We start from the raw sequence: 114,479 nt of genomic DNA, 5'->3' as shown, positions 1-114,479 counted from the left end.
CTCGTCCGTCTCATACACAGCGTGTTGTGATTTAGCCGCTAGTAGTGTTTCGTAGTAAGTTGACCAATTGGAGAGATGGAGGTTGCATGACGTCAGAGATAACTTTTGGCGCCAAATTTTACGAGACTTGCCTATACTGTCGCCATCTGTCGGAAGAAAAATTCACACAGTAAATTAATTTCTACTTCCTGTTCCATTTAGATTTTCTTTTCTTTCATGTCGCCATCTCTCGGTACAGAAATTATTCATAACAAATAGCGATTGATAGCTTTCCAAATTCAGAAATTTGAGCATCTATCAGTGAAGCGAATTTATTTTTTGATATTTTCTTATAAAAATTAAATTATTAACAAAATTTATAAATTCATGTTTTTATTATTGAATTGTGATGAATTAGAAAAATAATAATATATTTCGAAAATAAGTTTATTTAATTTTTAATTAAATCATTAATGCTTTTGCCCTTTTTGTTTTCAAAAATATTTCGTATAGCGGTTTTAAAAAATTGGTCTGCGATATATGATGCCTAATAAAAGAGAAAAATATTAAAATATATATAATTCAAATTCTTTTTAAAAAAATTAATCTCTTTATAAAAGAGATGATCATAAATTGCTAAAAATTAAATTAAAATTTGAAAAAAAAACATAAAATTGCAAAACCCCATTAACTAAAGAATTGTTCATAGTATTACATATGTAAATAAAATTATTAAATGCAGATAAAATGATCCATAAAGGATTTTAATAACTCCCTTTTTTCAACTTGATATCGCGAACAGCATAATTCTAGAAGAACATAAAAATAAAAACACGTTTAATGTTATTTATGGGACACTATCTGCTAATAACAAATTAAAACAAAAGAAAAATAAATCTTTTCAATTTTAAAGTTAAAATGCTTATTTATATAAAATTAAAGTGCATTTTTAGAACCGTCTCTTAAATTAGACTATAAGCATCAAGGGTTAAAAATGTAAATATATACATATATGTAAATAAAAAAAAAATCTTGTTTCTGTTTTGTTATAATCTTATATAGCAACTTTCACTTAGAAAGTTTTTCAGCATAATCTTTTTGAAAAAATATGCGAATATTTTGCAACTTGCAATTAGTATTAGAAGAAATAAGAAAGAGAGACAGAAACAATTGATTTATTTCATACGAACAGTAGCATTTAAATCTATTCTAACTTTAAAATAATGCCATTCAAATTCGAGGCATCACAAAAAAAAAAAAAAAAAAAAAAAAAACTTAACCAAATCTTAGATCAAAAATTAATTTGGAATTTTAAAATACATGCCTTCAATCTAAAAAAAATATATAATATAAAACACTTTAATTAAAAAAAATATTAAGATTAGTTCATATACTGGAAGAGGTAAAAGAACTATGCGAAATTATACAGCATTTAAAAGAATTAAAAATTCAATACTTAAAGAAAGTTTTTTTTAAGAGTTTAAATAAAAGAGAAACATTTCAAATCATAAGATCTATTTTATTACTAAAAAAAATTCATTCTTCAATCGTATAGCTAATGTAGCAGAATAATTAAAAAATAATTATTAAATATTTTAATAATTAAAAAATAATTATTAAATAATAAACAAAGTTATTATTTAACTTTATAAGCAAATAACGTGGTATTAATGTAACTTGATAGACGTAACAATGTAATTTCAGATAACGTCCATTCTTTTCATGTTCGCTGCAGCGTCATGTCCAATAAATTTGATAATGTTTATAAATTTACATATTATCTGTATACTACGATATGCATGATTGAAAATCATGATGAACATTCGAAAAGGCAGATCATTGGGTCTATAGCTATAAAATTTGTCACGTAACTAATTCTTGGATAAGGCTCTCAAAAAAGGTCTGAAAATTTTAATTAAAAATCAATCCAAATTTTGGCGCTTTTTCTTTGAAATTTCGAAGCATATTAAGACTCAATTTAATATCTGCATCCCTTTAAAATTAAAAAAATTGACTTCTCATTAATATCAGTTTTATTTCCATACAATTTTCCTCTCATTTTAATGAAGTTTAAAAAATATTTTATGACAATAATTTTCAATTTTTTAATAACACTCCTGTGTATAATAGCTTTCATACACAGAAGCGTTGTTATAATAATATATTTTTCTATATAGATTATAGTTGCTGTAATTAAGTATAAAACCCAAATTTTTTAAAACTAATAAAAAGAGGCAGGAAAATGAAGATAAATATTATAAAGTTATATAATCCTTTAATATTATAAAGAGCAAATAATTAATGTTTCGAAATAGAGATTAGAATATTCTTTAATTTTTAGATTAATCATTATTCTATGTAATTAAATGCTTAATTTGATCACAGAATGGGTACAATTTGCCATCATGTTTCATATAAGTTATTACAATACTTTTTCCCCTACAAGGTGCTCAAAGGATTCCAAAATTAGATTATCGCTGCAATTAACGTACACCACACAAATATGAATTAACTTCATATTGTTACGAAATTTCCGGGTTCGTTTGGATAGTGGGAGTTGTATGGTGTAAAGAACGCAGTAGAAAATGAAACAACGACGTTTATTTACACGAAGACACACAGGACAACACAAAGACGACAACTATATACAGCACACAATTATCTTCAGCCGAGACGTGCAGACAACAGCACACAACAGACTCTAATGCAGACCGTAGCGCACAACTTAATTCAGCACTCACTTGACTCCGTCGCTGCACCGCTAATCTCTGGAAGGCCAGTTCTTGCTATCGATTCCGACTACTCTTCGACTCCACAACTCAATTCACCGTCGGTTCACAACTACGACGACTCCACTGGTCCACGACCACTCTTCTCTGTCGCTTCCGACTACTCAATTCACCACTCGACTCACCACTGGTTCACACTACTCTGCTCTGTCGCTTCCGACTTCTTCTCAATTCACCGTCCCGGTTCACGACTGCTCGGCAGTTAATGATATGTTTAACGAAGCGCCTAGCCCCTAGGGTTGGGGCTTAATCTCCGGTAGATGATAAACTTTTAAAGACATGGCTTTCAGTAGTTGACGTGATCATCTTCGCAAAAAAGTCCGATGAACTGGATTACATAGTACAAGCAGGAGAAGAGGTGTGAGGTGCTTGACGAAGCTAAGGTTTCTAATGACTGTCAGGATGTGATAAGAGCTGCAACATGGATTGGGAAAACGCTGCCGAGCAATTTAATAAGGATATGAAAAATAAAGTTAAGTTAAAATGAGATGTAAATAAAATGGAAAAACAAAAGATTGGGGAGGGCTAAATCAAAATATTACGGGGTCTTTTAATACGAAGATTAGGAATATATTTAGGAATATCTAGAACTGCTTTATTATCATGATTGTCAATATTTTTGAAGAATTTTTCAGCAAGTTTTTTAATAAATTTTTTAAGTTGTGGGTAATCAAGTGCTTTATACATGATGACTGCCCGGCAGATGCGGCTGCTTCCTTTTATAGGTCTCAGGAGGAGGGGATAGAAGCCTCTGAACCAATCTGAAGCAATCAGAAACGTTCGAGGCGTATCTCCGTTCCTACTCGAATGATCGGGAAAATTCTCGATGTTTCGGGTATAATCTATTTTGGCGCCAAAGTCGCCAAATGGACGCCAAGTTTGTCGCCAAGCTCTGGGACCTCCCATGGAACCAACTATGTTGGAAAGCCGCACCGCAGATTCGTAACGATATTATTAAGATGCCTTTATTTGCTTTTAACAGATAAAACCAAACCATTCATTATTTATAAACTTCGGAACTTCTGTAAACTTCCAATTCAAATCTGTATTGGCTCTATTAATGAATATTAATTTAGCAAAACCAATAAGCAGTATCAGAAATGTCTATAATTAAAAAAATAAGGGCTAGAAACAAGGACCAAGCAAAATTTCCCAATGTTAAAATCTGAGTAAGGAAGGAATAAATCAGAATCCAAAAAGAAATAATTTCAAAGCTTTGTAAAAATCGCAAATGAATATTCAAGTTGATGGCATTATTATTAAATTATAGGAATAGTAGAAGCTAATCATTAAAAAAAAGGTCAATATTTTCTATCCATTTCATTAGAATTGAGTCTCTTTAATTAAAAACCAACCGCCTTTGGTGACCAGCTTGCTCGCCTAGATTGACTTTTCAGGCTATGTATGAATATGGAATATAATTTTTAAAATTCAATTTATTTCATAATATTATCTGATAAAACTGAAAAAAAAATAACTTAGTTAAATCATTTTACTACATATTACTGCACATGCAAATTGAAAAGTGTATACATATTACGAAATAAAAGCCGAAATGAAAAGCAGTTACTACTTTAGAGTTTATGTCCAAATAAAACAATTTTTTAAATATTATTTTTAACATTGGCAAAAGCACGTGATTGAATGTTTTGATGGATTGCTTTGAATTTCTTCATGATATAAAAAAATACTGTTACAAATTTTACATCAAAATAATTTAAAAAAAATATTACAATTAAAGATTAACAATCATAGGAATGAAACTATTATCATTAAAAAGGTAATTTTTTTAAAGTTTTAAGATAATACAAAAATTAGTTTTCTGGGCGATTAATTTGAGAAGATACGAAAATCAAATTTCATAGACAAATCATAGTGATTACCTACTTGTTAACTTCGCTCTCGATAAAATGTTCTTATTTCTTGACCTATTCTTTTATATATATATATATTCTCTTACTGAATGAAAGTCTCTGTGAATCGGTAAGCTTTAATCCAAGCATTTCTAATAATATTTTGTAGTTCCATTAATGAACTATGCGAAGCATTGATTTATTGGCAGCTGAAAAATCGTTCGCACGGCAGTTTCTTTATATTTGGCTGTTGCCATTCAATAAGCAATAAGAACAATTATTTCTGAGCCATGTATGTATAGTTTTACGTATATAGATTTTGGATGAAAATCACTTTTTTCCTATCTTTGTGCCAAGCTTCCCTCACGAATTTTGTTTAACAAAACTAAACGTTGTAAATTGTTTACAAAATATTCAAACAAATTAAGTTTGGGCCACGGTTTTTCCAAGCTCCAATTAAACTGTCAAAAGCGTCAAAAATTACCGCTGTAAATGATGTTTATGTTGTTAGAAATGATATCATTTCAAGGAAAATTACATTTGACATGTAAACAAAATGCATCGCGAATGAAACGTATAATTTTTTTTTCTACTTGTCGAATATAAGGACTTGTCGAAATTCTACTTGTCGAAAGAAAGAAAAAAAAAAAAAAAAAAAAAAAAAAAGAGATGAAAATTGAGGAAAAAGAAATTTTGCAGTTGTTGATAACAGATATTTCAGCAATTGATAAAGGATCTGATTTTTGATAATAATTTGCTACGCATAGCAAAGAAAGTGAATGATAAAAAGATGATAAAATCGATGCTCAGGTTTCTTCGATCTGGAAATATTTTACAGATGACATTTAACAAAAGAACATGATGTAACATTTACAGATGTATCTGAAGAAGGAGTTTTTTCTTATAAGAAAACAGCTCAAAATGATAATAAACAGAAGGATAATTTCTCTGGTACATACCTTAGCATTCGGATACGAAGAATGACGAGTCGGCAAAAATATAAATATGAGTATTTAGATCTGCTCAAAACATGCGAATTATGAGCAGCCTAGGAAACATAATAATAGGGGTTTTTTTCTATTGTCCTTGTATATTTAAAGAATTGTATTATTTTTAAAGTATTGTGGATTTACTAATTATTCGAAAGTAGTGATCATTTTGACTTTAGAAAGTTCAATGAAATTAAGCAAATTTCCTTCTAAATGAAAATCTTATAAACAAACAAAATAACTTTATAATATAAGAATATAAAATATTTTTTACCTTTGAAACTAAACATCTCTCAAATATCAGTACTGGTATTTCAAATAATTTATTTTTACTATATTAATTTACAATATTTGTTGCTAAGTCAACGATCCTGGATTTCTTATTTTTATGTATACACAATATGAAATGTTTTGTATTTAGCTTCGTAGTGTAGAAGAGAAAATCGAGTAGGTATTTCGGACTCCTTTATTTTTGTTTCAATATAAGATACCAAATTTCATTTAGCTAGCTTTTGGCATCTTTGATTTATCACATTTAAATGAGGATAAACAAACAGAGAGTCAATTTTTTTGAAAAATTTGGTCAAATAACTTAAACATATCCACAAATATGGCAAACTGGCTATGGCAAATATTGAGCTAACGAATTTATATGAAAGCTGAATTAGATAAATGGATTTAATTCAAAAATTTATATAGATCAACAAATTAGTTTTGAAGTAAAGATGACACACTATATTTCATTCATCTATCCTCTTACATATTTGAAAAATTGAGTTTGGTTGATTCACAAACAGACATTCTAAAAACAGCTTAGTTGGATTGAGGAAGGTCTAACAAAGGTGGAGATTCATCCAGCTCTCCTATGAAATGTTTTGATTCTTACAATTCTTATAATTACAGTTTACCTCATAAACGGCAGTTAAATGTTAAAACTAGCCGCCTTCATCAACCAGCTGTTTCCCTACTATGTTAATAGTGTTACGAATCTGCGATGCGGCTTTCCAGCATAGTTGGTTCTATGGGAGGTTCCAGAGATTGGCGACAAACTTGGCGACTTGGAGACGAATTTGGCGACAAAATAGATTATACCCGAAACATCGAGAATTTTCCCGATCCGTCCAGTAGGAACGGAGATACGCCTCGAACGTTCCTGATTGGTTGAGAGGCTTCTAGCCCCGCCTCCTGAGACCTATAAAAGGAAGTACCTGCAGCTGCCGGGCAGTGGTGGATTGGGCTGCGAACCAGTGGAGTCGAAGAGTAGTCGGAAGCGAAAGAGTAGTCGTCGTAGTGAACCAGATCGGAGTCGTAGTTGTGAACCAGTGGTTAATCGAGTTGTGAGTCGAAGGTGAATTGAGTCGTGCACCAGTGGAGTCGAAGAGTAGTGGGAAGCGACGGTGAAGAACTTGTCTTCCAGGGACTAGCGGAGCAGCGACGGAGTAGAGCTGCTGTGTATACTGTTGTATGCTGCACGTCTCGGCTGAAGATAATCGTCTTCTTTGCTGTATATAATTGAGGTCTTTGTGCTGTCCTGTGTGTCTTCGTGTAAATAAACGTCGTTGTTTCATTTTCTACTGCCGCCTGCTGATTGAGCGTTCTCCACACTATACAACTCCCACTATCCAAACGAATCCCGGAAATTCCGAAACAATAGTATTAGTTAAGTAATGTCAATTAACTTTGGCGACTTAATTTATTTAATATCACACAAATGAAAGTACTATTTTAAATTATACTTGTACAATAAATATAGAGGGTTCTAAATGGTTAGCTGTACAGCCAAATTAGAGAAAGAAATTTAGTTCGTTGTCGGTTTTCTTTCTTATTTTTTCTTTGTGATATCTCCCGAAAGTGAAAGATTTTGTGTGTGGGATGGAGAAGAAACAGTTGACCACTGATGTCGCCTCTGAATCTTAAGAGCTTTTAAATAAAATTATGATTGGCGAAATGATGCAGTGTTTAAGGATATGAAACTCTTTGAAGTCATCACCTAATAAAGAATCTGCAGTGATTTAGTGATCTTAAAAATGGAATCCCTTGGTGTTGGAGAAGCGACCATTGATGATGCTTCTAGATTTCATGAGCTTTGATACGAAATAAAGTTGGCGAAATCCATACAGTGTTTATGACTAGAGAATCTTGGTTTCTTTCGCATAAAGAAGGTGTAATGAAGTAGCGTTTTTACATAAAAGATTTTCAATCGTAGAAAGTTAGGTAAGCGATCAATCATAATTTATCTCTTGGTCATGAGCTTTCATATAAAACAAAAATTGACAAAATCGAACTTGGGAACTAGTTCTTCCGTTTTTCTAATCATTTTAAATTCATAGTTATTTTCAGATATCTAGATAGTCATTCGTTAGAAATAAGCGAATGAGATTATGTTAAATATAAGTAATGGATAACAAGTATTATTATAAAAATGTAACAAAAACGCAATATTACAGAATCGAAATGCATGATTACAGAGAGCAATCCTTTCATGCATGAATTTAAATCTCTAACGTTCATCACCAGCAAGTAGTCAAGTTTTCTATTAATATTTAAGGTAAAGAAAATTTTTATCTAATTTTCAAATTAAAGAAGATTTTTCAATATCAATTAAATGTTTCCATGTTTTGTCCAACTTGTTCCATGTTTTATCTATTTTAAATTCAGTTATTAAACGAATTCACGGCGCTGTTGAGTCATTCTCTTGGACAATGCTCCGCTTGAGAAATAGAAACATGATTTTTAATTAAAAAAAGATTAGATATTTAATTAACTGTCTTGAAACTCACTAAAATCTTTTTTTATGCCTCATAGTATTCAAGAGCAAAATTTGAAGAAAATCTAATCATGAGCTTGGTTTCTATCGGATTTAGAAAATTCAGCTTTAATATACTATTTACATAGATTATAATATTTATTAAAATTGATAAATATTAAAAATAAATTTTCACCCGCCATATTTAGTTTAAAAATTATCGTTTTCACTCATTATTAAATTCAGTTTTTATTAATTCGAATTTTTGAAGAAATCGGGTTTTTTTAAAAGAAAAAAAAAATTATTATTATTGTTATCTTGCCAGCTACGAGTAAGGTTATGCTCTTCTGTATTAACTATTTTCAAAAAATGTTTTTCTTCGCTGAGCTAAATTTATAATTTGTTTTCGAAGGAAATATTATTTTCTGACGCTTCATTTCTTTCAAGTGTAATTGATGTTTATCTTTAAACTAAAAACATCTGCCAAGGATGTAGGAAGAATATCATCAAGATGTCCTTCACAACTTCAATGACTATACAAAATTTTAATATTTTCTTTTTCTTTTATATTGAAGAAACTTAAAAGTCATCAGAAATGATTCTTGGGGGGGGGGAATAAAGGGGAAAAGAATCGAAGGACTGAAATAATTTTGTAATTCTTATTCTTCCAAATTTCTTTTAAAAGCATATATATTTTTCTTTTTTGATTTGTAATGAAGATTGGAAAGTTTTTAAACTGAATGACTATAAAGTAAATTTTTATAAAATATAATATTTGGCTACTAAAAGAATGTGAATACGTTGAACAATAAATTGACAAATCAAACTACCAAGGACGTCAATCAAAATTGTAAAGATGTCATCAAGTTATCCTTTGTCTTATATGACTATTCGTAATTTATGTTCGTAAAAGTGATTCGAATTGTAAGAGATGAATTTGAAAAACAAAAATCGAGTGACTATAAGAATTTTTTAATGTCATTGATTAAAAATATATTCCTTCAAATTTCAATTTATATTAACGATATGAACATTTATATTTTCCCGTATGCGTAGTATGGAGAAAGTATGGTAATTGTCAAAAAATCCGATCTCGAGATTTTGACGAATCTCCACGTTTTAGACCTATCTGAGTTCAAAAAACACATTTTTAGAAAATGTCCGTCTGTCTGTGACAAAGGTAATTCAAAAATGCTTGGCGTTAGTCGCTTGTAATTCATTATACGGTCTTTACACGAAATTCTACATTTTTATCAAATTTTGTGTAAAATGTGTTCAGAGGAAATCTACCTATCCGGCTGTTCGAATATAAGATAACATGCTAACAACAAAACGAAGAGAGCTAGATAGATAAAATTTGGTACGCAGATTTAACATCTATAGAAACTATTAAACTTTGAGCCAAATCCTTCAACGGGTTGATTGTCTTTCAGTCAGTACTTTCAGAAATATGCAAACGTGATTTCAAAAAAAGCAACAACAAATATATCAAATTTGATATGAGATTTTGTAACTACAAGTGCAGTTTTATGTGAAATTTTTATTTCGGTCGGTTGAGAAAAACTTGTCTAAACCCCTGGTATTAATGCATACCAGGGGTTAATCGGCATATAATTCACCAAAGATGACACGATAGATTCAGTAAAAATGCTAAATTCACAACAAAAGTTAATGTTTCATAACTATTGTACGCCAATGCCATGCAAAACGTTCTCTGACATAACAAGTTTATCAGAGAGTATGCGAGAAAATTTGGGGGAGACCAATCCGGCAGGTTAAACAGAATTATTTGAAATAAATACATATACAATATTGTCACTTTGACTAATAAAGAATTGTAGAAATACGTAATAAGGAATTTGATTAGCAATACTGAACCAAAAATAGATCCATATGATGTCACATTCACATGATGAATGTTATTGCATTTACTAAACAGCATCAGGTTGCCTTGTACTTTCCACGGATTCAAAAATTAACTCAGTAGTAATCCCATTTTTTTTTTTTTTTTAGTAATATTAAGATGTTAGTGGAAGCATTTGTATCAATTTTTCAGAATTCTTAATTAATTTTGTTTAAATAATGTCTTATTTGACGCCCTGTTTTATTCATTTACTGGCTGATGTATTCGACATTGGTTGAACTAAAAAATATTTAGTCCATTAAAAAAAACGTGCATAATACGTATCATCTACAATTTTACTTTTAGGTAATAGGAGAGTATCAGTTACGCAAAAGAATTTTACACCTCAATGCTTGTAGAAAAACTGGACTGTGCCACATGATTTAAAAATCGCTGAGATCTAATTTTTCTAGAAATTACTAACAAATTTTAAAGAGCAATATAAAAATTAAACAGTTACTGGAAAATTAATAAGATGATTTAAAATATCGATAGTATTTTCATTCAATAGAATACAATTATTAAAGATAAAAATTTAAAGAAAATACTAGCCTCTAATCCGAAACAACGCAATATAGTAATGTATTAACATTGTTTTGTCTATCTATATTTTATTTTTAAAATTTACTCCTAACTATATATTACTAATAATGAGCGCAAGGAAAAAAAAGTGTATTTAATATCGTAATGCTATCATTGTAAATCCACTAACTAAAGTATCTTAATACAATACTCTTAAAATTATATGTTTAAAAATTCGTTATAATTAAAGAAACTTTCAAATTAAAATTGTTATCACTGAAAGGTTTATTCATTTATTTGCTAGTTGCCTCAGACGGCCAGCTAGTTTGTTAGAAATATTGATTATATTTGATTTCAAAGAAAATCTTTAGTTATAATTTCACATCCATGATTCCGCCAAATTGTCTGAAATTAAGGAAACATTATTTTAATTGTCTTATTTAAGTTTCATTTATTGCGTATATGAATCTTTCTAATGGACATTAAATTTCACAATATTGTTACGAATCTGTAATGCTGCTTCCCAGCATAGTTGGTTCCATCATCAGGAAGAATGTTTTACAGTCATATGTATTGGACGGAGTCTGGGTGTCGCGTCGGAGGTCCCCGAGCTTGGCGACCATTTGGCGACTTGGCGACCTTGGCGCCAAAATAGATTATACTTGAAACATCGAGAATTTTCCCGACCGTCCAGTAGGAACCGAGATACGCCTCGAACGTTCCTGATTGGTTGAGAGGCTTCTAGCCCCACCTCCTGAGACCTATAAAAGGAGGCAGCCGCAGCTGCTAGAGTAGTCGTAGTCGGAAGCGACAGAGTAGTCGTAGTCGGGATCGACGGTGGAGAGTTGTCGGAATCGACGGTAAAGAACTGGCCTTCCAGAAATAAGCGGAGCAGCGACGGAGTCAAGCTAGTGCTGAACTAAGCTGTGCTCTACTGTCTGCAGTAGAGTCTTGTTGTATGCTGCACTTCTCGGCTGAGGATAATCGTCTTCTATGCTGTATATAGTTGTCGTCTTTGTGCTGTCCTGTGTGTCTTCGTGTAAATAAACGTCGTTGTTTTATTTTCTACTGCCGCCTGCTGATTGAGCGTTCTCCACACTATATAACTTCTACTATCCAAACGAACCCCGGAAATTTCGTAACAATATTGTAACTTCACTTTTTTATTTGTCTTGCGAACTACATACATATTAAACAGATTCTTTCTTCTTTAGTTATCAACAGTTTAAGAAAATCATGGGTTTAAATATTTGATGAAACAATGAAAGCGTTTTGAATTGATAGACCTTTCAACCAACAAGCCTTCATTAGAAATTAAACAAAAAGTATATATTTTTTTAAATTTAGCAAAATTTAGCGAAAATTTGCACAATCATTAAATTAATATCATTAAAAAGATAATTTTCTAAATTTTAAAAGGGCGTAAAAATAATTTTTGTGTTATTGTAGTTTCGGAAGTTATCTCGGAAAAGCACCAAATTTCAACATAATTTATAATTAACTAAAATTCTAATTAAGATTTCCAAAAAAAAAATAATATCTCCTAGGTGCACCTCATCCTCCCAGGTACTTACAGCTACCAAATTTAGTAGTTGTAAGTCAACCAGCATAGCTTGCAGAGTGCCAATACACACACACATACACATTTGTCTTTATTATTCGTAGAAATTATTATTATTATTTGAATATTAAAAGCGGTGTAAAAATGAATTTTGTGGCATAATATACTCCGAAGTTATTGAGGGCAAACTTAAAAATTTTTTATTTACTGTTGACTAAATATCTATTTAGAACTGTGAAAAAAAAACTATCTTTATTATTACGAACCTACTATCAAAGAAGTAAAACTGGCAGCTCTTTACTCAACAGTCTGTACTGTAGGATGTTTTGAAGGATTTGTACAACATATATGTCATAAGATGCAATTTATAAAAGTATGTCAGTCTGTAAATATTATTATTTAAAATAATATTCATCGTGTGCATGGTTACATGTTTAAATAAAACAAAAATATTTATTTATTCGTATGTTTGTTGCCAAAACTTCATTATATCCTTTCTTATTCTTCATAATATTTGATATATATATATATATATTTAGTAGTTTGAATTTCCGTATCATACAAATTATTTCTATATTTTTACCTTTATTTATAAATATTTATATTGAATAATTAAATATACATAACAACTTATTCAATCTTAAATTTTCATTTTTCATTTATTTATTAATAGTTGAATACGTTATGTTTTATATTTATATAATTGCTACAAATTTCACTTAAATAATGATTTCTTTTAAAAAGGAAATTTTATTCAAGCAAATGTTGTTAAAGAATTAACAAATTTAAATTTAAAATTAAAGACTAAATTGCAATTACTTTTTCTTCATACAGTAACTGTAGTATCTTTTAAATGAATGAATAGTTTAAAAATAAAAAGATTTTGATTGCTTGTTGCAAACCGGTATAGTTCCCACAACTATATTTCTCATCAATATTTATATTTTACTCTGCAACAGAAGTAGAAAAATCATTTAATTTCCTTCATTTTTGTGCAATTTAGATTGATTTTTTTTTCATTTAAATTCATCTTAATCTTTATAATATATTTTTATGTTAAAACTTTTGACCGAAAAACAGGTTCTCATGATAAATGAAAGTTTGCAAAATATTTAATAGAAAATCAGGCGAGATATTTTTTTGCTTTCTAAATTCTAATGATCTTGCAGTTTTTAATAAATATTATAAAACATGTGAAAACAATATTTTAACGCGAATAAGTTCCAACACCACTCACAGTTTTCGATTTAAAAAACAAATCATGCCTTCTACTGAAGTCTGATACTAGTATAGTTTAGATTACACCGGTTCAGTGACTATTTTTATTTTTATTCCAGTAAAAATAGTTTTAAGATGTTATCTGGTTCAACTATCGTGGGAAAAATATCGTTAACAAAAAATGTGCATCATAAGATCAAACATGAGGCGATACACGTGTGAGTTCTTACGATACTAGAAATTGCAAAGATAGCATATACAGTTTAATTCTATGTAGTAAATTAGTTACAAAATAAAATTATAAAATTTATATAAAAATATTTATTTTACTAAATTATTTAAAATTTTAGTTATTAATAGTTTAAGATAAATAATGAAAAAATTTAAAAAAAAAAGGGTTAATAAAATTTTCCAGAAATTTTCAGAAAAATCAAAATTTGAATGATCATATATTAATATGAAGATTATTCGTATGTCAGACATAGACAAAAATTTCTAATACCATAAAGCATGATATTCTGAAATATTCAGAAGGTTTGGATCAAAATTTAAATCGAAACAATGATCTATAATTCAGTCCAAATATATCAAAATATGCTGCAGTTGCTCGGTTATTCACGAAGGACGAATAAAATTATAATTTGAAATTAATAATATGAAATAATTATACGTAATAAGAGCCATTTCTATACGTATGCTGTATAGAAATGGCTCTTATTACGTATAAGAAAAATGAAAGCGCATACTTTTTTATAGCTGCACTTATTCAGCTCTTCGCTAATAAACGGAGCTGCAAAATATTATTAGAAATGCTCTGGAGAATACTTGCCGTGTCATCAAAAACTTCATTCAATCAGAGGAAGATGGGAAAAAAAAATGTCATCAAACTGAAAATTTTATCTTGTTTGAAATAAACTTAACCGTCACCAGAAGGGTAATCGCTATTCTTATTTATGGATAGTGTTGATCATATTTACCAAAATTATAATTTCACAAAAATAGTTTTTATATTATCTTAAAATCCAAAAAAAAAAAAAATATTTTTAATGATAGTGAGTTTATTTCTATACATTTTTTTTCTTTGTTTTCAATAACATTTTTAATTGCAGTACATTATACAATGTCTCCAATTAAATTTGATAAGTTAACTTTTAATGTTTTATGCTGCTTACGAAACAATGCCAATGATCCTTTAAACGAAGTAAGAAATTCAGTTTTTAGTGTATTCGTCCATTATAGCGCTATTTGAACAAAGCCCCAAACATAGCGGTCAGAAGCCTCTGTAACTATATTTTTAACGCTATGATGAAGCTCAAATTCATCCATCATAACAATCAATCTTGTGTCTTTTACAATATTAAAATTAAGATAGAAATTGCTTTCTTTGAACACCAACTCTAGTATAAAATTTTCACTTCCGCTTCTAATTTGCACCTACAGCAATAAATAGCATATTGATTTAATTAAATTGTTTTTTTCAGACGTATTAAATAACAAGGGTTTTTTAAAAAATGCATTCCACATTTTTCCACATAGTTTAACAGCCTAAAAAGTCAATAATTTGTGCAAGCAAGCTGGTCGTCAAAGGCGGCTACTATTAATTAAAAAAAAAAAATGAAATATTTATTCAATCTAAGTTTCTTTCCAGTTGTTTAAATACTTGGAATTGAATTAAATGTGAAAAACCTCGTGATTAAAAGTTCTTGTCACAGTCCCGTGACGTTCATGCTGTGCCGTCTCGCAGGTGATGTGATGACTGTGCTAGAATCTCGTGATAACAGGATGATACATTTTAATGTCGTGATGGTTTCGATTAGAAATCTTATTTTTTCCCAAGTGCTTTTTCAACTCATTCTGCCGGGAAAAAAAAAAAAAAAAAAAAAAAAAAAAAAAACGAATGAAGACTTCGCATTTCTATTTTGGTTTTAAAATGCTTTCACTATCCTTAACGTATCCATTCATACGTATGAAAACAATAAAACTAGCAGAATGACAAGGTAACGCAGAGAAATTCGATGCTATTTAATTGTCTGCTATTTGTTAATATAATATCTTTAACCAAGACTAATTTGCATTATTATTAAGTCTAATTAGCTTTGAATAATCGGGTTGAAGAACATAATAACAAAGACAATTTTAAACTCTCTTGTATTACGTCACTTACTTTCATGTAACTTTATTATGTGATCAAAATCCATCTTTTTAAAAATCCTTTGTTATACCATTACGCTGCTGAAATAATTGCGACGGGGGGAGGGGCACCTCAAAAATGAGGATAGTGGATGGATAGGTATGCCACCTGGTTAGGTACAGAAAAAGGTGGATGAGGGGGGGGAGGTTACTTTCCATCGATGACGGAACGTGCCGCCCAAGGGGAGGGTTGTACCTTGGCCGGTAATGGCTCTTAGGACTCGACCACAGTTCCCGCCAGTTTTGCTGTCGCGGTGATCCGGTCATTCAGTTTTTGTCGTGGGCCTTATGGCGGGTCAGAGTAGTCAATGGTGGCCTGGTGGTAAGGTCTCGGCTTCGAAACAGAAGGGATTCAAGTTCGATATCTGATTCCACCGAAGAACCGTCGTGCAAGCGGGTCTGGTGTGCGCTAAATCCGTCGGCGTCAAACGTCCTCCCGCTGGTGTGATGTAGTGTGGAAGTTTGGAGAGGGGGTTGCCAGATCAGGTGTCGTTATACCTCATCATCTGACCGCGGTTCAAAATTACGAGGTTCGTCCCAAAATTGCTCTAGTGTTGCTTCAAAAAAAGAAAAGGGACGTTAGTATAATAAACTAAACTTCAGCGTGATCTCTCATTTTTACTGAATCTGTCAAGTAAATACATATTTTAAAAGTCTTTTCTTTTTCTTTCTTCCGATTGAAAGTAAGATTTGATACATAATTGTAGTCATAAGATCACATATCGAATTTCATTAAATTAAGTCATTGCGTTTATGCGTTTTCGGGTTTACTTGCGTGCGATAGTACGGATTGATAGATGGCCTATTCTTTGACAGATTTGGTTCTAAATTTGTTAAGAATCTATACTTTAGATGTTAAACCTGTGATCCAGTTTTATTTACTTAGCACTTTAAGTTTCGAAATGATCGAGTTCACTTGTCATTGAACAGACAGACAGACTTCCTTTCAATGAATTTCTTTCAAAATTTGACAGAGATTTATAAATTATATCATAAATCCATATATCAAATTTCACACGTTTAACCCAAAGCGCTTTTAGAATGATCGTATTCACAGACTGAGATAAGCCAAAAATGTGATTTTTGAACTTAGGGACGTTTGAAATGTAAGATTCATCAAAATCTCCAATTCGAATATTTTTTATACTTCCAGTACGAGAAAGAAAAAAAAAAAAAAAACAGCCTATATTATGCATACGGCATCGGAGCATTTCAAATTTTAATGCTTTTCTAATGGTAGCAATTCATTATATTCAATTGTCATGACTTGCATAAATTTATTTGTCTCTTATTCCTTTATTGTTTTGTTAAACACTGTAGCTTATTTTATGCGTGATTTTTTTCTGTTGTTAATTTTGTCACCACCTAAACCGCATCACAACGATTAATCGCAAAAGATGGCAATTAATATTCTCTTTCGAAATTATTGTTTGCCAGTGGTTTGCAGTTTTTAATACATAATATAGTGGGTGTGTTGTGATTTTCTAAGGAACTGCCCGGTTTTAAATACATTATTTTTAATTTCCACAAACAAAACTACACTACAAAATTTACAAACACTTATTATTACAGACACACATAAAAAATTAGATTAAAGAAAACAGTATGGTGGAGGGATTCCACGGTTTCCAACCGAAAGCATTCGGCGTTAGCGCAAGGGTTGCGCATAGGGAAAAAGTCAACCTCAGGTTGCAGGTCTGTCGTTCAACTGCTTGTCTTCTGTAAAACGCCACAAGGGCTCAAGGGGGAAAAGAGGTGCTACAATAATACATTTATTACAGAGTATCAAAGAAAAATCGAGGAAATTACTCCAGCTAATTTTTCTTAGTTAAATATTTCTATAACTGAGAGAATACTGTCAAAAATACAATTGTGTTCGTTTAGTAAGTTCTTAGTATATTAGATGACTTAAAAATGTCCCTCAATGTAGTATATTCATCCGGTTAATGGGGTGAAAGAATACATTTCACTTCCCTTGGTACATATACAAATGACGTTTAGAGAATTCCAAAGATAATTGAATGAATGAGCTACAATTTTAATAAAAAGGTGAAATTAATGCATAATTCGAAGTATTGAGGTGACACTATAAAAAAAAAACTCCTTAGAATCAGTACTAAAGTCTTCACTGTTTGCGATACGAAAAATTCGATTGTTAGTAAGTTTGTCCGTTTCAGTTCATATCAGTTCTTTCGCAAAAGTTAGTTATTTTTTTTAACCTTCTCACTTCATAAACAAGCAGGGTATTCAGTTACTTTATCTTATTTTTTTATTCGAAGGAAATGTAAACATATTACGTAACATCTTGTGAATCGAAACGATCCTATCGCAGCTGCAAATTATGTATTAAACCACGTTTAAAAATGTTCTTCTACAATTTCATCAGCGGGATATTTTAGCAATTTAAAAGAGTTGCTGAATCTATTCTTTGTCTTACTAAAAGATTTAATCTTTCTTGAAAATACAAATTTAATTTCGATAAAGTTGTAGATAGAAACCAAAATCATTTGGATAAATGAAAAGATTATCCTTATCTCGAAAAATTATAGTTGTAAAATTGATCACGATAAAATTTTGTGAATGATCTGAATTGAGATTTTAGATTCCTTTCAGAAGTAGTATTAACAGAAAAAAAAAGACTGAGAATTAGAAAGCAAAAGAAAGAAGAAGAAAAAAAAAGAGAGACGTACACAAGCATATTTTGTACCATTGCTCTTTTTATTTTCTCATCTACGAAGTATATTGTGAAGCTAATGTAATTGTTAGATTAATTTAGTTCCGAGATTTTCATGAAAGTATACGTATCGCTCCACAATTGGCAAAATTGTGATGTGGATTTGCATCTTTATCTAGAGACATGGTAACAACATAACAAGAAAAAATAGCGCAATACGCAATTAAGAAATTTGTGTGGATTTATAAAATAATAATAATAATAATAATAAAACGAAATAAACGTCTTTTCAATATGTGAATGACAAATATAATGTATCAGCGTTTTGCACATGATTCATCTGTTGCATTGCCTGTTCCGATAATCTGCGACTTCGTTTAAAATTATGTTTCCATAAATTACCTCAGGCCACTCGAATAATTAGAAATTCCTTTTTACTATGAGAATTGAATTCAAATTGCGTACACAAGAGTTTAGAAGCCGTTTCGTTATCATTTTTATAAACATTTACTATATTTAATTATAAATATTTTTTTTGACAAAAAGTTTTTTTTTCATGGAACTCCTTTTATAAGAACAGGATAAAGTGAGTCGTATAGATTCGATTTCTGTAAAATGGGTTAAAGCAAAGTTAAAATTATGGGAACCTATGATTTATGGAATAATATCTGTTCATTTGTCTGTGAAGTCGATGATTCAAAAATGGAATTTCGTATATCGTCTTAATGCTAAAATTCTCGATATGCATCTAGTTTTGGATGAAGTTCATAAAATGAAAATCTAATAATCTTTTCACTTGTATGCATATGAATACGATAACACGAAAATGCAACAAATTTTTTTGTATGAAATTTGCTTTATGATTTCATTACCGAAATTATAATTCTGTACCAAATTTAGACCGAATAATTTAATGGCGGCATGACACATGGACACGGCCATCAACAGGTTAATTAAAAAAAAAAAAAAAAGGAATATCGTGCATATTCTTCAAGTCTTCACAAAATTCTTGTTGGATTGGCAGGAAGGCGAAAATCGAAATAAAGAGAAGTTTAACTTCTTTACTTCTTTTGCAGTTTTTCTTCTCTCATTTCATAAAGATTGGATCTGCGATAATCAAAAAAGGTAAAAGAGAATTCAACTAATGATAGCTTTTCAACGAAGTATCACACGCATAAGTTAAAAAACAGTCCGAGTTAGGAGTAGAAAACCACAATCACTTATCTGTCCACAACAACTGCACTTATCGAAAAACTTTCAACGCAAAAGTTGTTTGTTACAGTGAGAGAGCAATTCGCCTAGTTTGATCTTCAATAGTAAGAGAGTTATAAAAAATAAAAATTTCAAACATTTTAAAAAAATTTTCTGGATGTCCCATTTATAAATATGATTGAGATTTTTTATTCACCATACATACCATACGCTAGTTCATATCCAATTAAAATTATTCAAGTTACCATTTCACAACATAAACAAAGAGTTATACACAACATACACAGGGTGCTAATCAAAAGGTAACTTAAAAAATTTCTGTTGATTGATGGATCTACCTTAAAATATCCATTAAAATGGTTTAAAGTTGTCTAGAATAGTGATATATCAAAGCTGTATAACTCGGACAGTTTTAGTGACAGTAGAGTGAAACTTTTTTTTTTCTATTTGTTAGGGTCTCAAGAGTATTTTAGTAAATGTGGTTAATGAGAATAGGGACTGCATAAAAATTTAGACTATTAATTTTTTCCACATTATATTTGTTTTACAAAATAACATGAAATACAATTATTTACATGATTTAGAACATTTTGTCCCATCAAAAATTAGTGCTTATCTCTTGTGATGTAGAAATTAGCTATAGGGAAATGATTAAAGCAGGTACCTTGATTGTATATATAAACTTTTAAATTTAGAATAATTTGGGCTCTGGAGACCGTAATCGATGAAGATCTGCAGAAATTTTGTAGAAGGGGTGCCATGAGAGGTGACGGAGACGTCTACAAGGGATCTAAAATAGGACTGTCTCGGTTAATCAAAAAATATGGAGTTACTCAGTTTCCTGTCACTTGGTTAAATCATTAAAATCAATTTCAAATGAAAAAGCTTCTATTGAATTAATAAAATGTAAAAATAAATTTCTTTAACTCCTAAAATTTATTTTTCAATCACGAAAAAAATGTTCAATATTCATAAATACGCATTTTCGCCACAATAGATTCAATTCATGTAACCTCTGTGCTATATAATAACAAATAACCATACCGAATCTAGTTGCATAGAACATGCATTTTATAGTTCTGTAACTTCACTCTCTTTTTTTCAATCAGCAAAAAGAGTTCCAGAGTCACATTGGTCTATTAACATGATGATAGTGGAGCAGAACTGTAAAAAAATTCGTGTTCATAAATTTCTTTCACATTGTTGTCTTATCAATGCAATAACATTATAATAATTGAATAAAAAAAAGAGTTGGGAAGCGTAATACATGTTTTGTAATAAATTTGTAAATTATCTTATCCAAAGTCATTCGCCTAGAATTTTCGGGCATTTATTCATACAAGAATAATAAAACATGCTCCCATTCTTTCTAAATAGAGTGTATTAGCGATATTTCTCCCTGTAGATTAAATTGATAAGTTTAAAGAAATTTATCCAAACTTGTTCTATTTTTTTAAACATGCTAGTAGATAAAGAATGATTTATTTAAGTTCATTATTTATTTATTTTTCGATAAAAAAATGTAGTAACACTATTCTGTCAAGCTGAATGACATACTAAAATAGCTTCTCATTGTTTTTTTTATTACATTGAGTGACACGATAAACATTTACAATAACAAGTGTTTTCACACAAATGATTGTTCTAATAATGATCTAGATTTCTATTTGGAGAAAAGAGAAAAAAATAGATGATTGGGAAAAAGAAGGAGAAGTCTTAAAAAAATAAATTGTTTCATATAAAGGACAGAATATTTAATAAATAAACTACACAAAGGAAAGAAAGAAGTCAATTAAAAGGAGTTAGCGTCTCTTTTAATTCTGATTGTACGTTGTTCGGGTTATTTTCTGTCGTCGCACCTTTTTTCTTTTTTCGAAATTTACAATGGATTCCAAAATGACATGGTAGATCGCTATTGACATGCCATCATTTCCATTATAGCTTTCTGTCTGAAATTTTCTCCAAAACTTCTCTGGATTTGTCTATTATTTAAAAGTAGTTAAGTGTAACAAATACTGCTACTGATTACCTTGTCACTGTTAAATATGGAAGGCAGGCCTGAATGTGGTTGATTTCTGCAATTCTCTACATCCAATTGCGCTAGCAGGTCTATTCTCTAGACCTGAACAATATCTTTGGAGGGACCAGATACGTTCCCTTTTCCCAGGGATTTACAATGCCGAAACAATCGTATATCCGTAGTTATCAAGCTCCGTGAGTCACTTTCTTGTTCGCAGCGGTGGTTGATCTCCGGTAACAAGCGTCAGTGTAAACGCGACTTCCTCATCTCGCAGCCTGGAAAACTGAGGCCGAGGCACCTACTCACCGTTCCCAAACTGCATATGAGATGTTACCCTCCAAACTAAATTAAACGATATGCTAAATGTGCCATGCCAAACATCGTTTAACGAACTCGGAACTCCTATCAAATTAATAGTTTACCCAATGGCATTGAATTACATCTAATTGCTTTGTTTGTTAAATGTACCAGCAGTCACCATACACATACCAACATAACAGCCCGGCGATGGAACTACGTACCAAAGAATGACCTCGAAGACAAGAAAAAAAAACAACATCCCCAACCATTATGTGGCTTGAAACACAATCAAATGGTTGATTTCTCCATTTTCTTTTTCATACCAGATATTGCACTACAACAAATTCATTATCATCCCTACACGTGTTGTCTCTCGAAGGAAAAAGTATAACCAAGTGCATAACTTAAAGTAGAGCGTTCGAACCTACTTTAAGCACTTTATACGCTAGTTAAATTCTTTTTAAAAATAATGAATATTGTCGTGAAATAATTGGCAGAAGGGAAAAAGATAACAAATTTGGAGTTCATATTTATAATACTGAATATGATACAGGCTGTCCCACAAGATTTGCAGCGCCTAATTTGTACAGATTCGCAAAGAACACGTTAAGACGAGTATTTTGAAATATAACATGTGGGTCTCCGAATATAGCATCATAGTCTAATTACACAAAAGCTTTAACTATGAATCCGACAGTTTGTATTCCAAATTACGATGCATATTCCAAATTACGATGCATTGCTCAACATGAGAGTTTCTCTAGGTGATTATGCAAATTCGTAACAACCAATGAAAGGAAAAGCATGTCTGCAAGTGAATATGCAAATTCCAGCAGCGGTATATATGGCTAGAAAATAGGCTTGATAAGAATGAGTCGCACGTTATTCACTAAAAAATTTCTGTGTAATGTGTGGATTCGTTGAGGCTCTGAAATGAGAAAATATTCGATTGGACGTGTTTTCATGGTACTTACTTATCATGAATTGCAATCATATCACAGTTTGGTGAAGAAATTCGGCAATCATCACAACATAAACAGCACGACGATTAAAATAACGTGAGAAAGATTTAAGTGAAACCGGCACTGTGTTGGACAATGTGCTAGCGAAAATGTGCAGGGAAAAAAGAGATCTATTGTATCGAAAGTTTTCAATAAACATTTATTTTCACTTGCATTTTTCTCATTTCTTGAAGTTTTCATGACACAAGCTTCACACCTTAATTAGACTAGGACGCTATATTCGGGGGCTCATCAAAATATTCAAAATACTCGTCTTGACGTGTCCTATCCGAATCTGTAAAAATTAGACGCTGTATACCTTGTGGAAACACCCTCTATTTGCATAATTTTGACATAAACTTATTCAACAAGTTTAGATTATTCTTGAATATATATTCTTTAACTATGGTTAATAATCTACCATATATATATTTAATTTTTGTTATCAAATTGCGATCAGTAATATTTTATTAGCGAAACAATCGCTGCTTAATGAATTAAATTTCAAAAAATATTTTTCACATTTAAGTAAATTCAATTAAGTCAATTAATTTTTTTCCCTTACATAATGCATTTAAATAAATTACATTTTCTAATTTCCGTTTACACATTTTACTTAAACATTTGACTTTTGTTGAATACATATCGTTTGACTAAAATAAAGGAACTTATAATAATTTATTTTATAAAATATAATACTTAGTAGACCTCTAGTGCAAGAGAGTAGTGATAGCAGCCTTCTGTGCTGTTATTATATTGACTTTAACCATTAGATGAACAAGTAATTATCATAAAGAAGTAAAATATAACAAACTAGAAAGTCTTGAAAACTCATTGCTGCAAAAAGAAACTACTGGATTTCCTTAACTGTTCAATAAAATTTGAATCCGAAAAAACGTCAAAAGTCACCCATGCATTCACTGCATTATCCTAGCTTATTAGTCTTGTATAATAATGACACTTTCATGTTCCCTAACAATTCTGCATACAAGTGATCAAAACAGTCGATAAAAGTAAAAATCTATACCACTGTGCATCCGTCTTGTTGATTTCTTAATCGGAAGACTGAAAACGGTCGACAAGACGCATCCTCATTTATCTCCATGTCGATTATTCCATGAAATGACGACAACAGAGTCAGACGTCTTACGTTCATCAGATTTAACTATTGTTAAGCATGATGTTAAAAATCATTTGTTCTAATTATTTGCTATATAATAAGTTTAAAATAAGATTTATCAGAATTTTTTATGCATAATTCTCTGCACTTCCTTTCCGAAACGATAAAGGTTTTGCCAAGGAAAATTTTAGTTTCTTAAGAAGACGGGTGTGTGTGGCAGATAAGATTTCACAGATAAAGGGCCAATTGCCCCCCCTCCCGGTCCGAAAGTGTCACCAGCCTTGATCATTAATTAATTTGAAACTCTACACGTAATGCATTTTTATGCAACATATAGTCAGTGGTGATACAACGGGAAGGCCATGACACCTCCCTCCTCAAAGCCTTAGATAATAATTTATAATCCTAAAGAAATATTGCAGAAGCGTTGATCGCATTTGGTCTGGTTGTATATGAATCGTTTAAAGAAGCTAATTGAAGCCGGTTATGCAAAGTAATAAAATAAATTGTTTTATCTTTGTAATCCATCTTTTAGTGGCTTTACATATCCTACCTTCTTAAAAAGGTAGGGGGAAAAAACCGATGAACAGTTAATACTCTGTCGAGGACTCTCAGGTAAGGTCACTGTGAATAACACTAGGCGCAATATATTCCATACAATCCAGTCAAGGTGGAGTATCTATGAAATAATTGTAAAGAATAAAAGCAAATCTAAATTCTGTGAGCTGCATCTACCAGATGCCGGGCACTGTTGGAAATAATTCAGCCTTCAACCAGTAAATTAAAGCACATTTAATCAGAACAACCGCCGAGCATACGTTCATGACTGCTTCACTATACGGAGAACATAATGAAGTCACAGTTACAGTTACACAAACGTGGTGTTCCGCAGCACCACTAATTTAAAAAAGCATTTTTCTTCACAACAATAACACTATATGTTATACATAATCAAAGAAGTATATATGCTATATATATGAGAGATTATTATAAGTTGAATCTTGGGTTTATTTAATGTTGACGGCTTTAAGAAATGTATCATTATTAAAATTATTACTTATTATTAAAATTTTAAAAATTTAATGTTATTGGATTAGGTTAATTTAATGGAAGATTTAAAAAACAATTTGCGTTAATACTTTATTTTATTTGCTGTGAAATTAATTAAGGGAAATTTAAAAATATCAGCTTTCTTTTTTTCATTTGAAATTAAGTCCGTTGGTTTATAACGGCACAATTTAATACTAAACGGTTTATTCCAGACAGATTTCATGCTTTTTATTGATTTTCAAAACTTTCCAGAAAATTTTCACATCAAGCATTATTTTCTTTAGCATCATTCTCCTAAAATATTAGTCTGTATTCACACCTCCATAAAATGTCGATTTATTTCAATTTTTATGTATTAATTAGCTGTCCAGGATTACTGATAACATTAATTTGGTTATGTAAAAGTGTATTTTAATCATATATAAGCATGTTTTATTTTTATTTCTACGTATTTAAAAATAAATAAATAAATAATAACTTTAAGAAATCAGTTTTTATTATATATATATATATATATATATATATATATTAAAGATGATTTTTTTAAAAAATTTTCCACGTAAAAAAGGCTTTTTTCCCCAAAGAAATTTGTGGGCGAGAGAAAGAAAAAAGGGAGAAAAAGTAATAAAAACAGGAAACAAACTTTCAATAGCCAACTAAGATATCTTACTGAATCTACAGTGGCTCAAAAAATTGAGAGTACACCTTACTTTTACTTCATAAATCCGACTTTCAATATAAATAACACATTACCGGGAAGTGCGAACATGATTTTATTTTTACACATAACAAATGGTTTAATTTAGAGTAAAAATAAAGAAAAATCAACGAAAATTTTCTAAATTGAAAATTTTCAGAAGCATTTTAAATAAACATACGAAGAATTTTGCCTCAAAAAATTGAGAATACACCAATGAAATTTTTGCAATATCACGCATAGAAATAAAGTGTCACTATTAAATTGCATGTCTTTTGGCTCTTATAATGGCCTCTAAACGTCATAGTACCGATTCGACCCATTTTTGGTGGTATCTGAAGATATTTTACCCCATTCTTCTTGTACCACTTGTTTTAAATGGGTTTTGTTTCTAATTTTGTGTTTTTGAACCACTTTTTCGAGTATGGCCCACGAATATTCAATGGCATTGATGTCGGGGTACTGTGGTGGTGTGTGTAACTGCTATTTACAATGAAAAAGACACCATATTTTGAAGTTACGTGTATTCTGTTTGGGGTCGTTATCTTTCTGGAAAATGAAATTTCCATCTAAACCCAAATTTTTAGCACTTTCTTTTAGATTGCTGTGAAGTATATCAAAGTAAACTGTATCATTTATAATGTCATCTATAAAAATTAAATTTCCTACCCTGGATGAAGCCATGTAACCTCAAATCATCACGAAGTCACCATCATGTTTAACTGTAGGACGTAAATTTTTTAGATACAAAGCAGTATTAGGCTTTCTCCACACAGTAAGATGGTTGCCACTGCCAAAAATGTTGAGGTTTCTTTTATTACTAAATATAGATTTCTTCCAAAGGTTATTGGTCTTCAATTGATGAGTTTTTGCAAACACCAAATGCTTTTTCTGAATTTGCAAGCTGATGAACGGTTTCTCTCTAAAAATGCTACTTTAAAAACCAGCTTGTCTAATGGCATTTAGCACAGTTTCAGCACTTACACTTCTGCCTATGATTTGAAAAGTTTCTGCAACAAGTTGGATGAACCATATGGTAGCAACAATCTAAAGGAAAGTGTTAAAAATTTGGGTTTAGATGGAAATTCCATTTTCCAGCAGGGCAACGACTCCAAACAGAATGCACGTAACGTCAAAATATGATGCATTTTTCATTGTAAACAACAGTTACACACACTACCACAGTACCCTGACAACAATGCCATTGAATATTCGTGGGCCATATTCGAAAAAGTGGTTCAAAAATACAAAATTAGAAACAAAACCCATTTAAAACAAGTGGCGCGAGAAGAATGGGGTAAAATATCTTCGGATACCATCAAAAATTGGTCGAATCGGTACCATGACGTTTAGAGACCATTATAAGAGCCAAAAGGCATGCAATTTAATAGTGACACTTTGTTTCTATGCGTGATATTGCAAAAATTTCATTGGTGTATTCTCAATTTTTTGAGGCAAAATTCTGCATATGTTTATTTAAATTGCTTCTGAAAATTTTCAATTTAGAAAATTTTCGTTGATTTTTCTTTATTTTTACTCTAAATTAAACCATTTGTTATGTGTAAAAATAAAATCATGTTCGCACTTCCCGGTAATGTGTTATTTATATTGAAAGTCGCATTTATCAAGTAAACGTAAGGTGTATTCTCAATTTTTTGAGCCACTGTATATATATTATTGTTTTGACCTATATTTCAATCATATTTTTGATTCCGCAAAGAGAATCCTAATAATGCTGAAATAAAAGAATTAAATGATTTAATTTTTTTTCTAAACAATTTGTACATTTTGAAAAGCATTACAATCGAATTTTTGTGAATGAAAAATCTAGCCTTCATCTTCCAGTTTTACTGGCATAAATTTGGAAGAACATTAGATTAAAAATAATTGATATTAAACTTAAAAATATAATTTTTTAAATTGCCTAAAATCTTAAAATATTTCATGGCTCTATCCAAAGTATTTGATGTTTAAATTTATCGTGCTATTTACTTCTCAGCAAAGACAATGCCGAGATTAAAAGTTTCTAAATTCCAACATTTTAGTCATAACAATATGTGCGGGTTGAGGTTCGAACTCGCAACGTTTGGGTTCGTAGCCGAGTAACATAACCACTAGACAAAAGAGTACTCTCTTCTCCGGAAGTTGTTATCTGGCTTATAACGTTACCACTACAATAGTCCCCCACCAGTGAGTCGGTAGAGTTTATCGCGCCAGTTATGGCGAGCGACGAACGAACGTTGTTATCGCGCCAAGTGTTATGGCGGGCGACGGCGAGTGTGTGTGAGTGGTTGCTGCTGGTAGATGGAGCCACGACAGCAGAATGAAGGATGCGGTTGTTCAGAACCAGGGTCACCAATGTGCGGGTTGAGGTTTGAACTCGCAACGTTTGGGTTCGTAGCCGAGTAACATAACCACTAGACAAAAGAGTACTCTCTTCTCCGGAAGTTGTTATCTGGCTTATAATGTTACCACTACAAATATTTTAAATTAAATACATCAGTCGCTTCTGTAGATATTTCTTTTTACAATACTTTTTGGGAGGCCTTCTGATTACCGCAACAACTATGCCGGTACTCCACTCATACTTTCTCGCTACAAAATCCTTAAAATTTTTGAACCCAAACCCCATACAACATTATTACTACCGGCGTAGTTGTAGCGGTAATCAGAAAGCCTAACAAAAAGTATTGTGCATCATTAATCTTCGATGCAATCAGTCTCAAACCTAGAACCTTTTATTCCGAAATCGGAAATTTGCCGATAAAATTTAAGGATAAAAATCAAAGGTTTTGAGTACAAATTTGAAAAGTGGATTCTAGAAATGAATCATTTCAGCTACAATAATCCATAAACTTTCTTTGGAACAATTTTTATAAAGCCAATTAACATATAATCTTCGAATCTCCTGTAACGATGGGCAAAATTTGAAGTAAAGAATTTTTTCTAATTTATATAGGAAATCATTAGTTAAAAAAAGATCGAAAATCATGTTGAAAATTCAAGCCTCAATTCTCTAATTGGAATACAGTAGCATCTATGCAATCTTGAAAATAAATATTCTTTTTTTTTTTTTTATAAAGCAAAAATAAACTTCAATTTTCTAACAAAAAAATAAGTGCCGGATTTTTTTTATAAGACTATTTTCTAATTAATCACTATTAGTTGCTTACCACATCGTTTAAAAATATGATAAATTATTTTTAACCGGTATGATGATACGTAATAAATAACTCTAACTGTGAACTGTCAAATGTCAATAAAGTTTTTGTTTTGAAATCGGCGTAAAGTGATTGAAGAGGTTTCATATTTCCTCTTCTGGACAAAAGCTGTTATCTAAGGATGCGCATTTCGATGATTTGCGTTTATGATCTTTGAACTAGCACGTGGGAAATTGTTTTTAAAACGCCTTTTCATCGAGTAACACTACCATTTCTGATTTTCTTCCGAAAATGCAACTTCTACTTCTTTCGGTTCTGCTGGGATTTTGTGGTTTGTCCACTGGTAGGTGATGTTATGGTACTTGGATTACTGAACTGAGGACAATTTTAAAACAATTTTTTTCTCCATTTATTTATTGGAGATGCCTCTAATTTAAAGGAAACTTTGCATTTTTTTATAATTTGCTTGAAATATTTTCCCTTAATTATTTGCATATTTCATTTTATTTAAGGAAGATAAGATATATGGTATTTACATCTTTGGTAAGATTCAAACTAAGTCTTAGAAAATTACTTGACCAAAAATATTTAATATCTTTGTATTTTTTTTTGCATCATGTATAGGTGTACCTGTTCAGCAAAAAGAAGCATGGGGTTATGTGAATGTGAGAAAAGATGCTTACATGTTTTGGTGGCTTTATTATACTAATCAAACTGAAGATTACACAAGCTATCCATTAGTAATATGGCTTCAGGTTTGTATCATAAAGATTTTATATCATGTATATTATTTACAGTTTTAGAACTGTTTATTGAATGATCCTGAAATTTAAATATATGTTTTGCATCTCTGATTTGGCATGGTGAATTTACTGTACATTTATGACAGAATTATTATTAGAAGTAAAAATTTTAAAGATTTTAATTCAAATTTTGGTTTATAATGTCAAGCCTGAAGTTGCAAAATTTAATAATATAAATTGACATATCAGAAAAATGGGTTTGTTATGTGTTATTTTTTAATATTAAGTTTCAGTAAATATTGAGAAATATTGGGATTCTATATAAAGTCTATATAAAATAACTTGGCATCAAATTTTTCCATTTTAAAAATATGTTTATCATCTAGTTTCCTCTAAATATTATTGAAAAAAAATTAATATTTTTTTTTGTTAGTTAAAAAAAAAGCTTTTTTTTTTAAATTTAAAAAAAGCTTTATTTGCAATTATAACAAATTGAAAGTATTATTTATGTATATCAGTTGTGATTAATTAATAGGAAATAGATTTTTAAATATAATATTAACTTTACAAATTGCCAGTTGTAATTGCATTTATTACGGTTGTTATAAGTTTTGTTTTTATTTTAGGGAGGACCTGGTTCATCATCAACGGGTTATGGAAATTTTATGGAGATTGGACCCTTAGATGTTTATCTGAATCCTAGAAATAATACATGGGTTTGTTTCATTTTTTAAAGAAAATATAGAGTATTTTCTTCAATGCTTGCTAGAAAATGAGCAATGTCTTAATCTCTTGATTTTTAGAATTTTGTCATCGTTTATTTCAAGACAGTGTGAACAATAAAAGGAAAAAGAGTCAATATCTATTTTTTTTTATAAAGACATGGTAAATAAAAAGAACTTTATCAAGAAAAAAATTTTTAAAACCTTATGTATGTTTGGATATAATATGGATATGTTTAATCATCTTTTACTCTACAAAAACAAAATAAATATTAGCCCTTTCAATCAAGGTTTAAATTTTAATCTCAACAACTAATTTAAATAAAAAATGTCATTATATTCTTTCTTTGTTAATTAATATTCTTCAAAATGAAATCCAAAACTCCAAAATTATATGAAATTGAATTTATAATTATTTATGATGTATTTTTCCCAGCATAAATAATTATAACATAATAATTATACAGCATAAATAATTATACAGCATGGTAATTTAATGAGGATATGCTGTTGTACTAATACTAAATTTAATGTATGGTTAAATGCTTTAGATTTTTAAATCTAGATTGTTATTTACTGTTGAACTGTCCTTAATAGAACTGATCTAATGAAGTAATTATTATGAACTATTACTATTATGTTTCATTAATGGAATAAGTTTAGATTCATATTTTATTTTATATCCTTTTTAATCAATTTTCTTATAGAATTATTATTTTTGCATGTGATTAATGTGTATGATTTCAACTTATGTTTTAAAAAACTTTTCAGCTTAAGAAAGCCAATTTGCTGTTTATTGACAATCCTGTTGGAACTGGTTTCAGTTATGTGACAAACAAATCTGCTCTGGCTCGAAACAACAAGCAGATAGCTCAGGATTTAACTGTTACTCTATATTCCATACTTGATACTGTTCCAGAATTTCAGGTAAGTTCATATTTTAATTACTTTTTTCTAAGTTTTAAAATTTCCTAACATAATTTAAAAAGTAGGATTGCCATTATCTAGTTTAAAATTAAATATATATTACAGTAAGAATATTATAATTTTATATATTTATGTTCTTTTCTTGCAGAAAACTCCATTATATATATTTAGTGAATCTTATGGTGGAAAAATGACTGTGGATTTTGCTCTAGCATTAATACAAGTAATCTCTAATATTGTATTTTCAAGTATTTTTAAAATATAATAGTTTGCACACAATTTATTATGTATACTATATGTTTGAATATATATTATCTATACTATATGTTTGAATATATATTATCTATACTATATGTTTGAATCTTAATATTATATGCCATAATTTTTTTTTCATTAAGCATTTGTCATAGTATATTAGACTGTTGAAAGGAAAAACCAAGGGTACTTGTTTATTTTCATAGCCTCAGGGTCTTATTGTTAAGCAACTGAGATATATTGCCAAAATGGTTACAATGTATATTAAGGAACTTAGCAATCTTGGGATAATGGGAAAATTGCATTTTTTTTTTCATAAAATAATAATGCAGTGAATGTGTTTTGCTAAAAATTTCTAAAATAGTGTATTAAAATAGAGCTGTTTAAAATTTTTTCCAATTTTTTGCATTTGTTTGAGATGGAAATTTTATTTTATCCAATTAAATTACCTTTAGTATGCATATGAATAAAAGATTTAATAACATAAAAAAATAAAATATAAAATGCTTAAATAATCAATTCTATATTTCAAATTAGATGATTTTCCAACATATGTGTTCTACTTATATTGAACAAACTGATCAAAATGTTTTATTCTGTAAATACACCTACTTCGCAGTAGGATAATCTCACATTGTATTAAACCCTGTATATGAAATCATACATTATTTAGATATCAATTTAAAATATGAAATCTATTTTAATTGCTTGATAAACAAAAGCTATTTCAAAAAAAATTATAATATGAAAATTATTTTTGATATGAAAAAAAATGAAATCTATTTTAATTGCTTGATAAACAAAAGCTATTTCGAAAGAAAAAAAATTATAATATGAAAATTATTTTTGATATGAAAAAAAAGAGACACTGAATTTCATTGAAAAAATACTTTTCTCTTTCTCTCTCTCTATTTTTTAAATAATTTTCATGAAAATAAAGACATTTAACATCTATTCCTGCAATTTTGAAAGAATATATCATATGGATTTTTTTCAATAATGTGTTGTGATATATAATTAGAATAATCTTATATTCAGGCTATCAAGAGTAAAAACATCACATGCAATTTCAAAGGCATAGCACTAGGAGATTCTTGGATATCACCTTTAGATTCTGTTTATTCATGGGCCAATTATCTTTACATTAATGTAAGTTTCCTATGTATTATTTTTACTTTAATGAATGTTTAGTTAAGTACATTTAATCATTATCATCAAAATAATCAAGATTTAAATTTATATATATGCGATATTTCATAATAACTTGGTTTATATAATATATATCTGAAAGCATTTAGTTTTATTAGTAGTTCAAAATATAATGTTAAATGCAATATATTATGTTGCATCTGTGAGGAAATACTATAATTAATTATGGATTGATATAAAAAGAACATAACAATCTTGTTAATTATCTCATTAAAATATTTAAAATTTGTTATTGCAAAAAGTATATTAATTTAGTTATTGGCATAAATATGCAATATAGAATTTGTTTGAAATTATTTTTTTTAATTAATTGAACTTTTTTTCTGAGATTAGATAGGTTTTCTGATATGCAATTGAGATGGAGAATATACAATTTTTTAGTCATAGTTTTGCTCAAAGCATTATTTAGATTATTATCACATCTTTTATTTTATGTCCTTTAGAAAAAACCAAAATTAATTATGATGTATATGAGAAGAGGAAGATGCAAATTTTCAATTTGTTGTATTTCTCTTTTTTAATTTCATGTGAAATCAAAATGGCTTCTTTTTTTTATAGACAATAGACACATTAATGCAAAAGTATTGGAACCTGGTTTGTTTGGTAACATTAATTTCTGAATAATATCTGAATAATGAAAGTACTCAACTAAAATATTTGCTATGTTTTATACTGCCTTTTTATTATATATTATTTAATTTGAAAAAATAGTTCAAAAATTACATTTTGAAAATTTTTCATTTTTAATTAAGAGTAATTTGTACAATAAAGTTTTATCCATTTCTTTATTGTGTTTTAATTATAATTATTCCATATGTATTACCATTTGTATTATATGTTATTTATATTATGTTATACTTTTATGTATGCTTTTAAATATCTTGTGTAGTCTTTTTCTTTGCAGTTTTATTTTAATCCTTTTTTTTTTTTTATATATATATATAAATTGTATGCTTTCTCATTTCTCTGGTTTCCATATATATATATATATTTTATTATTATCTCAGATTTGTTGACATTTCAAAAGTACTCTAGGACTTTTGTGCCAAATATTTGCTACATTGATTTATTTTATCGTAGTGATGTAGAAAGTAAAATTTTCATAATATTTTCCTATTTATGAAATCTACAGATGATTGCAGTTTTAGGCATCTAACATTTAACTACCTAGAATTACTTAAATGTTAGATGCTGTCTTACTTAATGGAAGAAAACTGCTGACAATTTCAAGCCCAGCTTGAAAGGTTTCTTTTAATGAAATAGTTAATAAAGAAATTAAAATAATAGAATAATTAAAATAATATTAATAATAATTTTGAAATATGGTTATAATAATAAAGTAACATCCAAGTCCCTTGAATTACCTTGAAAATAATTCAAATTAAAAAAATGGTGATTATCTGGTAAATTAAAAATCTAGATTTAAATTAATTTTAAAATCTGGTAAATGGAAATCTAATCAAGAATTGCTTAGAAGTTTGGCGAAACTTATTAATTTTTTTAGAAGGAAGAAGAAAAACTTATAATTAACTGAGTTTAGTTTGGGAATTGAAAGAAAAATGTAACTATCCTATAAATAGAAAGTTAATGTTAATGAGTTAACAATTTTACAGACCTGTGATCCTAACTGAGAATATTAAATTGAAAATGCATTTAAAAATAAAATTTTATTCCAATTGATTTGAAAAATATAATTGTTGATAATTAGTGAAAATCACGTTTCACACATAAAAAAGCAATGTACAGAAATTCATAAAATAAAGAGCAAAGCTAAGATCAAAATTTGATGTATATTTGAGCAGAAGAGTGCCTTGTAATGATAACTGAAAGTAAATTTGCATGATGTTGGAAAAAGAGATTATGCTGCAATAATGCAAAAAAAAAAAAAAAAAGTGTATGATTAAAGTTATAATGAAGTTTATGACTTTTCAAAATACCATAGGTTGTTGTAATAAATAACTGACTGCATTTTTTTTACAATTATATATATATATAATATATATAATATACACTATTTGTTGCAATGTATAAATTTATAATTGCATTCATATTTGTTTTTATTTATTTGCCTATTATTTGTTCTTCGTTTCACAACATTTCATTTTTATGTCTGTCACAATGTATTTAGTCAGAATTGATAATATTGAGTGTTGAGAACATCATAAAAATCATATATAATTTTTTTCTTCTTGTTTTAATGATAGTTATTGTTAATCTAATGCATTAGAAAGTGAAGTTTATATAAAAAGTTAATTATAATCTGGTATGTAGAGATTTAAAGATGATCTTCTTAGAATAAGATTTCTAGTATGCTCAGCAGAATATCTTTTAATATGTTCATCTGAGGAATTAATAATAAATAAAATGCACCAGTTTTAAGAAATATTATGAAAGTGAATTTACGATTATAGAGATTAAATCATTTCTGTAACATTAAGCAGACAAAAACAATAACCTTTATTTCTATAAGCATAGTTTTAGATTGAATTTTTATCTTCAAATAATGTATGTATTCTAATTCTCTTCATTAAATAATTATTTCTAGTCCAGTTATTCATGAAATTTATTTTAGTCTCTTCTAGATAAAAATGAGCTGATTTCAGTAAATGATTTTGCATATAAAATCAAAGTATCTCTGATGAAAAAGCAATATAAACAAGCCACAGAGCAGTTTTCAGAAATGCAGAATCTCATTGGAAATGTAAGTTAAAAAGAATATTATGTATTTATTTCTTTAGATAAAGAACTGCCACTTTCAGTAACAAAAGGTAGTTATAATAGTGATTAGTTGAAGAAGACACAATTTTTAATATCCACTACTTTATACTTTTGTTAGGAATTTTATGTTAATTTATTTTTATCTCTTTTTGTTTTCATTTTCTTAATAAAGAAATTTAATAAATATCTTAAAATTGACAAATTGATTTATCTTAGAAATTATAATAAGTATGTACCAAAAATTATTAATTTGAGAAAATGCTGTTTAAATACTGAGCTTTAAAAAATAATGCTTAAGATTGGAGCTATTTTTTTTTATATAAAAAATAAAAATATCAAATTTAAATTTTTCCCACTAATAGTAATGTTTAACAGTTTGGTTAAAAATAAATTTTGAGCTCCTAATTTCTGTTAAATCTTTTGCATGTTGATTTCTTTTAGTTTAAAAGGATTTTTCTATTTGAGAGCCCAGAAAGTGCTGTCAGTAAGCAGAAACGACAAGAAATGCGCATACCATTAACATTTCAGTTTATATTATAACTTATGGAACAGTGAATTATGAACAGACATATATATATAATCTTTGCTTAGTAATACATCTAAAAAATTAAAAAAATATGTAATTGAGAGATAATTTTTAGAATAATGGCAGTTTTAAAAGTGTTATTGATATTTTCAATCAAGTTACAATTTTATGTATTGATTTTTTTCCATAGTAATATTTGAAAGAAAGCGAATAAGGATTTCATTGCATCAATAACAGTATGAAAAAATAAATTCAAGCAATTACTTTAAAAACTACAAATCAAACAAAAAAAAATTATTGATAAATGACTGATCTTGATGTTAAACTTATTTCATGGCATTAATGAAAAGTACTATTTTGCTTAATGGAAAGTACCATATTATAAAATCTTCAAATAGAAATTTAAAAATTTTGTACTTCCCACTTTTTGAAAAGTATTATTCAGTCATTGAATCTTGCATTGTTTATAAAATAAAAAATGTTTATAATGATATACTAAAATTTTGATTTTTACTTTATAGTACACTAATGATGTTGACTGGTACAACATCTTGAAAGATGAAGGTCCTCTTAAAAACTGCTCCACCAACAAATTTGCTAAAACTAGTCCTATGTGTAAGTTTTAAAAAAAGATATTAAGAAAAAAAAAATACAACTGTTCATATTTTTTGTTTTTGTAAAAAGTGTTGTGTGTGATTACAGTTAAGAGAAATTAAAGGGGGGGGGGAAGACAAAGAAAGAAAGAAAAGAAAAGAAAATATCTTAAAAATTGTAGCAAATTAGTTTCAATGAATTTATGTATATGGGATGAATTTTAGTATAAGGTGTCTATAAAATTTTTTACAATTTAGATTGCAGCTTTTTAAATATATATGGTAAAAAATAATCCGTAAATGTAATAAAAAACTTTTTACATTTTCATTCTTGATTTCAGAATATTCATTAAAAAAATAACTTATTTTTGAGAATTTTTGTTAATGCATATTTTTATTGCAAACTTTGGATTATCGTTGATTGATTCAGTTTCTTAAAAATTTTCCACTGACATGGATATGGAATTTCTTGGGGATAATATTCTTTCTTGTAATAGTTTATAAAATTTTATTACTCCAGTAGATTTCAATTCAGATAATAAAAGAATGTTATTTTCTATGATAGAACAACCATAGGTCAATAGAGACTGAAAATTAAATAAATTTTTAAATTTCTGCAGACTAAATATCCGTGATCTTTGTAATTTTTTTCTCAAATTCTTTATCACATAAACTGACAAAGTTGTGCATACCTTGTGTTTTTGATGATAATAAATTGTGTTTTTAAAATTAACTAAATAAAATTTTATTTTTTTAATTAAAATTTGTTTTATGAGTAATTAAAATTTTTAATTAATAATATGTAATTATTATTAATTGATTAAAACATCAGCAGTTTCTTTAATTCTAAAATTTTAATTTTATTTTCTAAAATTTTAATTTTATTTTCTAAAATTGGGTTATTTTATGATATTACATTTGTATGAATTTATTATCTTTTTCTTTCATGTATGTAGTTTAATATTGAGTATTTTATTTTTTTCTTTGTAAAGTTTAATTTGATAATTAACACATCTTTTCCCTTCATTTGTTATTGGAGTTTTTAATGGTCTGTAAATTTTTGTAGTTTTAGGAGAAAGTGATTTCTGTAAAAATCTGTTGTTCAGAATACTTAGGTATATTTTTTAAAAATTCTAAATAAAAACATATAATTAATTATTATTATTATAGATGGAATGTTTAGAAGACTTGTTGATCCTTTTAATGGTGATACTCTTTATGATCTGATGAATGGTAAAATTAGACAGAAACTGCATGACATACCAAAAAATGTTACTTGGGGAGGTGAGTTTCTTATTTTAGTTAAAGTATTTTGTTGATAAACCACAAGCATGCAACTAATGTGTATGCATTTTACTATATTCTGTATATTATATATTTTGTATCTACTCTTAAATACTTTGCATCATAAAATTGTCTAACTCTATTCTGTTTTGTATATCAGTAATTTAAACTTTTTTTTGTTTGCTTTATAATTTATATTTGAGCAGTTGAATTGTTTATATATGTGGGATGAATAATTTGAATGATTAAAATAGTTCAATAATTTAGCCAACATAAATTGTAGCTAAAACTTTATTTCAGAATAGTATAAAATTTGACTGCATTGTGAAAATTCTACAATGTTAGATTAAAAGATGTGCAGCAAAAAAATAAATAAATAAATAAATTACTGCATTTTTTAAAATCTTGATAGTTATGAGCAGAATAATTCTTGAAACATATGTTCTTAAAATTCTTAAAAGATTTTTTTTGATCATTAAGAATTATGAATAATTAATTCTTAATAATTAATTTTTTAATTCTTAATGATTGCCAAATTTTGATTTGATTTTCTTTTTGATAAATTTTAATATTATTTCATAGGTCAGGCATCTGATGTTTTTGAAGCTTTATCTGAAGACTTTATGAAGGATGTTATATCATCTGGTATGAAAAAAAAAACTTTTTATGTGATTTATTTGCCATTCAAAGAGTTATTATTTGCATTTTTACCAATTTGTATTTTTAAAAAAATTATTTTTTAGTTGACACTCTTCTGGCAAATGAAAGTTACATAGATGTAAATATCTATACTGGGCAGCTGGATCTTATAGTTGACACTGCTGGTAAGACTTGTATATATTTTTTTTTATTTAAGGTTTCAGTCAAGCATTCTTGCAAATTCAATGACAGAAATATTTTACTTGTTCTGTTATTGCATTGCATTCCTCTTTATATTATTTGTATTAAATATTTAAATTGTTGTACATATGTATGCTGTGGTTCATATGTTATTGTCATAACTAAAATCAGAGATACAATGAGTACCCCCTTTTTTTTTTTTTTTTTTTTTTTTAACGTTGAGAGAGTAAAAGTTTTTCATTCTTGATATGAATGTTGCCTGATTATAAAATGGATATTTTCAATATGTTTTACTTACAATTGTGTTTATGTTCTGTGAGGATAATATCATAATTGAATGTTTGTGTTTTATTAAGTGAAAAATGAACGATTATGAAGATTATATTGCATATAAAGTATGTTGCTGTATCATATGCAATATAAGAGCATAGAAAGTTAAAAGAAAACAGTGATAGATACAAAAATCTTTAAAAAAATATTTAGTATGATTAATAAAGTAAAAAGGAAGCAAAAACTGCAAAAGAAATATAACATAAAAAATTCTTTCTAGATACAACCTATATTTATGATTAAGAAATGGAATTTTTAAAAATAGATTTTGTCAAACAATTTTACTTCATGGAACTATTTTAGATAACATCACAGATGTCTTTCTCTATGCCTTTTTAATGGGAAAAAAAAGCATCAATGATTAATTTAAAGCTCATAACATGTTCATTTTAATATCGTTGAAAACTAGTTTCAGTGCACTAAATTATTTTACTTAAGATTCAAGATAAAAATGATATTAAGGCAAACAATTTTGGGAATTAAAAGTAGAGCATTTTGTAATTTAAATGTTATTTTTAAAATATCTACAAAATTTAAGCATTTTTTTCCAGTAGTATTAGAATTATTTTTAATTCTAATATTTCTTATACTTCTGAAAAAACAAATTCTGAAATGAAATTCTATATCAATTTCCCTGATTAAATTGCATAATTCTTTCTCATTTCTGGAAATGGCAAAAATATTTTTGAAAGGTTTCAAACACTTAAGATCTAGGATAAACTTGCTTGAATCATAATAAGAATTCTATTATTATTTTGATGATTTATATACATTTTAGCACAATGAATTCAGTGTTTAGAGGAAATAAATTTTTTATGAGTATCATTATGCATGATGTTTTCAGATAGTGCTTCTTTGTTATACAATACAGTTAAAAATGAATTTCATGGATGAGGGTGGGGAGAGCATTGAGATTAATTCAGAGATTGCTTTCCAATCATCGACTCTTTTTTTTTCCACACTAATTCCTAATAAATAATCATAAATAAAAAAATCCTGCAATTTTTTCAATGAATTATAAGAAACTTAAAAATTATTTACAGTCATCGAAGATTCAATGTACATATATATTTAAAATATAGAAACAAGTAAGTTTGAATACAAGTTTTATTTTATATATTGGAACTAAATAAAATATGTTCTAATTCTAGATTTGACATTATTTTAATAAAAAATTTTCAAAAATTAAATTAATACTGAATTTAGTTTGAAACTTGTCCAATTAGCTAAATGTGATTGTATATAGAATCTTTTGAATAATTTATAGGAACTGAAAAGTATTTAGACAATTTCTAAGAACCTGGGCAAGATAGTATCAATGACATTTTTGTTTTATGACATAAAAAACACATTAAATAAGTATTTCCCATTAAGTGCCATCCAAAACTATTAAACCTTCTAATGAAGTGTGCAGTTTTTTTTCTTTGGTCCATGGTTAAAATATTTTTATTTTATCCCTAACTTTTATTGAATTTATGTAACCTGATTAATTTTACTTTAAAATTAAAGTTTAAAAATTCTTCTATAAATCTTATTAAAGTTTGATAGTTGAAAATTCATCATTTAAAAAAAATTATGTATTAACTGGTGTAAAAATTGTTATGGTTTTAAAGACAATAGAAATAACATTAATTTACTGGAAATTACAAATATATTTTTAAAATTTCCTGTTCAATCTCTTTTAGTCAGATGATTTTTCATAAAATTATTTTCTGTCTAATTTTTGTGTGTAGGATCATCATCACTCTGATTATGTAAACTGATATATACCAACTCTAAAGAATTGATAGTAATTTAAAACAGTAACACAAAATATCTGTTTAAAAAGTTATTTTTGAATCTACAATTAATTGAATATAATTATTATATTCACATAATACGGAATTGACATTTTTTTTTTTTTGCATTGTTTTTATAAAGTCAACAAGTTTTTCTTTTGATAATAAAATATCATGCTTGATTTTCCTTTCAAATATTGCCTACTAATTATAAAAATGTGCTGACTCAAGAAAAATTCTGAAGGGGGTTATTGCAACTATTTTCCGCCACATTCCACTATTTTCTGCCACAACTAAGAAACTTGCGATGTAATGCAGTTGCATTTTTGTTCTTTTGCCCCCAAAAGGTGCTAGCTAGAATCAACAATTGGTATTTTTCATTTATAAGAAAGATTTTTTCTGTATAATTAATTTGATTTGCTTCATTTTATGTGATAATAAAATTTGTCATTTAAAATATTTATAAAAAGTTTAATTTCCATTAAATTAATATTTATTTCAATCTATTTTTATCATCTTAATCTAAAACACAGAGCATAGTGTCTTTGACTTGTTTTTAATGTAGTTTAAAGTGCTATAAAGTATTATTTTTTAGGTACTCTTAACTGGATTGAAAAATTAAGATGGGGTGGTCTGAAAGGATTTTTAACTTCATCCAAGAAACCTATAGTATTTCCTGAAAATCGCACTGGAGGTTTTGTAAAATCATTTAAACAATTAAGATTGTTTTGGATTTTGAAGGCTGGACACATGGTATGCTTGTTTATTTAAAAAATTTTTGTTATATTAATTTTGTTTTTTAGTAAAGTAAAATCGATAAAATGGTTTCATACATATTAATCTAAATATTTAGATTTTATAATAAATAAAAAAAGATGCATTCTGAAAAATTTTTAGACATTGCATTCTACACAATTTTATATACATCTAAAATTTTTATTTATTTATTTATTTTTAGGTGCCTGCTGATGCTCCTGAAACAGCACTTCTTATGCTAGATACAATAATCAATAAGAAAAAATAAACAGAATTGTTGAAAGTGTATACTGCTTTAAAGATTTTGCTTTATTTGAGCTTAGAAAGTAGATTAAAGCTGGAAACTAAAGTATTTAAGATTTATAATATGTATACTTAACTCGTGTGTGTACTTAACTGTTTTGCAAAATATTTTTGTAATTCCACTGTGTTGTTGATGTATTTTTGGAATATAGAAAAAGTTGAAGTGTTTATATATTTCCTGTTTTGTTTGTCTATTCACCTTCCATTTGTAATTATTGTATTCTGTCATTATATAAAATATTTTTATTTATTTATATGCTTCTGTGCTATATTTTCCATTTTTATAACAAGATTCAGTTAGCTATCTCTCAATAATTCTTTTCAGTTTTCTGTAATGTGTGCCAAAATATTTATGCCAAAAATATTTTTATTTTGCCAAAAATGTACCTATGTATAATATTGTAAAATTCAGTTATACTCCATTTTAAAATAAGTAGCTATCAAAGTTAAAATACATTCAAGAATATAATTTCTTTTTGTTGAAGTAGATATAAATTTTATACTTAAAGACTAATTGAAATATACAGTTAAAAAATTTATAATTTTCTGCAGTTATTGTTCCTAACATTAGAATAATTGCACTTTTTAATTTTCGATAAATTTTTTTTTCAAGAATGGAAAAAAAAGTCATTTATCACAAAACAATGTATTCTGTCAAGCAATTTTATAAAAAATTATGCAGATCTATTTTAAATATCAAGTAATATTACAAAACAAATATTTTGAGAAGGGAAAATCAAATTGTGACTCATCAAAATGATGAAGAATATATTGATAATTTTTGTTTGTTTTTATACTAGTACTGAATTTTGGCTTTGCTGTACCAAACAAAAAGGAAAAGTTAAAGAGATGATAAAAACTGAATGGTTATATAGCAGCAATATTGAGATTATGGAAATAACTTCATAAAGAAAAATAATAAAAAGCTTTTTAACGATTTAGTTAAATTGTTAAGCAATAAAAATTTTTTACAATTTAGTAAATTTGTTTATATTTTTTTTTTGTTGCCAAAAGAGTAAAACTTGTTTAAAAATGCAACTAAATGAAATTTATATAAATAAAATATTGGAAAAAGTAGTTCAATCGGTGATAAGAACTTGTATAAAAGGGGGTCAAAAGCAAGCAATTAAATATGAAAATGAAATGCAAAGTAAAAAACAGAGTCAAGAGTTACCATCTATAAAAGGAAAGTCACTTAATAATTTCCTTATTTAAAATTCATTGGGTAAAATACAGCAGTCCAGCATTAACTTTAAGAAAGTCTGTTATTGTATATGTAACGACACCTCTTAATCTAATTTAAAATGCAATTAATTTCCTAATTTTTTAAAACTTATATTACTTTATTCTAAAAAATTCTGTTATTTTCTGATCCAAATTCCACCTTTATATTCAATTATTCATTAAACCACACTCTAAAAAATATTGATTGTAATTCTGACACTGCAAGGAAAGGGATGAAAATCCGTAATGCCCATGCCACTCCTTTTCTCTTCTGTCCCATTGCGAAAAGACGTCTTCCATCATTATTTCTCGTGTATCAATCATGGCTTTCCAAAGGTAAAATAAATTGAAATTAACTTTCCCAATTTATGTTCTTTCTAGGCCATACATCTGCAAAATTATGTTACAATAGAATTATTCACCAGAAAAGTACCTGTCCTGAAAAATCTTATTATAAATTAAAATACAAACCATGAAAGAGGTAAACAAGTTATCACCTCAGCGATCCACTCTGATGATTGTACAACAATTTATCAAGTGTTCCCTCTGCATTTACAGGCTTAGTAAAAATAACAATATGACAGTTCTGGAGATCTTGTTTGGCATATCTGTGTTGTCCAGACCAACTGCTGGGTTGGTTTGGTTCCACCTGCAGCTCGATATGTGCTGAAATAGCTACTCTCAGGCCATCCTTAATCAGATAATAAATTTTCATTCTATAAAGATGTTGATGTCATTCATTTACTCTATTCTCGTAATAATAATTTAAGTCATTTTCAGCAATTTTTCAAACATAAATTTAATCCAAATGATAATTTAGTTGATTATTTTCATAAAAAATTAAATCATGGGAAACAGGCCTTAATCCAGTACCCATTCTTGAGGGTATCACTGATAGGTTGTTGACTAAATATAAACCAATTAATAACCACATAACCTCTTTCTAGCCTTGCAGAATGTCTTATAATAACTGCTAAACTTTTAAAGGTCCAAGAATCTTCTGAAAAATGTCTGATCAGAAATAATGAAACCTCAATCAGAGCAAGACAACCAACATCCTTTTAACTTCTGCAAAATTTTAATAATATATCACAAACTTTCTTAATTCCTCAAGCCCTAAATTTCTTTTTGGCATAACTATCAAAATTTGTCGAGGCCATGTCCAAACAATTTTGATAACCCAAATCAAAATTATAATTTGCATTTTAAAACAGAGATTACCATCTTGCAGAGTTTGCACACATGATATTTAAAATGTCTATTTTGGCACAAGTGTATCTTTTTTGACAAACCCAATTTTTTTTTACTAATCTCACAATAGCTAGTTTAGTTCTTTGATAGCACAAAAGTCTCTCTTACTCTTTAAAAAAAATATTGAAATAAGACAAAATCCTTCTACTGAGGCCCTTAGTCTGTTATAATGACAATTACTATTGTCTAGACACATTTTAACTTTTCTAAATCTAGCTAACTTGGATAATCATCATATTAACTAACCACCATACTTCATAATGTAAATAATGTTATTGACATAAGATCCACTCTCTCTATGATATCTGTAGATATTGCAGAAAGAAAAAGAAAAATTAATTCATTGAATGAAAATGTTAACCCTGTTAGAATCGAACAAGGACATGGAACATTCAAATTTGTGACATATTTTAAAATGGGTTAAATGAATAAAAAATTAAAGTTATACAACATTGAAAATCCCTTAACATATGTAATCTTAGGGCTTCCAGATTGTAGTTTATATAAATTATAGATTGGGATAAAAATAAAATATTGTAAAATGAAAAAATAATTATTACAAACTTACATACAAATAATATTCTAATATCTTTACATATTGAAGAAATTAATAATAACACTGGTGGTAATCAGGATAGGGTTAGTGAATACCTCAAAAGAAATTTTCCATCTCTGATTTCAAACAAACTACTAACCTTGTGTTGCATCTTAAAATTAGTTCTAACATCTGATTTACCAATTTCACAAAGGGCTTATAGAACTTCTGCTACTGATGAAATTTAAATAAATAAATAGTTAAAAGATTTGTTGACTGTAGAGTTAATAAAAAAACTTTTATTATTAATTTTTAGTTATTTTCCCTTTCCTGTAAGTTTATCTTGTAAAAGGGGTGAAAATAGAAATAGTCGTCTTTGTGTTGATTATTGTAAGATTAATTCTCTTCGTAAATCTAATGCTGAACCCCTGCCTAGAAAAGATACTTAACTAAGATTAAGATACTTAACTGCCTAGATTAGATAAATTAACTAATGCTGACATTTTTTCAACTTTGAACCTTGCATCTGGCTATTGGCACACATCTTTGCATCATATATCAGCAAGGATAACCGAAATCAGCTTTTCTGGCTAATGAAAAATTATTCGAATTTCAAGTACTACCTTTTGGCTTTAAAACTGCGCTTGCAATATTCAATAGAACTGTTCATAGTACTTTAAATGAGTGTAAATTTTCAAAATTTATATGATACTATTTTGACGACATAGTAGTTTTTCTTTAATCCATGAGAAGAACATTATGATAATTTAAAACAGTTCTTTCAAATATGTGAAAAAGGAAACATAAGTTAAAATTTTCACCATGTGCATTTGCTGGAACCAAAATTAGTTTCTTGGGGTATGAAGTCAAAAAAGGATGCGTCTCTCCTGATAACTACAATATTATATATATATATAAAGTTTTTTCGGTCTAGAAAATTTCTTAATTTGTATTTTATTTGATGTGAAATCACACAGTGCTTCGCTTTTTATGCCTTCAACTTATTTTATAAAAAACGAAAGACTAACAAAAAAAAAAAGTGAGATGAAATAAAATTTTAAATTTGTTAATAGGAGGGAGTTCACGCTGCGATGACTACCTATGCCATCGCAGAAAAGTACGTTTATTTGTGCCATGGCCTTTAGCATGAAAGCGCTAAAGTGAAGTGAAGTGAATTTTCTGTTGGTGTCAGTATTTTGACCAGAAGTGTTTTGTTTGGTGCGAGTGTGACGTTTAAGAAAGGATGAAATAGTTTTTTAATGTTTATTTGTGTTAATTACTTATTTACAGACATTAGATTATGGTTCTGCTCAGCAATGTAGTCATTTTTGACTGCTTCAGTTATGTGTGTACTTTTTTATCGTTATGATGACGATGAATATTAAGCCAAAATCTCTTTATGACACCGGAACTGACGCGAGAACGTTATTTTTTTTCGGTTATAATATTCTAGATACGTAGTAGTAAAGAGTACATTAAATAAGCATTTAGGTGATAATCATCTGAGAGTTTTGAAATATACTTTTTTGAAAATTACTGTTGCACAATATCTTTTTGTTCAGTAATCATTGTGCTTCCTGAAGGACAGCCGTGTTTATGTGAAAATGAATTTTAAAATGAGAGCAATAAATATTTCTTTTAACTTTTTACTTGCGTTTATAATAATTTGTGATATATTGAAGAAAACTACTGCCAGACAATATTCAGATCAATTCGTTGTGGAAATACATGGAGGGCCCGTTGTGGCTAAACAATTCGCAGAAGATCACGGATTTAAATATCTCGGTGATGTAAGTTATTTTTTATGGAGCTGATATATATATATATATATATATATATATATCGAGAGATAGAGAAAGACTACTTATTCACTTACAGAATTTATTGCTTTAATATATCTTTTAAAATAGATTAATTGTCAATAAAACTAGTAAACTAAATTGTATGCATTTTAAGATATTTTAATATTGATAGTAGTTTTGTCGGAGTACCTTCCATTTGTGTATAAATGATAAATTGTAGTAGTTTTTCTTCTTTTTGATACATGCTTCTGATATTAATTTTGCATTTTATATAGAGAAAATGTATAATACAAATAATTAATTAGCATAGATGAGACATGCATTTCCTGTTAAGTGTTCAAATTTAATTTTGTCAAATTTCAAATGCTAAGTGTTACAATGTCAAATTTTAAAATACTAATTTTGTCAAATTGATTCAACTTGTATCTGTAAATAATGTATTAGTTTAATATTCTTTTAGTACTTTTGTAAGAGAATGTTTATAAAACTTATAAAATATAGTTACTATTTTGTATGAAGTACAACAAAACTTCAAATAAAAATACTTTGTCAACATTCTCACATTGGGATAAAAGAGTTAACCTAGCAATATTTTTCTTTGTTTTTGCATTAATCTTTTGAATAAATGTTTTGAAATTAAACTATTTATCTCTTTAAAAAATGTGCAAAATTATTTCGAGTAATTTTTAAAAAGAAATAACTGATATTGAATTTCTTTAAAATTTGTCTTGGTTTGCTCTTTAAGTGTATTAATTGCATTTCATATTAAACAAATATATATAAAAGATAAATTATGGTAGCTTTTACCTGTGCTATAAAGCTATTCATATTCTTTGAGCAAGATATATTTTAATTTGAATTTGTGATAGATTTTTAACCACAATTATTATATAGTTCAGTTCATTATATTTTGAAATTTGAAATGTGATAAATAAAAATGATGTAAATTGAAAAATTCTGACAGCATGTTTGATAAGTATAAGCATACAGTAGAAAAGAAAAGAATATTAAGCATAATAATTCATAGACATCTTTAAATGCTTCTAACTAATGCAATTTTACAGATCAGTAGGTTTGACTATAAATTAAGGAGAATTAAATTTGTTATATTGGGGTTACTTATTTTTTATTATCAAAGAAGTTTTTCATTGAGTTTTTTTTAGGGTGAATTTGATATATAATAAAATTTTATTTGTTGATTAACCTCTTATATCTGTTTAATTTACTGTTACTGACTTTATAAAATTAATTTAAATTTAATTAGATAAGTTATGAAATTTACTAATAAAATTTTTTAGATGCACGGAGACCATTATCATCTACAACACAAAAGTATCATTAAAAGATCTCTAGAGAAGAGTAAACATCATCATGAAATTCTGATAAAGGATGAAAGGGTAAGAAATATAATTTTCTTGTTTACATGTGTAATAATATACCATTCTAAGCAAATTTTTTAAGTGTCATTAAAATAGCTAATATACTAAAAAATGTAGGTTTTGAAGTTATAGAGAGATCACACATGAGTAAGGATTTATTTGAAAAAAGTTTTGTATTGGAAGAATAATAACATATACAATATAAAGAACTGTCATATATTGGCAATTCCCATAGACTAGGGGAAAAATCAGAGGTATCCTTTATGCCCATATCTGATTGGGCTGGTGGATCAGGTTGTAGAAGTAACAGTGACTCCCGTCTTTTGTTACCTCACATTCTGAACAGCTGGGTGTCATTTTAAAAAATGTACTATTAGCTTCTTAAGAAGAAAAATTATTGTTGTAGCAGCTACAAAGTTCTCAACATGTATGTTAAAAAAAGATATTAAATAAGTAGGAATATCACAGAGAGCAAAAGAAAATATCATTGTACAGAGGTTTATCATTATACATAATTTCACTGTTTGTAAATATTGGAATTTGAAAAAAAAAAAAAAAAAAAAAAAGTAGCATTTTTAATTTGCAAAATCTTTGAGTTTTGTATGGTGCTTCTGTTTCCACTGATTTTGTAAAATACACTCTTCTCAAGCTAATTCTGATTGTATTATCATATAAATGCACTTGTAATTTCAGTTTTTTTTTTTTTTTTTTCATTTATTTCAGTTGGATGGCATAACTATGTGTAGGATTAAATCTCTTTAGTTTGAAATTTATGTAAAATGCTGATACACGTATGCCACTTTTTATTTAATTATGTGAAATTGCGAGTGAACTATTTTAGCTTTTAATATGTAATCATATAAAATTGAAATTTATTGAATTATAAATACTGAGATACTTTTTTTTATTTATTTTGCTTATAATTAATTTTTTTTTATATATATGTTCATAGGTTAAATCATTTAGTCAACAAATCATTAAAAAGAGAAAGAAAAGGGATCTGCAAGTGTTGACTTTGGAATTGAATGATCCCAAATGGCCAGAGATGTGGTATTTGGTTGGTATTTAGATTTTTTTTCTCCATATTTTTTGAATAAAATGCTAGTGCATTCTACAGTATTTCAAATGAAATACATTAAAATCAGTATAATGTTTTCATTGAATTAAAAAATAAAAATAAATATTGAATTATATTTCAAAGAAATCTGCTGCACTTCAAATTTAATATTTTGATGTTATTTTGTTTTCTATTGATGTTTTAAATAACCAGGAAGTTCAGCTAATTATTGTTTATACATTCTGCTAATAATTTATACATTCTGTTAAATGTAATGATCTTAATCATATACACAGTCATAATCTAATCATATACAATACATACACAGAGAGAGAGAGACAGAACATTATATATGTTACTATTAGTATTGGTGATTTCATCCAATTATTTTTATTTAGAATCGTGGTAAAGGACTTGATATGAATGTAGAAGCTGCTTGGGCAGCTGGTGCCACAGGAAAAGGTGTAGTAGTTACTATCTTGGATGATGGCTTGGAAAAAGATCATCCTGATCTTATTCATAATTATGTAAGCAATCATTTTGTTACTATTCATTAATAATTGTGTCTCAGAAAATTATAATTTAAACTTCTACCATAATACATAATTTTATTCATTAAAGGTTAATTTTAAGTCAAAACTAGTCTGTATTAAAAAAAAAATCATTTGTTCATTCTTTAATAATAATTTTAGAACATATAAATGTCTGTCTGTTTGAACATGTTAACTCAAAATGTAAAGTAGTAAATGAATAAAATTTTGCATGCAGCCTTTCCTTGAAAATTACAACATTTTCACCTTACAGTTAAAGATAAATAAAATTGAATCAAATTGTCAATAGAAGAAAGCAATACTACAGAATGAAATTGATGCATGAACAGGTGGTAGCATTTAGAATAATATAGTAAAGTAACAAAATTGTTTTTTGAATGGTAGTTTATGTTGTATCTATAAATCATTGGAATGAAAAAATTAAAAGCTACAGTAACAAACTATTAGTGTCAATGACAGTCTTAGACACTTTTAGTTAAAAAATAAGCTGTAGTAATTTGATGCTATTTGAGAATGCTTAATTGCAGAATTCATTTGCACAGTCATCTTTGGTCACATGCATTTAGCGATATTTTGATACAGAAGTATGCAAGAAATTTTATAGGAGACCATCCTCATTTTTTTATATTGTATTGTGAATTACATGAATATTCTTTCTTTAATTTAAAATATATCTTGTTTTATTTTAATAAGAAATTAAATAAAATACTGATTAATAGCTTTATATATAAAAAAATTTGAATTTGAAATTTCTTATAAAAACTTGATTTCATACATGTAAAAATATTGATATTTATTTTTTAAACGAATTTTCCAGGATCCTAAGGCTAGCTATGATATTAATGGTAAAGATTCAGATCCACAACCAAGATATGATGGTTTAGACACTAACAGGTATATCAGACAATTATGAAAAATTTGCAGATGTATATTTCACCTATTCAGATTTATATTGATGGTTTATTACATTAACTATTCAGTCTTTCTATGCTTCTAACACATTCATTTCAGAATTTACATATAGTTTTACATATGTAACAATCAAATTAATCAATCAATTTTGTTATTATAAAGAAATATTAGAACACTATTTTTGGGTTTTAATACTGAAATATATATATATATATATATATATATATATATATATATATAATATACTCTGAAAACTTTGACAGAATCTTGATTATTAAAAAAAAATATTTTTATGATAAATTAAAAAAATGCTTTAAACAACCAAGCATTGTTGTCCTTCCTCTATTTTAATTTATTTTGACATGTAAATCTATAATATTTTGATTTTATAATAATTTCTAAATAACAAATACTTGCACTTGTTAGTGTCTTGCAATAAATATGCATTAAAACTAATTGCTTATTATGAAAGTTAGATTTTTTAAAATTACATTGCTTGCTACTCTAAATGTCTTGCTTTAATTCATGGTCATAATAGAATATACTTATAATTTTTAATTAGCAGCTAGGCAATTTTTCAACTATATCATTTCATTAACCTATATTTCTATTTAAGCAAGGCATTATAATTCTTATTTCATCTTACTGTTCAGACTGAAAATTTGTCATAAAAATGTTATATATTAAATCTGATGCTAGTATAGAAAAAAAATTTATTTGATAATTATTTTCTATTATCAAACACATGTCTAATTGAATTGAAAAATTCTGATCATTACAGGCATGGAACTCGATGTGCTGGAGAAGTTGCAGCAAGTGCTAACAACAGTTTGTGTTCTGTAGGAATAGCATTTGAAGCTCATGTTGGGGGTGAGTATATTTTTGTAAATTAAATGGTAATAAAATAAATGTTTTTGACATCCTTGATTCTTTTATTGATTTATATGAATTGTTTATTTGTTAAACTTATTAAATCTGACTGAAAGGAAATACTAATTTTAACTTTTGTGCATGGTAAAGTTTCTGTGTATAGCATTTTCTGAAGTATAACTGTATAGCAGTACTTGTAGATAAAGATGTGTTAAAATAACTGTTACTGTAGGCCAAACAAAAGTATTTGTTATCACAACTGCATTCTAAATTATAAACATGAATATTTTTTTAAATATTATTAAACATATAATTGCATCCATTTTCATTTGACTCCAAAACACAAAGGATGTAAGCTACTAGGCTCAATTTTAAACAGTTTATTTGTTATCAGTATTTCAAAATTTATCATGATTAATAATTTTGAATGTTTGTAACTGGCATTATGTGAAATAACTTCATTTCTAATAATAAATATGATTCATTTTTAATTTGTAGGCAATTAATTGAATTTACAGCTTTTAATCATTTTTTTATGAAATATTTCTTTTGCTAGTTTTTTTATTTGATTGATTTTCTATCTTTTACAATAAAGGGATTCGCATGTTGGATGGGGAAGTTACTGATGCTGTGGAAGCTCGTTCATTGAGTCACAATTTCCAACATGTAGATATTTACAGTGCTTCTTGGGGTCCTGATGATAATGGGAAAACTGTAGATGGACCTAGTGAGCATGCCCTTCGTGCATTTAAAGAAGGAGTTGCAAAGGTTGATCTAGTATTTCATTTGTTAATATCCAGTATCATTGTTTCAAAAGGCTTTAATATTATATTGTAATGTATTTCATTTATTAACAGTCAATATCATTGTTTCAAATGGTTTTAATATTATAATTTAATGTATTTATAGGGCAGAAATGGATTAGGTTCCATTTTTATTTGGGCTTCTGGTAATGGAGGACGTGAATATGATAACTGCAATTGTGATGGTTATACGAATTCTATATGGACTTTATCTATCAGCAGTGCTACAGAACATGGTTTAGTGCCTTGGTATAGTGAAGCTTGCTCTTCTACTTTAGCAACAACATATAGCAGTGGTTCTTCAGGGGAAAAACAAATTGTAAGATTTTATATAATTGTACTGTATCTCTTTTCATAGACTTTGTAGTCTATATTAAGATTTATGTCCTTTAAAAGTCTAATTTTTAGTATTTAATTATTAAAACTTTTCATTTCTTTCCAGTTTGCATCTGAACAATTTTTATTGTAATAGAATAAAATATAACAGTGGTTTATTTTTATCTAATAAATGAGAGAAGCTTTTAGTGAAACAGAAGATCTAATAAGTGAAAGAGAGGCAAATGTAAAAATTGCAGTTATCTTCAACTGAAAGTCAATTCAATTCATATTCAATCAAAAATCAATATCTTGCAATTCCACATTAAACATATCAAACTAAGGATTCTGAATTAATGCATAGATACCTATGAAATTTTGGCAGTGTAATTGTTTGTAGTAGGTATTTGGTTAAATATTTTAAGCCTTAAGTTTAATTTTTTAACTATATAAAGAAATTTCAATAATTGAAGGTCAATAATTATTATTCCATGTCTAAAGTTTTGCATTTTCTTTCCCTTTCTTTCTATCACTGAAACTTTTTGATATTGCATTCAGATGGCATGAGTTCCATTGGTCAAGAATTGTCGAATAAATCAAAGTTCATAAAAACATATAAATTAGAAATTGGATTTATCTTTACTTTTGTAATTGAAAATGCTTAAGCTTTTAAAAATTATTTAACATTACAATGTGTAGATCTATCATTTGAAAATTAGACATAGGAATAATATTTAACTTCAAGCAATTTCACTTTTAAAAATGAATATTTTTAAAAGACAGATTTTTCAAAGTGTCACAATTTCTTAATTAATGTGCAAATTTAAGAGCTGATTCTATTCTGCTGTATAAATTGAAATTTCTCTCTCTCTCTCTCTCTCTTTTTTCTTCTTTTTTTTCTGTATTATTGTTTATATTTAAAAGTTATGGCATACACCTTATGCCTTAAAATTTTTTTCACTGTAGTTTGCTTATTTTCTTTACTAATATATATTGATTTGAAATCTAAATAATACCTTTATAACTTCAATTTTGTAATACTCTTAGGTCACAACTGATTTACATCATGGTTGTACTATGACTCACACGGGAACGTCTGCTTCAGCTCCTTTGGCTGCTGGTATTTGTGCTCTTACACTTGAGGCAAAGTATGTATAAGTGTTTTTAGATACTTGTAGATCTTTATTGCTAAGACTAAGAATGCAAAATTTGTAGACATAAATAATTTCATTCAAAGAAAGATTGATAAATATTAAAAAAAAAAATGTCATATCTTAGGTTTTCTGTTTGAAAAAAAAAAGTATTTTTAAATATTCCAACCTCTCTATTTTCTCTCAAATTTTAGTTCGACCTTTATTTTTCATATACTATTAAATTTTAGTCTGTTTTTTTTTTTATAATCTTAATAGATACAGTTAGTAGATTAATATTATTTTTAAATGATGTTGAATGTCAGTAACCTTTGAATCAATTATTTGGTGCTTTCTTCCACTTAAAAATTTTTTTTGCAATTGAAATTGTTTTCCTTTAAATATTCCTAATGGCTCACTATCATTAGAAAAGGGCAGAATTAAAAAAAAAAAAAATCATACTAGCCACTGTACCTGAAGCTCTGTCTTATTTGTTCTATATATATTTATAAGATAAGGAAAAGTAAAGGTAGTTTTAATTCATACATTTTTTGAATTTCTATATATATATATATATATATATATATATATATATATATATATATATATATATATATATATATATATATATATATATTTCCTAATATATTTATCCTAATTTGAATGATATCTTCAATTTTAATTTGAATGATAATGGATTTATATTAAGTTAAATAAATAAGTATTTATATTAAGATAAATAAGTAAATATAAGTATGTCAGATAAATATATTTTTAGTTTCACCATCATTATATTTGTGTGTGTTTCTTGTATATGTAATATCTGTATACTTGTGTGGTTATTCTTTTCATTATTATTGTTAAGTCTGTGTATGCCATAAAATGCTGTTCTGGTTTAAAAATAGAAAGTGAATCTAACTAACAAAAGCAAGGTATTTTTTTAAGAAAAATTATTTAGTGTTAAAAAATGTTTAACAACTAGTATTTCAATATGTAATGGCATATATTAAATCGTGTGAAAATTTATGAAAGGCATATGAATGAAATAAGTCTTAAGTTTTTTTAGTGTTTCATTAGCATAACTGCAAATCTTTGTCTATTCAGCACATGCTGTTCAGTTTGCGTAAATTGTGCTAAACAGGTTTTTTTTAATGAATAAATAGAAATTTCTTATATTTAGAAGAATAGAAAAATATACAGAACAGGTGAACAAATTCTATTTCCTCATTAAAAATGTTTTATTACCATGCATGCTGTTATTATCTATCAGCAGATCAACAGATGGTAAAAGCCTGTTTTTCTAACTGTTTTTAATGCAGGTCTTACTACTGTTTATTGCTTTATACCATGCTATTTTAGAATAATACAAGATAATTTATTAGTGGCTGAAGTACCATATATTTTTAATGTTCTCTTTTCTGAAGTTTATTATCTTTATTTCTGGATGTCATGTTGGGAAAAATGTTAGAATATTTCATTGGATTAATTTTTATATTAGTTACTGTATTTCAGTGTTTGACAAACAGTAATTCAGATTTTGAATTCAATGGAATTTGATCTATATTTATTTAAAACAAACAAACAAAAAACAGATACTTACAAAAAGTATGAATTTCTTTAGTTTTGCATTTTTACTGTAAATTATTATAAATATTTTTTTGTAGATTTTTTTTTTCTTTTTTACAAAATAAGTTTGTTTCCCTTAAATTCTTAAATTTTTAAATTTGGGAATTTTAATTTCTTTATTAATTTTTCCCCCTTCTATTTAAAAAAAGTATTGTTTTAACTATGTTTTAATTCATAATGCACTTATTTAAATTTTATTACGATAGTCAGTGGTTGAAAGGAAAAATGTTTAATAATTTAATAAGACAGTTGTGTTTTTCTTTTTTTTTTTTCACTTGTTTATATTTTTTCCATTTTTTTTCTTTTGTTTATCAGAAAAAATACCTTTTATTTCCTACTATGCATATCTGAATTTTTTATTTTTACATTTTTCAGAAAGAATATTTGAATTATTATCTTAAAGATGCATTTTTTGTGTGTTTGCTTTTATTGATTTATCACACTGAAGCTCAGACTAATAAATTAAATGCCATTTAATTAAACTAATTAAAACACAACTTTAAAACTATTTATGTTTTAGTAATAATAATTTTTTCCTTTCAGTCCAAACTTGACTTGGCGAGACATGCAACATATTGTTGTTAGAACTGCAAATCCAGCAAATCTTTTTGCACGTGATTGGGCAACTAATGGTGTTGGCAGAAATGGTTAGGTTTTTTTAGAATTATTTATTTACATATTTTTGTGTGCAGTAGTTTTTTTTAAAATAGAAATGATATTTAGTCTTTAAAAACTCTGTACCATTAATTGAAAGAAGTAGAAGATTATTTATTTTATTTATTGTTGATGTTGTTGCTAATCTTCATGGCCTGACTTAGTCATACCAAATCAAAAAATCTGTTAACAAGAAGCAAATCAAAACGAGGAAGGGAGAAGAATAAATTTCTCCCCAAAGAAGTCCTAGACAGTCTAGAATATGTTCAGCTGAGGCCCGATGTTGGCAGCATTTCGGGCAAAGAGGGTAAGATTTTTCACCCTGAGAAAAGAAGACACATTTATGGTGGCCTCTGGCAAGGCACGACAGGCAAGTGTTGGTTTTTCTATCACAAGGAAGAATTAAGGATTGTCCCGGCTTATTGGCCCTATACCAATCATGAGTAGGGGGTACCATCCAATTCTTCTTATTTAGGAATTTCGCCTGAGAGAGGAGTTCTAACTATGCGAGTTCAGCAGAAGATGAAGTCACTAGGCTGCTTCCTTTCTTTGCAAGCCTGTCTGCTATTCCGTTACCAAGTAGATTCACATGAAATGGGATCCACTGGAAATGAATATCATGTTGGAGTGAAATCAACTTCAACTTCTGAAGAATAGACAAACTTGCTTTGTCTCCATCATAGGTTCAATTGTTAAGGTGTTCCATTGAGCTGCAGCTATCAGTAAGAATCCAAAGGTTCTTATAATTATTTTTGTGTAAAATGGTCTTAAGTCCCTCATTATTTATTGTTATTCATTTGATTTCACTTTTTAAATTTAAATACAAATGAACTAGTCTACAAATTTGATTCTTGTATAATAATATTCTTGTGATAATTCCTACTGTAATTTAAATAAACTTTCTGAATGTGAGTTCATAAAATATAAGTCATACAAGAATTTTTAATCTCAATATATGCAAGTTTCAAATTTTAATATTTTAATTATGACCAATAAACAGAAATATTTTAATTTTCAAATTTCATTATAAAACTAATAGAATAAATTATTAAAATATGTACAAAGTGAAGTATTATATATGGAAACATTTGAATCTTAACAGTACTATTTAACATATTCTGTTTTTAAGAATTGTCATGTGGATATTTTTTAAACACTTTTTTCACATCACTATATGACAGTGATATATTATGCAATATGCATTATATAATGTGATATTCCACTAACTATCCTTGAAATATATCTCAAGGTGTATAATTTCAAACTATTATTTAAATTAAGATGAAGAAATATTAATTAAAAACAATAGATGTAAGAATTTCACTATTTAGAAGTTTTCATAATTTCTTTTAATATTTTTTTGTTAAAATTTACATGATTTTAGAATATAATCCTAAGATTTGAAATTAATTTCTGCAAAAGAAAATGATAAAAATATTATGTCAGAAACCAACAAGTTGAACATTTTGATATGTTCAGTTCTTCATTGTGAAGGATGTATTACATTAATAATACTTAAATGCATTGTGTTTGCTATGTGTAAAAGTTTTCATGTTAATTTACATGAAACATGTTAATTTGTTATACATGTTAATACATGTTAATTTTTTGTAAACTTAATTGAATTAATTTTTTAAAATAGTGAGCCATTCATTTGGTTATGGGATGATGGATGCTCATGCCATGGTGAAATTAGCCAGAATTTGGAAGACTGCACCAGAACAAAAAACATGTGAAATAAGAGGACATGATATTAACCAGTTTGTATTCAATTTTTCTTTCCTTAAATTGGATTAATTATTCTGGCAGTAACTTTTAATTGAGAAAATTTCTGATAAGAACTATATTTATTACATGTATAACTTTTCAGGCTTAATTCTTTTCTTTAAACCTATGTATTACATATTTACACAAATAGTTCAAATACTCAGGTTTTAGAAATACCAGGGTTTGAAAATTTAAGGAGGTTGAAGATTGCTTAGAAATAATCAAATTTGATTATTTTATTTTCAGGTATATTATGCCAAGAAATAAAGCTGAAGCCACTCTGTCTGTAAATTGTGCAAATGTGAGATATTTAGAACATGTACAAGCTAAACTGACCATATCTGCTATTAGGCGAGGAGATTTACATGTTTATTTAACCTCCCCTCTGGGAACCAAGTAAGTGTATGCTAAATTGTAAAATGTTTGATGTGAAATTTGAAAATACTAATTTTAAGAAATATCTATTACTATAGTAGGTTAAAAATGTTTCATCCCACACCCATACATCATTCAATTTTTTAAAAAATTATTATTATTAAAAAATATCTTCCAATTAAAGTAGTTTTAGTCTTTAGAAATCATGAAAACTGCAAAATTTCATCTGTAAACAATTTTGTTCACTCTATTAACTTGTTCAACTATTTTCTCAAAATTCAGAATTCCAGCATGCTTTTTTTTTTTACCTTTCTTAGCAAAATAACTGTTTTCAAAAGATGTGAAATTTAATGTGTTTTTATTTGATGTGGTTAAATTTATTTATTATTATTTATTTATTTTGCCTATCAGAAATATTAATTGTTACACTTATAATCTAAGTATCTTATATTTTTTTCAAATTGAAGTTTGTCTATCTCCAGTTGTTTAATTAGTTTAAATTATGCTTTTATGGTTTTGAAGTATATTATACTTTTATAGTGTTGCATGTAAATATGAATTCACTTCATTGTAATTTTTCTTAGCCTAATATTTTTTACTCAATATTTCAATCTAATATTTAGATATATTTGCAAAAATTGCATTTTAATAGTTAATTTTTTTAAAAAAAAATTCTACAATTCTAATTTTGAACTAAATGCTAGTACTCCACTTAAGTCATAGGCACCTTATGCATTGAGTTTTATCATTTAATAAATGAATAAAAATGCATAAATTAGGAATATGTATGCATTTGTAAAAAGCAGTGAAATAGGATCAGTGAAATGTGTACTGCACTAGGAATGCTTAGACATTTTATGAATAACTGTAGAATTGTTTATAGATTAGTCAGTCTGATACATGGTGTTTATGATTTTTTTTTTTTGCTAATTTTATAATAAATTGAAAAATTTCTCATAATGTTTTAATTAGGATTAAATTTCTAAAAAGTTTTTTTTTTCCTCTTAATTATTAGCTTAACATTCAGTTAATTTAATATCTTTCGTTTAAATATCTGATAAAAATAAGGTCGTGAAATTTTTTGTTCGGCCATTTTCTATATGAGGTAGATGTTTTAAAGTTTTTTTTTAAAAAAAATATGAGATAACTAGAAAATGACTGCTATTTGAAAATCTGACAGATTTTGAGAAAAATAAAAATACATTGTGTGATGGATAACAAATTAGTCATTAAAGTAAAATTATTTGGTTAATAAATAATTTGATAAGTTTTAAGTATATTTTAAACCAGAATTTAAGTAATTTTTTTCAAATGTTGATTAAATGTATGAATAATTCTATTTGTTCATTTATATGCAATAATAATAATAGTTTTGAATTTTCATTAGTCAAATCCCATCCCCTTTTTGTGCGTTTCTTGGGCATGAAATTGTCTGTTTTATGTCATTTGTGCATGCAAGTTTTTTCAACCACAATTTTAAAAAAATTATCCAACTGAAAATAGCTAAAACTATTTGTGCTCTTAATGGCCAGTTTTTTAATTTAAACTTAATATATCATTACAATATTATATTACATATTTTAAATTTAATATGAATATTTAATATAATATTATAATGAAAGCCAAACTCTCTGTAGCTGCAAATTAACTTTTAACTCCAATATTCATGATTTCCATTTTTTTTTCTGTCATCAGTGCTCATTTAGGTTTCATATTTACTTGTTTGACTAACTTCTCTCTGCTCTTTCATTTTTTATCCTGTTTTGATTGATTTATTTCTTCTTTTAGTAGCACTTAAATAGCAGCAAGGTACAATTTTATGAACCTTAACATAAATGCCACTTTTTTTAGGTTTATTCTCTGAACATAAAAACTTTTTCTGGAAGTATTTATTGTCTGATTTTACTTTCATTTGTCACAATCTTTAATTGATTATCTAGCATTTTAATTCAGATGATATAAATTCAGTTTTTTTATAAGTTAATTTTTTATCTTTTTACAGATCAACTTTGCTTGCTCAACGTCCTCCAGATTCATCTCGAATGGGCTTCCAAGACTGGCCTTTTATGTCAGTCCATATGTGGAGTGAAAATCCAAATGGTATATGGAAACTGGAAGTTTTTAATGAGGGTAGATATGGAGGTGAGATATAAATTATGTACTGTTTTTACACCTTAATATATTTCCAAAATCCTTTAACTTTACTATGTGTAATTCCTTTAATATATGTTTTTCTTCTACAAAGAGTATTAAAATAATATCCTACGGTACTTGTAAACTGAATACTTTCTTATCATTTGAAGTGACCTTCATTATCTTCAAAAATAAACTATTAGCAACATCATGCTGTGATAATATTCCCAAGACTCTAAAGAGATAACTGTATCTTTTTTTATTGCTACTTTTTGCAATTGCTTGTAAAATGATTGGGTTTTTATATATTAAGCCCTTGTAATTAAAACACGGACTTTTATATAATTGTGAATGTAAAATTGTAGTTATTGAATAAGAAATTTTTGATAACCTGTGGAATATTCTGAAAATGCTGGAATAAAGAACTTTGTTAAAATCCCGAGATTCAGTTATGCATGACTAAAATCAAAATCATTAAACTACTAATATACTTTTTAATTGGTTTGAAGCATTCATTGCTTTTATACAGTATACAAAGAATGTACAATTGGTTAATTATAAGTTGACCAACTCTAAATTTAATTCATAATGGCAATTCTTTTCTATTCTCTTGGCACAATGTTTAAAATATTTTGACAACATTCTGTTACTTCAATTTTTCCTGCTCTATAAAAATTCATTGAATTTTTATGAATGTGATTTTTTATTATTCTAATTTTAATCAGGAATATTCTAATCGTAAGAATTCATTTATTTCAGGCTAAATATCACATATAACTTGTGCATTTTCTTTTTTAATCATTTTGAGTACTCTCTTCGCCTTATAATGACACATTTTGTGTTCAGCATCATTGGATGATATACAGAATGACACCTCTAACATATTTGATCTAAAATTTAATAATGTTCTTTAATTTTTTTGTAACAGAATTTATTCAGTTTAAAGCCAAAGAGACTATGATAAAAATTCACATTGAGAAAAGTTGAAGTGAAGGTCTGATATTGAATATAGAAAGAGAAAATTACAATTTGATTGGTTAAAAATATCAGTGATATCTTGTTTCTAATATTTACTGTTTTAATAAATAATATATAATTGAAAAACTTAATAATAATAATAATAAGTAATTTAATAAATAATTAAAAAAATATAATTAAAATTTTTTTCATAGTTTTAATAATTTCATTAAATAAATGAATAACATTTGAAATGGCTATATACTATTTATTAAAAAGCAATTGTAAACTTCTATATAAACAGTATGTATCCTCTAATGTGTTGAAAGTTTTTTTAAAATGAGAAATTATTTTTTTATTACTTTTATTGATTTAATACATTACAAAACAATAAAATTCTTGAATTAATTAAGAACCTTAAAAAATAATTCACTTATAAACACTCAGGACAAATAATATTATTTAACAAACAAAAAATATTTCAAAAACATTACATCTTTTTTATTATCTTATTTCGACCAGATAAAATGGATTTTATGGGTTTTTTTTTCTCTGTGTACTAGGTATTAAAGTAAGTTTTATTTTATTGTTTTCAGTTGATATGTTTAGCTTGTTTAAAAATTATTTTATTAGATGAGTTCTTGTGAGAAACTTTGTGATTTAATATCGGCTTATCTTTTTTTTTTTTTTAAATCTTTTAACATCGTAATTTTACTAATTAGTTTTTAATTAGTCATTAGATACTACTTTTTACTTCATGCAGTCTTATAATAATTTAAAAATGTATTCATGTAATTAATTTTTATACACGTGATGAACTGGTCAGTGGGCCTTCTTTATCTTTTTTGATTATCTGAGATCACTGTCTTGATGCAGGAATCATTAAAAGCGTCTTTTGAGAATGTGTTGATTTAGTAAATTAAATTCAGTGAAGCATTTAATTAAAAGTTTTATTTGGAAATGAATGCATAAATCGACCATTTTTAACATGAACTTGTAATTGAATTTAACAAATATAATGGAAATATAGAAAATTCTTGGATAGAGTGTATAAAATTGATATATAATTTTGAATTCTCTCTGCCCTAAGAAACCTCTTGTGTGAATATGCTTAAAAGTTTGCTCAATTTTAAGCTTATAATTTGTGTGAGTGAATTAGTACTGGGTTGCATAATTCTTGCAGTACATTATTTGTGAAATTCAATTTAAACAGCATTGCATTGATTGCATATGATCGAATTTAATGAATCTATAGCAATTTTTATAATTATGATAGTCAATAATTTTTCTAAACTAGTTTTAATTAAAAGCTTAGAAAAATTATTTGATTATGTCTGTTGTTAAAAATATTTAGAAATGATAGTTCCTATTGCATATAAAAGAAATCATGCTGTAGATATTAAATATGGAGGTGACTGTTCATATAATAATAATTGGGTGAAAGTGGTTTCTCCTTTCTGTCTTCATGAATTCAAATAAGTAAAGTTATTCTTTCATTATCAACAAAGAATAGTATTTTAGTATAATGTATTTTCTTTTCTTTTTACCTGTGAGGAATGTCCATGTTCTGAATTTCAATGTATTTTGTACTATTTTTTATTAGGCCGTGCTCTATTAAAGGAGTGGCATCTTATTCTTTATGGAACAACTGAAAATCCTGATGATTTTTTGCTGAAGAAAGATACTTTTTCAAATTTTCATCATGAGAATTCTGGTGAGATTACAGTTCATCATTCACACGAATCTCGAAGATCTTATGATAGGAATCCTATTATCAAAGTGCCTGATATCATTACATTTCATCAAAACAAGCCTGATGGTACAGGTAAAGAACTGTATTTGAAATATATAGCTTTTTAAATATTTCCTAATTTGTTGTAATGTAACTTATAATTTATTACTTTTTAAGTGATTTATTTATGTTATGGATATCTGGATCAAGTGAGACTTTTATATAGTAACAGCATGAGTGGGTTTGTGTTGATTAGTAAAAGTGTAGCTGTGTATAGTTACAAATTCTGCTGCTTTCTGAGGACTTTTTGTTTGGTTAAATAAGGTGTTCTGATCCCATTGATTTGCTCATTTACACCAATTTCTTCCCTCCCCCCTTCTTATGAGTAGAGTAGGGAATTCGGTGAAAAGTTGATGTGTTTTCTTCTTGCTTCTTTTGAACTATGGCATGTTGTGTTGGCTGTGTATGGCAAATCATTAGATGAATGGTGGTTTGTTGTTGTCTTATATATCAAATATTTTGGCACTTGTAGTATAGTCACTTAATTGATTTATCTACTAGGGATCAGGCAAAAGCGACATTTAATGTTTTTTTTTATGGGTTCTAAAGCTATTTTTTGTATGGTATCATCCACTATGGAACGCAACCCAACAAAGTCCAATCCCTTTTGTTACCTGCTTGAGGTCCTTTAATAAATATTCAGGTTGCAAGGAAGTCTCTAAAATGGAGTTATTTTGATTCTGCTCATTATTTGATCATGTTGCTGCGAATTCATCTGGATCGCTTTCTGTTCCATTTTTGCAATATATATAGAGAGATTGTTGGGAAATTTATTGAAACTAAATGCATCACTAATCAAATTTGTTTTTTTGGGGGGGGGCTGCTATTCTTATCTCTGTCACTCTTCATAAATCTAAACTGTGCCCGAGTTGTCATCTCTGGATATGAGTTATCACATTGAGTTAAGAATCAAGAACATATTTCGAGAAAGCTGGTTTTGTGTACATCTTTGCATACTAAAGCCATTTAAATGTTTCTTATGTCAATATGTTTTGGAATTTCAAAGTTTTCCTATCTTGTGAAACATTTTCCCAATGTTCAAGTGGTTCCCAGTATTCATCAATTGAATACTCTTTCATATACTGTCCTTTGGAGTAAAAATATGTGGAATCACGTAAATCTAGTTGTCAACAATTTCTCAGGTGGCAGTAAGAGGAACTAGTACTAAAGTTCAAAGCAATAAAAAAACATTTCATATGCTGAAGCCCATAAACGTGTATTCCAATAATTATCTCATTTTTTTTGGTGCTGTCATCAAGCAAAGTAAATCTGCAGAACTAATGGAATAATTTGCACAAACCAATGCAAATGTAATTTTTTTTTTTAATACTACTACTCTTGTTCTGCTTCAGCACTTACAGATGCTAAGATCTGTACTGTTATGCATTCATTTAAAAGAGAAAAAACCAATTAAAGTATTGATTAAAATATTACAGCAATTTGGTAATTGATAATTCTGATAATAATTTAGTTCTGACAAATGAAGCTGATAGTTCAAATACAGATGCTTCAGTCAATTATTCCATATTTTTAAATATGCTAAAAATGACCATATGTATACTGCAAGCACCTAACCATTCAATCTTCTACTAAAATCCCCTTCTCCCTGTATTTAAAACAAGAAATAAACTAAAAAAACATAAGGGAATAAAAATTAAAGTTGAGGGAATGAAAACTAAAGTAACATTCATCTAAAGTTTGATGCAAAGCATATTGGCATCTCAGTATAGTTTTATATCATTCTTACAGGTTTCCCTGTTTTCAAATTACTATTTTTCAAATCTTGAAATTTTATCCATTCATTGTTACATAATCATCTTGTAGTTCATGTTTGCTTTTATGTTTCAGTTTGTGGAACTTTTATAATCTGATCTTAGATTAAATCACATTCTAGATACAGTTTGAACAAAGCTCTTCAGCTAATAAACTCTAAATTCCAATCTAAATGTTTTACGTTTTCTTTAATCTTTAAAGAATAATTTGCGGAATATTATCCAAAAGAGAATAGTATTATATGTAAATAATTTAATGATTGATTTAAAAATCTTCAATTTAAAACAAGTTTATTTTGAAATTTCAAGAATAGAGTGTAAATATAAAATTAGACAATTAGGAATACTAATAATTAGATAACTAGCAAAATTTATAATTTCTTTTTTGCAATTTGCATTTCCAAGAAAAATTTTGCCCATAATACATCTAAATATAATGGATTTGTTATTTTATTATTTTTTTTAGTGTTATATTGAATTTTCAATATCATTAATCAAATTTTTGAAAATTCATCAACACATACTTTAATCACAGTTGTTTAAGAATATTATCTTCTATCTTATTCCAAAACAACTAATAGGAAATATCTTTTCATATTTTTAATGAATGTATTTTAAGCCGACTTTTACTTATAATTATCAAGATTGGACATTTTAGAAATCGGTAGAGTTGATGTGCAAACAATTTTTTTCTACACATCACATAATTTTAATATTTTTAAAAGTATATGGTATGTTGCAACTTTTAAGTTTGAGTCCAATTTAATTTAAAAAATTTTAAGAAAGAACAAAGAATTTATATGAACATTTAAAATATTTATAGACTTCGTGCCATTTTTGCATTGAATATTTATGCCTTTGAAGGACTAATTTTAGTTTATTATTCGGAAATAAGATTATTCAGTGCATAAGTGATCCCTTTTCTTTCACTCGCTTTTGTCATCAACAAATTAAACTAGTTCAAATTAAATAATTTACTGTTTGTTTCCTTTTAGGTCATCTTTCTTCTTCCAATAATGATGCAGTACATGGAAACTTGGAGCACAATAATGCTGCACTAGTTACAATTGATCAAGTTATGTTATTAATGTCAATGTTTGTGTTGGCACTTATGAGCCATATGCAATGATTTAATTAATTACATAAATGAGGATTTTAAGACTTAATTGGTGCATTTGTCATGCTCATAGTATACAAATGTGATATTCTGATAAGCATGTTTGAAAGACCTAAATAATTTACATGAATTAGCTCTGTGCTGAAAGAAATAAAGCTGTGATTTTAATTTTAATTCCATCACCCATTTAACAATGCATCTGTATAAGAAATATCCTTTCATATTTTTTAAATCCTATACTGACACATAGCTTTAATATATTTTAGGATCTTTCTACTAATGATAGTTTATGTAAGTAGTTTTTTTTAAAATTGCATTCTTCTATCATGGCCATACTTTTCATGATATTGTGACTATTTTCCTAAATGAGTAGTGTTTCATTGTTTGAGAGAAAGCATACTTATTTTTTTACTTGTATACTATTGATTTTATTCCATATATGTATGCTTATTTATATTATTTATTAATTCAATTGACTTCTAGTTAAAGAGCACAATTTTTTTAAAACTTTTTGATTTATCTTATGTTTTGTTATTAGTATTTCAAATGATAAAATGTGACATGAAGTACTTGTGTATATATTTTTTATTCCCAATGTGTTGCAAATAGATTAATTACTGGTGATAAGAATTTTTTTTCTGATGAAACAAAATTGAAATTTGCTAATAAAAAGTTTTCATTTGTTAAATTTTGTAACTCTTTTAAGATGCTATTACCGGCCATATCCTCCTTTATATCCAAATATCTGTCTTAAATGATATTAAAAGTTAGATTTTATTGTTTGATGCAAATGAGATATTTACCATGAATTTGAAAAATTCAAAGAACTGCAACAACAGTCATAATTTAGTAAGTAAAGCGATGCATTAACTGTTTTTATTGCCATTATCTCTACTAATGGTAAAAGGTTTGTTTGTTGGCAATCTAAAGTACAGATTGTTAGATATAGATCTATTTGGCTCAGTTATGCTCTGGAGGATAAAAATATAGATCTTGGCAAGATTTTTTTTTTCAGAGTGAAATTTTAGCATTAATCTGCAATAATATGGAAATATTATAGCACAAAAACAATTATTTTGAGTTTTCAGATGATGTAAAAATTATATTTTTAACCATACCAATTTCATAATCATTCAATTTTTTTTCTTCTGAATTTAGCCTATTTTTGAACAATGTATTACATTAATGCTCTGCAAATTAATGCAAATTATTTTCATTATTTTTTCAAATATTTAAGTGAAAATTACATTTTTAAGTGCTGTGGAATTTGACTCTTATGAGAATGATTCATATACACAATGAACCAAAGAGGTACTAATTTCTTCAAATAGCATAGCTTTAATTTTTATCACAATTTAATGCTTAAAATTTTCTTGAGTGACTCATGAATATTAAGTTATGCATATGAGATTTAATTGAAAGTTCTAACCAGCTGATTGTAAAATACAGCTAGTAAGAAATAATTTTATGATGAATGGACAATGAATTTTATCTGTATGACTGGCTATTTTTAATAATATATACAGAGTTCTACACTAGTAGCAAACATAAATTAACTCAATTTAAACAGTTTACTTCATTCAAGGGTTCAGAAACTTATGTCAGTTTAACAGCTTTACTATAATTCTCTTGCAAATATACATATGAATAATTTATGACAATTGTAGATAAAAATTAGGATTTTTTAAAGTTGAATGCTCTTCATATTATAAAAAAATATCTTGTATACAGATTAAATTACATTAAATTTTTTTTCTTTATAACAGATTACAAAAATGATAAAATTTTACTTACTGTATAATAAAAGTATTTTAAGATTTATAAAATCCCAGCAGTAAATAAATATATAATAAAAAAGATTGCACAATACACCTATCAATCCAGACAGATATAATAAATTTATTTTTAAGAATAATACAATATGTAGATGAGAATATTGATTTGAAGGTTAAAATATCACAAGTTGAAACAAGCTTTAATAAAAGGATATAAATATAACATCCATATATTTCAGAATAGGAAATGTATATAAGAATTCGAAACATGAAACACCAGAGAAGTAGAATATAAATATAAAAGCAGTAGCATTCTTTTTCTATACACTAAATGAATACAGATTTGAGATTCAAATTATTGATCCCCTATAACAAGTTTTCGAACAAAGTGATCTTTTGAGCAACATCAAGTAAACCAATATACTTGTTGATGAATGAAATTAGATTTATTATGTCACTACTTTCTAAGCATTTCATTCTTGTATACTTATCAATGATTGATATCTTAGACGATTGTTTTAATAATTCATTAGATATATTACAGACTGCATAGTTTTTAAAATACATTTTTTTCTCTTTTAAGTCTCAGGAAATACTGAAATTAAAACTTATGCATGTAATTTAAAAATTTATATAGTTATTAAAGTTAAGATCTGAAATGCTATTTTCAAAATATTCCAATTTTCTTTTTGTTTAAGATTTGGCATTCACTGTTCATCATCTTTACAAGTTTGGAAAAAATAAATACATGAGAAGCAATGAGATGCGAAATATATTAAACACTCATACTAAGGATCAACTATATAAGTATTAGATTTCTGCAATACTATTTCTTTGATAAGTTATTGCTATTTTTATATCAAAGTTCGTTCTCTATTTAAAAATTAGAGAATGAGACCTTTGTATTAGATTTACGTTTACATAATCTATATATGATATTTACAACAATTTCTTTTAAAATAAATTATTTGCATATAGCAAAATACTATCTACACATTATAAGTAACAATGGATATTTTATGAAAAGAAATCATAAAGTAGATTTATATTTCATTAAAAAGGTTCTACTTTATCACAGCTTTCATGACTAGATATACAGATTGATTACATCAACAAAATCCTGCAGCATATATTTATATTAAATCATGCCTCCTCCATAATTCTAAACAGGGCTTCTCTCTCACCCACCCCCCCTCCAATTCCTGGCAGCTTTATGAAAGACATTTGATTGAACAAAAAGAATTGCAAGAGTTTAATTTACTCAAAAAAAAAAAAGGCACTAAATTGATTTAATTGTATTTTTGAACTCATTAATTCATAACATTTTTTTTTATTGCTGATGCAATAAGTTAAATATCAATCAAATTGTAATTTAAAGATTCATGATTTCATAGAAATGATCTGAGAACTCAACTGAAAAGATTTAAGTATATTATATTGCTAATAATGAATGCTAGTACAACCAATAATCTAATAAGTTTCGAGAGGTAAATTTCATATTTGTGAATAAGCGTCGATATGATCCACTAAGGTCTGTTGATAGAACTGGTAATGGCATATTAAAGATAACTATACAATCAGAACCATATATATTATTAGTATGGGAATAGATGAGAAGCTACAATGTGCACGGTGCACAAAAATGGAACAATTTAAATTAATGGAAAACATCTTGCTATATCAATTTATATCTCGTATGAAATCTCCGATAAAGCTATCAGAAACGATTAACACTTTGAATTTTAAACATCACATGAAAAAAAAGTAGTTATTTTATTTAAATATTAATAGTGACAAGTAATGAAAGTGGATTTTTCATGCTAACACATAGGAAGATTATTGTATTAGAGAAAGCCACTCAATTTAAGAGCCAGAAAGCATCATAAGAAGCCTTGCTTTGTATCTATTGGAATAGAGAAGATACAGCTTGTTATGAACAATTAAAAAATATCTACACTCTTACTGCAGATTTCAATTGTCATTATATGAATAATATGGTATAGATTTTAGTTATCAAAGCATAAGGAGTGATTCATCCCCATGATATAATGCTCAATTGAATGCAGCATAAATCATACAACAAAAGGTTAATACCTTTTCAGCATGGCATTCTTCCCTGTCCATTATATAAACCAGATATGGCATGCTAAAAGCATATGTTTACATTATAGTATATTTTTTAGATGTTAAAATTTTTTATAGAAAACAAGATGAAGGAATTGCTGTAATTTAGTTAAAGTAGGTATTATAAAGTTGCCCAACAGATGAACAAATTCTCTATAAAATGAAAAAAAAAAGTCATTAATTTTACAAGTTAATTAAATTTTCCCCTTAAGAAAGTAAGAATATTTTTTTTTTTTTTTAAATTCTGCATAACTTTTTGTTCAATCAAATCTTTCTTTGTCATTTAACATCTAAAGTAAGTAATATTTGAACAATAATTAGACTGTATATGTATATAAGCAAGTTAAAACCAGTGATAACATTTTTAAATTAATGTTCAAAATACATATAATTCATACTAAAACATGAATCAATGAAATAATTTCAATTCTTTCCAAATCGAAGCAGAATTTCTCTTCTGAAGATTTTGTAAAAAATATTTAACAAAAGTCAAAACAGTTTTTCAATATTTACACAAACTGCAAATTATTTGATCACCTTTTGTTAAAAAACAACTTTTACTAACCAATAGTACAGAGCAAAAATTCTCAAAATTGAATTCAAAATGTTTAAAAAAATATCCCAGCATAAAAGTAAAAGAAAAGGCTATAGAAAAGTCTTGTATAGAAAATAATTTTTAACAGTGTTGATTTGTGAAGCCTTGTGTTCAGATGATCAGTATTACAGTTATTTGAAATAGCCTTATTTAATTGAAAGGCATACTTAAATTACCTTTACGGTAATAAACATTGAAGCATACATCTAACTTTGAATAACACACATAACTATCTTTTTCTAGACATAAATAAAGGTGAAAGTTCTAAGGTACATACTGGAATAGAGTCGGGAGATTTCTTTTTATTCCTTAATGCATATATCAATATCGGGTTGCGAAACACATGAAGCAAGCTATGCAAAACAAAAAAATTAATACAAAGGGGAAAAAAAAAAAAAAAATTTTTTTTGCTTATCAACACTTAAGTAAAATATATAAACTGTTTTAACCATGATCACTGTTACCTTTCTCAACAGATAACATAGAAGAGGCAAGAATGGCATCTATTGCATAAATGACAATATAAAGGAAACTAAACTGCCTTTCAGGTGTTAGAAAATAAATAAATAAATAGTATCTAGTATATATTCTATAAAGCAAAGGAATAATTCCAGATTTTACAGTTATTTTTTCTGAAAATCTAACAACACTAATTTAAGACTATGCACTTTATACACAAAATACCAAATAGCTGCCTACTGGTAAAAAAATGCATTTATGTTCTTCCTCCTAAAGAAAGAAAAATTTTACCAAAGCAAAGTTACCTATATATTAATTAATTTTTTAAAATACAGTATATAAAAAGTTAAAGTGTGAATAACTAATATAAATAAATGCAGATAATTATTTTGATATTTTATAAAAAATAACAATAAAAGTTTTTTTTTAAATAAATTTTAAAGTGTACTTAAGCTGCTTAAATGATGAAAATATTCATGAAATTTACAAATTATAAATATATACATCAGCAACATACTTATAAATGTATATATCTTTTCAATAATTATGAAATAAATTTTAACAAGAATGGTATGGTGAATGGGGTAATTTCCAACCTTCCAAGTGAATGAAATTAAAACAAGTCTAAATATAAACCAAAGTACAGATTACAATAATTCTACACCAAATCAACATTAAAAAAATTATATCTGTAGGTTCAAAAAAGTTTTAAATAACAAAAGACGATTGAATTACATAAGAGATCATATAATTAAGTATGCAAATAAAAAGATAAAACTCTTTTAAGTACTTTTGCCTCCAAAAGGAAAATGCATCCCTGAATAATGACACAACAATTTATATAAATAAATAAAAACTCAGTATTTACTCTAAAACCAGAACATTCATTAAATATACATGCTATAAAAATAAAACACTCTAAAAATATTAATGAATGTAAGCAATGTAATTTTAATAATACTGAGCAAAATCACAATAAAAGTAAGAAAAAAATAAGAGAAGCAAACTATCCTCTTTTAAAAAAAGAAAGAAAAAAAAAACCATTTAATACAATAAATAATATGATTGTCAATTAGAATTTATAATCTCACACAAATAAAATCATTAAAAAGAAAATTACTTCAAATAACTTAATATTCAGTTTTATTAAAAAAATAAAGTTTACTGGGATACTATATACAAGATGGGTTATGCAAATGAATTAAGATTGATAATGCAGGTGAAAAGAAGATAATTCAGTAGATTTCAAAATGTACTATTAAAATAATTGGCTTATGCAGAATTATCCACTTAAAATAAAGGGTATATTTATTTGGTGTAGTTAAAAAGCATTTTTGTTTTTTAGAAATTAATGCTATTAAATTTATATAAATTGAGAATAATTGTCAACATTCATTAAAAAGAAACTAAAGAAGTAACTTTTTTTAAAGACAATTCGAGTAGAATACGTTTCCAGAAATTTTATAATTGCTAATTTTTCTAATCAAAAAATAAATTGAAGAATGATACTAAATCACTTTTGATTTTTAATTTCTATCATGATAGTACGATTGTTCAACAAAAATAATAAAATTGAAAGATTGAAGAACTTACTTCCAAAATTTGATTCAAATGTCAACAAATAAAAAGTACAATCAATGCAAATTTGTTAAGTAATATTACCCAAATATATATTTCAAATTTAAATTATCTGAAAAATGTAAATACAATATGTAAAACCTTGTTAAGGAAACAAATTTCCCCACTGATATTTTCATATGACAAGGTAATTTAAATATTCATAAAAGTACATCTTTAATCATTAGAAAAATATAAGATCAAAACAACATTTCTCCACTGACAAAAACTCAATGAAAAATGCACCTCGTTTTTAAAATCACCAAATTTTATATGGAGGTAACTAACTGTATAGACAGTTCTGATCCAGGTACATGAATCTTATTCAGAAACCTTAAAAAAAGTTATAGGACTGGTACTGCATTGAACAAATATTATAATGTGCCCATATATTTGCTGCTTTTAATTGCTTTCAAAATTGCAAAAGCTGAAAGCCACAAATTTTAATAATTCATACAAAAGCTTTTAACACTTTATTTCAAATAAAACTTGAAATAAAGTTTTAAACATTTTGTTCCAAAAATTGATATAAAATGATACTTTGCCCATAAAAATATTAAAAACCAATAAAAAAGATTTTTTTTAAATTAATTTTTTGCTTATCATCTTAATATTTTGTTTTAATGAAATTTAAAACTAAATTTATATTACTCAGAAACAAAATTTGGATTCAAGTCAGAATGTGGACCTAACAAATTCTGGGTATATAATTTTTTTTATTTAAATCTCAACCGTACATTTCTGTAAAAGATCATAAACAGTAAGATAATTTCTCAAAAATTAAAAAAAAAATTTTTTATTGAAATATTTTTTTAAAAAAGTCATCATATTTTAACAGTAGTAAAAATGGTGGGTTGGAATGATAACAACATAGATTGGTTTCATAGTTAAAAATTAAATTTGGGAATTAAAAGACAGTTAAGGAAACTCATTACAATTAATCAATCAATACTTTCTATTTAAAAAATTTTAAATTCATAAAATAATATTAATAAATTATATGCAATAATTTATCAGTAAATACTAATATAATAGAATATTGAGTAAAACTGTTGAGCAATGATAAAGTTAGATGAAATTAAAATTGAGACATTGAGCTCAATAAAGCTAGTTATAAAATTTTACAATAATGTAAAAAACTAAATTATACATTTCTTCTTCTCTTATTATCTACAAAGAGGATTTCTGAATTTATTTTTTATCCAGATGTATATCAATTTGAAGAATTTATAATTTTTGCAATTTTTCATATATAAATAAAAAACTAATAAATTTTAATTATTTTTAATTATATAACAACTAATTAGTTTTTGTAACGAATTAACTGCAAAATTACTTAAAAATAATAATATGGCGACAGCATAAATCACTCTCAATATTTAAATTAATTTCTCTTAAAATCAAGAGAGTAGACAAAATTAGTGATTTACAATGAAATTCTATAAATGTAGCATTCAAAAAACAAACAACAAAAAATGATGAATGAATGAAAGATGAACAAACCATTTATAATGATTGCATTTTAAATAGCCCATGATGAATGCATACAGGAATACAGCACCAATCCATGAACACACTAATAACATTGAACAATGAAAAAAAATTTACACTGAATTTAGATCATCACTAGGTTTCTTTTCTTTACCACTGTTTTGCTCCAGAGGTACTTTATCATCACTACTAGTTGATGAATTTTGGAATGACAGTGCTCTCTTTAGTGCATGTTTACGCTTCTTCAAAGTAGTAAAGAAACGAGAGCTGCTTCCAGAGTTTGAAGTATTGGAAAAAAACTTTTTATTTCCTGTTCCAGCAGATTGTGCAACATCAGGAGGAGAATCTGATTCCTGAGAGGAATTCTTCTTAAGAATTTTGATCTGTGGTAAACTCAACTTTCTTTGTACACGCTTAGGATTTGACAAGTATGGAGTTTCAAAATTGATACTCATGGCATCCATGTCCTTTTGGATTACAGGAATATTTTCACATGGAATTTCTAGAATATTTTTGCAAGTCCCACTTGCGCCAGTTGGGCTATTTTTGGCTTGATTTTCTATTAGTTCCGCATTACAAAGAGGACTGCTAGCAGGATCGCCATGTACAGGAGACAACTTAATGCTAGGATTTAATTTATCAGTTACTTCATTTTTGTTGGCAGAAATAGATGGTGAAGAACCTAACACAAGTTCTTCTGAAATAGAACTCTCTCTTTGGAGAGGATGAATGGTTTCAGTTTGGCAGGCTTTTTCTTTGCATTTGTTGGTTGATTTTTTAGAATATTTAGAACTTGGTGTGGAAGAGTCAAAGCTGTTACTCTTTGTCTCCATTTTCCTTTTTTTCTTCAATAAGGAATTTCGATGGAAATGCTGAAAAGTCGAAGTAGTTTTTTTAAAAAAAACAGAATGTACCCAAAAGTTAAGTATAAAAATGGTACAATCATGAAAGTTAATTCTGTTTTAGGGTTTTTATACTTAGACATCTGATATAAACTACAAAGCTTGTGCTAAAATTCTGAATAATCTATTTTTAACAGCTAAGAATGCTGTAATTAAACCTTGAAAATTTTATAAAACCTTTGAATAATTAGTTTATAATTTAAAGCAGGGTTTAAATATACATGATCAATTTCCATTGAAATAAAAAAAAAAATACTAATAAAGAAAAATAAGACAAAATAATCATGGAAATATATCTATTAAAATTTTCTTACCATAGGACAATATAAATTTAGGAGGGCAAATATGATTGGTGAAATAAACTTTTATTTCCTTTAATTATAATAATTTAAATATCCATATTAAAAAAAACAATAATCAACTTTTAGTAACAATTTATTAACATGAAATAATTTTTGTACTAAAGTATCAAAAATGAATAATTATTTTATTATTTTTTTATAATTTCTTCATTGCATGATAATTAAAAATAGAAAAAAATAATGAAGGAAATGATTTAAATATTTACACAATTTATGTTACATTTGTCTTACACACAACTTTCTTTTTTAAAAATATATCCAAATCTAATACTGATAATTTTTTTAAATATAGGCAAAAAATTCTCAAACTAAAGACAAAATTGAAGTAAAAAGAAATATTTAGTATAATTAAAGAAAACAACCTTATTTTTAAATTTTGAAGAATTGTTTCAGATGAAAAATATAAATGCTTCCAATTAGAAATGAAATTCTGAAAACACAGATTTACTAAGAGCTGCACAGCAATTACTAAAAATCCACCAACCTTTACTGCTTCCCGACGCTGAAATTCTACTTTAGCCATTTTTGTTGCTACCCATTGAGGAACATCAGGAATTGCATATGCAATCCCAAATTTTATAGAGAGAATGAGGTGCTACAACAAAAAGTATAAAATAATTAGTGTAAGCTGTATTGAGTATGAAAATAAACACAAAATAACTAATTGATATGTTATATAATAACCACATACAAAACTTAGTTATACTGACGAATGTCAAAAAAATATAGATTAATGTAACAATTTAAATAGTAGACTGAGAATCAATTTCTGTGAATAGCAATCGGAAAAAATTATGAACATGTTTATCTTCAACAGATAAAGTATTAAAATAAATTATGAACATTAAAAAATACAGATGAGATGAGGCATCACAGCAAATCTGATTAGTCATGCTAATGGATTATCAAGACAATACGCAATTCATTTGGGGATTTACTAATATATGTTATTCTGATTAATGATGTGTGATCTGTAACATCTTATTTATATGAAATACTCCATAAAAATAATCTTAACAATAATTATCAATTCCTCGATTCACATAGATTTATTTCTACATTTTTAGGGTAATATAAATTAACTATTGTTATCTTTCCATTTTCAAGTTTCTTAAATAATATTGCTTTCTTTATCTTTTTTTATAAAGCAATGATTCATTTATATAACCATATATTGTTAACAAATTTTTCATTCAAGGTAATTTAGAGAGAAAACATATTAATTAAAAACAACGAGTCAATATATTATTTAGAAATTCAACATAACCAAATATGCAATAAGAAGGTTGATGTTTAATGGCCGAAAGTGGTACTTTTACTAAAATTTTAAGTAACTATAAATGCTTATTTTTTAAAAAAATAACTTCACAAAATATCTTTCATATTTTGATTTCCAAACATAGAATTAGTTAATTATGAAGAGTTCTGTTCATTATTTTGATTTGAAACTATATATAGTTTCCATCAAGAACAATAAAAGTAATGATAATATAAACCACACATTTTTATAATCACAGTTGCAATAGTTCAGAAAAATCTTTAATTTCCAAAAGTATCATTATAGAAGTTAATTATAAAAGTATTTGATAAATTCAAAAATGCTGACTTTTGTAAGTGTCTCAATATAAGTTCAATGTTGCAAGCTATTATAAAAAATATGAAGATTGATATTTTCTAAAACAATCACTTACCTCTAAAATTATAATAAGAATAATAGTGCCTTGAGTAGACAGGTTAGGAAACATTCTCTGCACTTGTCCTGACATTCCAATCAAAGCACAATTTACAATAACAGCAATCACACCCATTACTTCCATTGCGTCCTAAATAGCAATTAAACATGAAAAGAATGTGTAAGGTAATAGGTGAATATTTTCGGAGCTTTTTGCTAACATGATGCTCATACCTAAAATCATGTGATGCTTTATATATATATATATATATATATATTGTATATTATTTGTTATATTATAATTTGAAAATTTTGAATTATTATATATGTGCATCCATTGTACATAAAAATAATTTTAATTTCATTCAGATTAAATGAGGATAAATGAATCCAAAGAATATTTTAATTCATTTGTGTCTGATCAGTACATTTGCTTTAGAATATATAAGTAGTTAATTAAAAGCAACACTTCCCTCAAGATACAATTTACATTTCCTTTATTCTACTTCTTGACTAATTATCTCATCCATTTAGTATATGAAAAGTCTCAAGTCTATTCTCTCAATCTCCTCTCTCAGTCTATTTAGTGTATGAAAGGTTATACACTAAATAGACTCTGTTCATTTTTTAAAAAAAAATTTCATTTTCTGCTTATGTTGGTAGTTACATTTTGTAAAAATCATCACAGGTATTTAATTAATGCTTCTTTTTTTACTAGATAAAACTTTTCTTGACATTTATTTTATGTAATTTCTTTCAAGGGAGAACTAGTATGTTTAGATCACTTAATTATTACACAATAAAATTTTCACCAGAAAAGCAGCAGGAAATTATGATTTCTCACATTGTACCCTATTTTAATTTGCAAAAGAAATAATGGAGCTATTTTCTGTTTTTAGATCCATAAGGAATACTGTGGTACTATTCTGCTGAAGCTCATTTATTTTATATATGCCAATGACAGATTTCAAACAGCAGAAAATTTTCTGGATTTAGGAATTGTTTAATTTCTAAACACTTTTTATTTCCCTCTTCCATTAAATTCAACTTATCATTCAAAGTGATTTTCTTCAAGTATTTTGTTTAAAGAAAAAATGATATTATCTATATTTTAAAGAATAAATTTCTTGAAAATTCAAAGTAATAAATATAATGAAATATACAGTACAAATATTTAATCGTGAACTCAAATTCTAACTGTAAATTTAAATTTAAGAAATAAAAAATTAATTATGCATGTCCAAAAACTTACTTGCCAAGTACCAATATTTTCAGCTCTTTGACCAAAGGGACGTTGGAAAATCATACAAAGTTTGAAAGCATCACTTCTTATTTCAATGACATTATTCATTAATGCACACATAGCAGCCATTGGAAAGGCAGATGAAAACAAAATAACATAACCGAACTGTATGAACATTTCAAGATAATCTTCAAAAGTACCTTCATACTGAAATTAAAAAGATAATTATTGTCAATGAAATAAGCATATAATTTATTTTAGAATTTTTATTAATACTATTAGTTTTAAGGCAATGTACAGATTTATATAATCTACTCTAATTATTTACCTTATACATAGCACTTTCTACTTCAGCCTGTGTAAGATTATTGTAATTTTTTTTCTTTTTTGTATTTTCATGAACAGGTGTTGAGGCAGCTGAAGACACAGCATCACTTTCTTGATCAGAACTGAAATCTTTCTGTTCATTTTCAGACCCAGAAGGCGTATGAACTGAATGATCTGCTCCCAAATGAGCTAATTTCAATGTTTCAGTTAAGAATGGAATGAAAGATTCTTTGATGTTCCCCACAACTTGTCTTGTAATTAATAAAGCTGCTAATTGCTAAACAAACAAACAGAAAAATTCATATTAATGAAGCATTACATTTAAAATCATACCAATCATATCAGTGATATCTTTTTCAGCTATGCATTTTAACAATTAAATTGAGCATATATTAAGGATGAATCTTAATTATTATATAAAACATTTCAATTAACAATAAAAAATATAAATTTAACATTTAGTATAATCAAATTAAAGTAGTTTAGCATCATTTTCAAATGATATAAAAGATAAAAGAGAAAGTTCTCCTCACTCCGGAATTCTTATTTACATAATGTAGCAATGTTTGAGATTTTAATCCCAATTTATCTGTTTTTTCGTTCAAGCCAAATAATTTTTTTTATTCAATTCATCTACTTATTCATTTGCATAATCTCACGAATATTCTTAATGCTAGGTTATCTCAGAGGAAAAGAGCTCAGAATAAATTTTTACTGAAATTAAATGTGAATTTTATATGTAAAATACTGTCTTTTCCATATTTCTTTCTTAAATAGACAGTCAAAGGTTAAAATATCTTAGTAATACATAATTAAGCAATTTTAAAGAATTAAACTGTTTATTCCACATGTTAAGAACTCATACATTTCAGCTTTCAAATCATTTGAAAATTTAAATAAGACTTTAAACAGTATATATGAAAAATAAACAAATTGTTATTGCTTGATGGATGCCTCGAAGGTGGAACACTAGTAATTTAAATCCACTTTTTAAAATAAACTGGCAAATGTTCAAAAAAATATACTAGTCTAAATTATTTTTATCACTTCTTATAGATGGGACCTTAAAATCTGTTTTTATAGAAATAATATATTTAATATTAAATCAGAAATGATTTTTTTTATTCATGAAATAAAAATGAATGTGTTAGATATTTTTGTCATTATTATAAAATGAACATTTTTATGAATTATTAAAGTTGAATTTAAAATTCTCATAATAATAACTTCTATGTAACTACTGTTATAAAGAGAATTAACTGCAATTTGCACACATAGAAAATTTCAATGTTTATGAAACTTAGATGAATTTTCTTTTCTCTCTGTAATTAATAAGTATCAATTTATAAATAAGATTGCAGCCATTATAATATCATATAATAAAAAAGAATCATAAAAGTTATAATATTCTATTAAATAAGGCAAGAAATTTTTGCACTGATTAAGAAAATGAATATTATCAGCATTCTAGAAGCATTTCAATAATGGATTAAGTGTGATTTCTAAGCCATTTGAATCAACATACTTTTACCCATTCTGTAAATTAATTTTTTAAATAAAAATCAATCGATAAACAACCTAAATTTTTCAAAATAATTCCCTACAATAAGAGATATTTACAGAAAATGTTGATTTTCAAGAAAGTTGTGGCATTTTCAAATAAATATCTTATTTCTGTATGCTTGTATGTTGGAACTTTTTAATAATGCTAAAGGAAAAATGGCATTCTTCACTAAAGTATTTTTGTTCTAATTCAAAGTAATGATACAAGGGTCTCTTCTAAAGATATGAAAGAATACATTTTCTTCAAAATTGCATTGACATAAATATTAAAGCAGAAATTATATATCCTTTGATCTTTGGAATTCATTAAGTAGTTTTATGAACACATTCATTTTTAAATCACATTCTTTATCATCATTACACTTAATACCGACTTTAGCAATAAAAAAAATCCTATTTAATACATGTTTCAAAATTTAATTAAAATGTTCTTTCTTTTACTTTTTAATTAATAGATGTTCTTTTTTAAAATAATTCAGAAATTCTTCATATATTTATCATATAGCTATTTAAAGAATATCTTAATGGACAAAACAAAAAATTTCAGTATTTAGCATTTAATGAACTTCACTAATGACTAATGAACTTCATTAGTAATGATAAAATGCATTAACGATACTTTGTCTACATTCAGAAATTAGAATATGATGAAAAACTGAAATATAAATGCGTTAATTTATACACTGCAAAACATAACAAAATATATATATAAATTGTTTAAAATCATTACTTACTTCTTTTAATTTTTCCATATCTTGCAAATAAAAAGCAATGTAAAACAGTGACAAGAAGGAATTTACAAACTGAAACTGAATGAAAATAGCACAATTAGTCATTGGATACCAGAATAGATGTTAAAAAAAATCAAAATTAATTGTTTTAAAAGTAAGATAATTTTTCTAAAATATGCAACTTCATGAAAGAAATAACCTTTTTAATTCTAGGAAAACACATATAAAAATATATAAAAAAATCTTTTTTATCTACAGATGTATTCAAAAAAATTTCAAAAAAAAATCCATCAAAATAAATGATTTCTCAAAACAAAACCAAAAAATTAAGACAAAAAATAAAACAGAAGTTTGTTTGTAACTTCAGTTAGTTTAAAATGCAAACTCTGTTTAAGGGCAAAGAGCAAAAAAGGCAAAAAATCTATTTTTAAAACTATTGTAGCTACTAATCTTTAAAATTTTCTTAAAATGTGTCATATTATATATATATATCTATATATATCAGCTTAAATAAATTAATTGCAACTCAGCATAAACTATCAACAGAATAATATAAAATGATGATTAGAAACAACATCACAAACATTAAAATATGTTAGTAAACAAAAATAAAGTGATAAATTGCATATTCAGAGTCAAAATTGCAAATTGACATGCACATCTGCAATAGACATCAGGCCACAATAATAAGCAGCAAGCAGAAATTAAAACACCATACTAACCAACAGCTCTTTAGCTACAAGATGATTTTCATATTGTTCTTCCCCTCTATAGTTCTCTGGTGAAGCATAGAAAAAAAGGCAAGAGAAACTTATAAAAAGAGATTAAAGCTAAGTTCTTACTTAAAAAAGCAGCACATAAGGCTCCACTCAAATGCAACAGAATAACATGCCGTTTTTTAAATTCTTGACAACCCCAGACATGGTGAATTTGAAATATATGGTGTTTAAAGATAAGAAATGAAAATAAAAGTGGTAAAAAATGAAATTTAACTAAATGTTATCAAATTAGATATCTCTAAGTGAATTTCAAATAACAGAAAAAAAGCCAGATTTATTTAAATTATGGATTAATTGTTTAGAAAATTAAAATGTGATGTTATTTTCAGGACATGATGCAGTACCTATTAGCAGCACATAAGGCTCCACTCAAATGCAACAGAATAACATGCCGTTTTTTAAATTCTTGACAACCCCAGACATGGTGAATTTGAAATATATGGTGTTTAAAGATAAGAAATGAAAATAAAAGTGGTAAAAAATGAAATTTAACTAAATGTTATCAAATTAGATATCTCTAAGTGAATTTCAAATAACAGAAAAAAAGCCAGATTTATTTAAATTATGGATTAATTGTTTAGAAAATTAAAATGTGATGTTATTTTCAGGACATGATGCAGTACCTATTAGAATCTTTAAAGAAATTATCAGCTATATTCTAATTTTAATTTAATTTATATTCGCCTATTGTTATTTTAAGTTTGTATACATTATTAGGACCTCATTTCATTTTAATTTTTGTCTGTAAAACTTTCTATTTTTTAAAAGTATGATCCATGATGAAATTGATAATACAAAATCATATTAACTAACTGCAAGATCAAGATATTTAGAAACAATGTAAGATTACATTCATATCTGAAAATCCGAAAAAAGGACCATTCACAAAACTGCTGTTATCAGAAGTTTGTAACGTAAAAAAAATAATTCTTGATGCTCTATGATAAAATCGATCATAAAGTTAAAGTATATTGAACAGTAATGGAACAGAATCAAATTCTAATTAGAATTACACATTTCATTATATTCTTATTTTTTTTTAAATATAAAAGTCATGGGTATTCTTTTGAAGTAACTACCAGCACTTTTATTATATGTTGCTTTTCCTTGAATAAATTTTTAGCAAAAAAACCTTATAATCTTTAGCAGACTTAATTTTACAATTTAATTAAGCTTTTTAATGTATATATAACCAGCAATATATAATTATTGAAAATGTAAGCAAATTAGAAATTTTTTAGTATATTTTTCATTTAAAAAAATTATTTAATAAATGAGAAATATATGATTTGGGAAGTGTTTGCCAATAATGTCATTGACTCAAAGAAGACAACTGCACTCCCAATTTCTATGAATAGGAAAAGTTTAATTGACTTGCAATTATTTATGCTTTTTCCTGATTTTCAAAGAATGTGAAAAAAAAATGTAATGCAATTTCAAAAGATTATTAAATTCGCAAACTAAAAGCATATTTGGTTGCAATGTTTGCCTAAAAGCAACCTTAGTTTAGCAAATAAATGAACTTGAGTATTCACTTAATTACAATGAAAAGAACAGATTTCAGGCTAAACAACACAAGAAAAAACTATTGGAAGATAATCTATAAAAGTAATATAATAGAGAAATTAATAATCAGATAATTATCAAGAAAAACAATCAAGAAATCATTTGATAAATTAATTTCATGATTTGTAAATAAACATAGTGAGCAATCATCAATAGATGTAAGGATACAAAATGTTTACTAAAGCAAATATATTATAATCAAGAAAGCTTATTAACTCAAATAAAATATTAGAAAAGGGTAAAGGACATCTTTGAAAGTGTTTATATTTCTTTCATAATTGCATACAGCAGCAGTTATCTAAATGCAATTTTTTATAAGCAAATTTTTTTGTTTATTATCTAGACATTGTAGTATCAATGAAAAAACAACAACGCTTGATAAATGATTCTAACTGATAACAAATAAAATTTTAAGAACATGTCAATTATGGTGTTTTTAATGAATGCAGAAAGCCAAACTGTTTAAAAATATCTACTCTGGGAAACCTTTATTAGATATCTATATCACGATAGAGCATGGTTATAGTTTGCTAATAATGCTAATGAAGCTACATAATGTATCATAAAATTTTTGACCCAAAAATATTTTTAAAAGATTTATTGAATTTGATTAACAACTCATTATTTTACCATATTTATATATATTTTTTAATCAATATCTTGAGTTCTCCTGTTGCAATTAAGTCAACAAATATATACCACAAAAGCCTAATCAGTAAATTTCTATAAGACTGGATAAATTGAAAATTAAAATCAAATGTAAATACTTTTTCATCTGTTTAAATAAGTTTTTATAGATTTTATTTTTAAAACAACTACCTTAATATTATTTTAAAAGAAACACTGAAAAAATGAAAATTCAAGTGTTGACAGCAATTTTAATAGATTCTTTTGAATAATTCAATGAATAAAAAATAATTCATGTAAGAAATTTTACTGAATTTTTTAAAACTGAATCTCAAAAAGAAAAAAAAAGCATAAATACTTGAATTTTTTAAAAAATAAATCAAAATGCATAATATGTTCGAAATCCACTATAGATTCAATATTTAAAGTTTAAAAAAATAAAAAAATGTGATTTTTTTTTAAGCTTAAAGGCAAGAAATTCTGTAAAATTTTACACAAATTTAATTTTTGTTTCAATTTTGAAAGAATACATATTTTCTATATTATGAAATAATGAATTAAGGAACATTTTTTTTGATAGTTTTTTTAGCATATGTCATCACAAATTTTCCTTCAATTAATAAAAATTTGAGATGAATAAAAATAAAGCAAACAGATGATTTTGAAACCAATTTTTACAAGAATTCCTGTTTTGATATTTCTGTTATAAGAGCTAGAATAAAATCTGAAATTAATTTTCGAGATCAATACTGCAATTATCTTTAATTGACTGATAAAAAGAATTTATAAAGAATCAAACAGAAGAAAATATCTTAAAATTAAAATTTAAATAAAAAAATAGCTGGTTAATTTTTTAGAATACAAAAGCATAACATGCAAAATCATTTTGTTGCTGCGTCAGCCAAAAGAGATAAAAAGCTGATTCATTTGCAGCACAAACAAATTGTAAATAAACTGAAGTGCATGACTTGTGAAAAAAATGCAAGAAATTACTAAGTCTATTAACAAGTAAAAAATATATATATACTGTGAAAGAAATTTTTTTATTTTTTAAGTACCAACCAGAACTAATTTGACAATCAGATGATTTTCAAATGTTTCTTCCAGTCTATAGTTTTCTGTAAAATAAGACAATCCATTTTTGAGTTTGTGAATTAATGACCTGGTTGTTCCACTAACCCAATATATGAAAAATTTATAATAGTTCTAAAAATAAAAATTTCCGAGTCAATTTTTTTTTTTTTTTTTTTTTTGGCAATAGACAATTTGATTAGGAAGCAAAATGAACCATAAAAATAGATAAAAACCCTCTTAATTCTTATTCAAGGTATAAAATAAATATTAATGATGACAAAAGAAATTTAAAAATTAAATTTCATCAAATTTTTTTGAATAACTCAAACTAGTTAAATACTAAAGTATAAATTCTAAAATATCAAATTATTGGTTTATGAAATTTACACATTTAGTTCCAGTTTTCTAATAAAAATAATTTGTTTAAACAATCACAATTATAAAGCATTTACTTTAACAATAAGAATTCTGCCATAAAGCAGAGAAAAATATTTTGCAACTCAGCAATTTTTAATAATATGAAAAATATTTTTATAAATATGTGTTAAGCAATTCCTTATATGGTCCAATTCAAATTAAAATATTTAAGTGGAACAAATATATATATGAAAACTTATAATTCTCATAAAAATATTATCTCCCCTTTTAAAGAATTTGTTATCAGTCATAAAAAAAATCAATCAAATATCAATTACATTTTATAATCAACAAACTGCTTAAAAATAAACCAGACTAATTAACAGTGCGATTTGCTTACATGTAAAAATTAATTCATATTTAAAAAAATTATTAACTCATTTAGTTAATTCCAGATGTTTTCCCAACAAATTAAAAAAAAAAATACCTAGCAGCATAGAATCTAAAATATTACTTTTTTTATCAGTTTTTAAAAAGTAAACAATTATAAATAAATCAAAGGGCAATTTAAATCTAGAACAAAAAAAAAATCTTTTAGTAAAGAGTAAATAAGAAACACAATTTTGAGAATAAAATGCATGCAAATGTTTTTTTTTCTTTCTTTCAAAATCTAAATATAATGTTGCCTTTTTTTTTTTTTTTTTTTTTTTTTTTTTTGCATTATTTTACTGAAACTTTTTTAACTTATGACAGATGCAATACAGATGTCTTATTTAATACAGATATCAAATTTAGCCACGAATTTATAAATATAAGTATAAAAGTTAATAAAAGGAAAGATTTTAATAAGACACAAATTAGCAATAAACAACACAAAATATCAAACACAGTGCAATTTATAAATGTTAGTGGGTTATAAATGTTACTACTAGCTATAAATGTTAATGTATATTGCTTTTTTACAGGCCACACAATTTGAGCTACTACAACCAAATTTTCTGCATATATAATTTGGAAGATGGAAATATACATCTCAGAATGTTTTTTAAAATTTTTAATCAGAATTTTATTAATAAAAAATAAAACAACATTTTGGTGTTTTTCATTCCATAAACTTCCATTATAGTATTTAAAAAATTTTGTATCATCTTAAAATTTAAAAAAATATATATATCTTTTCAACAATATCATTTGTCATTTTTATTTCAATTTTTATTTATTTTTAAAAAATATTCTAAGCAAACTTTACAATAATATATTTTGTCTTTGAACTGAAACTCAAATAATTTACATTGCTGCTATAAATATTACATTCTGGTTTTTCAAAATTTGGAGATTTAACTTCTTTTTCCATGTTGAACAGGTTCATTACAAGACACATTAAAAATAAAATGTTTAAAATTTTGTTGTAATTACAATTAAGATTTATTGTTATAATCAAGCAATTCTGATTTTTTTTTTTTTTTTTTGCATTCCTTTTTAAACACTGCTGTCTATTTCTACGATATAACTTCCTTTATAAAAATGAAAACAGAAAATTGGGGAAATGTATATCACAATGAAAAAAAATGGCAGAAAATTTCTGCAATAATATAAGATATGTTAATCAAAGTTTAAAATTAAAAAATACTTTGCAAGGAAATCAAAAGTCAAAGGCAGAAAGAAATAAATTATAAATAAATATTTAATACTTTAGCAATTATTAATCTCGGAATGGCCAGGAAAGCAACTAATATTCACTATAAAATGTTGAAAGTAATTCATTATCAGTCACTCTTAAACTAGAAATAAATAGCTAAAGCATATATTATGAAATATTAAGATAATATGATTAAAGAATTTTTGAAACAAGAATTAAACTGTTAAAATATCTCAAACAACTTTTACATACAATTCTTTTTTCTGTAATTTTATAAACAGTACAGAATTTTTTTAAAATGCTTTTTAATTAAAAATTTTTTTACACAGTTTTGAAATCTCTTTCTCTCTCTCTCTTAAACACACACACATATGCAACAGCAACAACAAAAAGACAGAAGGGAAAAAAAATAAAGAAAGTAGTGCAATTTTTATTGTTTACGGGGCAACAAAACAATAAATTGTAGAACCATTTTCAATTTTACTCTACTTTTTTACATACTTTCCTTTTTTCAAATAATTCAGCTTTCCTAAGAGATATTTTATTTCCAGTCCAGTTTTAACCATTTACTAGTTTTCAACTTTCCAACAAAAAATCATTCACATCCTTATTCTTTTTTATTGTTGTTTTAAATATTTTAGATAAAACAAAAATAAACTTCATAACTAACAAATCATGGCTTTTTAAAACTACAAATTCAAACATTAAAAGTAATAATCACAGAAAAGATTTACTAAAAAAATGATTAAATGAAAAAATCAAGATTTTATTTAGTTAATAATAAGGCTTCATTCTGAAACTATATGAAGAGATTGATTATTGAAGCTATAACATATAATGATGATTCTTAAACTCCTTCAGTTTCCTCACAAAATCAATATAAAAAATACTTGATTCCAATATTAAGCTTAATATGTAAACTTTGATCAGACTCACAATCTTAAAAGCAAATCTAGAACCTGTGATCATTTTTCTCATATCCAAAATTCTATAAACATGTTGTCTAGTTACTTAGATTTTAATAAATGTACACAAAATTATGCAAAATTTGCATGAAGGTTAACTGCACTATTATTTAAGTACGATATAAAAGCCATATTATCATTAGAATCAATATAAGAAAAATAACAGATGGACGGCTTTTACTTATAAACCATTTTAATAATTAAAAAAATTCTTTAAAAACTGCATACTTTAGGAAAATAGAAAATAAATTGCACTATCAATATTTTCTTTTATCAAAACAGTATGATATAAAGGCAACAATGCACATTTTAAAGTATTTAACAAAAGACAGGAAGTTAAATGTTATTATTAATGGATGCTAACCATCGTGTTTTATGAAAAATGATGTGAGAATGTCAAATTTTAAGCATTATAAAGAATAACAAAAATTCCCTCAACTTATAAAAATCTAATATGTCTTTTGATATAACACTGTTTTCAAACTAGAGAGGAAATGAAGAATAAAAATATGAATTTTTATGAAAAAATTAAAGGAACTAATTTTCTTTTTGAAAGGGGGGGGGACCTTTTTTTTCGTATATAGAACACTATTCTGCTTTTTTGCTTGAAAAATGTAATAATATAGAATAATGAAGGGAGAAAAGTCATCTAACAAATTGCACACTTCTACAAACAAAACAATATATCCTATCATTTTTCTGTAACACAGTAACTACTTATTGTGCCATACTGAATTTTCTTTTTGTTAAATTTTATTTTTAAAGTGTTAAAGGTATATAACAATTCATTACAAACACTATATATATAATACATACCCCAATGGCTTTCTAAAATATTTATGCAATGCATTTATTCAAAATTCTTTAATATGCATTAAGTCAAATTCAAGGCATTTCTCTAGCAACACTACAGATTTAGTGGACAAAAATAATATCTAAACTATAAAAGGCATCGTAAAAATGTTAAAGGAACCATAACAAGAAACTACTTAAAAATAACAAATCTTAAGAATTTACCTTTGTCATTCAACCAGACAGCGATTTTATGATATACACCATCCAGCACATTGATGACTAATGCCAAGAGAACTTTGGGAAATAATGTCATCCAGAATGGAAATCCCCGAGCATCAATCATTCGATCCCACCATGTCTGAAATAATTGATCTTATTATATTATTCATTATTATAGCCATATGCAGTTCCATGTTAAAAAGTATAAAAGAAAACGTTTTCTCCTAATAATTGGGGAAAATTTCAAAAAAAACTGGGGAAAATTTTGAAATCTAGCATTTTTAATTTATTATAAGATTAGATAGATATTATTCCTTAATTTTCTTTAATCTTTCTCTAAGTATGTTTTTTAACATTTACAACAATGAGAATTTTTTTAGATAATATTAAAATTTACAAAGCTAGAATTTTAAAAAAAATATTTATATATGTAATTTTGGATTCTCACATTAATATTACCTCAAATTTTAAATATGATACCATTTTTGCAATAAAAATATCTTGTCCATATATAACTTCTTCTTTTAAAGGGAAAAAAAAATCAAAAATTCGAATAGGCTACTTTTAAGGATGATTTTAAACAAATATGAATAAAATAATATGTATTTAAATAATAAGTGCTAAAAGTTATTTATTAAATTTACAAGTTCCTGATGAGGTGAAAGAATACTTGTTTCTGATTTTAGATTACTAATGTATAGAATAGATTTACGCTTTAGATTGTTTTAAAGTAATCATACTTCCCAAGGTTAAAATTAATAACATATTCTAACAAAAAAAAAAAAAAAGAATTAAATTCAGATAAATTATTTGTTCAGAATAAATAATTTTACTACAGAAGCTGACAATTAGACATTGATAACACCTTCTTCAAGCAGGTTCTTTAATATCAATATACTAATATTTTATAATAATTGAAAATTTCATAAAATTTATATTTAATTTTTTATAGTTAATAAGTCAATAGCTATTTTATTTCTTTATCTGAATTCTATTCTATTACTTTATTTATAGAGAAATTTGGGAATACGATGAAAACTTTTGAAAATACATGAAATTGTGAAAAAGATTTAATTTAAGATAATCACGGTGATGATTAAAAATATCAAAAATTAAAAATAAAAATAATTTAAAAATGAATACAAACCTGCAGTTCGAAAATCAGAAACATGACAAGAAAGACAACCAACAAACAAAATGCAATGACTGGTAAACTGACACAGTATCGAAATAAATTGCGCTTCCAAGCGGGGTAAGTGGGTTCCATTCTTCCAGTCACAGGGCTGATAGCTAAAGGGCCCTATGAGATATAAGTGAAGTTTATGCTATTTTAATAAAGCAAAATTCAAAGAACTTGGGAAAATTTCTTTGCAAACTGAGAATCCGACACATGCTCAAAATATATTCAAGGTATTGTTTCAACAAATATACATGAATAAAATGCCCATTTCTACTATTTATTGTTTAAATAATAGAAATATCCACTAATATACCATTAATCTTTGAGATTAATAACTTAGATCTACATGAATCTGGGAATGTAGAGTGTTAGATGTATTTTAGTAAATCTGATAGGATAATGAGAGAAAAAACACTTTTTCCCTTTCACAAATCAAAAAAAGGTAAATTCAACAGAAACCTGCCAGATAAAATTAATGAGAAATATAATTAAATGAAATATACTGTCATTAAAATTAATTTTTTTAGAAAAATTACAATAATAAACATGAAATACAATATTATAGTAAAAGAAGTAAAATTATAAATTAAATAAATAGTTAATTAATTTAAAAGGTAGTTAAATTTTTTCAACAGCAGCTGTTCATGTTTTGAGAAATTTTTCAATTTCAGAAATTTTGGGGAATTATAAGGATTCTAACTACACATCAATACTGGAAAAAGTGCTATAAAAATCAAAAGATTGGTTGTAAAATGAGGTTAAAAATACACTTTTGTACTCTTGAACTTGAGTATTTTCTTGAAAATTTTGGCACACTGAAGGCAGAACAAGTAAGAGAATTTATTATAATTTAAAATAAATGGAAAATGATATCAAGGACAATGAAATATGAATGTAATGGCAGATAATTGTTGTAAGCTAAGAAAAAGACATGAAATAAATTTCAAAATCTAAAGAACATACACATTACTATGTAATAAAGTAAAATTAATTTTTTGAATATAATTTCTTTTTAGATATATATCTGATTTATTAATTTGATTTTTTAAGCATTTTCTTTGCAAGTAAATTTTATTGACATTTAGTGAATTGTGTGCCTAAAAGTTTATAAAAATCCTTTGAATTCAAAACTTACTTTCACAACTGTAAAAAAAAAAAAAAAAAAAAAAAAAACATCTTTACTTGATACAGAAAATGGATATTATTTTTGTAATTGGAATAAAAAATATCAAAATTTATGTAAATAACAGTAAAAAGTTAAATTTTTTAAGGCCTGTTTAGGAAAAGACATGCAAGTTTTGCTGATACTATTTTATATGCCAAACTACTAGATCAAGAAAAACCAAGTTTTGCACACACATATTTTAAAGTAACTAAATGTACCCGAAGTAGTTTTTTTAATTTTTATTTTACTCATTTTCATTATATTGGTGAATAATTTCTTCTAGTCAAGTTCAAACTGAAATTTAAAAAAAAAAAAAAATTTTAATTGACATTTTTTTTTTAAAAATTGACCATATAACAATTAATTTTCAATTCAACCTGAATTTTCCAATACCATGATTTAAACTTTATTCTTTGCTAAACAAAAATTGAAACAGAATATTTCTGCAAACAAAATTATATATTTGGAATAAAAAATATCAAAATTTATGTAAATCACAGTAAAAAGTTTGTCTTTTTCTCTTCCATTATTTTAAGAATATTTAGTTATATTTTTTTGGTTATTTCATTTTTCAAAATATTTTATATTATTCTTTCATTCAATAAAAATAGATGAAGAAACATCATTTTTATTGTAGAAACATCAAGCCTTTTTTAAATTGTTCATTATTTTTTGTTATTGTTAAATTTTGACATTGCACACACATTTTAGTAATCTACTTGTTTTCTTGCCAATTATATTTGGATGCTTCTTAGAAAAGTTAACAATTTTTTTTATCTAAATTCAATTTTTAAATACATTAAAAATTTTTCAATTCCATCTTCTGATACAAAAATGTATTTTATGTAACAATGCATTTATGACAGTGTAATAGTTATAGGAACTGATGTTTTGGGACATGAGCTAATTTGTACAAATATATTAAAATAAAAGGGCAACCTAAGAAAATTATGATTCAGTTATACATATTTGCAAAACATAAATTAAAGGATTCAAATATGAGATAAAAGAGAGAACTAAATATAAAAGTTTGCAAAAAAAAAAAAAATGCCTAAACCAAAAATAATAATGTTTACTTAACTATTTAAAAATGCACTATTATATATAATGAATACAATTCAGGCAGACAATCATTTAAAATTAAGTAGTATACAATAAGTAGAGTTAAAACTAATACAATTATATGAGATTAACTAACATAATTATGTTATAAATGAATAACATACAGTAAAAAGAGGTCTAGGTTCTGCTAAGAGTTCATTCTGAATATCCAGTGTCCCCCACCGATAAGCTAATTCAGCACAATGTCTTTTCCAAGATTCCAAGTACAGAGTAGCCCATAAAACATTGAACAAAGCGAACACAACAAAACAAATATCTTCTGTAGCCTAGAAAAAGAATTAAGCAAGTTTAAATAAAACATCATGGCAAAATTATTAATTATAAATCTATAATCTATAATTATAATCTTCTTCATTATAAACAAAACATCATAAAAATCCTTTATAATATATTCTAATTCTCACAAATTCTTTTTCATATTTCTTAAATATTAAAATAAAAGCTACAAAATTGAGACACTTTACTATAAGTTATGAATTCTAAAAAGAAAATTAGAAAATGTATAAATATTTATTTCTTGCCCCCAATTTCGAAAACTGATGTTTGAATGCAAATATGTAATTTTACAATTTTATTCTTAAATTCTAAGTTTTGTTATTCAATATTTGTAAATATTCAAATCATATTTTTTTTATTAACTGACTTACTTCATAATATAGAATCATAAATGTTTTTTTTTTTTTTTTTTTTTTTTTGCACAGACATAAATCCCTAAATCAAAAGCCATATTTTTACTTCTTGGAAAACAAATTTTGTTGCTTTATATCTACAAAGCAGTTATCAAATATTTATAAAAATTCTTAACTAGAAATTTAAAAAGGAATTTATAAAGACAGAATTACAAAAAATATTTAGCCATTTTGAAAGCTCACTGCTAAGAAATTATATCAAATTCATCAAGTGCTAAGGGAATAAAAATCATTTGCTGCATATAAACATATATAAGAAAAATCATTCTTATATAACATAAAATATTTCTTGTATCTCTTCGTTTTATTTGAAAAATAAAATAATTCCTTAAATTTTGGAAAGACCTTAAATTGTCAGCAACATTTATCGAATATTGCATAAATCTTGTAAATAAAATAACAATTTACCAATATATTATAAAGCAATAAAAATGGATAAAATTAAAAATATATATTTTTATAGATACTATTTTAATGTATGTTAAATAAGATAAATGAATAACAGCAATATATAAATTGTAAATACTTGATCTCTCCCATAATAGCAAAGCCACAAAAATACTCCAAAGAAAGCTGGCAGTGTTAAAGCTTTGGTATAATGGCCTAACCAGGCAAAATAAATGGCAATTTTCACTCCAAAATAATCACAAATATCATCTACAAAAATAGAAATATAAGAATTATTTTATTCATAAGTATTTATGGAAAAATAACATAAAAATCAAATAAATTTTTTAACTTCATTAAAATTAACATTGAATAGCATATGGATTCTTAATAAGCAAGCAAATATTAATTTTTTTTTCATAAATGAATGGCTTGCTCTAAATTTTATGTAACACAATTTTATAATTATTTTGTGAAAAAGAATACAGTGGTGTAACTAATATAGTACAGACAATTTGCTCTGAATTATTTACAAATTCTTTAACATTTGTTAATTAAATATACATTTGTTTATAGTTTCATTTACACTTGAATTTCATAAGCAAATATAATTACACAATCTGCATTATAATAATGGAAGTATAAAACAGTTTTTTTAAAGAAAGAAATCCAGTAAATTTTTAGCAGATTAACAATTTAGGTAAATTATAGGGCATAATGATACCAGTTTTGAGATTAAAAGGATGTCATAACTGCCTTTATATAAAATATTTGAGAGAATTTTGAATAATCTAGCCTTCCAAAATCTAAAAATGGAAGCACATCGTTTAAAAATAAAATACAGTATGAGAACGTTATTTTCATTTATCAAATCAAGAAAATCTCTACTCATAATTAAAGATGATTATTTGTGTGTTGTTGCTTTACAGCCAGATCATTTAACCTACAGCTATCAAATATGGCACATGTAGATTTGTTTGAGGTTGGGAATATACATCTCAGAGCAATTTTCAAAAAAAAATTATAAATAGAATTTTAATTAATTAAAAATCAAGCTGAATTTTGGAGTTTTTCTGAATAACTTTTGAAAAAATTTATTTCACAAAAATAAATTTTACACCCTTTCAAAAATTGTTTTTTTTTTAATGAAAACAATTTACTAATCATACAGATTTTTTCTGAATTATGGCAATTTTTTTTAAAAAAACTTTTCTAATTTCCAACAATTAATTACATTATTGCCCTAAATTGGAATAACTTTCATTGTTTTATTACATATTTTATCATATGATTTTTTTTTTTTTACATTTTTTAAAGCCAAGAAAGAAAGATTCTGTTTAACAACTGTGTAGTTTACAAGAAGTATAAAAAGGTGAAATTGCTATCGCAATATAGAAGAACAAGACGTTTATGCTTTTAATAGCAAAATGATGTAATGAGACTGGTCACCATTAGAAAGGTTCATGCACACAGCAGAACATAAGCAACAGAATATAAGTTAAACATAATAGCACAAATTTAATATTTGACCAATTGTGGGAATAATAGACATGTAGTTATACCTAAACTCGATTTACGAAATTTGATTTGATTGACTATCCATTTGACTGAAATGAAATATATCCTGTATTATTGCATCTGTTGATCACCAAAGGTGACTAATAAAAAAAAAGTGCAAATTTATTTAAAAGATATATTATTAACAAATCAAAAACACAATTTCTAACTATTGGGATGAAACCTTAAATATATTTTTGAATTAAATTCTTCAACTTAGTTTATTTAGTTTTTTTTATTATTAAATATGCTGAAATTATGCATTTGATTCAACAATATAGCATACATGAAATAAGATAATAAATCTAATTCATATTCAATTTAACTTTTGATGAATACAAGGGCTGAAATGGAACAACCTTTATCTTTGTGAGGCATACAAATAAAATTTTATCCATTAAATAAATTCGTAAAATTTCCTTAAAATAAGATTAACATTCAAATTTAATTTTCATGCGAGCACTTCTTAAAAAATGCTCAGCATTTGCATAAACAGATTATATATATATTAAATCTGCCATTATACATACACACAATGATATCCCATAATTTAAATTCTAATTAATTTCCTGATTTTTTTCTTAAATCAGCCCATGTTTCCTTATTTTATTTTTATCATCCAAATAACACTTTTTTATTTAATCATTTTTAAAAAGCTGTTGACCATTGCAATCTCTCATACTCAGAGTGAAGGATAAAAAAAAAACCTTAATGTATTTGACAACATAAAAATAATCCCTATCAATCTCTTAATAAAATTAATAGCTGGAAAAATTTTGGTCATTTTGCTCTTATGATCTGATGTTAACAGACATGTTTTGGCTTTCATTCCCATATATAAATTATTTCCCTCTCATGATGAAATAAATTGAATTTATTCCAAAAGTGTCATCTTCCTGGCCATGCAAAATTATACTATATATATATATATATTAATTTATATCGGGTATTGCATGCACTTCCAATGAGATATACATTGGAATGTAGCAGCTACAATTATTCTAACTTACTTAAAGGTTGAGGTTTGAAAATAGCTTGCATCCATGTCCGTTTTAGATTGTTAAGAGCATCTGAATTGTGCAAAGGTAAAACTTGGGAAATGACTCCTTCAGCTAAGCATTTAGGCACTATTTTGAACAAGAAAATAAATATATGAATGTCATTAGCAGATGAAATTTACATAATACTTAGTAAAATATATAAATTAATTAATGTAAACTAATTCTGATCTAATAATTATAAATAATTAATTAGGGAAATATTATTCTATGCAAAAAAAAAAAAAAAAACCAAGGCATTTTACAATAAAAGTCATCTTGCTTTTTTTAAATTTTATTCCTTTTTATTATTAAAAAGTTTCAATTCAATAAGCACCTTGCCAATTTTAATTATTTTTACAACTGCTTAATGGTTCTCAAAATTTTTACATTTTAAAACATGAATAAGATAAAGTTATATCATTTTAGTGTAAAATATTCTATTATAAAATATTATTTAGAAAATTCTAACATAAGACAAATTAACTTCTTGTAATTTTTATAAACAGATAAGTCTATAACCTTTAAATAATTTATATCAAGATATAATTTACAAAACAAAGATTTCAAAGCAAGAGCTGAATGCTTCATAGAAAGAATATTCTATAAAACTTAATAGAATTTTCTTCAACGAAAACAAAACAAAATACAAACCAAAGAACTTTTCTAAACAAAAGAAAATCTTAATTAATAAGAAATACATAAATGCTATTAAATTGCCTAATCTTCTTCAACTCTTTAGCCTGAAGATTTTAATTTTTTTTTCATTCATTTTACTTTTCTGATTAAAAAAAATTATGGTTCCAATTCCAAACATGAAAAAATTTATTGTAAACTAAAAATTGATAAATACATTAAAAAAAATTAATTCATGACACCTAAAGAGAGTTATGATGTAAATTTTAATGAAATAATATAAGGCAAGATAATTTTCTTTAATATTTGAATGTGAAAAAAAAAGGCATTGGAAGGCACTCGTTTGCAGACATGACCAATATTTATGATGGCCTCCTATATGCTAACATAAATTAATCTTTTAATCTATGTTTAAGAAAAGCATGCATTAAGAGGTTAAACAATGAATCAAGGAATTCCTGCCCCCCCCCCAAAAGAAAACAAATTGGATTGTACAAGAGACTAACTAATATTTAAATTCCCACATATAGAATAAGCAATCAATATTATTTCACAAAATTTCCTCAAATCACCAGATATCATGCTAAAAGGTATAAACTAAAAAAGTATTAATTCAATCAAAAATTTACTGAAAACTTAAATTTACAGACAAATTTACATTACTATAAAAGCCACAACTTTGAGATTAATTCTCCAATAGATAAAGTGTTGAAATATGAACAAATGATTTGAGGATAATATTCATAATTTTTTTTATATTTTACTTAATATAGAAATATCAATGGTATGCATAAATTATGTTTTATCAAAAATGTTCATCACAATTTATTGATTAATTAAACATTTTATTAATTGACACAGAATATAATGTCTTAGATTTCAAAAATATCTGACCTTTAAAAAGATTTTTTTTTTTTTTTGCTAATTAAGAGTTTTAAATTTAAATGCAAGAATTTTGTGTACTTTTTATATAATATTAAAGTTTAAAATATAGGTAATTATTAAGCAAAATGTTTAGAATCCATTAAAACATTATTTATTACAAGCCCACAAATATTTATTTTAAAGACTTCTGAAAAAGATTGAAAATCCCACAGAAATTGCATTATTATATACATTTAAATACAGACATTAAATATTATTAATACTGTTCTAAAATATTTGACACTTTTCAGACATGACTGCAACTGAAGATCCAATGACACTATATTGTTTTTGAAAATCTTGAGCAAGTTTAAAATTTAGCATGTCAACTTTGTTAAGGCACCTCAAATATTATTCATCTCAGAAAACAGACAAAACATTTTAGAATTTGGCAAATTGCAAAAAAAAAAAAAAAAAAAAAAAAAAAAAAACAGCCTGTTTATTATATTTAGAATTTTTTATCTACCACATATATCAGGAATCTTGAGAATGTTAAATGTAATATTTTGACTGCATATGTTTTTTAAATATTAAATACTTCTATTTCATTTTTATTTAATCGAATATTACCAATTTAAATGATTATGATTACCAATTGGTTGGCCTTCAATGAATTTGATATGTAGAAGTTCATCTTTATCTGAAGCCCTGAGTCCATAGAGTAAATTGAGAATAATACTCTGTCTTTCCTGGCTGCTCAGAAATAAATCTTTATTTTCAGACTGATTGAAGCACTCTCTTTCTTCATATACAAATTCCTTCATACCACCACCAAATTGAGGTTTCAGAGGTTTACGAAGTCGCATCTCTTCAGCCCCTTTCAATAAACTGAAATGAAAAGAAAATATATATCCAAGTAAGATTCTAATAAGATTTATATTTTAATAGGACATATATTTTCATAAAATTTATATTTTAATACATACTTTTCATACGACGTAGTCAAATAAAATCCATATACGTTTGTATGTCTATGGTGTCTAACTTCTACCAAGAGTTCTGGGACATTTGTTTTGAGCTGTGTCAGAAACCACACTAAAGTTTCTTCAGTAGTTGACTGAGGGAATGTAACAACGACATCACAATCATGACTGGGAAGACTATTTTTCCATACTTGGCCAGCAGCTAAAAGTTGTCGAGATACAGATATCCTTTTACGTAGGAGCCTCCCAGCTATAAAATAGAACAAAAAGATATATATGTATTTTAAATATCAAAGTTAAATAAATAAAAAAAAAACTTTGCATGAAGGGGAGAATTCTTCACCTTAATGGCTATCATTTCTGTGGTTGTTTGCTTTTCTACAGCAGAAATTTGTATTTGAAAGCTGACAATTAGAACTACATGGGTATGCAATTTGTAAGTTTAACATTTATTATGTTGTGCAACAAAAAAGTGTTTAAAATGGAGTTATCATATCAACACATCAGACTGATTATGTACAATAAGTTGTAAGAAACTCTGTGTGACTGCATGTCACAAAAATATGAAAAAGTTTGAGCTATTTCTTATAGAGCAGTAAAAGTTTGGTTTTGGAAGTTTAAAGCTGAAATTTTGACAGTGAAGGTGAAGCACATTCTAGCCACCATACTGAAGTTGATTATGAGCAGATAAGACAAATTATTGATCAAGACAGATATGTTGCATTAGAGTTTGATGTTTGCCAAATAAAAAACAATAGTGAATGCTTTTAAATTCATAAATCTAATATTTAAGTTCAGTCAGTGGGTTCCACATGAATTGATTGCTGAAGCCAAGTGCAAGAGAAAAGCAGTTTGTTTGGCTGTGTTCAGAGATTGAAAGAAAAAGGAATGGAATAGAATTGTGACCTGTGATGAAAAATAGGTGGAATACAATGAAACAAGTCATAAAAGATGATGACCAGGACTTAAGGAATCAGAAATCTTAATTGAAAGATAAGCCCTAACTATTAAGAAGGTGTTTCTCAATAAGTTGTGTTGTTGTAGTGAAATTATCTACAAACCTAAAAAGTTTACAGACTATTGACAGCACAATACAACAACGCTTGTGATGTTATTCATAAAAGAGTTTAGAAGGAATGTGGTTCTTTTTCATCATGATAACACTCAGCTACATGTTAGTATGCTGACCAACTGGATGCTCTACAACCTGGTGTGGGATTTGAAGCAACATGCACTATACAGCCCAGACATGGCACCTTTGGATTTCTGTTTTTACATCTATAGATACATCTTGATCATGCAATCTGCACATAAAATGAGGAGATCATAAATAAGGTTGATCTCTCTTTTTGGACTCATGTACATCACAGTTCTTCACAGAAGGGATTGAAAAGTTGTCAAAATGTTGGAAGGCAAAAGTAGAATTGAATAAAGATTGCTATCTTCATTAGATTTGCTGTAAGTATTTATCATTTGAAAATAATTTTTTTAGTAGAAAACTTGAATTTTCTAATCAACCTAATGTTAAAAAAATGACAATCCTTTGATAATTATTCCATCTGTTCACTGACATTTAGAAAAATGCAGCAAAAAATATGAAAAATTACACAGAAATCGAAAAGATAATTAATTTAGCTACATGTATAAAAAAAAAGTATTACATGCATATAATGTTTAAAATGTGCTACACAGTTCTGCATTCTAAATTCTTAGTAATACTACAAATAAAGTTAAAAATTAATCAGCAATTCATCAAGCTTACTTTAATAATCATTACCATTATTTTTAGATAAATATGCCTAACTGATAAGAAATAGTACAAGATATTTACAATCAAACACAGAATAGTTTTCCATGCTGAAATAAAAAAATGAAAAATATATGATGTATTAAAAAAATCCTTCTTATTTATTGAAATTTTAAAGAATAATTCTTCCTGTCACTAATAATACACACATCTAAAAGGCAAGAATAATTAAATAGAACACATAAATTTCTGGTAATTGATTACAGAATCAACATTTCCAATTTTAAATTCAGAGACAAAATCAAAATACTTTCATTTCTTTCTATATAAAAATAGCCTATTTCAATTTGGTTCACAGCATCCTAAAGGTAATTTATTTTATACACAATATTAATCAGAGAAATTTTTAACCAGCTAGAGTATTCACACCTTGAATTTGTCAAAGTGCACCATGTTACTTATACGGCATGACATGTTCATATTAAGATTTTTGTTATACATTGAACAAAAATGAGTATACATTTTGTACTGAATTGATTAGATCTTAAATTTGATATGGATCTATAATTTTGATGGCAAAACAAAAAGGCACAAAATTTTATTTATTTTACAGTGTTTTTCAGCTATAATGCACTGAAACACATGGGCACATATATTAATTGACAATTGATGTGACAACAGATTACATTCAAAATTAGACATATATCTACAATTTTGGTGATAGGATCATATGCTAAAGATCACTCAACTAATTCTTTTTTCTAATTTTAGGGCATCATATGCCAACCAATAGTTATATAAACAATTTCTTGGCTATCTATCCATATGATCTAAAGTCTGATACAGATTAACAATTTTGATTATAAAAACATATAAATTTATCTAATCACTAAAATTCTAATTTGCAATCACTAGATTGCAAATGAAATTCTAAAGCAAATATTTAAATTCACTATTTGATGGTTATCAATCCCTTGTCTTAAATCTGATAAAGATTTAAAATTCTAGAAATAAAATCATTTGGTGAATTGCATCTAATTGCTTTCATTTACAAGTAAGATTCACATATATACAGTCCTTTTGAAAAAGAGTTTTATCTTGATAAAAGACTACAATTCAATGTTAAGATTATACATCAAATTTTCATACAATTAATTTGCTGCATTTTTAAGTTAATTTCATTCACAAACAGATATAACTCTAAAAATGATTTCTACAGAATCGGAAGAATTAAATATGGAAATTTATGAATATCTCTTGTCTGGATTTTTTAACCATCACAATATATATATATAAATTTCTAGCAAAATATAAGTTCCTAAACTTGATATAAAAATGGAACCATATAATATAATACTTAAATTACTTTTTAACTATGCAGAGTTCAAGAGAAATTTAAGTATTATAAAATACATAGAGAGTTAATTTTTTTACCTTTTTCAGTTGAAATAACTAAAATATTTCTAGGTAAATGTAAGTTATACATAAGTTTTTAAAAGAAAATGTTGCTTCTCCTTTAAATGTCTTCATAAATAAATAAATTCAAACGTTACAAAATATATATTATACTTTACAGTCAGTTATATTTAATACATTCACAAACAGTTATAAAATATGGGAAGAATGAAAAAGAATACATTTTTATCTTCTAGGTTTCTTTAGAAATATTTGTAGAGCAATATTTTTGTCGTGAATTTACATAACATGACCATGATACAAAAGCAATTGCTCTTGCAGCGTTGTTGTTAACTGGCTTATAAGCTATTCACTATATTTTTATTGGTTCCATAATTAAAAAAACAAATTCTTATATAATAAACCTAGAAAATAGTTTACTAAATAAACATAATTTTTTTTAGTGATGGGTATAGCTATCATTTGTATTTATGGACAGGATAAATATTTGACTGCTATAACCATACTGTCCATGAATGTGTTAAATTAAAAAGGATTTTTTAATGAATCATTACTTTCATTGAGAAAAATAAAAAATAAGAGAAATATAGTGTTAGCTTAGTTCTAGAAAACATTTTTTTTTGTCCATTTAATTAATTTTTTTTTTTTTTTTTTTTGCAAATACTTAAACAGTAAAATTCTATAAAAATATAATATAGCATTTTTATAATATTAATCAAGATTCAAAATGTTAAAGCATTATAAACTGTACGCAATACAATACAGCTATTCCTTAATTTATAGAAAATCTACAATAGTAAAAGATATTTTCCACATCATCAAATCATAGTTATTTGTATTACTTTTTGAAATCATGCTTTTCACAATTTATTTCGACAAATATATTTACCAAAATTCTTATTATTTTATCAGAATTCAATTCTAGTATTTTAAGAAATTTTTCATATTCACAAGGTAAATGTTTCTGAAAAATATTAAATGTTGGTTTAATTTAAATCCTGAATGCTTTATTTGTATCAAAATAACAGCAATAATTTTAACAACTGCTTGCTTTTAAATTTTTACAATAAATATTTTTTCAGGTTTTGACAGGAAAAAAATTATTAATAAATATTAATATTACATGAGAATATTACATGAGACATCTGTTTACTTATAAGCATACATTATGAGGGTTTTAAATAACTTTTTTTCAAAAAAGCTTGTAATATATCAGTGAAGTTATATTTTATAAATAAAACCCAGAATTTTCTTATAAGGAAATGACAATTTTTTATTCCGATACTTCCTTCAAAAAATTATCTAAAGCAAATCAATATTAGTGTATGAAATTTAAAAGTTTAATTCGATTTAACATAACAGAAAGGATTGTAGCTTTTCTAGATGATTATGGAAAAACATAGGATCTGTTACTTTATAAATCAGAATTAAATTTTTACCCTCAGAAAGTGTCATCCGTGATCCTTTTTTTCGATTGCGCAAAGTACCGCCGCTTTCAGATTTTGAACCAATCATTTTGAAAAATTACTCTTTCAATAATTTTTTTAAATATTTTCTCCAAATATAAACCAAACAACTAGACTATACCATGCTTCAACCATAAGAACACAAAAATCGTCGTAAAGAAATTTTAGTTTTGGTATGTCTAATTCCTACGCAAATAAAATCACTTCAATTGATGAGAGCTCTGTTGCCAATCGCTAAATTAAAATAATATCAAGTGGAATCAAAATAAATAATATATAATAGAAAACCTCCGTCTGGAAGAAGAAATATATCTCTCTATATATACATCAAATGTTATTTTTATTTCTCTTCCTTTATGAATAAGTTCACTCTACAGAATCATTTTAATAACTAATTAAAAGCGGATATTTTAATAGTGAAGTTAAAAATTATTGGCAACAAGGAAACTCCTTAAAATGTCAATATTTACAAATTTCTGTGTGGAATTGGCGGTGATAAAAACGGAAACTATTTAGACTTATGTTATACACAGTTCTTCTTTATTACAGGTTCGTAAGATAGAAAAAAATGGGAGACGTGAAATGTTATCTTCGTAAGATGGACTTTCCAAGTGTGGTCCCAGAAGCATTAAGACATATCCAAAAACTCTGGCTTCCGAATTGTTCATCCCAACAACTTGGCTTGATGAAAGAACTTTCGGAAGAATTTGTTTTTTTCGAAGTCGACAAATGGGGTAACACTCGTAACCAAAAACTACCTCCTATTAAGGAGCTGCAAATTGTTGAAAGAATCGCCTGGTATTTTAGACAACCAGAAAATGACCAAAAAATGGCTACTTTTCAATTTCTTTTCCCGTTCGGCTCAAAGATGCTAGATAACAGATTGCCAGTCTTGGGCAAATTATTGTCACTTGCTATAGCAACAGAAAATGGAAATGTTTTGAGTTATATTGGTACTTGGATGCAACTCTGCACTTGCGTTTCTGATTATTCGGCCTTTATAGCCAAAGCTGTAGTCCGGGAACACATAAAACCATCATCTTCTAACGAAAGAATAAAAAATTTACCAACTATATCTCCAATCTTTTGTTCGAGCTTAATATCTGCTATCACAAATATGTATTTCACAAGTTGCCCTCCAGACCATATTATTTGTATGGTATTGGAATGGATCAATTCAGCTCCAAATTTATGTTTCTCGCCATTTAAATTAAGTATACCAAGTTCGTTCAATTTTCCAGGACCTCAAACTCCAATACCTGGTTTAATGTTTTGGTGTATATTGTCCCCATTGTATAAAGAAGTGTCAGAAAGTTCTAAGATCAGCGATGGTGATGATAAAATTTTTTCATCATTATTATTAGCTCTCTTAAAGTGTATGACCAAAGCCATGCCATCTCAGGATCCATCGTGGTGTGAAGCTGTCTCAGTAACTAGCATTATTGTTATAGCAGAGACCTTGAAGAAAATGAGTTACGTCTCAAAAGATCGTCTTGATACATCTCTTGATAGATTTGCCATGTGTGTTGAAGTTGCTTTGACTACTAACTGTTTGCATGTTCAACCTGAAAAAATTGGGAAATTGTTTGCCCATTGTTTGCAATTGCCATATAATAGGCCTTTGAAAATTGTGCTTCAAAAATGGGCCAATACAAAACATTTATGTTAAAATTTAATTTTTCTCTTCGTGTAGCACTATAAAATGTTGAAAAAATGAACAAAATGTTCTCCTTAATTATTTATGGGGAAATTACTGATTTATTTATAAAAAAATATAAAACTAAATAAAATTTTTAAAATTTGTTATTGAAGAAATAAAATGATGCTAAGATGCACTATTTATATTAAAATATATTTTAAGAAATAAAGAAACTAAAAAAAAAACTATTCATTTCAAGTTCAGGGTAAAAGTTTACAATTGGGTAGTCCTTGATTTTTTTTATGCCAAGATTGGTTATTTTCGGTCGGTAACCCAACAGTAACGCCAGTGGAAACAAAACATTATGGAAACCAGAAGTAGTGCTTCATCACTGAAATTTATTGCCAACTGAAGGGGCACCCAAATCTACACTAGAACCAAGTGCAGTTATAGCTGTTAAATATCACAGATCTTCGTAGTTATATATTATGAACAATACTTATGCATTATTATTCATCATGTTGATTATATGTTTAAATTATTTATTGATAATATTTGCATTAAAAAATTAAATTAGCATGAAACCTTTTGACAAATTGAACATTTTTAAAATTTTACCTAAAAATAGAATAATTTCAAATAATTTTAAGAAAGATTTGTTAGTGCATATTACAAAGTATAAATGAAGGTTAAAATTCTAATTTGGAGTTAATAACCATTTTTTTTAAAATCATAGCAGTACTGGAAAATTTGTCAAAATAATGAAATTGATTTAAATTTCTTTACATCAATAAAAAGCATTGTTGTAAATAGAATTTAAAATATTTATTTCATTAAAGAAAAAAGTTACATTGAAATAAAATTGATATTATTTAAAAGCTAATTTTAAATGTGGGTATATTTTCATATCTGTACAATAATGTGAACTGAATTAATTGAGAAAAGTCATTACATTTTTTATTGATTGAAAATTCAATTAAAATTTTGAAAAACCTTCTAACGAGAGTGCCCCAAAAATAACCAATGTTTTATTTCAATTTTCTTAATGAATCAACCAATGGTTATTTGCCATTTATTTAAGATTAGATCAAAATTATAATCTTTTAATTAATCAAGCTTACTGTGGGCATTGATCTAAAGACTAACTCACAATGATATTTTATGTTCTATCCACTTAATATTTTGGTGAATTAATCTAATGATTTTGTCAATTGATAAATAATGATTTTAAGAATACAAAAAATTAATATTCTTCTGAAAACTGGACGAATCCATAAAAGTTCGCAAAAATTGAAAATATTTAGATCTCTTGAAGATAAAGAAATGTGCATTCCAAGTTTTCAATGTGTATTTTTAGGAAATTTAGTAATTCCTAGACTTAATAAGCTAGCCTAATGCAACAATAGCCAGATAAACAACATTCCCTTTTAATATTTAAAAATATAATTGTATTGCAGATATTCATTTAAATGGTATTGTAAGATCATATCATAAAAATATTATGAAAGAAAATGAATTTTATAAAATTGTTTCAAAAGTTTGGAATGAAATTTTGAGAAATTTGCTCAGAAAATTTACAACAATATTTAATAAGGATTTAAATGAGAAATTCAAACAGTTGTCTATGTTAAAATTTTTACAAACAAAAATGAATGTTGAGGAATTGTATATTCTATTGATGTATTGTGTGTACTGTTTAAAAATTGTTGTTAGAAAGTACACACAATATACTTAATTAAGTAAAAATACCACATGTATACAGATAATATAAATAACATTTTTTTAACCATACAAATTTTAAATACTGATAACATGGAGCTTCTTTTACACTTCATCTAATAAATAAAAAAAAATTCTGTGCTCTTTGAAAATAGGTATAATACTTTATTTCTAAACAGCCGTCTTTGGCGACTAGTTGGTTTGTTGAAATTAATGGTTGCAAAATATTTTAAATAATTTTTGGTAACTTGATCTTAATGGCTTGAATTTCAAATTTTGATAGATGTATAACTCGCATTATTTCAGAAAGCCATACATCATTTTGTTCATTGTATTCTATTTTATTCTGTTCAGTGTACTATGTATTTTTCTAATTATTCTCTATACTTTTATTCACTCAATTATATCACAGAAAAGACCAGCAATGTCTAAACATGGAAGCATTTTTAAAAAAATATGATTATTACTTAGCTTTAGAGTTAAACTTTAACTCTAAATACTGAACTTCTAAATATTTTATTAAAAGCATGCCTTGTACTGAAACTTACTCAACATGAAAAAATAAGTCGAATATTCACATCGTGATTATCAACAATGGGGGGCAGAGGGACTTGGAAGCCGTGATGAAACATCAGTAGCAAGAATGAAAAAAATTTGAATTTCATTCGAACAATGAAATATATTGTAATATATGCTTGAAACATTTTTTTAAAAATATTAATTAAAAATAGGAAAAAAAATATTTATGTCATTGAAATGGTAAATGTTTGAATTTTAAGATGATGTAAAAATTATTGTTACATTTTAGTATTTTTGAAAATTATCATGAAAAAGTCCTTAAAATATTTATTAACTTTATTTGTTCTAAATAAAGATTCTTTTTAAAATTAAAAAAAAATTGCTGTGAGGTGTACATTCCTACTTTTCTAAGTTTTTAGATATCAAATTTGGTAGCTCTGTGGGAAATGGTATTACCAAGTCAAGCGACGATGCACATACACTCGAACATTCATCTTTATTACTTGGCATGAACTTTAGAAGAAGCCAAGATTCTATAGATATGAATTTGGAAGCAACAACACTTTGTCACTGTTACAGAACTTCACACTATAAGAAATTCCTGTGTTTTTAGGACGTTCTAGTATTATCTTCACTTCTCTGAAAAGAGTTTATTATAGCCAAGTATATCCTTTTCACCATTGAGACTGAAAAGGAATGGTTTTAGGTTTTTAATGATGGAGTTTGAATTCATGTATTGCTGTTTAAAATCCTTATTTCTTATTGTATTTTGAGAAAGGAATTCAACTACTAATATTTCACTCTTGATTTTTTTTTCTCTTCCATTTTTGATGGTGAAATTATGACAATATGGTTTGGTTTTCCATAATGAATAGCTCTCTCTTTAAAGTATGTTTTTATTATGCAGTTTAAATTGTGTTGTATTTACAGTTAAGGTTTAAATTCTCAAGTAATCAATAATGATTTTTTAATGTTTACTTTATCAAATACTGCTGTTCTTTAATGTCATATAATTGGATGTAAAACCAGCGTGAATGGTCTTCCCAAAACTTTCTCACATATTCTCATAAATTTGTCATCCCAGAGAACGCATAACATGGCACTAACGTACAATTATTAGGAAATTTTAACTTTTGGGATACAGTTTGCATTTTTACTGAATATATCGTGTCGTCCTTGGCGAGATATTTGGCGGTTAATTCCTGGCATGCGTTAATAATATCCAAAAATCGAATTTGTGTTTTAGACATCCATTTCTCAACCGATTGCAACAGAAATTATACACAAAACTGCATTTGTATTCACAAAATCTCATATCAAATTTAATATATTTAAGTCATTGCGTTTTTTAATTACCGCGCTTACGTGTTTTTGAAAGTACAGGTGGACAAATAGTCAACCCGTTATTGGTTTCGCTTAAAATTTGACAGGTGTCTACTCTATAGATGTTAAATTCGTGTACCGAATCTTATTTATCCAGCTCTACTCATTTTGTAGTAATTGCGTTATCTAATATTCGAACAGACGAACTTCCTCTAAATAGATTTTATTTAAAAATTGATAGAAATCTGTAAATTTGTTTAGGCCATATATCAAATTTTAATCGTCTAGCTAAAGTCGTTTTTCAGTTATCTTTGTTACAGACTGATGGATGGAGGGATATTTCCCAAAAATGTGTTTTTCGAATTCAGGGCGGTCTAAAACATGAAAATTCGTCAAAGTCTCGATTTAATTTTTTTTTTTTTTTTTTTTGACGATTACCATATTTTCTCTATATTAAATATTCGAGAAAGTAAAAATAAACTTTGAAACTATATTCACCAATAATACAAATGAATGTGTCTGTCTCTGTTGTACTGACGCTCTACAGGCAGACCATTTGACCAAAAGATGCCAAATTTAGTACATATATATATTTTGGAAGGTGGGATCATGCGCGTCGGCGCGATTTTTTGAAGTTATAGTCGAACTTTAATAAATTAAAAAGTAAGCAAAATTTTGACGTTTTTCTCACGATAATTTTCGAAATATCACAGCTCAAAAATGATTTTTATATCATCTTAATATATATATATATATATCTTCCCAATTATTTAAATTTTTTTGTCGTATAATTTTGTTTTCTATTTTGTTTCATTTTTTAAAAAAAATACCTTCAAGGGCATTTTTTCAGCAATATATTTAATTGGTGAAGTAAAATTCAAATCGTATTCATTGTTGCTATTAATATTTCATTCTAATTTTTTTCTTCCATTTTTGAGTATGAAAACATGGCAATACGCCTTGGTTTTCCATAATGAATAGGTTACTATTTAAAGTATTTTTTATACACTTTTTGAAATGTGTTACGCTTACAATTAAGATTTAAATTCTCAAGAAAGCAATGATGAATTTTTTAATGCTTCCGTTATCAAATACTGCTGCTTTTTAATTTCATAAAATTGAATGTATAAAAATATATTATTATTCTTATCATTTGAAAATTGTTCTTTTATTTTATCACTTTTTTGTTGAACGGAAGAATTTTTATGGATTTATCCTTTAATCTATTACATTAATTAGGAAAAATATTGTGTAATACACATAAATTTCAATGTTAAATGATTCTACTTTCTGCTCTTATATTTTAAATAAAAAAAATTTATATTATCAACGAATCTTTTGTATTAATTGAAAGACAAGCATTTCCATTTTTGAATTTAAAAGTTTACATTTTAGATGAGATGACAGAAAATTATGAAGATGCGTTTCACAATGAACGAAATAGAGTAAAGCTTTTAAAACAGTGCGTGTTATATATTTATCAAATTTCAAGTTTAAAAATCGTTTGCTGCGATAGTCATCAAGAATAAGCTTGAAATATTTCATTGATAAGCAATAAAATATTTAATTGAAAATTTTATTAGTCATTAATCTCGGAGAGAGAAATGATCACTGGGCTAGACCTCTAATATACAATATATATATATATATACACACAAAAAAAAGTATTCATGGTTTCATGTTATTAATATTATATTGTTACGGAATTTCCCCCACTAAGTCCTCATAGTTAATGGGTTCTCTTGTAGTGGGTGTATGGAGTAGCACAGTCAACAGGCCTCGGTAACAAACGACGACTTTAATAACACGAAGTGCGAATACCCAGACAACAAATTCACAGCCGAGACGCACACAAACAATACACAGCAACACTTCTCGCAAACAGCAGTACGCAAAAAGCAAAACAATGATAAGCTGCTCGAAGCACTCAGGGAGAGAGCTCGTACAACTATTAACCGGAGTTGAACTTAAAACATTGCCTCCAGCTCGGTGCACGACAGAGAAGGTTCTCGAACAGTCAAGCATATCTCGGTAACTATTGGCTCTATCGCCAAAATTCAGGAAAATACCGGTATTCTATTAGATAACAGTATTCTTAGCCAAAAGAACGCCAAGCTCTGTGATCACTGATTCGGCATCCGATCAGCATCTAACAGAGTTCATCGTAAAACGGTCTTTCCAGTGATTGAACTAATCGTGCTGTAAAGCAACATTACAGATTTTTAACAATATCATTTTCATTATTATTATTATGCATAGTTTTATCTATTCTTTGGAAAAATCTGCAATGCATGGCGAGTGTATATGATTGGAAGTAACTTTTACAGTAATTTAGAGAGCAAGCGCTTCCATACAGAGCATGGCTTTAAAAAGCTGTAGCTGAATCAATAATTTAGCGTCACAATTCTGACTTCTATTATCTGAAAATGAAAATTTTATCTATAGCATCGGTTTTCAGCATCACATATTTGGCGCTCATTCACTTTTATAAAGTTCTTTTTTTTCCCCAGAAATTTATGTTCCTTTTTTTTTTTCTTCGGTGTTTTTTTTAAACTTTTTTCCCAGAGAACTAAATAATTAACCTCAAAAGAATTTTTATGTTTTTTTGTAATGTAATAATCTAATTTAAGGGGAGACCATCTTATGTGGATATCTGTATCAACAAAATGCCTGTTCTCTTATTTTAACTTCAAGACACAAGATTTTTTTTAAATATCACTTTTAAGATAATATTAAGATTTTTTAAATGTTTTGTTCAATTCAAATAGGGGCAGCCACTCTGGTTGAGAATCATTTATCAACTGAATGGAATTTCATATTTCTTGAGTTTGGTTTGATTTAGTTATATTTACGTCCCGTTTTAAAGCAACATTGGGGCTATTTTATAACGGACCTCATAATTTTGAACCACGGCCAGATGACGAGGGCGACACCTGATCTGGCAACGCATCTCCAAACTTCCACACCTCAACAGTAGGAGGACGTTTGGCCCCGATGGATTTAATGTAGCTGGTAACTTAACACGGGGGCTGTTCTTCGGTGGAATCGGGTATCGAACCTGAAACCCTCCTGTTCCGCTGTCGTATTTTCTTGAAAATTATTCCAAAAAATAAAGGTGAAATTAATTTTAATAGAGAAAATTAACTTCCGAAAAAAATGTGAAGCAATTTATATTAATAAAAATATTTTAAAAAATCATTTTTTCAATTCAAAAAATATTTAAACCATTGGGGGTACTGTCTTCTCGCATACATTCCAATAAAGTTCTATCTACTCCCCAGTATATATTTGTGGGATTTGGTAAGACCGCGTATGTATGATAGTGGCGAACATTCTATCGTATGAATACGCAGTTTGCACGCCTTTTTTTTACAACCACCTGAAAACAAATTTTGTAATGGAACTAAATTTATAATCACAAAATCACATATCGAATTGTTTTAATTTAAGTCATTGTGTTTATAAGCAATCTAAAATACAGATGGACAGACGGTTAACGCTTTGATAGATTCGGCTCAAAATGTCATAAAAATCTACATTTTAAATGGTAAGTGTGTTTACTAAATGTTATCTTTTAGCACTTTACATATTGTAATTATTTTGTTCACTGATATTCGAACAATCGAATAGACGGACTTCCTTTGGATTGTTAGAAATTTATAAATTTGGTTTTACTTAAACATATACCAAATTCCATCCATTTGGCTCAAGACGTTTCAGAGTTATTGTATTCATATACAAACATAATGTCAAAAATGTGTATTTCGGACTTAAGGAAATCTGACACGTGGGCAGTTATCAAAATGCGAGTTCGAATTTTTTGAAAATTAGAGTATTTTTCTTTATACTTTGTAAATGAAAAAGTGAAAACGTAACTCTAGAATTATTGAAATTGTCATGGAATAGATTTAATTTGAAATAAGGAAACTTAATGCGAAATATAAGTTGTTGTTTTTTTCTTTATTTTATGTATTATCACTTTTAAGTCGCTTTTCAGTTGTAATTTTGAACAACAAGTAGTTTTTCTCATTATTTTAAATTGAAATTTTTATCTTATCAATATGATACTGTTTTGATTAATATGTGTCTTTCCTTTTAATTTAACTAAATCCTTTATTCTAGACGGTTTGCTAAAATTGCTTAGTAAATGCAAAAATTAAAATGCTTAATAAATTTAAATATTTGCATGCAAAAAAAAATGTGACAACGAAATTAAAATAAATGGAAGTACAGTATAACCAATGACAAGCCTTTAATCGATAACATTTAAACAAGTAATTTTTCAAATTATGACTGATTACGTAATCTGAATTACAAAAAAATTAAAAGGAAAATAATTTATGGAAATGACACTTGAAATAGAAATAAAATATTACCACTTGGAATTGCAAAAAATGAAATAATTGATTAGAAAAATACTTCATACAATGAGGATTTCCGTCATCTGATTACTAACCCTTTTTCTGTTTTCATTAGCTAATTCAGTTCCGACCAATGTAATTTTTAAACTACAATTATGTTGCAATCGATCACACAAATGAAATAGAATTCGATTACTTGGACTTAATACAGCATAATTACTATCGCAAAATATGAAATCCAATGAAAATTACTTGTTCATCTCATTGTTAGTAGAATGTTTATCTCATTGCTTATCTCATCACATTGCTAATTGAATTTTTACTTGTATGATTAATATGTGCTAAATATTGGAGTCATAAAAGCAAATATTTTGAATCATAAATTACCTGCAGTGTATGGCTTTAAAAAAAGCGACACGATTTGTATAAAAACCTTCATAGCTGTTTAAAGAGGATTATCGCTTTGCAACAAGCCATTTGACGTTCCAAATTTCCCAGTGACCCCTTTTTATTTGAATGCGTAATTGTAATGTTGGCTGCCTGCATCTTTGGCAACGCAACGAATTCCCGCTTCATTTATTTGCTGTTTGTTATGAAAAAAACAAAGTCATTGTAATAGCACCTAAATTTAAATTCACACCAGAAAAAAATGAGCCTTCATTTGCTTCCCCACCGTTTAAGTACGTATTTACAGACGTTAGATTCTAAACAGTCGATTCGGACGAAACTTAATAATTGTTTTAAAACTTATTTGTTCTTACTATTCGTAAATACAAATTCTATATTTTAACATGAAATATTGATTTGATATTTCCGACAAAGTAGTAATGGGTATGATCTTAAAGAAGTGGAAAATAATTAACAATATTCTATTGGGATAATTTAATTAATTTTAAAATAATTTAATTACATTCGAATAATTTGTGAGAAACGAAGCAAACTAAAATTCAAAAACATTGTATGAAGTGATAAATTTATTACCAAGTGATTCAAAATCTAATGTAAGATATTTTGCCTAACGTTTAAATATAAAGTTTTTTTATGAATAAGTACAAAACTATAATTTGCTATTCACTCTGCTGTTTTCATGATACATACAAGGATTTTCAATAGTACTTACTCATTTTATAAAATATAATTTTTCAAATTTTTCATTCATTTCAAGAAATTTAAATTTAATTTGCTCTTTGATTTACATAGCATTTTAAACTAACTACTTGAAAGTTATTTATAAAATTGAAAATTTTAAGATATATATTTTTATTTTTCACTGAAATGCAGAAAATAGTATGATTCTAAAAACTCTGCAAGTGAAAGCGAAAATCATAAAAGCATAACGTTCTAAAAAATATAATAAGGGAACTAATCCTCAAGAAATATCATAAACGAGAAAATTATTCATTAAAAATTAAAATGCGTTCTGAATTTATAATATTGCTTCCCTGCATAGTGAGTCTCATAGTAAGGAATAGAGTTTTACAGATATTTTAATGGCTACAAAATGCCAGATCATTAATCCCCGGCTTTGAAACAAATTTGGCACCTTTGAAGACAACAGTGATCGAAAATGCAAGAATTTTGGCGATATCTCTATTAGGATTCGAGATCTGGTCGTCCTTTACAAAAATATTCCATGCCTTTTCAGAAAATCTATATAAACGCATTTGGAGTTGCATAAATACAAAGAATTTCGGCAGCTCATTTCTGGATTGTTGTTCGACAAGCGCAGAGGAGACTGTAAGTCGATTTAGATATTTTATTTTCCTCGTTGTCAATTAAATCGTTTAAAATATTGG

At 26.6% G+C, this 114,479-nt stretch overlaps 4 protein-coding genes across 5 annotated transcripts; 3 read left to right on the top strand and 1 right to left on the bottom strand.

Moving 5' to 3' along the window:
* Positions 1-29,105: 29,105 nt before the first annotated feature.
* Positions 29,106-42,223, top strand: LOC129969365 (retinoid-inducible serine carboxypeptidase-like). The gene is made up of 13 exons (XM_056083907.1): positions 29,106-29,328; positions 29,610-29,740; positions 30,355-30,444; positions 31,222-31,377; positions 31,526-31,600; positions 32,671-32,781; positions 35,414-35,542; positions 36,607-36,700; positions 37,849-37,962; positions 38,545-38,607; positions 38,706-38,786; positions 41,506-41,663; positions 41,869-42,223. Exons 1-13 carry the CDS (start codon positions 29,277-29,279, stop codon positions 41,932-41,934), a joined length of 1,320 nt encoding a protein of 439 aa, XP_055939882.1. The 5' UTR covers positions 29,106-29,276; the 3' UTR covers positions 41,935-42,223.
* A 3,931-nt stretch (positions 42,224-46,154) lies between these two features.
* Positions 46,155-66,594, top strand: LOC129968835 (furin-like protease 1, isoforms 1/1-X/2). Its single transcript, XM_056083112.1, has 15 exons — positions 46,155-46,769; positions 48,080-48,178; positions 49,113-49,217; positions 49,616-49,744; positions 50,586-50,662; positions 51,462-51,550; positions 52,146-52,318; positions 52,460-52,672; positions 53,716-53,816; positions 55,968-56,071; positions 57,721-57,838; positions 58,092-58,241; positions 60,223-60,362; positions 62,914-63,135; positions 65,870-66,594. Exons 1-15 carry the CDS (start codon positions 46,584-46,586, stop codon positions 66,001-66,003), a joined length of 2,040 nt encoding a protein of 679 aa, XP_055939087.1. The 5' UTR covers positions 46,155-46,583; the 3' UTR covers positions 66,004-66,594.
* A 7,297-nt stretch (positions 66,595-73,891) lies between these two features.
* LOC129968812 (anoctamin-8-like) lies at positions 73,892-113,128 on the bottom strand. Of its 2 annotated transcripts, none has more exons than XM_056083079.1 (15): positions 113,071-113,128; positions 98,497-98,743; positions 98,163-98,398; positions 95,984-96,100; positions 93,556-93,686; positions 92,445-92,606; positions 90,021-90,173; positions 88,877-89,012; positions 81,575-81,630; positions 80,856-80,930; positions 78,560-78,835; positions 78,241-78,438; positions 77,008-77,139; positions 75,801-75,911; positions 73,892-74,924 (listed from the first exon to the last, which is right to left on the bottom strand). In XM_056083079.1, the coding sequence occupies exons 1-15, from the start codon at positions 113,120-113,122 to the stop codon at positions 74,166-74,168; spliced, it is 2,841 nt and encodes a 946-aa protein (XP_055939054.1). In that variant the 5' UTR covers positions 113,123-113,128; the 3' UTR covers positions 73,892-74,165. The 2 variants fall into 2 exon arrangements, with proteins under 2 accessions (XP_055939054.1, XP_055939053.1); XM_056083078.1 differs by lacking the exon at positions 113,071-113,128 and adding an exon at positions 103,096-103,275.
* Positions 103,579-105,352, top strand: LOC129968813 (integrator complex subunit 15-like). Its single transcript, XM_056083080.1, has one exon. The coding sequence runs from the start codon at positions 103,691-103,693 to the stop codon at positions 104,789-104,791; it is 1,101 nt and encodes a 366-aa protein (XP_055939055.1). The 5' UTR covers positions 103,579-103,690; the 3' UTR covers positions 104,792-105,352.
* Positions 113,129-114,479: the final 1,351 nt, after the last annotated feature.

Source organism: Argiope bruennichi, chromosome 5 (assembly GCF_947563725.1).
Source record: "Argiope bruennichi chromosome 5, qqArgBrue1.1, whole genome shotgun sequence".
NCBI lineage: Eukaryota > Metazoa > Arthropoda > Arachnida > Araneae > Araneidae > Argiope > Argiope bruennichi.
The sequence above is the reverse complement of the archived record's forward strand: the minus strand, read 5'-3'. Positions and strand labels throughout refer to the sequence as shown.

Bases quoted from the DNA above. Each gene is read 5' to 3' on its own strand.
- LOC129969365 (XM_056083907.1), top strand. From the start codon at position 29,277: ATGCAACTTCTACTTCTTTCGGTTCTGCTGGGATTTTGTGGTTTGTCC. The intron at 35,543-36,606 runs GTAAGTTAAAAA...TTTACTTTATAG, and splicing joins TGCAGAATCTCATTGGAAAT to TACACTAATGATGTTGACTG. The intron at 38,608-38,705 runs GTATGAAAAAAA...ATTATTTTTTAG, and splicing joins GAAGGATGTTATATCATCTG to TTGACACTCTTCTGGCAAAT.
- LOC129968835 (XM_056083112.1), top strand. From the start codon at position 46,584: ATGAATTTTAAAATGAGAGCAATAAATATTTCTTTTAACTTTTTACTT. The intron at 48,179-49,112 runs GTAAGAAATATA...ATATGTTCATAG, and splicing joins TTCTGATAAAGGATGAAAGG to GTTAAATCATTTAGTCAACA. The intron at 52,319-52,459 runs GTTGATCTAGTA...ATGTATTTATAG, and splicing joins TTAAAGAAGGAGTTGCAAAG to GGCAGAAATGGATTAGGTTC.
- LOC129968812 (XM_056083078.1), bottom strand. From the start codon at position 103,171: ATGATTGGTTCAAAATCTGAAAGCGGCGGTACTTTGCGCAATCGAAAA. The intron at 90,174-92,444 runs GTATGTTATTCA...TATATCTCATAG, and splicing joins AACCTAGACCTCTTTTTACT to GGCCCTTTAGCTATCAGCCC. The intron at 78,836-80,855 runs GTAAGTAATGAT...TTGTTTGTTTAG, and splicing joins ATATGGAAAAATTAAAAGAA to CAATTAGCAGCTTTATTAAT.
- LOC129968813 (XM_056083080.1), top strand. From the start codon at position 103,691: ATGGGAGACGTGAAATGTTATCTTCGTAAGATGGACTTTCCAAGTGTG.